At 42.4% G+C, this 144,179-nt stretch overlaps 2 protein-coding genes and 1 long non-coding RNA gene across 4 annotated transcripts in view; 1 reads left to right on the top strand and 2 right to left on the bottom strand.

The window, feature by feature from the left end:
- The first annotated feature begins 585 nt into the window (after positions 1-585).
- gfra1a (gdnf family receptor alpha 1a) lies at positions 586-107,210 on the top strand. Its single transcript, XM_030070976.1, has 11 exons — positions 586-1,048; positions 1,776-2,081; positions 3,043-3,123; positions 16,295-16,480; positions 75,242-75,420; positions 76,537-76,709; positions 78,328-78,437; positions 81,033-81,167; positions 89,356-89,537; positions 99,596-99,643; positions 104,187-107,210. Exons 1-11 carry the CDS (start codon positions 985-987, stop codon positions 104,337-104,339), a joined length of 1,617 nt encoding a protein of 538 aa, XP_029926836.1. The 5' UTR covers positions 586-984; the 3' UTR covers positions 104,340-107,210.
- On the bottom strand, positions 90,165-99,799 carry LOC115372832 (uncharacterized). Of its 2 annotated transcripts, XR_003929481.1 has the most exons (4): positions 99,544-99,799; positions 95,422-95,529; positions 92,143-92,208; positions 90,171-90,289 (listed from the first exon to the last, which is right to left on the bottom strand). It is a non-coding gene; the product is annotated as an uncharacterized LOC115372832 (long non-coding RNA). The 2 variants fall into 2 exon arrangements; XR_003929480.1 differs by lacking the exon at positions 92,143-92,208 and having other exon boundaries at positions 90,165-90,289.
- A 12,324-nt stretch (positions 107,211-119,534) lies between the features above and the next one.
- The window catches only part of atrnl1a (attractin-like 1a), a 311,529-nt gene continuing 286,884 nt past the window's right edge, over positions 119,535-144,179 (bottom strand). Inside the window, 2 exon segments of the mRNA XM_030071000.1 lie at positions 119,535-120,976; positions 136,227-136,341. Coding sequence (XP_029926860.1) covers positions 120,852-120,976; positions 136,227-136,341 — 240 coding nt within the window. The 3' untranslated portion in view covers positions 119,535-120,851.

Below are 144,179 nucleotides of genomic sequence, written 5' to 3' on the forward strand. Positions count from 1 at the left end.
CAGCCCACACACATCCAGGGGCGAGGGGGGTTGCATTCATTTCATATCTTAAATGCAGACATATGCCCTCTGGTCTCGTGTAGTTATCAACCCGGAGCGAGCGGCCACAGAGAAATTGATCGTAGCTATATAGCCGGAGACTGATCAACCGACTTTTTTAAGTTTGGTGTTTGGAAGGGTGACTGGATATTCCAATAGGCATATAAAACTACATAGAGACTTTATGCTTGCGCTACTCATTAGCGAGTCCATGATTGCCCTTTGAAGTTATTATCATCACTACAATATTCCTATAGGAACTCGCTGTGTGTCTGAGGAACTCGATAACAAGTTATAGTGACCTGATCTTACTTTATACAAGACGACTCTATTTCTTATTTTCCAGTTGCCGCTGTAACATTACAACAATGAGTTTACAGTTTGCTGTGATGCGTGTAGCTTAAAGTAGGCTATTCTTTCTGTTACAGAATTTGGCCTACTGTACTTTTTCGAGCGAGGGAAGCTGGGACTCTCGTCTTGCTGAATGCGCTAGACGCTCTAGACAGCAGTGGGGCTCCAGTTGGCTTGTATGCGCTCAGACGCACAGACGCAAGCATCCCAGTGGCTGGAGTTGGAGGACACTCGCCCGTTTTGCTTTCACCGCTGCTCTGATCCCCCCCGTCTTTCTCTCCTTGCTGTCATAACACGCAGGAAAAGAAAACTCCTTTTTTGAAAAAAAAAAAAAAAAAAAAAAAGAAGAAGAAGAAGAAGAGGAAGAAGAAGAAGATACTTGATCGTACATCAAGGCAGACTGTGGCAGAATTGGGGTCGGACACTTTTGGAGGTGGAATATTTCTCGCATGAGGCGAGCTGGATCTCTCCTGCACAGCGGAGCGCGCACAGCCCCGGTGTTTTTCAATGGATTTCAATACAGTGGAAGTACCCTGGGAATTAAACTACTGTTAAGTCGCTGTTGAATCGCAAATTTAGTTCCAACAAGGCTTTATGTCTCACATGGACAGAAAGACGATGATCCTCGCAGCTCTGTATGTCGTTCTGCCGCTTTTAGGTAAGTTTGTCTTGGTATAATGCCCCTACCGCTGCTTGAATGATAATTTATTAACTCCATAGCCGCTTATAATGTAATAATTTGGTGTAAACTGTAAACTCTATTAATACAGAGTCCGTGAAACAGCGGCAGTGGCAGCTCGCTGAGAGATGGGATAGTCCAAACTGCTCCAGAGAGAAAAAGTCAATCAGGGGCTCTCGCTGCCTAATCAAACAATAGTGAACGCGGAGGCAAATAAAAGGAATAATTTTACATTCAAGGCAAACAGCTTGGATTGAGGGTTTATCTAGGCTGCTGAAAGTACCGCGAACTTTCCGGTGGACTAGCTGCATGGAAACGAAAAAATCAAGTAGAATCAAGTCTTGCTTTTACAAACTGGTCAGGTTACCTATACTGTGAAATGCATCGATGCTTTTCTAGCGACCATGGCATGTTTTGTCATGTTGTTGTCACTGCGTAAGACTCCGAGCCTTAGTATTTTAATCCCCAAAAGCAGCTTGTGCTTCAAAGTGCTCCATCTCTGAGTATTACTATAAAGAAAAAAAAAAAACAAAAAACAAAAAACAAAAAAAACGTGTTATTATTATTATTATTATTATTATTATTATTACTAGCCTATTATTATCATCATAATTATTATTGCTACTTCTGCTATTACTGCTACTATTACTTCTTCTTCTTCTACTACTACACTGTTATCTTCATACTATCACCGTGTTATTCCCAGATGTGTTGTCTTATGCCGAGGAGAACCTGCTGCCTGGGTCCAACCGGGTGGACTGTGTGAAGGCCAGTGAACAGTGCCTGAAAGAGCAGGCGTGCAGCACCAAGTACCGGACCATGAGGCAGTGCGTGGCCGGGGGCAAGGAGAGCAACTTCAGCATGGTGGCCGGCCTGGAGGCCAAGGACGAGTGCCGGAGCGCCATGGACGCGCTCAAACAGAGTCCCCTGTACAACTGCCGGTGTAAAAGGGGCATGAAGAAAGAGAAGAACTGTCTGCGCATATACTGGGGGATCTATCAGACATTACAAGGTTGGCTGCATTTTATGTGCGGTTCTTTTTTTTTTTTTTTTTAAGTGAGTTAGTGTCAGGGTGTACTTTTTCTTGTCAACAGATCACCCCCCCCCCACACCCTCCACTTCATATGAGAACATTTTTGATATGCTATGATTTAATTAGGAATTACATAACATAGGCTGTATGTTTTAGCAAGAAGGTGATAACAGTGAAAAGGGTGAAATTATATTAAAATGGTTAGTCTTAATCATTTTCAAATTCTAGGCCTCTAAACGTTATGGCAGCTGAATAGAAAAAAAGCAATAATTAATGCTTATTTTTTGCAGATGACCCCCTAAACCACCCTTAAGAACTCCTTAGGTGCCTCTGGACTCTAGGCTGATTTGGGAAATGCACTGGTGCACAGATTTGCCCAAGTTTTTTTGATTAGCTCTTGAGGTGAAAGTGGGATGATCAGCTGTTGCATTGAGAGGCCACTAAGTAATCACACCCCTTCCCACTCTCCTCTCTCTTATGACCCTTCCAAGTCCCGCTTCCACACCCACACACACGCAAAACCATAAAACTACAAAAGTAGCACAAGTAGATACTTTTTGTCCTCCTAAGTCACTTCCCTTGAGGGTAATGGGGCGTGAAGCCCCACAGCACTAGCAGTGGTATCTTAAAGTCTTGATCATAGCAGGGGGGCTTTTAGTCCCTAAACTGACTCCAGACCCATTTCCAATGAGTCGGCCTCCAGTTGCACAACACAGCTGACCAACCTGCCCAATCAAGCGTGTGGCTGTGTGCCACCATGGATATCGACTGACCCAAATAACCCATGTCACATGCAGGCCAATGTGAGGGGGATAGCATAATAAACAAAGAAGGGGGGAGGGAGGTCAACAATGACTGAATGAGCTTGTTTGGGTCTGTCTATCCATGTATCAATCTTATGTATCTATCTGCTCTTAACCTCTTGTAATATTCCTTCCAGGTAATGATTTCTTGGAGGACTCTCCATATGAGCCTGTGAACAGCCGTCTATCTGATATCTTCCGCCTGGCTCCAATCATAGGTAAGGACAAATGCTTCCAGCACAAAGCAGTTTTTTGAGTGTTTTGTTTGGTCACCTACCTATCCCTGTCAAGCTACGGTTAAGCTCTTATATAAGTCCAAGCTGTGCATGCTCTCAGTGAAGGTTATCTGTACGTCAAGTATTTATCCTCCCTCATATGCTCCTTTCTCTTTCCCCCCTCGTTCTCACCTCAACAATATTGCATGCCAGCTGGAAGTGACCTTGCATGGGGAGCTATAGTTCTGAGCTCACACTGTGTGCAGAGTGGAGTCTTGTCAAGCAGTGGACAAATGACTCATTCAAATGGAGAGAGGCCTTTGTTGCTGCTGGTGTTATTTAGCTCTGGTTGTGGGCAGTTTCCTGTGGTGAACGGCTCTATTTGAATCCATTTGCCAGAGGCCCGTTGAAAGTGACTATGAGTTAGAGTGAGCAGGCCTGTGAGTAAAGGCCAGAACGTGGGAGAGGATGACGCGGGGCATTTTTGTGTTGCACTCAGTGGGAGAGCAATGTCGCCAGCGGCCTCTAGATGGCGATGTGATTCCCTTATTCACAACTGCACAGGTGCTGCCTGGTCCCACAGTGAGACTGTTGTATGCATTTGAGGGCCTGACGTGTGAATGCGGCGCCATCGTGTAACTGCTGAGTTTTTCATTATTACACTGAAGGTGATGAATGCCATGTCAAATCAAAGAAACATGCTCTACCCCCACACATTAAAAGAACAAGGAGTGATATTTTGACCCTCTCTATAGCGAGGTGCCTTTTCTTTCCATCCCATCAGCAATTTTATCTCACAATAGACTGAATTGGCCTAAACCAGTGTTGCTCATATGATAGGCACAGGGATCCTAATGTGGGCTGTGAGATATTCTGAGGGGGATGTGGACAAAAAGCAACTTGGATTAGGTCTTGAATTCACGGCCAGGGTAGAATTTGGGCCTGTGGGAACAGCAGCTAAAAACCTGTGCGCTTCTTTAAGGCCTATTGTCTCTTTACTCTCCATAGCTAAAAAGGAAAACTGATTATGTCAAAAAAAAAAAAGAACATCCACATCACAATATATTTCATTGGCCTGTAATGTGTCTGTCCTAGTGAAGACGAGACACCCGCAAGTCATCAAGTAGGATCATAGTTCACACGACAGGCATGTAACAGCTCTCGACAGCCTGAGCTATAGGTTCCAGGAGTGGAGACACAGAGATTTACGGCATGCGGCTCGGCGGAGGAAGGTGCTCCTTATTTGCCGTCTGAAAACCTCTTTATGTTGATTGACGGCTTCACATCTCCCTCTCTTTCTCACTCTCTCTCAGCGACAGAACGGCAGATCAGTCTGGCTCTGTCATTAAAGGACAGTTACGGAGAGAGCGCGTGTGAGGGTGAGAGAGGAAGGATGAGGAGTGAGATGTAAGGAAGGAGTTGGTAAGTGAATGGGTGACAGGCAACAACGAGACAGGGTAGGAGGATAACGTGAGAGGGGATTGAGAGGGAGGGAGAGTAACGGCTCATCGTTAAAAAAAGAATCATGGAGCAGGAAAACGGGATGGAGGGGCGAGAGGCAGCAGAGGTGATAGTGAATAAATGAAAAGCAGAGTGAGGCTAAGAGGATACGGCAAACAGAAACAGGAGGCATAAGATCACTCAGCCTTCACGGCACTTTCTGTTGGTATTAAAGGGCAAGGAAAGGCGAAAAAGAAGAAAGCAGAAGCGCTGAGAGTTTAGGGCTTGTTTTTTTTTATATATATATATCGGTCAAGCGGTCTTGTGCCTTTCAGTCCTACAGCTGCATTCTAAATAAAAAGATCTAGGAATGGGGGCACTCAGCCTCTTTCTACCAAGGACCTCAATGTGCACATTGTTTGAAAGTGGAACTCAATATGAAAAGGGCTGTCTGGGGACACTCATTTTAAAAACTGTTTGAGTTGTTTGTCCTTGAGGTCCTTGTATATGCTTTCTTAGGTTTCTTTTCATATCACCCGCATATCACCTCTTCACACTTTTCTTTCTCTTGCTATAAACCATCTGGGTGCTCATAAATCAAACACAATTTTGAGAGACCATGCAATTTAAGATGAATATATCAGTCTTCTGTATTACCATATTTAGTTGTGCAAACTGTGACCCCATTTTTGCTTCAGATTTCCGTGGTGCGTAAACACCAGTTTGACTAATACTGGTGATGGCCTGAGTCACTGGCCTGTGGTCAGCAGCCCTATTCCAGGAGGCTCTATGACTATGCCTCATGTTTGTTCTAGTAAGGCAGTAAGACTCCATGATCCCGGGCTGTAGGAACAATAGGCAGCCATAATGATTCCATAATTCCTTAATTGGCCCCATACCACTGACTGAAGCCACTAATCTCTAGTGACACCCACAGATAATGTGCGGATGTGCATACACACACACATAAACTTGCACATAGTCCGCTGTGCCACGCACACCTGTTGCCATTGACACCCATCAAAGCCTGACTTCATTACAGTGGTATGTAGGGTGTTATTACATGTTGGCCTGATGGGTAAAAAAAACTCCCAGGCATGCATACAAACAAATGCATGTGCACTTGTGTTGGTTGGCTTTGCAGTTTGTTTTGTGCAAGAAAATTAATTGAAAACATTTATAGTGATATTTTTTTTTTTGTCTCAGATCTAAACAAAGAGGCTTTCATTTGAGAGAAAAAATCAATTGAAAGAGGAACAGAGGAATTGGGTTTTGTGGGTTTAGTTCCAAATGTTACTGTGCACATCTAGCAGATGATCTTAATTTGCCCTCTCCTCCTGAAGTCTCCATCTGCATCAGTTAGAAAACCTTGTTTTGTTTGTCTAAATTTAGTGCATCCACTGTAACAAGTCAAAGAATTAAAAGAAAACACTCAACATTGTGTATAAAACATGCAAAACATCAGCATGAGAAAAAGATAAATAAATTTTAAAACTAAGTGAATCCTCATGAAAATGAAAAACAACCACCTGAGTTCTCACACACCAAGACATTCGTTCTAAAATCTGTAAAGGATAAGGATGGCATTGGGGAAGTGGGTGAGGAGCGAGATGACGTGTCGAAATCACACACAACCCCACAATGATGAGGCTATGGAGTTAATTTAGCTGATTATTTTCAGATCTCTACCTGGGGCAGAGTTCTTTTACGTCTGGGGTTGAGGCCAGTGAGTCATGGCTGAATGTTAATAACTCGCTTCTCCTCTACAAAGACACAAGCAGCTACTGTTGCGGTCAAGCCGACCATTATTAATCCCGTAGAGGTGCTTTCACAGATGTGGAAATGTGGTCCACTTCAGTCAAAATGCCTGGGCTTTACTTATAGATGTAACAGGCGTCTAACAAAGATTAACATGAAATTTGTGGGAACTTAAATAACCCATCTGTGTGCAGAAAGATTGTGTTTGATAGTGATCACGAATTGAAATTACAAAGCGGAGCAGTGGCCTGTCCTGTGTGGGAGATTTTAAATTTATTTGTTAAGAATACTCACAGACTGAGGAATTAATTGTAGGACATCTGAGATTTTAATTTTGTTGTTAGTTTCACAGAGGGAGGCAGGATCATTATTAAGGCATTACCGGGATGTATCTGCTGTTTGGTCAAGGCAATGCCTTGTTAAGTCCAAGACAAAAGAGCAGATGAAAAGAGTCCAAAAGTGATTTGATACCGAGTTAAGACCAAGACCAGATGAAACTGTTCTTCAAACAGTCAGTGAACAGGGATGTCCTGCTAGAATGCCACAAATCTCCATTGTCCTTGTTGCTCAGTAGAGAACAACATGCACGAGTCCATGATGTGCCAGTTCCGCATTGTATACATTAAAACATCTATTTGTAATTCCTGTCCTGATTCTAATTGCGCTTGCTTTTGTCATGGCAACAAATCGTACAGTTTCAACCCAAGGAAAAACAAGTGAGAACTAAAGATAAGAGAACTAATTGAAACCTCGGATTTCATTTCCATCGTCACATTTTTCGCAGTTTAAAGGTGCGCTATGCAAAATTGCCGAGGGTTGATTTAATCGACTGCCCTTAGGACTCAACTGAGAAAAAACATGGAATGAGCACATGAGTCAGGCTGATGATGCCCATCATGTAGACTCAACCATCAACATGTGCGCTTATCCCATGTTTTTGGTGCCATGCAACTCTATTTGAAGTCATTCTCTTTTGATGACACCTTTTGTACTGAAACACATGAATGAAAACTACCCAAGGGAAGCTGTTAAACACAGCACCCATTTAACCTGTCAGCGGTGGCAGCGGGAAACAATGTGAACTCTGTTTGTGTGAGGATGCGTTTGTGCATGGGTGTTTTCATGATGTCCATCCCATTTTTATGAGTGATGCTCGCTCTCTTCCGTCCCTTACAAAATACCCCTGCATTCTACCCCTCTTTTTCTCGCCCTCCCCCTTCATTCTCACTCTCTGTCTCTGTCTCTCTTTCTTTCTCTTTTGTTCTCTCTCTCTCTCTCTCTCTCTCTCTCTCTCTCTCTCTCTTTAGGAACTCTGTATTGATGTCTGTGTTTCAGTTCATTAAAAGGCTCATTTAATGTTTCCGCTGTCTGTAGAACCACTGAGACCACTGCATCCTTGTAAGTGGGGAAGTGGGTTCTTTATGTTTCCATGTCACTTAATATTGATAAGAGGACGCACAACATGCGCACGCACACACACAGACACACACACACACACATGTGCAATGAAATATGCCTGAATGAGACACAGAAGGCTAACTCTGTGCCGATTTTTCTGTCCAAGTAGAGGTGTTGCATATTCATGTTCATATGGTTTTCCTCTGTGTATGTATCTTTGCCTTTCCCTCTGTTACCCTGACCCTGAACTTAGAGAGATGCCGTAGAGCTTTGTAAGTCAGCAAACAATGGCGGCGAGCATGCCGAGCAGAAAAAAACAATAATTTCCTATCACGCCGCACATGGGTTCGTGTGATCTTAGGGGAAAGGAGAGAGAGAAGTTTAGATGAAATGGCTGCCTTTTCTCCTCACCAGTCGCCTATGTTATGAGGCAGTGATCCATGCAGGAGGGAGCAACACAGAGAGAGAGAGAGCATTATTCTGAGATTCAAGTGGACTTAGCATTACTGCCACATCATTTGGCCCAGGCCACGGGAAAAGCAAAGCAGTGGAGGAAATGGATGAATACACAGCCCGGACAATTTCATATTACTGTATTCATGAACACTTGCTGCCCTGAGTGCCTATCACACCGGGACACATTGAAACTCTTTTCTTGCTCCTTATTCACACTTTGTCCCCTCTCTTCCCATCTCCTCCTCCTCCTCTTCCTCCTCCTCTTCTTCTTTTTCTGCGTCTTCTTCTCCTCCATCATCTTCTTTATCTTGTCCTCCTGCTCCTTCCTCTTTTTGTTCTCTTCCTCCTCCCTCTTCTTCTTCTTCTTGTCCTACTCCTTCTTGTTCTTGTTTTCCTTGTCTTCTTCTTCCCTCTTCTTCTTCTTCTTGTCCACCTTTTCTTCCTCCCTCTTCTTCTTCTTGTCCTCCTCCTTCCTCTTCTTGTTCTTGCTGGTGTTCTTCTTCTTCTTGTACTCCTTCCCCTTCTCAGTCTCCTCCTCCTCCTCCTTCTTTTTCTTCTTGTCCTCCCCCTCCACCTCTTTCTCCTCCTTCTCCTCCTCCTTCTTCTCATCCTCCTCCTTCTCCCCATCCTCCTTCTTCTTCTTCCTCTCCTGTTGGTCCACAGTTTAAAATGCTAAGGGTATATGAATACTCAGTGACATTTAATTGCCCCATCATCATCTTGACCTACAACTGTAGATATTTGTGATAGCATTTGGTTTTGATTTCCCATAGATCATCAAAAAGACCTGCTATCCGCGACTGCTATCCTTCACTTTAAAGCTATCTCTAAATGTAGGGCAACAGATTACTTTAAAAAAAAAAAAAAAAAAGTTTTAGAGCGTTCTGGCATACTTCCTGCGAGATCGAGCTGCATGATCGCTTTGTTTGCAGATAATGGGCCATTTTAATGTCAGCCAATTGTCATTTAGCGCGAGCACCATGCAAGGTGAGGGAAATGAAACGAGGGCAAAAAGTGACACAGAACATAATAGGCAGTCTGGGAATCAGCCAAAAGTGACTGGATGGAAATAGTTGTTGTTAAATGATGGGGTGGTGTCGGGGAAAAAATGGATAAGGACATCAAAGAATCCTGGCGGAGCGACCTATGAATAAAGATGAGTTTATATGACTATCATTTCACTGTGGCCTGTGGACCGACCTTTTACAGTCAACACTGTTTGGCATTTTTGAGATGATAATATAGCAAGACTAGAGATATATTGGTGGCATTTATCTTAAACTACTGTGTGTGCTTTAAAGCGTTATAGTAAAAAAAAAAATGGTGTTTGAGATTTAGAGGATAGCTTGAAAGATTTTTTTTTTTAACTCATACTTTCCTCAGTCCTTTCTCCTCTATTTCTCTCCCAACTTTTCCTCGCCCTACAACCTATTTTCAAGGGCAGCAATAACCTGTGCTCAAATGTAACCAAATCAAAGAAAATCAAAGAGTTCATTGGCACAGTTTGTCTCAAACCTGCGAATGTTTCAGATTTTTCAAGGGTGACTCTGCAGTGATTGGATATAACCCTCTTTGGCTTACATTGCAATGTTTTCCTTGTGTATTGATGTTTATTTGGCTTCAACGCCATCCATCTCCAACTCTGTCCTCCTCCCTGTTGGCTTGTACAGCAGCTCTCTTGTAAGTGTGCTTTGTAAAATCCACATGTCTATATATCACCCACTCACCACTCATAAGCCGTAGCCCCAATACACCAAAGCTCAATATTTTGTCTCTTCCATCTGTCAAGACTTCAAACAGATCGTGTCCTCCTCCCGCCTACTACTGAAGTCAACCTTGAAGCACAGTTCAGCGATGTGTGCATGCTGTGTGCGTGCATGCCTGATATGTGTGAATTGGTGTGTGTGTGTGTGAAAACATCTGTAATGCGTGGCCTAGCTGACAAGCCAAGGAAGCACTTGAAATCCCCCTGTGCTGACACGCAGGGCTGAGAGGCTGTCAGCGCCGCTCAACCACTGGCTGCATAGGAACTCACTCTCATTATGAGCTGCCGGTGTTTCGAGATAAGAACGTCTATCGCTATCTCCCTCCCTCCTTGTGCTTGTGCGCGTGCATGCGTCTGCATGTGTACATTTGTGTATCTGTGTGCAAGAAAGAGAGGGAGAGAGAATGCAAGAGAGCACTACATGGAGAACTTAAAGGGGCGGAAGCATATCTTTCGGAGAGTGTCCTGCTTGCTCTGTGTGATCTTGTGATCTTTATTTACCCAGTGTTGCTTGACTGAACCCACTTGTTCTTTTTCTATAATACCCTGCCTCACACTTGAGCAGTCAAATGCTTGTACATATGGAAGCTGCCCTGCATGTCAACAATGCTCCACTGTTTGCCGCCGAGCTGTTTTGGGTCAAGTGGTTTGCTCAAGGGCACCTCGACCTCAGTTTTTCAAGAAAAGGATAGTGTTTCTCCTCCACTTTTCCCACCCAGTTTTCCCACAGGGATCCAAACCGGTGACCCCCCTCGGTCACAGACTCATTACTCTATCCTATAGCTTATCGCTGCCCCACAGTGAGAGGGCTTAGAACCTGAGAATCCAATATTTTTCTAATAAGAAGCCGCATTGTGATGAAGTAATAAGTTGCCTGGTGAAATGGCTCCCTGGCTTTGGCATCATGCATCACTCAGTGCACTTCCATTAACAGTCATCCATTTCTCTGACCTCACCAACTTACTTGTAAACTCTATGCATCATTTCCCAGCGAGCTGCTTGCTCACCTCGGTAAACTAAATGACTCATTCCCCTCCAGCAAATATCACTCAAGCTACATCAATAAGCATGAAACCGTTCTGTTTCTGCATGCCAATCACAGGCCAAGCACAGCTCTCAGTCTATTCTGACTCACAGCAAGTTTACACAGAAGTGATTTCTACTTCCACATTCAATGCAAAACAAAGTAAGGAGAGATGTCTCGGTTTCTCAGAAAGGTCAGTGGTATAGCAGTGCTGTAATCACCATCTCGCCTGCCTATTTGGCCTATACTGACGAGGATGTCGAGTAAGCATCCTTACTCCATACTCCATCCATGCATCCATCTACCCTTGCCCGTCCACATCTGTGTCATCTGTTTGCAGTGACAAGGCAGTGCATTAGCAGCCCTCTGCTGCCTCCACACAGCCCATCCATCCCATCCTCTTACACAGGAGTTTGCACTGCTAAAGACTCCCAAATCCTCTGCCGGCATTACTGTCCCTGTGCCTCGTCTCATCTGAAGCCTAATCGATACGGCACCGTGTTAGATTGGAAACTTGAGGCTGTGTCTACAAGAATCTATTGATTTCCCTCCTCTTCCCTGTTCCCTCCTTCTTTTCCGCCCGAGCTCTTCCGTTCAGGCCGGGATCAAAGGCTTTATCCTTCAGCATGGTTTGAGGTGTACGGTTCCAGACAGAGCTCTGCCTCTCCTCTTTGGAGAGAAGGACACGGCCTGTAGGGGATTTATGTTTTCACTGACCTTGTCTCATCTCCGTACACTTGATTTTTTGCATACAGTACATGGATAATGTGAACCTTGCAGATATACAGTATACAAGCTTATTTTTAGCGAAATATGGTTGAAAAGAGGTTGTTGGTGAGAGTTTTACCTGTTTAACGGTTTTGTTTACTTGTAGGAAAGGCATATCTGTCTGTCATTCTATCTATCTATCTACCTATCTATATAGACCGTGGACAACAGATCATTCTGAATGCTGTAGCCATCAGTTTGCATGGTAAAATAAAAGTTTACAAGTATTCTGCAGTGGGGATTGAACCCAGTTACCCCAACCCTTAAGGCTAGTCCAAGAGAACATCTTTATCGTCCATGTCCCAGTGACTCAATGGCTTCTCTTTCATTCAAGGGTACTTCCCCTCTCCAACCATTACTTTTCCAAATCGCCGTTCCTAAGCAGGTACAAGTCAGCTGGCCCGTCCTCGCTGCTTAATTTAACACACTGTTATGGAAATGACTGCGCCAGCTGTGGACTGCTGGCAGAATCATCCTAACAGCAGCCACATCATCAGGTTGCCAGTCCTATCGCTAGCTAGCTCACCATGGGCCAAGAAAATCATTTAGTTAAAGGTGACCAGATTTGAGTCCCTCTGAGAGGTCTTTGATTGGATGTGAAGTGGAGGGGTGATTCATCATAGTTAATCAACGTGGCTGACAGCTCAAATCAGCAGGAGGGAGCGGGTGCCAGGTCTACCTCCCACTGCTGTTTTATTCTGCATGCAAATGTGGACAATCGCCTTTTCAGACACACACACAGGCACAGGCGCAGTTAGACAGGAAGACACAAAGGTGCATCAGGCAATACACTGGCACAAGAAAGAATGTGCGCACACACATTTCATCATGCACTTCACCATATGAGCTTACTACTCAGCTCTCCAACCCATGAACAAGGGGCCAATGCAAACTTCAATACCTACCAAAAAAAAAAAAAAAAAAAAAGAATAAAATACCATTTCAACAAAGTACCACTCACATTGCATTAACACAACTTATTGAAATATTGATTTCATTTGTAATGGTCTACTTTGTGATCATTACTATTATTATTATTTTTTTTTAAATCATTGCTCACACACTTGCTTGTTTACTGCTATGCTCACATCTTATCAAAAGAAGCAGAGGATCAGAATTTCACTGATACAACTTGAAAGCGTTCACGTGTTTTGCTTGTCATAACACCCGCATACGAAATCATCTGTGTTCATGAATTTGAAATCAACCAGACACAAACAGCAACACATATGGCGTGCTACTTACTTTTTCCTCACTTTTCATTGGTGCGGTCAGTTGTGTTAGGTTAAATGTTACTGACAGCTCTGTTATTACTTTGGACCTCAGACATCAGTTGATTCTCTGCTATGTTTACTGTTTTGTTGTTGATATACTCCTGCGTTATTTCCCAGTTGGCAGTTATGTTAAATCTGACAGGATGCGAACCCACCATCAGAGTGCTTGAGCAGGCTTCTTTCCAACTAGCTCACTCCAGTTAATATCACACATCTAATGCTGCAGTGACTCCAGTTGTATGCCAAAGATGATCAGGAAATTGCATGTAAGCAGTTCCCATTGCAGCGCAAGTGTTGTTGTGTTGAAAGTGTTTAAATTACTTTTGGTTTCGCTGGTGGAGTTGCATTGGCCTTTCCTCGAGCTGAAGGGTACGTTAAGCTCTTCAGTAAGGCAGCTGATTAAAGTCTGAACACATTCTTTCGCCGTGGCAAAAATTAGGAAAATGAATCCCAGGTTGAAATATGACTGAATTTATCCTTTAATCACTCTGTTGTATCTTTGGCTGCTGCTGAGTCTAGATTCAAATCCTGCCTCTGCCTATTCCACACATTTTACATCCCCAACTCTTCCCCTCTGTCAGCACATCCGCCAGCATGACTATAATCAATAGAAACCAGTAGAAAGTCAACTTTTATACCTCAGTATTTGCTTATACGATACACTGTACTGTGCATTTGAGTCAGAGAATTCAGGGAAGATAGCCAGGGGAGTGATTAAGTGAATCAAGGTTAACTTTGAGATGTCTTATCACACTGTGTTGTGCTTGACTGCCTGTGGTTGGGACTGACCATTTGCAGTTATGCCAAACCCACAGCCTCGTGTTAAGCTGCTCCTCTAAGCCCACAGCAGCACACAGTCACCTCACAGGATTAACTTGCCGGGACGCCAGCTGTTGGGGCTTTCACTTGTGTTGTTGTGTGTCTGTAGTATTTTGCGATAGGGAACCAAAAGGAGCGGGATCGGACGAAAGCTTACTGTTGTGTTGTTTATTCGGAAACAGACGTGCAAAGTACCCGTGTCTTGTACCTTGTTTGAGACTGCTGAGATATTTTGTTAAAATTTTGTTTGATCTGACTTATACTGCCCAGGCCTGTTTATCTCTCATGTATTGATTTGAAGAGACAAGAGACATTACAGCCCCATGAAAGAACTACAAGAGGGACAACATGAGCAAACAATTCTGTTGGGGATTGGAAATAACAGACTAAACATTTCATTGGTTCCATTCAGCTCCATTCCTGCAGCTCCATTCATGTTCAGATTTTCAAGTTTCTGCTGTAAACCAGTTTCTCACCTCCAGTAGGGCATTGCAATTAAGAGCTGGTGCAAAAGCATATGCATTGCAATTAGGAGCTGGTGCAAAAGCTATGCATGAAGGCCAAGACTCTATCCTGGCCTTCATGCATAGCTTTTAATCGGTGTGACTCAGCTCCAGACAGTAGGAATCACCTGTATGTCCTACATCCTGTATATGTTTGCAGAAAACTTATGCTAGTCTGGGAGAGGGAGAGCCCAAATGTTATTATTTTTAAATCATAAGGAAGTTAATTGCTACCTGGAAGTATAGCTTGGTAATATTTTCTCTCTGCTTAGTGAGCTTTGAAAGTCCCGATTGATCAATTGGAATTTACTCTCTGTCCCCTCTGATCATGTCTGTCAACACCCACAATGCATCTGATTAGAGCAGACACAATCTGTGTGTCTAACTAGCAAACATTTCTCTCTGAGGAATAACAAATTTACCCCTTTCTTCTCTCGCTTTCTCTGTCTCTCTCTCTCTCCCCGTTTGATCATGGAATGGAAGCATCCCTGAAAAGCAAACAAACAGCCCTAAACAGATAGTGTGCACGCAAACACACACAAACCAAGAACTAAAAGCATGCATACACCCATATATACAGGCACAAAAATGCGTGTGCGAGCGCATACACACATACACACACAGCACAGCACAGCATCCAGCTGAGCTCTTGCTCTGTGCCAGTCTTTGCTCTCAGAGATGTTAAATGAGGGCATTGATACATAAATTTGCATTTGTTTCATCCACAACCATCCTGCTAACTAGAAATCTATAACTGTGTGCCCCCAATTTGCAAAGCAGCTTTAGACGTTCCTACTCTGCGTTTGTTTCATGTGAGGTTAGCGTGACTGCTCTATCGATCTGCTACTGTGTGTGTGTGTGTGTGTGCATCGTCTCCTCACACACAATGGGGCTAAACAGCTGTGAGTGCATCTTTGACTCAGCAGCTGGTGTAGTTTGTCAATGGGTAATCTATGTCAGCACCACCCAAATTCATTTGTCTCGGTTAGACTTTTTATCTACTTGTTCCTCGATCGGTCTAACACTTGAAAAATTGTCCTGATATTATGGATTAGACACTGTACTCCTGTTGTTGTTGTTGTTGTTGTTGTTGTTGTTTTTGTCTGCTGAAAGTATAATAGACACAGATTTCCATGTTAAAAAATGACTGTAGAGCACCATAGTTAGCAGGTACATGGTCCAGCATGGCAATGGTATGACCTGGGTGTCACCTATATATTCATCGACAGGTTGCAGCACTTCATTAAAGCTGCATCACACTTACATTGAGTGAGATATTCAAACCCAAGATGTCATTGTTTTATGGCTGCAGCATTGCATCCAATAAAAGATATCTATGTGTCTTGTGCATCATTTTATACACATTTCCCTATAATTCAGCAGGAAATATTTGGTATCTTTCGAAACCTCAAGATCTCCACGAGAATTTAAACTAAAGTTCTGTGGGTTGAACAAAGTTCTGCCATGCAGTGTTTATTTGCAATGTCAAACCTACAGATGGGACCGGCAGGGTTGAAGAGGTTCAGAGAGCTCCTTCAGATCGTGTCTGCTGCAAACAAGAACTATACTCCCTCAGCTATGTTATCGGGTATCAATTTCCTCTCTCCTTACTGTTTCTTTACACTATGAAGACTGAACCAGTCTTACCAGTGTCTCCTCCCCTGTAACTGCAGAATCGTCACAAACCCGCTTCCCATGTGCCCCTACTGCCTTCACCTTTGCCCACGTGCCAAATACCCAGAACGTGACTAACCCTGTTCCCGTGTGTCCCCACTGCCTTCACCTCGCCTTACGTGCCATGAACTGAATTAATTGAATGCTCTCTTCATGATTCTGGTTTTACCTTTTCCCTCTGACCTGTGAGTATCCCACCCTTCATCCCCTGACCTCCTGACCTCCCTGTGACCTTTGTGAACTTGCACCTCCTTGATGGCCGTTGGTGGTCCTGAATGAAGCGCGTTTCTTGCAGAGGGAGGGGAACCTTGGAGCGGCTCCGCGACTTCGGCTCCAGGCAGGGGGGGCGCCCAGGGCAGGGTATCCCAGGGCAGAGAGCCTGTTCTGGGTAGAGACACCCTGGGCAGAGGGAGTCCCTCCTCCACGGAACTTCAGGATCCCAGTAGAAACAGGAGGGCTCATCCCAATTGGGCCATATTGGGTAATAAAAAGGACTGTGTGTGTGTGTGTGTGTGTGGTGTGTGTATAAATTTCACATTGTCATTGTATTCTGATCTTATTTACAGACATGATACACGAGACCCAGTACAATTCTGTGTCTTTAGTTGAACTTTACAATTTGTGCTGCACCGGTCATAAGGCATACTTGCGCTTACATTTTCCAAACAGGTGTGGAAACATGTACTTTGATTCATTTTTTGCACTTGGATTATTTAGGATTATTTAACTTATAAACAAAAGTCACAGCTCACAAATAGGTTGTTCATTGGGGAGTTTTTGTAACCTGTCACCCCACAAGGTTAGAGATTTCGAAACAAATCTGATTCCGGTCTCTGTGACTTGAAGGAACAGTTTACTAAAACACAGTAAAAGATAAGTTCTATTCAGATATAGTTTCTGTGTGATTTGGTGAGGTTTCCAGTCTGCCGTAACCTTCCCTGTTTCCATTTGTTTTGTGGAGCTCAAACTGTCAAAGATGTAAAAAAAAACTCAACAGCAACAGCTCTCCCCAAAAACAATGACATGGATACCAGGCATAATCCACAGCCCTCGGGGGGGATGAGGAACCACTTCTTGCCAAAAAAACATTGGAATATTGTATCTATCTGCCTCTAATTTGTACTCTGTGGGGGCAGATGGATACAGTTTGTAGTAAGTGGGAAAAAGTCTTTTTTTGTCTTTTAGGTGACTTTCGTGTGTTTTTTTTTGTTTGTTTTTTTTTACCCTCCCTACTTGTTAAGGACACATTAAGAAACAGCTTAATTAGTCAGCACTGTGGTTTGCCCTCACATCATTTTGGTATACTAAGCTTTCCAAACATGAGTAACTGCTGACCATCAAATGTCAACATCTATATGCTGATACGCATGAAGCTGTGCATTCTGGGGATTGTTTCCTGTAGTTGGTTCAGATCAGACCAGACCACAGATCTCTTGGAAGAGACCCAGACTTCCTTTGAACTAAAGGAAATAAACCCTCCAGAGGCTGAATACACCCCTCCAAACATTCTTGTATTTCCAAGTGCTCTCCTGCATGTTTAACCATAGAGCTGGGCATTTGCCTCCCTTGGTATCAGATGGACGCAGCTATAGATTCTGGTTCCCATCTGAGCGGGGTGTCTGTCTGCCTGTCGGCCTGTCTGTCTCTCTGCTTCGTCAGCTGTGTCAGGGAGGGCGCAACACGTCCTTCAGAAGAATTTTCTACAGCAGATGTGCTCTCTGTTGAAAAACCCTGGAGAAGAGAGGGAGGGATGGAGCAGGGTGGTAGAGAACGAGAGAGAGAGAGAGGGAGCCGGGAGAAGGAGAGGATATGTCATATTTTGATATTCCCACTGTGCCATTTTGGCTTACGAATTTCCATTTTAGAGGGCAGTCAATGTCTGTGACTGCTACATTAGTTTGATGACCAAAAACAGCTTATTGCTGGCTGTAAATGGTGCAAGCGAAATTGATCATTTTTGCAGCGCGGCCTGCTGAAAAGTTAACTTTGTATGTCTTTGTGAATGAATGCGGTCGTTATTATGCAGTGCATTGCATTATTTCAATCATCATGCACACATGCACACACATATTTTGCAAATACACACAGATTAATCATTAGGCTAGGCTGGATTGCCATCAGCATCTCTCATGGACAAATTCATGCATGTATACACACACACTGTACATGCACAAACACATTATCATAATCTCAAGCAGCACATGTCACATGTGTATGCATGTTCATGCACAATTGACCACAGAAGTGCACATGTACAAACACACACACACACATACACACACATTCACACCCTGCCAACAGGCTTACTTAAGGGCTAATTACATCAAGAGAGCTGTGAGGCTGAATTGTACATTCTGACTTAAATATGAGGCATTTAACACAGACTCTGTTTCTTTGCCTTGTCTCTCTCACTTGCTGTCTTGCAGCTCTTTCTCTTGTTTACGGCTCTGTTTTTCTCTCACACACTCTTTCAGCATTCATCCATTCAAAACATCATAAGGCATACGACATGAAAAAAAAAAAAAAGCAGGGATGTACGCTCCTGACATACGGGCATGCCCAAGAGGAAGGCAGCAGATGTGTATGACTCAAAATCCCCCCCCATTTTACTATGTGAACTTATGGCTTGTAGCAAGGCACAAACACTTTGAAAGTGGAGGGCAGTTAATGTTCAGCAAGATGTAAATGGAATTCATTTGAATGCTGTGTGTAGTAGAGTAGTGCAATATTCTCCAGCATGGGCACAGAAGCTTTTTTTCCACAGTATTACTTTGAAAAAGTATCTCCGGGAGATGTTTATGTATAGTTTGATATGTCGCTGTGCCACTCTCAGCCTGTCCCATCCAAGTGTTTCTGCAACAGTCTGCATTATGTGGGTGTGTGTATGTCTGCATGGATATGTGTGGGTGTGTTAGTCTAGCAAGTGTGTGTGTGTGTGTGTGTGTGTGTGTGTGTGTGTGTGTATCCTCAGGGATGCTAGCGTTCAGATTAATTAAAAACTTCAATCCCTCTGTTCTCTGAGAGGAATATGGATGCTGCCGAGGGCTTACTGTAAATAATGTTTCTCCAAAATTGTTATTAAAGCAGATTCATTGTCACAGGTAATTATAGCCATTTAAGGTGCCACCGTGTGGATTTGTATGTAAATGGACGTCATGCATTGTCTTTCCTATAGACTTGCGTGAGTGTTACTCATTGTTCCCATTTAAAACTGAAGCAGAAATCCTAACAGGGCATCTGACAAAGACCACTTATGCTTTCAAGTCACTTTTATTAATTGTAAGGCAGTGTCCTCTGTTGCTCTCTTTCATACGGTGAAAGCAAAAGCGCATGCCAGAGGTGTTATGTGACCTACCATGAACAAATGGCACAGCCCCAAAATCTCAAATAGTCCAATGTTTTTTTTAGTGCTTCAATGATTCATGAAAATGAATAGCCACAAAGGCAAAAACATATCTATCAAGTTGAGATAAAAAAACAAACATTGCTACAGGAAGAGCAGCTGGGCATATAGCCCTGAGCGGATCCAGTGGTTGTGCCATCAAACATTATGATAAAAGAGGATGTTACATAAAGATACTAGTAAGAGTATGTCCTTCATGTCACGGCAATGTCAGGCTCACTGGAAAACTGTCAGATCAGGGCTCAGACTCGTGTTGCACCTCAGTGAAGAGCCTGTGACATGAGTTCAGTCGGCCTCTTTAATTATAGATGAAGTCTGATTTTCCTTTAAATTTAGCCACAAAGCAGCTTCAAAGTTTGAACCCCCGAACCACCCACACACCCCTTTTTCTACCACTATATAATAAGACAACCCTTATAAAGGATTTATGAATGGCTCATAATTAGGTTCTTAATTCGGTTGTAAACACCTTATAAATCATTCATAAATAATTATAAACATGTCAACACATTTTTCATACATTGATGCAGGCTTGGTATTTGGGAAGATCAAGTACAGTAAGCTGAGCAACTTGCAAGCAGGCACTGCAGCAGTAACTTGATCTTGACAAATATTCAGCCTGCATCAATGTATGAAAACTGTTATAACTTGTTTATAATTAATAAGTGTTTACAATCCAATTAATAACCTTATTATAAACCACCCTTTATGAGGGTAGTCTTATTGTACAGTGGCGGCCCCTATTCAGTGTCTGCTGGTTGCAAAGTTTCACTGAAGCCACATCACATTTATAGAGAGTGAACTTTCCAAGATCCACCCTTACATCACATAGAAAATATCTGGATGTCTTGGGCATCATTTTATACACATTTCCCTGTAATTCAGTAGGACATATTTGATATCTTTGGAAACCTTGAGATCTCCACTGGAATTTCAAATCAGGGTCTGTGGGTTTGATCAAAGCAGCATGCATTTGTAATGACAAACCCACTGATGGGACTGTCAAGGTTGAAGACGTTTTAATAATATAGCACGATGCCATATTGATCGCCACGAAGAACCTCTTTTCGCCCCCTTTTAAACTGTGGAATAGTTTGAGTACATTGCCAAAAATCTATCCATCTATTGAGTCTTAAAGACGTTGTTTTTTCTTAAAACAAGTGAAAAAATCTGCCAGTGGTGATGTGCCAGTACAACTTGTTTCCAATGCTAATGAACTCGTTTCCAGAATTTTCGGGAATGAAGTGTTCTGATCTGCCTGATTGTGCCTTGTTTCAAGATATTGAAGAAAAATCATGAAACAAATGAAACTGCACTGGATTATGTGGGGTTATTTTATCCCACTGGAAGGTTTTATTCATTTATTTTAAGAAAAACACAATTTTTAAAATGAATTTTTAGACGAAATGGCTTGTTGAGGTAGAGATTTGTTGTTGTATCCTCTCGCTCGGGGACGCTTCGACCTGGACGGCTGTTGCGGAGCTCAAACCTGTGACCTTACACACACCATCCTCTGAATCAGCCAAAGCACCCCGCCATCATTTAGTGGCCTCATCTGCTCACAAGATCTGGCCACTTGCCCGCTGTCTTTTCGGATGAGCTGCTGTCATTACACGAGAAATCTCCTCCCTAACTAACTGACTCATAACTGTCTGAAAAAGAGAGCTAATGTTTAATCAGCATTCTTAGTCAGACAGGCTTATGAGTGGCCACGCCCAGAGCATCCACTCTCATTTATTCCCATTCTTAGAGCCTTTGCACAATGCTAACAGCCTTAATATTTAATACTGATGATTAATTAGAAAGGCGGCTGTAAGGTAAATATATAGCGCAGTGTTAATGTCTGAAATTAGCATTTTTAGAGGGCACTTATTGTAGTTCATAAGAGAAATAGAATTCATCTAATCTGCATAAAAGTAGAATGGGAGGGAGAGGGGAGGAAGAGAGGGGTGGGGGAAAACAATGGTGCATGGGGAGTGATGTAAAAAAGTATTCCAGTTGGTTTATCAGCTGCAGTAACATTAAGTTCACCGACCGGCATCCGAGCATAGACACTGGAGTATGGCTGCATTTTCCATCCAGCATCAATCTTTTATCACAGGTTGCGATACACGAGATCATTTGATTCTATTAATATATCGATATATGACTCACAGGAGGGGCATGTTTCCACAGAAGGCGGTGTTTACATGACATGATTTGCATGAAGGGTCTACTGCTGTTGAGCGCTCATGTGGTGGACATGTGAATATGAAGTGAGTGAGTCATCGGGTTCAGTCTAGAGCAGGATAAATTAGGTTTAGAAACAAAAAAAAAAAAAAAACCAAGATCCTTCTGCAGTCACATTTGCATAAAAATGTAACGGTCAAAGATGTGAGAGTGGCACAAAAGATGAGAACTTCACTTTTACTCTTTACTCTTTCGACTCGGCTCCTCCGCTTGCTCACTTCCTCCTCGTTTTTTTTCCGCCGGTTGTGTTATTTGTTGGAGCCGGGCTGCACAGGTCACTGAGCGCAGCGTGGGCCCTGAAGGAAGCCGCAGCAGTCGGCTAACCGGGAACGAGCTCGATCCCAGTGACCCTCCCCACAGGTGACTGGCACCGAGCCGCAAACGCAGTGCGAAATATCACATGTGCTGTTTCCCCCGTGTTCACAGAGATGTAAGGTGCGATGGTGCTCAGGCGTGTGCTTGTGAGACAGGTGAGAGTGAGAGCACTCCAGGAGGGCTTGAAATACACACATGGAGAATTACGGGAATAGGAGCTGGCATGACGGCGCCACCTTAGGGGGATGGAGAGCGGTGTGTACGTGTGTGTTTGTTTGTCTGTGTCTGTGTCTGTGTGCATATCGCTATTATTCATGGATTGAGAGAGACATGGTGTGAGTGGCTTTAAGGTCAAACAAGGCAGTAAACAGCGAGGCTGGCTGACCCAGGGTTAAATCACTTTAGGCTGTCAGAAAACAGAAAGGGCAACTGATTTTTTTTTTTTTTTTTTTTTTTAGAAGTCTGAATCATGCTATTTTGTACATGGAAGCGATCCTGCCTATTCATTATAATAGAGATAGAGATAAAGACGGAGGTAGAGATGGCCACTGACAAACTGAAAGAGAAAGACAAAGAGAAACGGGTGGAAAAAAGAGTGAACGAGATAGACACAGCCACAGAAAGAGAGAGATATCACGGGGTAGCAGAAGCCTGTCTCCATCATGGCCAGAGATGTGACTGCTCTGCTCCGGTCTTCACAACTTGTACCTCATCCATTATTCACAGCTTTGCATTGACTGAGAGAAGGGGGACTTATCACCGTCCAGCCAGAGGGAGGGAGAGGGGAAGGGACATATGTGGAATTGGACCAGCGAGAGGGCCGCTGCCCGCCAAGCGTATGAATGTGCATAAGGGGTATGTGTGTGTGTGTGTTTGTGCACAAACTTGTTGTCTTTGTGTATTTGTGTGTGCAACGCGCATTCGAGTGAGCATGCGTGTGTGCGGAGTGGGCCAGGTGTCCTGATGTGTGATTCACAATGCTTTGCCTTTGTGCCTGTGGAGCGTATCCATTTAAATCACTGATGCTGACACACACATGCGCACACTCTCACCACAGAGCGCTGCCTCCGTGCCATTCTTTGGACTGAAAAATGGGCAGGGGCATTTCTCTCCCACTGCTCCCAGTGCGCAGTGATTGTAGAAAGCCTGTGGTAGCTCAAACCCTGGTGGGCAGTTTGACACGGCACCACAGAGCTGTTTTAACTTGGAGTATTACACTAGTGAGGAAAAGTTGAAGTACTGGGCGGAAGAACTTTGGGGTGGGAAGTGGGACAATTTTAGCAAGTGTTCATCTTGACAAGGGGCTGAGGCAGACTGTAGGTTGAGAATTAACCCCTATTTCTGGAAACAAGGCTAAAAATGGTAACATGATATACCCAAATTAAAATGGCTGTATCTTTTCAACCTCTTTGACTACAGAGTCGGAAGCTGGGCTTCTCCTGAAAAGTCAGATTTTGTAGTTTCTGTTACTGAAACAGACTTAATGGAGGCTTAAACATAGTGGAAATTTAAGGTTTAAGGTTTTTCTTGCCCTTAAAGAACAAAACTTTTTTTTTGTTTGTTTTTGTATGTAAATTGTATGTGCCATTAGTTTAGAAATTGAGTGGAGCCTCAGCCACAAGGCTGACCGCCTCCTGGTTCAAATTTGATTATAATACCACAACAAATAGTAATGTGTATTGTTTTTTGTTTGTTTTTGTTTTTTTTCTGTGCCCATGTCTATGCGGATCTCTCAAAAAAGGCCATTTGGAAACCAAATGATAATTTTTGTACTTAAGACACTTAAAAAATACTACACAAACTGTTCAATTTTTATTATAGAAAAAAAATAGATAGATAGATTGATAGATAGATCGATAGATAGATAGATAGATAGATAGATCAAATGATCAAAACCCAGTCGTGGCCAAGTTATTTTATGTGACTGTAATATACTAAAAGAATCCAGATAGAGTGAGAACCTTTTCTGAATCCAAAACACTGTTGACCATAACTGGTGAAAATTAATGTTAGGGAATGAATGTATGCAGCTGGGGGTGCTCTAAGATGCAGTATATGTAGGTGTGATCCCGCCACACAAATAGTTTGTTCGTTTTGGTCCAAATCAGGAGCCGAGCTGTTACTTTGTTGTGTTGGTTTGGTTCCATTTCACATGGCAAACTTTCAAGTGGACCACAGTCTATCAACAAAAGCCACTTGGAGCCATCATTTCCTCCTCTGGTCAGAAACCAGAGCGGGGAAAGACTTGTATCCAGGGCAAACACGCGCAGTGCGAGCAGCTCTCTGGGAATTATGACTGCTCTGATCTTCATTCATAAATGAGGATAATCCTGCTGTTGGTGGAATGATACGCTGAATGAATTATTGATATGTTTTTGCTTAATTTCTCATTTTTACAGATTAGTTGTTAGAAAGGGATTTCTGCATGCCAAACAGTATTTTCAAACATTTTAAAATTTCCGTTATATTTGTATCTTTGTATCTGGTGTCTAACCTGCAATACAAAGGGCTTCCTATAGTTTGTCTGTATTTTGGCCATATCATGTTATCTGCTCTAGGATCCCAATGAACTGCTCACAGCTTAAAAACCCCTTCTATTTAGTGACTCCTACATCTCTTTTCGTTTGATTTGATGTGCTTTATAACATCCCCTGCATGTTATAATCTATAATAGTATGATTAGATTGTAATAGTATCATATTTAGGTATTTGCCATTTGAATAGGGTAATACTGTAGTTTCGAAAAAGACTTGGAAAAGCCCTGCTCCTTCCACCAAACTCCCAGTCTGTCTCTAAAAGGCATTTAGACACAGGATAAGGTATAGGCTGGTTCCGTTTACCTATTTAGTTCATCGGTGAATAGCAATTTGTGTGCGTAGGTGTGTGTCTGTGTGCGTGTATGTTTAAGATAGAGTTGTGTGTGGATGACTGTCTACGTGAAAGTGCTTGTGTGTGTGTGTGTGTGTATGTGTGTGTGTGTGTGTGTGTGTTCCGAGGTGTGTATCTGCATGTGCACTCATCAATTTGTGTGTCTGCCAGTGACTCATTTTGGAATTGCCCTACAGTATTTTTCACGGGGAATACAAGTTATAGAGTTTGAGAGTTAGAGTCAGAGTTGGATTTGTTGTGTGGCTTTGTGTGTGTGTGTGTGTGTGTGTGTGTGTGTGTGTGTGTGTGTGTGTGGGTATGTGGGTATGTGTGATAGAGTGAGAGAGAGAGAAAAAATGTCCGTGTGTTAGAGCAGAGGGAGAAGGAGAGAGAGTGAGCGTAGGCTGTGTGCTTACACTTCAGAGATTTACATGCAAAGCACTGGTGCTCCTGCGTCTTAACTTGGGGAAGTGAAGGTTGAAATGTACTCACTGCAAATGCGCTTAGGACTGGCGAGGAAACCAATTTCATTTACAAGTGGAAACTCAAAGTAATGTATTCCTACACTCAACCACACTCCATCTTAAGATGTTTGACTTGTTTTCTTGACTAGAGATTTACACCCTGGAATAACCAGTGCATGATATGATAAGTTAATTCATTCCTAGCTGTTTTGCATTCAGTTTCAGACAGAATCGCTCTCCCCGGTGTGATGTACCAGTGACCTAAATAGTCAAGTGAGTCTGTGATAAGTTGGCGATAAGAGACTGTTTCACTAATATTTTCCGTTTAAGTATACTGCCTCAGTCTGTCATGTATCACAGGTTTTTCTGTGCATGAAGTGCACCTGACCTGAGGTATGGAGATATGAGGGGCGCAGAACTGCAATCGGTACCATGATGAATGAATTAAGGTGCGAGCATATACTCATTTTCGCTTGAGTTCATTTGTAGGAGAAGAGCAAATAGGCTATAGCAGACCTTTTATCAAACTAGGAAACGATCACTGTGAGACTGTGAAAACATCTCTCCAATCTGATGAAAGTGTAGTTTGTATGGCAATTGCGCAGGATCCAATGTGAAGTTTTTGGTTTGACTATATGAATGAGTCAATCAATCTCTATAAATCTGTCAGTCTGTGTCCTATGATCCATGGATCCTACAAGTTCCCAGGGTCCCATGTTCCCAAGGTCCTATATTCCCAAGGTCCTATGTTCCCTTCCAAGTTTCAAATGTTTCTGTTGTTGCAAAAAAAAAAAAAAAAACAGAGTGACATTATAATATATTCTGCTGTCTGTACACAACTGCTACTTGACATATGCAACTAAACGCATTTACATTGCAAACTAGACAGTACAAAGGGTTTCAGAATGTGTATGGAAGCATCTTTCATATTCTGAATAACTTGGAAATTCAATATATTTCAATGTTCAATCCATTTCATTCTGCTGAACCACCTCCGTGTTGGAGAAGGGCAGATGGATAAAGTCGTTGTGTGGCTCCGAGTTGTTTTTTTTTTTTTTTTTCCCATCGATGTTGGCGTGAGGATGCTAATTTGAAGCATCATTGTCATGCACACTTACAGACATATACACAGGCACATATACATGCACACCCACAAATGAGCAGTGATATTTACATTGCTGTAGAGCGCTTGCTCATATACATATCCCATATACATCCTGCAGTATAACTTTAACAATGAGCAAATTAGCCTGTTTGCTGAGGGCTTTGCACAAAGATTAAACACTCCAAAAGTCTCTCTCTTCCTGTCACCTTTAAATTTTCTGCCCTCTCGTCTCCTACTCCCTCCCTCCTTCTTCCTAGCTCTTTGTTCTCTCCTTTTCTCTCTCATCCCAAGTCCTTTCACCTTAGCCTTTTCTCCCTCAGTCTCATCTCTTTCTGCTCTGCTTCTGTCCTCCTCCTTGCTCTGTGCCATGTTGTAGCTGGGATTATGTGCTCAGGCTGCCATTTATGCCTGGCTTGCTCACGCTCCTCTCCCTGGCCTACGATGTATTTACACGAGGACTTGAATAAGTCGGTGAAATGTCTGAAATTATTCCATATTGCCATTAGGCTTGGGGAGGGTAATGAGTACAGGGATTTGGTTGTCAAATGAGGGTTAGCTGGTCCTATGTTGATTCATGCCATGCAAACAGGGCTGAGAGCAAATTAAGTTTTCTCGCAAATTGTACATATGAGAAAGCATGTCTTGCATGCTGGATCTTTAGCAATAAACTGGACTAATGAATGGGATTAGGTGAAAAGGAAAGCTCACAAAATGCCTCATAGTACTGTTTGTAATAATCTAATGTAACACAGAGTCAATGAAAGAACATTGGATCTTTAAAGCAATATGGAGAGGCATTTGCTGCACCAGTATGTAAAGTAAGAGTCAATAAAAAGAGTCCTGACCACAGCAGCCTGGGTTCAAATCCAAGTCCAGGCCATTTGCTGCATGCCATGCCCTCTCTCTCCCCTGCCTTTCAAATAAAGCAGAAATGTCCAAAAAATCATAAGTAAATAAATAAATTAACTAATTAATAGAGACAATATTCAGAGATGGCTGAATGGGAAGAAAAAAAAAACACTACTCAGTTATTATAGCATTATAGCATGGCAACAATTAAATATAAGTTAATTTTTATTTGAATTAAGTTAGTTTTGGACGCAGTGGTTTTCAGTTTAGTTTCTGTTTCTTCACTATGTTCATTTTTTTTTTTTTCATGCAACTGCAATGACTGAGAGGGAAAGTTGATAGAGCTGAAACCTGAAGTGAGTCTGTTGCACTGAGGGAAATAGACGCTGAAATTCTCCCTTGTGTCTCTTTATGGGCTTAGCGTGGAAAGCCTGGATTTCTAAACTATAAATCAGGATGTAGGGGCCAGATGTGACTGAGCCTGGCCTGGCCTGGTCTGGTACTTACTGAAGATAATCTTATTGGCTACACACAGGATCATATAGCAGCTCAAGTGGCACCCAAACATAGGTGGAGTTAATTGGAGAAAGCCGGCGTGAAGACTTAGAGAAGCAATTAATTCTCGCGCCCCGACTCTGTCTCTCTGTCTTGTTTTTTGTATCGCTTCGGGATTTTATGTCTCCTGCATGCGCTATCGTGCTGTGAAGCCACATACACACACACGCACACACACACAGGCCACTTATGCCGGAACAGCGTGGTGATTGGACTTTCCTTGGGATATGGGATTTCCGCCAGTGCTCCTAAGACATGTGTTTTAGTTGGACTGAAGCCTCTAAATTGCCCATGGGTGTGAATATGAATGTTGAGCATGTTCCGACTTCAGAGTTCAGAGTTCAGTCTCGGTTTAAACAGCTGTCTCAGATGATCCCATCACAAGCAGGCAGCCCAGACAGATCGACAGTCACACCTGGCATTATCTCAAATGTGTCTCTACTTCTTTGTAATCAGATCAATCAACTTAATTCTCTCCTTTCTTTACTTACTTTGATTCCACTGTGGTTTATTCCAAGTCCCTCCCATCCCTTCTTCCTCCTCACTTCTATAGTCCACACTGTCACTATCTTCCAAATGTTCTTCACCCATCCTCTGGTCCATTCACAGAGATAGGGAATAATCTCTTCGTTTTTCTGGAATACCCAAAAACAAACGTCATTCACATTTGATTTTCACACCAATGAGCCGCTCTATCAATCGCTTCTTCCTTCCACAAAGTGACAGGCTAGTCCTTCTGATGTTGTCTGGGACACATCAGGACACATTACTGTTCACACTACATTTCCGTTGTGGCCCCATCATTGCGGGTCACCTCCAAATGTGGCTTGAGTGATTGGATCTCAAGGCGTCTTCACAATGTTTTGAATGTACAGCGGTCCCTCGTTAATCGTGGGAGTTACGCTCTAAAAATAACCCGCAATAGGCGAAATCCGCGAAGTAGTCAGCTTTATTTTTTACAATTATTATAGATGTTTTAAGGCTGTAGAACCCCTCACTACACACTTTATACACTTTTCTCAGACAGGCATTAACATTTTCTCACTTTTCTCTTTTGTTTAAACACTCTCAAAGTTCAAACCTTCGTAGAAAAATAAGTCCAGTAAAAAAAAAAAAAAGCATGCAAAATTGCACAAAAAAAAAAAAAATCCACGAAACTGCGAGGCTGCGAAAGGTGAACCGCGTTACAGCGAGGGACAACTGTATTCAGATCTGTATTTAGAGCTGCCCATTTGTGACTGAACCACCAGGAATGTTAATGCCAATTCTGATCGGTCCCAGCATGACTCGAGGCTCTGCACCAGCACTTAGTGCTCTTCACTTGTGGTCGGATCACCTGACACAGATGTTAAAACCATCATGCCAGCCAACATGACCCTGAACCTGACCTTGGAGGAGCCTGTGAATGAATGAATGAATGCAGGCTGTGGTTTTATACCTGTCTCTGCTCTGTTCGTCCTGTAGCAAGCTCGGAACTCGTCGGCGATTGTGTCACGACGATGTAGTCTCTGGGGGAAACAGCCAATATTTTGGGGCTTCTTTTATTACACAACTTACCTGTTTCTCCACACAGCACTGTTTGATCTTCCATGGACAAGCCTTCCTTTTCATGCGCCCTTTTGTCCGTTTGTCCCTCTTACCGCTTCCCTGTCTGTCTGTCTTCTTTCTGTTTGTGTGTCTATTTTTATCATCTCTTGTCATCATTCAGTGCTGTAACATTATTGGCTTGGACTAAGCCAGACAGCTAGTGTGTGTCTGTCTGCGTGTCTGTCTTGCTTACCCCACCCCTTACACGCCTCAAACGCCCAGTGACACACACAGGGAGCGGAGAAACCTTGCCTAACGTAACTGACAGCGGGAGCACATTATCTTAGCTACAACACAGCAGGGAGCTGCAGGGAGCTGCGAGTGAAAAAAAGAGAAAGACAGGATTGAGGAGAGCAAGTTGGAAAAGGAGGGAAAGGGAGAAGAAGAGATATAGTGTTTAGACTTGGTGGGAAGAGAGAAAGGGGAAAGGTTGAGATGTATGGAAAGAAGGAGGATAAGGGTTAGGATAGCAGAGAGATAGGAGAGAGCAGTGGAGAGAGCGGAGGTTGAGGGATTTGGTGGACAACAGGTGGACATGCCTCCTGCTGTGGCTGCAGCTAAATGAAGGCTGTAAATGCACAGGTAGCACACTGAGAGAGACAGAGGGTATGTGTGTGTGTGTGTGTGAGACAGAGAAAGAGAGAACAAGGTTGCGAATCCCAAGCGAGCGGAGGAAATGCCCCCCTCGCGACCTCCCACCCGGCCCGCGTTCATCCAAGTATCGACTCTTTTGATTGGTCTCGGGGAGAAGGAAGCCAATTAGAGAAGCTCTCTGTGGGGAGGCTTTGAAACCATGTCAGAAAGTGTTCGCCCTTCCTTTATTTGTTTGTTTTCCTCCTCTGTTTTAATCTTGCTCTCTCTCTCCTCCTCTCTCTCCCTCTCTCTCTCTCTCTCTCTCTCCTCTGCAGTCAAAAATGATTTTTAGCAGCCGTTTAAGGGAGAAGAAAGACATTAAAGTTTAGCAGGTCCTTTGTTAAAAAAGGATTACTGTGAATGTGTCCCACTGGGAAACAGTGGGAGTGAGTTGGGGGAGGACAATTTGTCCAGTGAAAGCTGTTGGTTTTTAGCTGGATTGTGATGCCAGTGCGGTTATTGGAAGTGAGAGGAGTCTGTCTGCGAAATGAAGTTAAAAGCAACAGATTCGGGCTGGGAGTGCGTTATTGCTTTGTTGCCTGCCTCTTGCCAGGGTAATCTGTTTAGGCGCTGACACTTGATCTAATCAGTTGCCTGATAGACGGATGGAGCGAGGCACTTTATGTTTCTGTGAGGGAAACACTGAATAAAGAAAAATCAATCTAAAACCTATATGCAAACACACAAAACACAGAGACAGGAATTTACACATGCACAAATGTGCACACACAATCACATAGACACATAAAGCTCCAAAATGCCTCCATCTCTGTGTCAATTCAAGTTGGAATTTCTGTGGATCTCCCCACGGGCACTGTGACAGGAATCATTTGTGTACATTATATCTGCTTCTCACAGGTAAAGAGACTGTCTAATGCAGCATTTGTTTAGCACTATTTGTCCTTTTCTGTCAGGAAAAATACTTCACAGTAATCTCCATGTGGGTTACTTGCTCTCCTTTAACGGAAAACAGGGAACACATCTGGGATGTGCTTGCCATGGTAACACTGCTAAGCTCTAGATTTCATTAGCATATGCATTTGAGTATGTGAGGTGGAAGAGAATGATGTGGCATTCTTAAATTGGTAGGAACTAAGTGTCCTGAGCTGCAGGAGGAAGGGCTTTGCTGCAACACCGGAAGTGTCATATTAAGCCCTTAGGCAGTGGATGACACATATGGCAAATGTAAAGGTATGCTGCTATAATTGACGTCATTTTTTCTGATGCAACTTTTCCATGAATTAGTCAGTGAGCATAGTCACCAGCATATTTGAGTCAAATATGCTTTTATCGCTTTAAACCTACGTAAAACTGCATCTTTTGACAGGCTCATTACTCTGAGGGAATCTTACTCATTATTGGCATAACTTAGATCACTGTTACATAAGATTCGGAAAATTATATACGCATATGAATGTGCACACGCCTGACATGCATGACTGATAGCTTGTTTTATCCAAAGTTTGATTTTGTCTAAGGTATTGAGTCCTGTTGGCAAAGTGATGATCATCTAGGATTAGCCTTAGAACAACGCTTGGCATGTGCCCATGTGTGTGTGTGGCGCTGCAACAGAGAAGTTTGTCCTACCTGCTCTAAATGAAATGTCATAGATTTGTCTAATTTATCCAAAATGACATTCTGATGTCAGGTATGGTGGTTTCTCTGCTCACAGGACACGCGAAAACTCAATTTACAAAAGTACTTCCTGAACAGATAAAATAACATTAAAAATGGAGCACTGGACTGTGGGAGCATAGGGCTGAGGGAACACTGGGCTGACCCCACACTGATTTGTTGCTTTTCAGGAGGCAGTTTTGTGATTTCAGTTTTGGTGTGTCATGTAGGCAGAAACAAAATCACACTGAGCGTCAAACAAACTATCAGTCACGTGCCATACGTGGGGGAAAACATTTGAGGGAGTTGAAGGAACATCAAGCTGAAGGAACGTAGGGCTTTGGACCGGACTGTTCTAGGTACTATTTGAGAGCAACTGCCCACGGGGAGGTTGATGGACAAGTGCAAATCTTCAAGAGCTTTTTTTTAAGTTTGCATTCACACTGCCAGTATTACTGAATTTCCATAAGCCGGCAAGATAGTATACCAATGTAATTTCTGCACGGTTAGAGTACTACTGTCGTTTCTGTGTATGGTACAACAAAATGGCGTTTACATTCTCCTTCGCATATAGGCACAATAAAGCCTGGACTTCACTGTTACTCCATTTGTCCATGTTTTGTTTTATTTTTAAAGGCTAATGCTAAGAGCGGTTGTGTGCATGGATAATGTTTTACATGTTTTTTTTTTTTAAAACTGGTGGTTGCCGCTGCACTTGCTCATGCGTTCGCCCAATTAATGTACACTTATGTCTTGACCAGTCACAGTACACTTACATCACTCAAGGTTCCCCTTCTGTTCAGAAAGGACCTACCCAGTAAGAGCTAAAAATGTCCCTCAAAACATAGCTTGAAGAACTATGTTCCCACTTCCTGTAGTGCGTACACAAATAAGGTTGTAGCTACTTGCAGATCTCAGAACTATGAAAAAGTTCCTCCTGTCAAAAAGTGCCGATAGAGCTGAAGAAGCATGGGGCTGAAGGAACTTAGGGTAATGGCATGTTCACATTGGGACTGTCCACAGAAAGCATCCTCACCAATGTCAGATATTTTGCCTCTCTTGTCCCTATGGTATCCTTTGGTAAAATGCAGTCACTGACTAACTGGGCTGATAAAGGGTGAATCATCAGTATGCAGTATACCAAGGTTATGTTGCACAGTGTGGAGGTCTTGGAATTCAAATAATTTTCAAACAGGAACCTCTCACTACCAGCCGAAGTTACAAAGAATTTCCAAGTGCAGCTTTAATCCAACTTTGGGAAAGGGATGTCAGATCACCTTGAAGAATCTCTGTCTACAATTTTAAATTCCTGTAAGAATTAATTTGCATGTCCTAACCTGTCCCCTTCCCTAGATGATTGAATTCTCATCATGCACATTCATTCAGTCTGATTGTTTTCTCACATGTACATATGTACAAGCAGTGACATATTTGTCTCTGGAGTGGGGCAGGGTTCTGGGTCACCAGTGTACCTTTGACCACTGATAGGCTTGGATCTTGATTAATTGCCAGTCATTAGGTATAGTTACACAGTTCCTATATATGAAATTGGTATTCCTATATTCTCCACTGATAGCAGGTCCTGAGCCATTAATCATTCATTGATAATATAGTAAAATCCTGCCAGAATTAGCATTTGTCCTTCTAACTGTACAGCATGGCTTTATCCCTCTCTCACATCCCAAAGACTAATGTCACGGACATCACTGCATCAGCAGTTCTGAACGTTGCCCTGATGGAAGAATTAACTGCAGTGTTACATATTTGATATTCTGTCCATCGCTAAGTGTATTGTGGAGCAAGATTCTAGTTATGCCCTTTTGTAGGTGAGTCAGCCTTAGAGGTTGTGTCACTGAGTTGTAATTTCGCTTTGATCTAGTGAAGAAAGGGATGACACTATAGGGGAGAATAGGAGAGGTTGTCATTATATTATGAAAAATCATCATAATGAAGCTGTCACCACATTGGAAGCACTTTATCTTGTTTTTGGAATTTGTGAAGAAAATAATAATCAGACCTGATGGAAAGATACTTTGCAGAGAATATTGATGTTGTCTATGGATATTGTTACTATTACAATTTATGAGTCAGAATTTAGCCATTTTGCTACCACTTGCCGTTGACACCCATTGTATCATTGTACAACTCTCATCTACATGTCAGTTCAGGTTGAAATTACAGGGGCACAACAGTGGTTGACTTTTCCGACATTTCACTTGTCCATACAGATTACCTTACTTGTCCAAACTGGAAAATAATTTCCCCATTGGGGATGGGGCATGGGAGGGAGAGGGGGTGACGTGCAGCAAATGGCCTGAGGTCAGATTCAAATCCGCCCTTAAAAATACAATAAAGTGTTAAAACCGCAGCGCAGGTTAAGATAAAAGCTAAACTGTACAGAATCATAGAAATGACTCTTTTATCTCTTTGGTTTTCCATCACTTTTAACTTACTTAAACCTACTTAAATCCAGATTAGCATCTGTCTTTTCAACCCATGAAGTTAAGTTTTTTCAAACTTGTACATGCGGGTAAGAGATACATAAATGTCATTTGTGCATTTTTCCCCCACTTGTCTTGGTCAGTTGGACAGCTGTTGAATGCTGCATTATGATGGAAATCATTTGCGTATACTCTGCTATCATTAGCCACCTAATGCTCTACTCCCTGTGGCAATCCAGGCCCTCAATCTTCTCCGGCCTGCTTTCCCAATGACAGTGTGACTTTCCCAGTTCAGTCAGGACAGCGGAGTCATACCCTATCTTTTCTTGTTATCAGAACTGTCATCTCCTCAGCAAATACTTCATGTACCATGCTCCCTCCCCCTTGAATCACATCCCCATCTCCCATATCTTCCCTCTCAGCTTCCTCCAGTAGGCTCTTGTCTTTGAGTAGAAATAAATCCTTTCTACCTCTACCTTCAGCTCTCATTTCCTTCCCCAGCCCTTGTCTGTCATACATGATCATTCAAGGGTGACAGCCGTACTTTTGTTGCTTCTGCTGTGAAGCTTTGGTCCAGACCTTAGCGCTCATTACTGCGGGTTGCTAGCAATGTTGGTAATCTTGCAATTTAAGCTTATTGTGCTGTCACACTCATTGCACAGGGAGTCACAGGGGATAAGAAGCTAGCTGAAGGCCTTAAATATAAATGTTTTGGTGCATCAGAAGCTTGCCCTATTGTCGCAGTGGCCTGATAAACTACAACATGAGCTGGGCAGCTTTAGTTGACAGATGTTGAGCTGTGGCCCCTCTGGTCTAAACGTTTGCCATCGAATCTTTCCGAACTTTCCGTTTTAATGTACAGATGCAAAAGTTTCTACTATCTGTCATTGTGCATAGCTCTGTAATAGGATAGTTGTGCTATTTGTGGCTTGCTGAGAATAACAGAACTCTAGTGTGGATTATTCGGTTCCACACCGAGCAGTCCTGACGTGTTAAGACTTTTTTCAACACAGTGGAGGTTTTTCATTACATCTGTTCATTGTTGGTTTTGCCTTGTCTCTTTCATATACCTAAATACACTCTGAATTTGAACTGAATGGGTGCATTTAATCACAGACGAACAGCCCTTGGTATTATGAACACCAAAACACGGGTGTAGATTCTCTCCTCTTTTATCGCTGACTCTGCCCCTCTATCTTTTGCTTCTCTTCTTCTCCTCTTTCCTCTTTTGTCTTTCACCCCCCAGCCCTCTAATTCCTCCCCTCCGTCTCTCTCTCTCTCTCTCTCCGCACATGCTTTTCTTTCAGATTTTTGCTGAACTATATTTCTCCCTCTCACGCTCCGGCTCTGATTCGGTCCCATCCAGGCATTGATTTTCCAAAGAGCTATCGAAGTTGTCAAGGCCAGGGGAGAAGTGCTCTTGCCAGGCACAACTTAGGAGCATTATTAAGAAGATGCCCAGGAACGATGGGCGCCAAGAATAGGAAGGATAATACACCACAATTTTCTAGCCTGCACGCTTCTTTGCTCGCTCACTTTACCTGTACTACCTTGATTTTGTGTGCATATCTGCGTGTGTACACGTACCTGCACGCACGGCTTTCCTGTGGATATGTGTCTCACTGTTTTCGCCTTGCATGTGCGTGTATCTGTGTGCATGGAAGGGTTAAATATCTCTCCATTTTCAGGCAAACAGGAGAATGGATTTAATATCATGGCTGCTAGCGATCGGCTTTGGGCTCCAGCAAGCCTCTATATGAATTCATAAGAGCAGGCCTGAGCAGAATTGAACTTCCTCTCCCACAAGATGGAGAGCTTTGGTCGCCAGAATGGTCGCAGTTATGTGCGATGTGTGTGATGTATGTGTGTGTGTGCGTGTGTGCGCGTCTAGCTATGTTGATGAGGGCCTTAGCTAAGCCGTGCAGTCATTCATCCTTCCAGCCAGTCTGCCTGCTAAGCCCCTGTATTCATCTGAAGCTGTTTACATCCAGCTAGGTCAGGCCTTCCCCGCTCAGCCCTGCCGGCACCTCCTGTATCTCTCCGGCTCACCAATAGGCCAGATAAACTGCTCTGGAAACCTGTAGATACACACATACACGCACTGAGGACAGTATGGCGTAAATGCACAGAGAGGGGCTCAACTGAGAGGCTGTGTAACATGACAACATATGAGCCGTGGCTTAAAGAAAATGAAAAGAGGCAACAGAGGCATCGTCTTTGTCAATTAGGTTAAGGATTAAGGATTAAGGATCTTCCTAAAGACAAACCGAAGTCATGCTTTCTTTGCACCTGTGGGACGAGTATGAGGCAACTTTCAACAACAAATCCTTATCAAAAACTTCGGCTAAACACCAAAAAGTTTCAACTTAAAGGAAAATTCCACCCTAAAACACGTTCACAGTTTTTATTTATTTATTTGAAAGGGATCACAGACATACATTGGGTTTCTGGTGTGGTGACATTTTTTTTTAGGGTATAATTCCATTTTCGTCTTACTCAGTCCTCACTTGCTGGTGTTCAGTTGGTGCAAAATGCAGCGGCTAGGCTGTGAACCAAAACCAACCATCGCCCCCCCATCACCCCAGGTCTAGCTTCCCTTCACTGGCCTCCAGTAAAACACCAGTCCCCAGCATATAAAGCTGAGCTGATAAACGCCAATGCTAGCTGTCGGCCACTCTGATTATCGGATGAAGGCCTTTTATCTGTCCTGCGTTCCTGTTTTAAAGAGGTGACTGTGTCTTTGCGGTTGTAGCCCCTAAACTCTGGAACAGCCATCAGATCCATCAGATCTGCTGAAAACTCACCTCTATAACTGTAGCCTTATAAATGCTCCCTGTTTGCCTTCAGTCTTGTTATTTATATGAGTACTCTCGCATACTTTCGTCCACGTATCTTGCATTTTAATGTGTATATGTGTGTATGTATATATGGAAGGTATGTATGTATACTTGACCTTGTGTGTGCATGTTTTTTGTCCTATCGTGTGAAGCACTTTGTAAAAGTGTGTTTAAAAAAGTTCTATACAAATAAATAATCATTATTAATGTTATTATTTTCTGTTGATAGTCTTGCCAAGGAGCTTCATGGGACAAAGAGGTAGAGATAGACAGATTAATTGGACTGATATCTGGCATTTTGAGATACTTGGCATGAGATGCCTGTCCGAGAGGCTGCTGTAGAGTGATGTTAGCGCTCCCCCTTATCTGCTGATAAAAGCTGTTGTTAAGTGCACTATTTTATTCAGCTTCTAATCATAAGTTGTTGTTTTTTTTTCACAAAGTAAAGTTTTTTGATAGCCTATGGACATTTATTTAGATGACAGATTTTTTAATTTAAAGTAAGTGCATTGCAGTCAGAGCGCAGATCTACTTAAGCAAACAGAGACAAAGCAGACAATAAACACAAGTGTTAAAAAAATTCATTTAAGTTCAGCAATTTTGTGTTTCATTTCTTCTTATTATTCTTGTATTTCATAAGATGCAAAAAAACAACAACATGATATGGCATTATGTCCCTGCAGTCTAAATATCAGCATTTGCACTGGCCACTGAAAATACCCGTAAGTTGACCACTAGAAAGGGGTGTGTTTTCCCTTCTCTTTTACACTGGGTTTTTCCCTGTATTTTTGTTTTACACTGGTGCAAACTAGTGGGTCTACAAAGAAGACCTAGCTAGGAGTTGACACTGGAACCTGACAGCCAACGCTTCCAAATGTATTTATCTCTCTTTTTATTTTCTATTAAACACCATTTGAACTGAGCTAAGCATATCTCCCAGATTAATTGGGTCTAATTAGCCGCAGAATCAAACAATATCAAACAACAAAAGGGCACCAGGAATGCAATGCCAATTCCTAATCCGCAGTTTGAAATATTATGCATGTGTTTTTCGGCTTCGGTTTTCCTTTAATTTGAAGAGAACAAAGGTGGAAGTGACGCTTACCTACCAGCAACATGGCCACAAGAAGTGGCCTCGCTCACTGGTTATCACTAATTAGCTTTCCATAAACTTCAAGAACTTTTGGATGGTGGGGGGGGGGGGGGGGGGGGGGGGGTCAGGACTAGCAGAAAAAAGACAAAAATCTCTACCTTTTCTTTGTTTGCTGCTTTTGTTCATGCTTGAATGACATGTGCTAGTATGATAATGCTTAGTTGTAGAGTGGATTTTTTTTAATGTGCTGATACCAATCCAGCGTCTCTGGTATTAGGATTCATTTCAAAGTCGCAAGCTCCGTTTAGAGAGAGTATATGGTAGCATTAGCTGGCACACTTCTGCTGGTGATGAGTGATAGATAGAGAACAATGCGTGATTCCCTCTGTAATCACTTCCTCTTGTTCATGCACAAATATACACACAAACCTACAAGCACACACAAGCATGTCTTTGCACACATTCACTGAGTGACATACAGTAACACACCAGCCCACAACTCTAGGTGCAGGGCTCTTGCACCTTTAGTAGCACTTAGGTCAAGTATTCAGTATCAGCTGAAAGTTTAGCCTGTTCTGTTATTTTCTAAGTGCTAATGCAGGCATATTTATAGCCTAATGCCCAGGAGATGCAGACTAGCCCTCTGGCAATGGTAAAACAGCAAATGTACATTTTCATAGGTTATTAAGCATTGATTTTCCCCGGATTAAGAGGCGTCGTAACGCTAAGCAGCAGAAATTGGAAATGTGTCCTGATATGCTGTTATCAGCTTGCTGGAGAGAGTCAAGGCAATGCCCTAGACATATATAAGGGTATACACACACACACACACATGCACACACACACACTTTGCTGCAGTATAACCACTATCATGCAGACACACATTCCCAAGCACTCAAGGAACAGCACACATGAAATCAAAAGGGAGACAGAGAATGGAATAGAGAGAGGGAGAGAGAAAGAGAGAGGTGGATGCTTCTTTAAAAAAAAAAAAAAAATCACATCTAATCAGCATATGAGCAGCCTCTCCAATTAGCTCTCCTTATTATTCCAATCTGTCAGATGGAAGGGAGCACAGCAGTGAGAAATCAAACATCCCCAGGCCAGGCACATTTAACATATCCTCTCAGGATGGCAGGCAGGCAGGCAGGCGGGCGGACTGGGAAATTAAACAGGAAGATTTCCAGAGAGAAACACGCTGGCTGTGTTCTACACCTGCAGCTATCATATAGCGTGATGGAAATTTGACTGAAACTGTTTTTGGTGTGCGCTTGTTTTATCTTCCCGTGCTAAATGCTGAAAAATATCCAGATGCTGGAAGACATCCAGGAAACTAATGGAGTCTGAGAGTCTGTGTTCTGCAGCAGTCCACTTGGAGTTCACTTGGGTGGGATGACTTGCATTTGTTTGCAGGAAACTATCAAAAAAACACGAAGACTGCGCTTTACTTACAGATGTAAAAAGAGACGCTCAGGTCTCTTTTTGCCCCATGGTTGCCACCCACTACATCTGAAATATTCCTTCACCAAAGAGGGAATTTTTGATTTTCCCAGCCGTTAGAAGATACAATAAATCGTTTGTGTCTTGAAAAATTACTGGTTCGAGTTACAATGTGTGTATTTACTTCTGTCTTTGAAAAAGCCTGCAGGGACTGTTTCAGTCGTTACAGCTAATTGCAATATAGATGAAGCATGGGGGACTTTTTTGATGGCTACCACTGTAATTATAAGCAAAGAAATTTGAGGGTTTGCTGCTTTTGAAGGCTCTACAGTTTTATGCTACTGCATACATCACCGTAAAAACATCATTTTCTATGAATGAAGTGTTTTGGGACTCCATGAGCAAGTACTATGCAAATCTGTTATTAGTGTACAATGGTCGTCCATAGCCACTGTGAGGAAGTGGATCTAATATACAATATGCAACAACATGCAATGTGCAAAAGCTGATTTCTATACACAGTATCTATATCCAGCATTATTATGTATAATGCATCCAAAATGCATTATAATGTGTAGTTTCATGTTGAAAGCATGAAAAAAATGCTGTGGTTATGGTGCCTCACAATAGAATTAAAAATTAAAACACCACTACGTACCTGAATATACACTATATTAATTATTATATAATCATAAAAAAGGAATGTCATCAAGCCATGGGTTGGGAATGACTTCTCAAATCTGCAGGCACGACTCTAGAGTGGAAATTCTGTAATTTTGGTGGGGGGGGGGGGGGGGGGGGGGGGGGGGGGAAGAAAATCACTCAAACTATAACAATTATGATTTCTGCTCAGAAGTTACTGAGTTTTCCAGTGTGCTGCACTTTCATTTTTACAAGACAAGAATTTTCATTTTACAGACAAGAACCCTCAAATAGACAATATGTCTACCTGCATATTAAGTGGATGGAAGTCCTACAACCATTTACTGGGTGCTCTGAATTGTGTTTTTTCTTACAGCCTTTTACCGCAGTGTGTTAACTTGTGCGTTAACTAGAGAAAATGGTTTGCAAATACACAATAATTCATTGCGAATGAACTTGTGGGAACTTTGCCGCTCCCTTAATACCAGGCTACAGCACAGTGCCGTTATTTACAGGACCGGTGGAGGCCACTAAACTTTAAAACATAACTGTAGGTCATAATAAGCTGCTGTGTCTATGACCTATGGGGTCATGTTTTGCAGGACAGTGTCTACAATCAAGGAGACACACACCGCACACATGAACTGCATGCTGTATTGTAAAGTAGCCTTTAAATGTGACATCCTAATCATTGGAAGTGTATTGAAATAATCATTGATATTGCCTGATATGATAATTTGATCATGGTAACATTTTTGGCCACACCTCCCAGCCGTATTACTGCGTGCCCAAAATCCTTTCACATAGCGTCACACCCGATCAATTCACTGGAATACAGTCACTGTAAAGTAACATGTCACCACCTTTGCTTGTAATTCATAATATCTCAGGCAGTGGAGGTGTTTGGGGCACACACAATTCATCGTCTACGATTTATGTTATTATTTGTTTACATGGAATGGGTGTGCTTTTAGGGGTTTTAGCATTCTGTGTGCATCTGTGTGTATGTGTGTATGCATGTGCGTGTTTGACCCACATCCGCGTGTATCTTTCAAGGTCAGAGCATGTCCACCGCATTAGACAGTCAATAACATGTGAAACTGCGCTGGTCACTTTTAGCCTGGAGCCTGAAAATCACATTATTGTCAGAAATGTTTAGTGGCAAGCAGGGGAGAGACCGAAAAAAAAACTGTGTCTGTTTTATTGTAATACACAGGTCAGGGAAAACAACACCTCTCCATTTCTTACTTTATGATTTGTCTTCGCAGAGCTCTGTCTCTGTCTCTCTCTCCCTCTCCAACATTTCATCACTCTTACAGTTTGATATGTATTTCACACCATCTCAAATAAATATTGTTTCTGAGTGTCGATGCCACAGTATCAAACATTGAATAATGAATTCTCCCCTCACTGCAGTGCCTTCAGGTTAATAGACATTCAATGAATAAATAACAGGAAAACTCAACATTGAGTTAGGGAACAGGATATGCAGCTTTTTAATGATTATTTTAGGCCAAATGAATGAATTCTTTTGTGTGCTCAAATTGCAGTTGAGTGCACTGGTTGCTTTGGATTTTAATTAATGCACTAGGGTCTTTAATATGGATGTCGGTTGAGCCATATTGTGCTGGCAGCAGTTAAAAGAGAATTAATTCTCCACTCCGACATTGTCTCTTTTAATTGAATAAATAAAGCCGTTTCTTGCTCAAATAGGATTTTTCTAGGAGTGATTATTTAAGCCAACCTCAATAATAAAAGGTAGCGTTGATTAGAATCCTTGCATAAATAGCTTGAAGTCAGAATGGATACGATATAGCTCTGTGTTACTGTTGATAGCATTATGCTGCATACTTATCACGGGTCACTATGAATCTGTTTGCTGTCTTGTTTTCTCCATATGCATACTTGACTGTGCGTGTGTGAAAGAAAGAGAAGGGAGAGAGAGAGAGAGAGAGAGAGAGAGCACATGCATACACAAGTGCATTTACACATTTATACTGTATATGCCCCATTTTCATGTTTAGCTCCTTTCTTGTGTGTGCTCGCGTGGACAAGCACTCCTCCTGTCTTTGCACTTTTCTTTGCTCAGCCTTTGAAAGCGGCCCACTTGTGGTGAATAGCCTTGACCTATTCCTTATTCACCAGCCATGTCAGACGCACCTGTATCAAAGTTCAATGGCGAGCCCTCCATTCTTCTCCCCAGCCATCATCCTCACATGGACACTGAAACACATCAAAAGCCCAGTGGGTGACTGGGAACCGCCAGCCGCTCTCCACCACCACTTCCTCTCCTTCCCTCACCACCCCCTGACACGGCTGTCTATCTTGGAGGTGTAGAGAGAGTGAAGGAGAGAGAGAGAGAGAGAGCGAGACAAAGACAAAGTAGATACACAGAGCAGTAGAACAGTTCCGCCATTTGGATGGATATAGATCATATTTCACAGCTGGACACCATGTCAGGAAATATATAGTGTCTGGGAAACAAGACCAGCTCTGGTTTTATAGATGGTCAGGGGAAACATTATTTAAGTGCCAGCCAGCGCTGCAGAAGTGGCGCGATATGTCAGAAGTTTTAGCAACATTCAGGGACAGCACAGCTTGCGGTGCTTCCTTTAGCTCACCACTCCTGATGCTGCTTTCTGTGACATGGATTTAAGTGGTGCCTTGACATTGTGAATCTCTGCCGGTTATTTTTCTTTATCTGGAATTTGTCAGGGTATGAGGTGTAATGTTTCTGTGCTGTGGCTCCCATTGGCAAAAAAGTGCCTTATGGCTTATTTGGACTGCTCCAACTCCTCTGTGAAAGCGTACAGCTTTCTATCTGCAAGTAGAAACTTCAACTTTAAGTTTATTTAAAGCCCAATATCACTGTTTACAGCCTCAAAGGGCTTTACATGCCCAGAAGTGTACAACAGACAAAACAGGATGATTCAGTCGTCATAGTGGGGAAGAAAAAAATGCCCCCCAAAAAACATCTCTAACAGGGAAAAATGGAAGAAATCTTGAGGACTACAGAGAGAGGAGACCCCTCCATGGCCAGACAGGTGTGCAAATTACAAAAAAATACAGTCGTAACACAAAAGAAAATGCACTAGCAGACAAAATCAGGACAGCAAAAGCCGCAGGGGGCCTCGGCTGAAACAGGTGACAGCCTCTGCAGCAGAGGACAAAGACCACACCAGAGGGGCACCAGAACTAAAGTCAAACGCAGTTGGACTTTCTGGGTAATCTTGAGGATGTTTTGCAGCTCATCCCAGAATCTTCCTCAGTTCTAACACAGTAGGTTTAGATGCCAGGGAATGTCGCACCACATTAGAACTGCTTCTCAGATGAGTGGCAAAACGTCCTCAAGATTACACAGAAAGTCCAGTTGCCTTGGCTGAAACCTGTCTTCGGCATTGTGATGCTTCAGCATGGCAGATGTTTGCCGTCATGGGTGCTTGTGCTCAGGTCTTCCAGTTGAGCCACAGTCTCCCTATATCACCACCCCAAACTGAACAGCAAGCTCTTGCTCAGCAGGCTGTTTTCACACTTGGGAATCTGAACACAGGATGGTTTGTCTAACTATATTTATTTCACTATCACTGGTTTTCTTTCACACTATGAAAAAAAAAATCCAAACCCTGGACTGCAAGATTCTTCACCTCATCAAGCTGAGACCTGCAAACAGACTCTAGTCCAGATAAATCCCTGTAAATAAACCGCATTGCTTCAGTACCATTCATGAATTCATGAGGTTAGCATGAGGTGGACCCTAGACCAATGTTTTCAAAACCAGTGTTCTTGTAGGACTAAACATATCAAACTCTAAATGGCCTTGAGTCTCTCCAGTCCCAAGAATGAAAATGCCCACACTTTCAATGAGGAGGAAAGAATGGAATAAAACATTGAGCTCCTATGCTGTTTGATTCAACCAGCTCTGTTCATGCGCTGGGTTTCCAAAGGCTCAGGGTTCAGCAGGCAACATCTCTGAGGCTCATACAAAAAAATATAAATCCATTTCCTGAGTGAAGTGACAGACAGCCCATTTCCTTTGGCCACAGGTCTGCCAGGCTGTAGCTTAACGACACGGCTAAAAGGATATAGAAATAGATTGCCCAACAGCTTGAACGTCTTGATGAATGGCTGCTCAAGCAAAACAAGAGGGGACCCTGCTCTCTCGCCAACTCTCTGGTTCCCACCCATGTTGTTTATCTTCTCCATCATTTTTACAACCCAGGAAAATCCACTTTTTCTCTCGGGTGGAGAGCGTCTGACATCTGGACTGTGTCCAAAAGACAGAGAGGTTGTGTCCAAAGGCTGAAGAGGAGACCGGCTTTTTCCATCGATAGCTGAAATTATGGGCAACAGAACTGATTTAGTGGCAGCGGCGGTAGCTTTGAGACTAGAGAAGCAAGTTGGTGATTGAAAGGTTAGTGGTTTGAATCCTCAGTGGGTTGTGGGAGTTTGGGTTTGGCGATGGAGTTGAAAATTGTGGAATTACAGGCCCACAAACAATGTTTATGTGCCCTCGACAAAGCATTTAACCTCAAACTGCTGAAGCTGCTCGGAGGCCCATAGAGGACAAAACAGTAGTTCATCGGTTTATTTACCCAGGGAAGATCTTTTTCACTGTCCTGCTTCATATGCAAAGATGCTGTCCTCTAATGTTGGCTGCTAGAGAGTTCCAGCTGAACAGAAAGGGTTATGTGACTTGCTTAAAGGCATCTTGAAAATAGTTAGTCGTGGTCGGGCATAGTGTGCCTTGTTTATTTACAGTTTAAATTTCCCCAGACAGCATTTTAGCTCGCAGCCCTCTGGTCACTGCACCACTAGGGTGCTGCATTTTGAAGTGGGGCAAAGCTAAAAAAGAGCAAGGGCACTCGGTCAAACTGCCCTGGGGAATTAAAGGTACTTTATTTAAACTCCTTAAAATGAAGCACAATGAAACTATGCATGGACAATGAATGCCTCACTTTGCTGATATAAAAAGGTGCATATCAGCAATTACTGTTATCTGGACTGTGACTGGCAGGTCACGGGGATCGCATCAGGGGGGGTCAAAGTGGGGTCACCTCTTGAGTTGAAACATCTCCGAATCGGTCAGGACAGTGTTATTCAAACAGTGTCAGAGGAAGCGGCTCTGTGGCCAGGGCTGATGGATGAGACAGCAGGTTTAACAAGTTAGGTGCAAAGTGTGTGGAATGTGTGTGTGTGCGCGTGTACGTGTGTGTTGGAGCACATGGGCCTCAGTGTGTGTGTGTGTGTTGCACTGTCTGCTTTCAAACAGATAAGGATCTATAGTCTCAGGCTGTCCCGGTTTACACAAACAGCAACATCTGTGGAGTGTCACCCGCTGCTCTGTGGCCCCCTACATCATAACAGCAGGCTGCCTAATGGATAAGACAGATTTTTTTTTTTTTTTTTTACATATAATGTGAGCAACCAAACCCAAGCTATTGCTGGTTAACACAATCAATCACACTTGCTATGAGTGAGTAAAGAAGAGAGATTGCAGGTATTCTTTTAATCCCATTACATGTATTCTCTTTCTCCCCAGAGCTGATTGCATTCATGTTGAATGTTGCATGATTACCTTAACAAATGCAGTGACGCACAATTAAACTTATTTCATCTCTTATTTTCAGCCATTCTGTCAATCACCCCCCTTTCTTTCTTTGCTTTTTTCTTTGCACTTTTGTCCCCGTCGTCTCCTTATCAGTTCCATTCCACTTAGCGATTTGTAAAAACATATTTATTTTCCTATTTCTGAGAGAGAATGTGAATTGACTGGGATAAGTGTGTCCTATTAGGCTGACTCCTGAGAATAGAACAAATCTTTAACCAGTCGGCAGGGGTTCTGCCCTCAGCTATCACAGTTCTCAGCCAATCACAGGCTCTCAGCAGGACTCACTGATCAAAGCTCTCATCACACTCAATAAAATTCACACACACACACACACACACACACACACACACACACACACACACACACAAAGCCTTTTCATGGCCCTGTCACACAACCTAGTCTGTGTTGGAGGGGGGGGGGGCGTTTAGAGGAAGTTTGTTGCTCAGTAGGTTTCAGCATGCTTGCTTTATGTAATACCCACCATTTGAAATCCTGTTTGCTACTGCACAGTTGGGAGTTGTAATTCCTGTTTGCCACAGAGTGAGGCTTTGGAGTTAGTACAGTGTACAAGCTCGAGTGCATCACTTTATTCATTTTGTTAATGCGCTCTTTCCAAACTAAGAAATTTTGTTTTGTTTCGTTTAGCCTACTTTTGGCTGTTTTTTCTCTGATGTCTGTTATTAAAGCAAAACCTTTTATACCATAAATAACAGAAAGACATAAAGGGATGCCTCAAATCCAACAAATAACACTGAAATGAATGGAAGACTATTGGCATTTGTATGAAGACTATGAACGAATGAACTAATTTTATGAACTGATTTTTCCTGCTGTCACCAGAACCTCAGAGAAATACGTGGCTGTGCACAGGACATGCGCAGCCATAGTCCTGTTACTTCCTGTTTGCACATCCCTTAAGAACTTTGGAAATCATCCGTTTTTATTTTGCTTCATTTAGTTTTAATTTGACTAATGATTTGCAGGGAAAATGCATTGCAGTATCCATTGACCCACACAGGGTAGTAGAAACCCTTGTCGTCATGGTGTTAGTATCATGACTTAGAGTGAACTACAAAGGATCAGCACTGATATTTCACTCTGTTATCTCCCTCAGCCATATATACCATCCAGCCAGAAGCATATAACTTTTAGAAAGAGTTGTAATAGAAAGCACTTTACTACCAAGACCAGAAAAGGACCATCTCTGAAGTTCAACTTTTAACTACATGCTTGCAGCGCTGTAGCATAGTTCAAAAGTGTAGGCCTATTCTGTTTTAAAGAGGAATGGCCTTTGGCTGCTGAGACACACGATTTTTGTGTGTTACAACATGCCTATCAAGTTCTCCTTTACAACACTTGAAAAAAAATCTAAGCTGCGGTGGCTGCTGCAGCATTGATATGGTGTAGATGCAGGATGGGAGGCCATGCACTACTAAAGTAATTTGGTCTTTCAGAAAAATGTAGTGCCTTGTAGTTATAGATGTGTTCATCATCAGCCTTGTGACCCCTGCAAACTCTTGGTTGTGTCCGGTGTCTCTTGCGAGTAAGTTCTGGCAGGGTCATATGTGGAGCGTTTAGCTGGACATGAAAGTTGAAACAGCTACTACCATCTGGTATGGTCACTCTTCTTCTCCCTTGAGCCTGATCCTACAAAATTTCATCAAATTAGCATGTTGTCTCAATATGCAAAGACGTGCCCTGCATACGATAACGTGGCAGACTAGAGGACACAATTAGAAAGAGGAAGAAGGTTGACATTGAAATCCCATGGTGAAAAGTCAAGATGCTGTGGTCATGGTGGTGGAGGAGGACATAGATTTACCCTCAAGTCAAGTCAAAGCCAAAGTTTTTTCGCAAAGCCATTTTGTTTTAGTCGCTTAAAATTAAAGGAACAGTTCACGCAAAAAAAAAAAAAAAAAAAAAAAAAAAAAAAAAAAAAAGATATATTCCCCCTTAAACCTAGTGTAATTTATGCATCCGGATAGTTTCCATGTAATTTGGCAAGCTTTGTCTCTGTGGAGCATAAAAAAATTTACAACAGCTCTCTCCAAAAACAGTGACACATATACCTGGAATAATCTGTTGGGGTGAAAAGTTTTATTGGAAACTATTTCCTGCCAAAGAATGCCAGCAAAATGTATCTTTCTCCTTGTAATTCATACTCTATGGGGGCGGGTAGATACAGTTTCCCGGTGTTCCTTGGCAGGAAATTCTTCCTAGCAAAGTGCCTGGATGGATAGATAGGGTACTTGGGAAAACATCTTTTTTCTCGATTTTGGGTGGAATGTTCCTTTAACCACCCACTGCATAAAATGAATCGTTAGCAAACATTTTCAAGAGGACAAAAAGGTGAAAATGTCCGGTTCATGTCATTGGAACTGGAACAATGTAATGTTTGCCCTAATTTGTGTCCACCACACGTAGTCTGTATTACAGAGTTTGTTTCACTACATTTTATGAAACAAAGTTCTCTCTCTCTCCCTCTCTCTCTCTCTCTCTCTCACACACACACACACACATAAACACACTCACACACACATACATATATAACTATATTTTCTGGTCCATTCTGTCTAAGCCACACCTGGCACAGTGACAGCTCATTTCTCAATCAATAACTGAGATGTAGCGCTGACTGAGCTTGACACAACTACCCAGTTTGGCAGTGTATACACAAGCATGCATATGTGTGTGTATGTGTATGTGTGTGTCTGTGTATGTGTGTGCGAGAGTAACTCAATCAATTATTAATTGTTTCAGTAATGGGCCCAGAGGCTCTGGAATGGCCTAATGTGTCCCTGATTAATACAGCCAGCCCGCAATATTGCTCTTCTCATCAACACACATACAGTACAAGCAGGAGACGGACAGGGAGAGAAAGAGAGAACTGGAACAGGCTAGAAAAATAAATAGAGAAAAGTAGACCAAAAAACAAAGTCAGAAGAACAGACAGGAAAAGAGGGAGCAAGTGAGACAGAGAGAGAAAGAATGAGAGAGGAAACGAACAAGAGAGAGAGAGAAAGAAAAGAAAGAAAATTGGGAAGAGGGAGCGGAAGAGGGTTAGCAGGAGAGCGAGACGCAAAGACAGATATTACAAGAGGGGTAACAACGGTGCACGATTTAGCAAAAGAGGGAGAGTGACAGCAAAGGGAAAGAAAGAGAGCGCGAGAGAGAGAGAGAGAGAGAGAGTGAAAACAGAGCAGATTAGCAAGAGGGAGAGGTGATGGCTCCATTGGTGCCTTTCCAGGCATGCGTTCGGAAATGGAGTGGCCAGACTGTGTTGAGTCCTGCTTAATAGTCTCCAGTGCTGTTCTGAAGGTCCTGATTAGTGCGCACCGAGGAGATCGACTGTGGGTAAAGCGCGCGTTGATGAATACAAATCTGCGACACGGCCTCAACCCCAGCGGGCCGTGTTGACGGAGTGAATGCAGCGGGCAGGTAATCAGGCTGTTGCAGGTTTCTCCGGGGCTCTTTTCTCTCTGCGTGATGCACGCTGAGATTCACACGCACTACAGCTCACCCCGGGGAGCTGACAGTCAATTACCGCACAAGCTGTGTGTCTTCCGCTTTCAACACGCACACACACACATGTGGCGCGTGCACCCTTGTGAATTCATGTCGCGTGCACGGTGGCATTTATACACATGTAGATAGTTGCAGATAAATGCATGCACTTAGATGTGCTGCCCACATAAGCACATGGAGGCGCGTCGCACATAGATTCATCACACACACACACATACGCACACACTCACTCAATCCCTGGGAGGTTGAAATTAAAGGTGGATGGGTTTTAAACATCTCAGATCGCGGTGTTGGATAGCAGAAGACTAGTTAAATATACATCAGTAGCTGCAGCAGCCACTTAGCTCTATAGCAATCAAAGATCTCCCTCCTACTGGAAAAACCTTCAAGAAACCTCTCTCATGTGTGTGTGTGTGTTTTTTTTTTTTTTTACCCTGTGTGTCTTTTGCCTCCTCCATCTCAGTGTCTGCTCCCGTGTCTCTTGACTCAGTCTGTCTTTTTCTCTCTGCTTTGGCCTCTCTGTGCCTCTCTCTCTATTTTCTAACAAAAAAAAAAAAAAAAAAGGAAGTCCCGCACCACATATTTCACCTCCCCGTTATCTCGTCACAGTCACAGTCTTCCAACCAGACTGTGTTGCACAGGTTAAATATGGAGCACGGTCTGTATCGTTGCACCTTACGCCGGTTGCAAATTAGCAAATTAATGACCCGTCTACCCATCTGACAATTGCAGCTGAAGCCACTAACTACCCGGGACTGTTGCAGCGTTCAGGATGTGGAACTAAAATGCCGAGTTAACCTGTTTACACTGAGCCCAAGTACCGGCTGATGATGGCATGTTAGGTCGCTGTAAACGGGGTTGTCTGATTTCCTTTGTTTTATTTCACTGTTCATTCCAGTACAAGGCCACAAGGTCCTCACTCTGGCCTGGCAAGAGCTGCGTTTTGTAATTTATAATGGTAATCTGTTGTCAAGGTTGCATTAAAAAGGCATAGTGCCAGCCTGATCAGAGGTTAAAATAAATATTTCACTTTGGACGTGCAGTTGGCCAGTGCCCTTGCCCAGGGTAAGCTGACTTGCTCATAAGTGTACTGTTAAGACTGAGGAGACCCGTTGGTGATCTTAATGATCCAAGGTAAGATCTTGATCTTGAAGAAAGTCCTAGGGCTAAAACATTATCTAGACAAAGAGTAACACGTATGGAGCAGTAGTGTGCAGCACTTTTGCCTTTATCCTACTTACAACCACTCAGTAATTACAATTACCTTTGATGGGTGTTACTTTTCCATATATACATGTTAGGGTTGGGTACGATACACCGATACGACCGGATAACCGATTTTACAGGCGAGAGATACGGCTGTATCGGTAGCAGACTCCTCAATCGATACGAAATCCGCCATGAATCCTTAGATGAATCGATTGTAGAGTTGTGGGTCGGATATCGCGAGACTAGGAGTCGGTTGCCTGAGGCTTTACAGTCTTCATCTCTAAACAACGTGAGAGCTCACGAAAAGACTCTTGCGCATGCTCCGTAACGTTAAGGGGCTTTCACATAGCGCGTGCTCGGCGCAGACCTCAGCCACCGCAGCCATTCATTGTGTATGTGATCACGTGAGGTGAGGGCGCACTGGTCTGCGCCGAGAAGGGCTTGTCTATTCAGAGAAGAGGTATCACTTTGGCTTATTTTTCATATTGAATCTATGTTATCACAGGAATGCTCCTGCTCATTCATTGTTGAATTGTTAGGTCTGTTTGATAAGTAATTTACATTTTCAAAACAAATAATAATTTAACATATTGTTAAATTATTGGAGTCAAACTTACTGGTAAACATCTACTCCTTCAAGATAATTTATTATGTTCTACAACTCATAATCATACAGTAACACTAAATAGCGAGTGTTTGAGAAGCATATTTCCTCTGTGCTACAAAAGATCTGAAGTAAAAAGTGCTCTCTTGTTGTCACGGGTCTGGACAGAACCGCCACTGGTTCCGTGCCTGGACCGCGGTCCATCATTTGGTGATGCCCAGTCTACATCAACAAATGTTAACTATCGTATTGTTTTTAGGGTTGTATCGAATCGCATCGTTCTTAAACCGTATCGAATCGTATCGTTCTTAAACCGTATTGAATTGTATCGAATCGTATCGAATCGTATCGTTCTTAAACTGTATCGAATCGTACCGAATCGTTCTCTTTTTTTAAAATATATCGTTTCTGAATCGAATCGTAACCCGTGTATCTAGATTTGTATCAAATCAGCCTCATGCCAGAGATTCCCAACCCTAATACATGTAAGCGAGCCAGCCAGTCTTCCACTTATTATATGCATCAGTTATTCCTTTGTTTAATGCACATAGCATATCTTTTGGGTTGGGGTGTACACAGTTACATGCTGCACTGAACAGTCACTGAAATTGCATGTTAAGGTAGGCCAACTTTGACACATTAAAATACAAAGAATATCTATGGACAGACATCAGTGTATGGATTTTTAATTCCCTCAAGTCTCCCAGCCAGAACTGGTAATATCAACTTTTGTAGTCCTAAACACATCTAAGACTATTTCATCAGACACTGGTGGGAAGTCGGACTGATCGATATGGTTGAAATCAATACCATGTTACTCGTAAGGACATTGACTATATCACAGTATAATTCATGTATGCAAATAATGATTGAATTTGTGTTTATCTCAGTAAACCGAATAGTGTCAGGTGTGCCGTCAAACAAAACTTATTTGAAGTGTCATGCTTTATTTTGAGTTTTAAAATAACAATTTGTTTGTTATCATCAGTTTAGTTAGGTTTGAACAGCAGAGTATGTATGTTCTGATTTCTATGGAGGATTTTTGCTTCTTTATTATGCAATCAAACAGAGTAAGTTTGCTATCAAAAAATTTATTTGAGAGCAAAACTATCAACACTGCAGTCAAAACTTGCTTTAATGCAAGTAAAATAAATTTGTAAAATGCAAATCTAAAACTTGTGTTTGAGAATCCAAACGTTTCATTTTCTGGTGAGCTGAATCGCGTGGGCGGGACTTACAGTGTGGGATGGAAGATGCATCTCTATTGGCCAGTCTCCATCAGAGCGACAGCTTGGCAGCATTCACAGCTGTAATGTAATAGTATTACCGCCACTGTCTGGATAGGAGTGTGGATCAGAACAGCTTCTGTACCATTACATTATAACTGCGGTTGGTGCCAAACTGACACTAAATAGAGAAGCGTCTTACATGTCACACTGTAGGTTCAGCTGAACAGCAAACAAAACTTTTGGATTTGCCACCAAAACATAGATTCTCAAACTAAAGTTTTTCATTAGCATTTTAATCAAAAAATTTATATTACTTGCAAAAAAAACCCTACAAATAAACATTTTTTTTGATTGGAGTGTTTATAGTTTTACTCTCAGATCTACTTTGATTGCAAACCTATTCTGTTAGTATAATGAAAAACCAAAAACACTCCATAGATGACCTCAAATGACTGTATCAGCACCAGTTGATACTGCTGAAAGACCATGAATGATGAGGTTACAACTTCTCTCTTATTCTCTCTCTCTCTCTCTATGTTTTTGCTTTCTTCTGCTCCTCCACTTCTAACTCTGTTAAAGATAGTGTCCTCAGCCATGATGAAGTGACCAGCACAGAGGGCTCTGGATATAATGGCAGTGTGTGTGTGTGTGTGTGTGTGTGTGTGTGTGTGTGTGTGTGTGTGTGCGTATGTTCATGTGTGTGTGTTGTCCATTATAGCAGATTAGTTCATATAGTCCCAGCGGTCCATGCAGCCCGAGGGTAATGTCCTGTGTTTTGTTTTGTGTGACCACAGGCACACAGGCAGCTCTCTCACTGAGACCCACTGTGCTCTAACTACCCTCAGCCTCATTTGTAAATAGGTTTCCTGAACCAAAGAGAGCTAAATACAATACACACCCCGCTACGCAACACCCAAAAGCTCAGCAAGGGATAAGAAACCTCCAAAAAGTTAATTTTCTCTCTGCAAGACCTACTTTTGCAGAAACTGTGTCTACATACCCATAATTAATACGCTCCGCTTTTAGGGGCTTTAACTAACGGCTGTGTTTTTGCCATCTGTGACAGGCCCGGACCAACTTCCTGGAATAACAGTTGAGTATCTCAGTCCGGTGGAATTTATTTCCTTGTCTAAATGTTTTATGAGTGATTGAATTAAAAAAAATCATACAACATTCAAATTTATTTTAAAGACAGACTGTGCTGAGAGAATGATCTTACATTTTGCAAGTTCTGAAGCAAAAAGGAACATAAAGGAACATAAAAATCCCTCCACTTTGATATGCACAACCCCAAACTACAATCACAGACCATTTATGCTGATAAATGATATTAGGCCCGTCCCCAAATTAAAGAATAATCTCTACTATTGATGTTCACTGTAATATTGCTGTTTGGTTTGCCGATGGTCACAATCAAAAGTGAAAGAAAAATTATTCCCTGATTTATCCTGTCACATAAATGGAGTAAGGAGTAAATAAAAACACCCATCGTGTCCACTGACAGTGCCTTAGGCAGTGCAACCAATGCTTACCGTCACATCATGCAATCAACTATGTCGATCAATATTATCGATCAGCTGTGGAATATGGGATTGATCCGGTGCCGAGGGAGACCAAGTGAAATGACTGTTGAATGTAATGAAACTTTGCCTCATCTAAACTCCCAACAATGGGCGTGATCTACTCCGCAGCAGACGCTGATGCGCTCCCATTTTAATAAAGCTCAATTACAAGTGTGAGTCTTCTACAAGTAGTGCGTCTGGGAAGCCGTGATTTGTCGCTGTGACTTCCACTGATTCAATTGTCCGGGAACCAGCAGATAGGAATGTGTTTGGAGTGATTTGTTTCTCATCATCTCGCAACACGCCGCTGCGGACGCTCCGGTCGATCCGCCATGTGGAATGATAGATGCTTTCATTCCTGAGATGTCAAGAGATACGGACGTGTGTGTGCATGAGTGTGTGTTTGTGTGTGTATGTGTGTGTGTGTGTGTGTGTGCGCGTGATCGTGTTTTATGCATTAGCAGATAAAACATCCCCCACTGTCCTGTGTAACCTCTGCTGTAATGGTTCTGTAATGAATATCCATAAACCACAGGCAGGCATCTGGACAACACTCAACAACCACACTCGCACACACACTCGCACACACACACACACTCACACACCTCTATCACTATGAAAAACACACACGGGTTTTAAATTACATATACAGGATTTAACAAAATGCATGAGGTTTAAAGCATGAGCAGTCCTAACAGCGAGCGTCCAAAGTTAGACGCCCCTCAAATAGAAAATGCGCCATGACCAAGCCAACCTCACTGAAAGGCATTACATAAAGTTAAAAATGCATGAGCATCAATAGGAAAACAATTCATAGAATAGGTACTTTTATATGAGATAAGGTTTCGATCGCCGAGCATAACAAATAAATATTTAAGCGGATGTCTCGCAAATAAAACATCTTTGGTGTAGTGTCAAAACAAGCCGTGAGTCCCACTTTATTAAGCTCACTGATGAGTATGAAGCCTACCAAAAACTTAATAAGTTTAATTTTGTGGAGGTCACTGACTATGTTTACATGCACAAAATATTAGAGTTTTCTTCCCTTATTCTTAAAAGGACAATATTCCCACTAATATTCCTGTTTCCATGAATGCTCTGGCGTATTCGGGTGAACACAGCCTCCCTCTTTCATTCCTTCAACCACCTGATTTAAAAAGTCAGTGTCGCGATATTTTACGCATATCAAAATCTGTTAATATCCAAGTTTTTCATCATGTTTAAAAGTGCATGTCTCGCCTTCTGATCAGAAATGTGGGCTTTTCTGCTGTGAATGTATCTCGACCCCAGCCTTGCAAACTGTCGGCTAGTTGGTTTGATTCGGCATAGAGACACATATTCCGAATGTGTATATGAATAAAGAATGCCCCCAAAACTCAAATAATATCAGCATATCTTACTTGGAAAATGCTACATTCAGAAAACAGGCCTTATTAGGTGTACAAGACCTGTATCAATTTAGGAATACTGTCATATTCAGAATAATGGTGGAAAATTAGTGTGCATGTAAACGTGCTGAGTGTGGATGAGTATGAGTAAGTTGCAAGTCCACGCAGGTGAATCACCTGTTCTCTGAGGGTCACACAGCACCTAAACAACACAAAAAACCCAGACTCAAAGAAAACAAGAGAGGCACAAAGGCAAGCTAAAAATGAAATTTATTATGTTCAGTCTAGACGGCTGTCAGCATTGTACAAAAAGCCAAATAACTGCATCTGCTTGGTCTGAGTGAAGAGTGACTCTCTCTCTCTCTCTCTCTCTCTTTATCTATCTATCTCCCTCTCTCTCTCGCACACACATACACACTCACACACGCGCACAAACAACTCCGCAGACGCTTTCCTCCTCAGTCTATGTCAGTCTGATTCCCACCTCGTTGTAATGGATAGAGAAAGCGCACAGATCCTGATTCATTCGCCGCACAGCCTTGTAAAATAACTGGAGGCAGCGTGTTTCAGCTGCTACATGGAGGCCAAATGGATGGCCAAGGCGCCGGAGGCCGCTGCTCATTTCCTTTGAGTGCTTTCTATTTGGTTTTACTTTATTGAAAGGTGCAGTGTGGAGTTACAGAACAGAGGAGAGCACAACATGGACAGTGTGAAACAGAGAAGTAGATACAAAGAGACATGGACAAAAGAGAGAGATATGAACACAGAGGCGCACAGACAAGAGCATAGTGAGTAATACGAGTTGATGCAGACACAGTGGCATAAGAAATCACTAAAATAATTATTTTTATTAGCAGTAGGTGTTATCACCACTCCGCCATAACACAGCCACAGCTGAGAACGCACTTTTTCTAAATCTGACTGAAAAACGGACACGTTGAAACCGACTTGAATGAAACTTGATGTTCAGGACTCACAACAAACGGAGCTCTGGTAAAATTTAAAAAAAAAAAAAAAAAAAAAAAAAAAAAAGGCCCCAGTGGATTTGGTTTGAAGCGAGACAGACAGTGACCAGAGCCAATGTAATTAATGTGCGCCTGAGCACACTGACCCGTTGTTCTCATGTTCCCAAATAATGAGCGTGCAACGGAAGTCATCGGTTGGTAAATGAGCCCGGGGTCGCCTGTCAAGTCATTAAGTAATCATTAACTAATTTCATTTAATCATGACCTCACCCCTCACTCCCCCGCCACACCCCACCCCCACCCCTCGACCCCCATATTCCCACCAGAGTGAGCATTAAGAAAGGATTGTTTCACTGGCATCAGAGGTTCACATAATCATTGTCCCAGGGTATAAGATATTGGGTTTGTGTGACAGGGAAGAGCAGGTGAGGAGCCAAATGCAGACTCGGAGGCAAGACTGAGGTTTAAAGTCTTTACTTGGAGAATAGGGTGGCAGGAGTCAACACACTGTCATTCCCAAGTCATCAGATACCAAACTTGGTCACATCCCTTTTGCTTCAGACTCCAGAAGCACCGTCCAGCATCAGGATGAGAAGCTTTTTTTTTGCTTTTATGACGTCCGTGTCACGTGGTTAAATTTAAACAACAAAACCACTCGGTTAAGGTTTAGGGAAAGGTTGGGTTTAGGCAACAAAACAGAAACTGGACACGGTCTTGGTCACACATGAAAGGTCTTGCTGGAAATGGGAAATGAACTTGGGTGCCATGCGTGAAGGTCCTGGGACTTCCACATCTACCCACCGCCCTTCACAGACTATTTATACTACATCACTATTCCCCGTGTCTCATACTGACGCCAAAGGGTGGCTTTGGCCTCAAATGGTTTATTGGCTTCTAATAGGCAGTGGCCAAGCTATATTTGAGGTCCCGGGGATGAGAATGGGCTGAAGGAGTGCAGGTCATCAAAAGGAAACAGGAACAAACAGCAAAGAAACAAACAGGCTGGAAGCAGGAGTCAAAACCACAGATGACAATGGCCTGATAAAGAAGTGAAGAAGAACTGAACTGAAAGAAGACCTGCAAGGTGAACTTGAATACACTAATGAACAGGTGACAAAAGGGCAGGGCTAGTGAGACAAATGCGGGGCAGGTGCACAGGGCGAAAACAAGTCTGGTGGACAGGAACACAGGAGGGTCACACAGAACACCAAAACCAAATAAACTCAAAAAGGCATTGCCATAAACTAGACTGTCTATGATTCCTGGATTCCTATTCACCTATTCAACCCAGTAAGTGAATTCAATCGCAATATGAAAGTGTGCAATTCTCAAAACTACATTTTGTGCTGATTAGGAGAAGCATGAAGTGCAATTTCTTTCCACAACTAGCTGCAGCAGCTGCTCCTATCAGCAAACAGTGCTCTGTCAGAGTAAAACAACAACTACCAGTGTTTGCACGGAGCTCCATTTATATTCTGGTTGTTGCTGTCATCTGCCCATGTATCATTAAGCCCTCTTTTTTCATTGTGGTTAGCACTCATCATAAAAAAGTAGTCCCCATCATTCTCTAAAACGATGACATTTTCTCAACTTTGGAGAACACACCACAGAAGGAAGCCAGGCACATGCCTTTTTCTTTAAGTGGCGGCCTAGCATCCACTTTGTAGTGGCTGTGAATGAACTTGTGTGTGATGTGAAAATGTAAAAATATTAGCCAGGCACAGCACTGTTTACAGTATGTAATGTCCAATATTAAAGGTAAAAAAAATGATGGCAGTTTGAAAAAAGCAGAGTATGAATATTGTTAAATGAGATTTTTAAGTCTTATAATGCACTTTACATAAATTTGCCTGTTACTTGCACACTCAGTGTAAATAGTGGATTAAAATGTGAGATATTGCTAGAAAATTTTTCTTTTTGTCCCGATTTACTATTTCCATGTGACAGAGCATTTTGCAGTGGCTCTGCCCTCTGTTAAAAAGGTGTGTTCCCAACAAAGTATTGCTGGGACAGAGAGATAGTGACTCACTCTCTCTGTCTGCCTCACTTTGTTTCCCCTTTTACCATCACATTGTTCTCTCCCTCTCCCACTTCAGTTTTCTTTCCCAAACACCACTTCTCCTTTTGTCTCTCCATCTCAATTATTCCTCAGCCCCCCCTCCCCTCCCCTCCCCTCCCCTCTCTTTCTTTCTCCCTCCTCTCCTCTCATCTGCCTTTGTCAGCAGTCTGGACGGTGTCTGCAGCACTCGCCTCTTTTTTCCCTTATAAGGCTTCTTCTCCTCCCCTCATGTTTTCCTGCTTTCAAACTGCCAGGAGAGGTAGGGGAATTCTCATCCATCTTCAGGCCAGACTTTGACACGCCTGGATGTTAAATTAAAAACATATAGCCCAAAAGAAGTGGGTCGTATGCACCTAAAGTGTCCAAGACACAGCTTAGAAAATGAACACCATCCATCAAAAGCTTCCTGCATCTCTGCAAAGCTTGTAGAGGAGAGTGCACCGTCTGACATCGGCCATCTCCATAGCCAATTATAGGAGGGTGACAGTCGGGAACGGGGGGGGGCGGGGGAGGTTGTTCTCAAAACACAAACTTACAAGCATCCTCCCCACACAGACACACACACATAAACACACACAAACACACACTCGTATACACAGGCAAAGACAGACTAATGGACAGACAGATGCATGCGCAGATACATGCATACACATGAATACACACACAAACAAGCATTTATACACAAAGACACACAAGCACACACACACACACACAGGCAAAGACATCTCACTTGTTTGATGTATGGTATTCAGATTGTCTGAGTGACAAGCCACATCTCTGATTCTCTCCCTGGAGATAAGCCATCTAAGAACTGATGACACTCCTCGACTTCTAGAGCAACACTTTCTCTCTCTCTCTCTGTGTGTGTGTGTGTGAGAGAGAGAGAGAGAGAGGGAGAGGGAGAGAGAGTTTGTATTCATCCACTCATTAGGCCATACATCAAAGCAGATTTGATGGATGCACCTGGTGGCCGTGAAGGCAGTTCATACTGAGAGTGAGTTGTTAGCCCACAACCACTTTACTACCAGCTTAGTGAAAAACACACCGTTTGAATTAAATGACCATTAATGTGATTGATTGTATCAAATGGATTTTTCTGGTGATGGCGGTGGTATTTAACGGCACTGCCTCATCTGCAAGTCTGCTCGCCTGGTCCAAATCAGAGTGAAATTGATACTTTTCGTTTTGCTTTTCCATTTGGTCCGATATGGTTTCACCTCCCGCAAATTTATGTAGGCCAGAAAATAGAAAACATTTGCTGGGGAACGTGTGGCAACAGGCAAGGCTGGAGCTGCACTCACAGAAGTCTTTCAATCATTGTCAGTATGCTGGTGGAAAATGTAAGGAAACATTTTGTTGGCTGGCAGTGGTCCTGCTTTGGTGTTCCTACCAAATACATTTTAAAAGATGTATCTCAGTATGAGTGCATATTGAGGCTTTGGCTTCTCTCAAAGGAGACGTGCCGCAATCAGATGTCAGCATAACCGGAGAAGACGAGCCAGTGCATTCCTGCCATGCATGACCTGTAGAAATCACATGTTGTGCGTTTGGTGCACATCCTAACTGGGTCAAATCAGCGTTGAACTGTGTTTTTGCTGCAGTCGAGGGCACTGCGACTAGGGTTTGCTTGAAATTGGCCCAAGACCAGCTCTCACAAATCGTGTCAGACTGGTTGTTTAAGTCCAGATCCAAGTGCGATTTCTGCTTTCACGCAGAACGAATTGCACCAAAGGGTTAAACGCAGCAGGGTTCGATTCAACCAGACTAAAGACAGCAGGGGTGAAAGCAGTCTAAGATGTTGTGAGATTTGCGCCTTACCTATTTACACTCTATGTCTACACGAGCTTTAGACAAGGTGAACTGGGACTATAACAACAGTGGTCATGAAACTAAACCAAATGTGCCCGCACTGCCAGTGCTGGCAGAAACCACCTCAGTGTCATCCAGATCTGTTAGAGGGATCAAGCAACTGTGTGTGGATTATCTACAGATGTTTTTTAATCTTGCTTTACCTGCTGTAGGGCAAGCAAGCAGCTCAGTGGTCCTCGTTCCCTGTGCCTGCCAAGATTTTCACAGCGAGTATGCAGATTAAAACTGGAGACCTTCTGTTTACAAGCCTGCTTCTATTATCTCTATCTACTGTCTCGCTTCTGAGAATTTTTTTGGTATTGCTGCATATAAATCCCCTGAGGCCTCTGAGTTGGTGATTTTGGTTTTCGTATGGTGACCCGCTGGAAAGTTTATCATTTTCAATCATTCTCATTCCCAGGTCCTCAAATACTGCAGCTTGGCCACACCCCTTTCGTGTCTGACACCAGCGCCAAAGGCCCCTCTTGATGTAAGGATGAGACGCATTGGGCTTTCTTACTTTCATTTCAAGTGTCACCTGGTTTTAGCCGTAAAGACCACTTGGTTAAGGTTGGGGAAAGGTTAGGTTTAGGCAACGAAATGGAAACGGGACACGGTCTTGGTCAAACATGAAGGGTCTCACTGGAAACGGGAATCGAACTCTGTTCTCAAGCGTGAAGGTCCTGTGGCTTACACGCCCGCTATCTACCCCAATTCCCACACAGATGCTGAAGGCTGTGTGAAGGGCGTGACCAAGCTGTGGTACTTGACGCCCTGGGAATGAGAATCGGCTGTAATTTTAGATGCCATAGAAGTCACCCAGGAGAATGATGTGCTCTGTTGTGCAGACTGGCATGTCTTAGAGTGTTTTTGGTATTTGGGCAAAAGTGTTTAACAGTCTTCAGGACAGTTGAATCTCCACTCTTGTGTATCAGTGCAAGGTGTAATGTTTCTCCTTTTGAAAAATACATCTTTATAGGCTCACATGGAGCCAAATTTGATTTTATTCCGTGGTAGTCATTCTTCCACAAAGATACAAAATCCTATCTGCTTTTTTGGTTTGGGGTGAAAATACACAGCGTGGGAAGACTACCCACTCTGTGCTTTTATGAAAATATTTCGCAGCAATAGAAATAGATCCCGGTGACGACAGCAGCGTTCCACGGTTTGTGATGAGTTGTCACTCTGACGTGCCCTTTGACCCCCTCCGGCTATAATCAAATCCCGTCTGTGAACCAAGAGTGACAGCAGCTGGAGGGGATGATTGACAGCTGACAGACGGAGGGAAACCACAATAACAACATGTAGTACTCGTGTTCGTCCAGCATGGACAGCAGATCTGATGGCATGATTGTATTGTATAATCAATCATTCTGTTGTCGTCCTCATATGAGATGCTCGATTACAACTGTTTAATGCCTAATCAGGAGGGATCAGTGGATTTTGTTCTGATAACAGTGTTCTAAAACTTTATTGATCCCTGAAGGGAAACTCACACTTTGCTTGCTCCTTCCATGGGGAGATCAATAGAACTGGTAGAGATTCGGTGTCTTGCTCAAGGACACTTCAGTAGGGTAATTTTTGGTTGACATAAGGGCTGCGAGGCTGGGTTCTCTGGTCGAAGGACAGTTTATTTAGCCACAAGACCACCCTGCCACCCAAATCTGCCTAATTTTTAATCTGTGTGAGCAATGTCTGTGCTGTACTGAAAAATGTGGATCCCTGGAGACAGATCCATAAATTATTAGCTATTTTTCATTCAGTTTAACATAGTTCTGTCAGGCTGGAAGATTAAAAACAGCGCGAGGCTAGTTGTCAAAGCTGACTGCTAGTATTCCTAGTGATCTATTCATCAAGACTTGACATGACACGTCTCTCTCTCTCTCCCTCTCTCTCTCTCTCTCTCTCTCTCTTTCTCTCGGTTGCTGCCGGTGTACTGCTTTAGCTGACTACACTGCCATCCCTCAGTATCGATCTGAAAGTCTTGCGCCGCCAGATTGCTTTCAGCAGCCATCAGCTCTTGTCATAAAGGAAAAGCTGTGCAGATTTCACCTCCTTCTGGTGTTCGCAAGAGACAGACAGCTGATGGAAACAAGGCTGGGGTGTTTACGTTTTCAAATGATTGATAGTGAGCGGTTGGGATTGATAGAGGATGTCATGTCAGTTTCCATGGCTGACATTCTTTGCACAAGATGTGTTTTAAAAAATCAGTTTCTCTTATTCTTACTTTTGTGCCGCTGGTCAAGTATATGGTCTAATGCATTAGTGTCAACAGTTAATTGTTTTTTGGGAGTAATGCACCCAAACCTTGTCTCCTTTCGCCTGCTTCCTTCTCTTGCTTTCTCTCTCTTGCCTTTCATTACAATCTCTCTCCATCATACACATACACGTGCACACACACACCTGAAAGGGCACCAGCAGGACTAATTATAGGCCAACAGTAACCCACCCCACCCCCTCCCCACTCCGCTCCAGTCTGCCTAACAAATTCATTGGCACATCGCTGCCACTATTGTAAATCAATCTGACAGACTCAGAGGTGAGCTGCTGAATACATTCATGCGGCATGTGTTGCAGGGCTTGCATTGCGACTTGTACTCACACAGGAGTAAACTGGCTATCCAGTTGTTAGATGTCCACATCCATCTCTGTAGTGGACTGTTTGATGTTCAGAAAGGGACCGCAGGAGGGGGATGGTAAAAGCAGAAGGGCTGGAGGTATTGGAGGGTAGGGAATGGAGATAGGCACTTTGGGCTGAGGACCAATGGTAGGAGGGGTGTAGACAGAATGGCTGGAGATATTAAATGGAGGGAAATGTGCACAAGGGGTATTGGCTTGATATAAGAAGCAGACATGCTGGAGAAAGGCAGAGGAATGGGGGTTGGGATCTGAGCGAGTGTAGGAGCTGAGGGTGGATGTCTGGATCTGGTTTAAATGGTTGATAAAGTTGGGACAGTGGACACAGTCCCCAATGCAGGATTGAGATGTGGTCTGAGGCTAAAGAAAGAGGGTGTCTGAGGTTTAGGTTTAGAGCCCTTAAAGGTGCCAGTGTTCACCCTACAAATTTCTTAGTGTCGGGTGGTATCATTGACTGGGCTTGGGAGGGTAGAGCGGTTCCTTCCATACTTCCACAGTTTTTGGTAGTTGAGTCAGACCCTTGAGCTGATCCTCAGTGTTGCATTGTACATCACCAACAGCAAATCCCATCAAGTCGCTTTCTGCAGAATTTTTAGTTTCAAATGGGAAAGTTAGATTGTGTTACATGCTGAGCAAGAGGTTATTAAAAAAAGTGATGGAAACAGATTTTGCGAGTTAACACTTATGTAGGAGGTGACCTTGTGTTTTGGAACCTAGTTGGGGATGTTTCAGGAAAGACAAAAATAATGAGAAATCTGTTTAACAGATTTTAAAACTTCTTTGTACAATCTCCCACAACTGCATACATCTCTAGATGTACGCATCATCTCTTGTCTAATTATCTTATTGGCCAAAGGAGTTTGTTGTCACTGCCAATAAGTTCAAAGTAGATTACATGAAATTCTAATGATTATGTAATTATCTATGATCATCTGTATTTATTTAAAAATATCAGGTTGTGCTCATAGTACAATAGTAGAAATAGTAAGCTTACATTATTAATCCCATGTACAGAAAATTATCATTGAAAGAGCCCAAGTGAGGATTATAGAGCATGCATAGATACAGATTGATACATGCTACTATACTGTGAAATGGATCAAGTATAGCTCTGTTGTGTTTGTTACACAGCCTCAACACACTGGAAACAAACCATCACTTGACCCTCTCTTCTTTCTGGACCCTCTTGCTGAAACAGCTCCAGCGTTGCATCAGTTCTTTGGCAGCCAGGGTAAAAGGATGGAGTGGTGCTGGGTGAAAGTGGCATGCTCGAGGACGGTATGAGGATGGCTATCTTTACATTCGTAGCCACTGACATGAGGCCCACCTCGTGAGAGGCATTAATTCAATATGGGAAACTAATTTTTGCTCCAAAGGCCATTCGGGTGCGTGTGACTTGTGGCCGCAGACTTGGGAGTTCAAGTTGAGCTGATGTAGGAGTGGAGAGTGTGTGTGGGGCCGGGTTCTGAAAAGCCAGAGAGCAGTGTGGAGGCGGTGTACCGTACAATACTGTACTGGAATGTGTTTGTGGAGATTATTAAAGAGCCATATATTTCTGCTGCAGCCCCACAGGGCCTGCTCTTACCGGCTGATCTCCACGCTGGCAGATGGGTAATGAAACAGGCCTCACTGGAGATTCATCACTGTGGAGAAGCAAGGCGATTTTCTCTCGCTCTCCCTCCCACTCTCTCCTTCTTCTTCTTGCTCTCTCTTAAACGGTTCCTCTGCTGGATTTCTGTCTTCCGCTCAGCTTTTTTCTGTTGCAAGTGCTGCCTCTTGCTCAAACACATCACACAATTCACAACACTTTCTGTCTCTGTGCCCCTCTATTACTCTTAAACTCTCGTCTATTGGGCAGTCCACTCACCTTTAGCATTTTTTAATTTACTCAGACAGTCTGAAAGCAGAGAGGTAGAGAGTGTAGTGAAATAACAGGAGAGAAAGTTCTGGTGGGATTCAACTTTTGGCCAGCAGAGGTTCATATGGTTCCAGAGGTGCTGAAGTTAACCGCTTGACTATTTGGGGACACAACTAATAGGTTGTTGATATTACAGGAGAGACCAGAGGGGGTTGGAATGGGAATAGGGCCGGGATGGGATGGGATGCAGGGACTTCATAAAGCGGAGAGGAAAAAAAAAAATTTGGCCAACACACAGGATTTGCCTCGGGCCGCATCTCCACTCCACCATCCATTCCAGCACTCACATGCCCAGGTTTGAGGATAAGCAATTTTAACCAAAATTGAACCTTTGCTTGAGAAGAAAAGTGTCATACATGAAATTAAAGCACTGATGAGGTGCCAAAAGCGTGTTATGGATTCAGGTGAGCATGCTTGCAGAAGCCTGGCAAGAAATGTGAACAGGATATTGGATGAAATGAGGTGAGAGAATTTGCTGGTGGATGTAGGAATATAACACTGCAGTGGGATGGGATGTTAGGGGACTGGAAAAGGAGAGCGGATAATGAGAGACACAGAAATAATTGTCTTTGGCAGATTTGTATTGGAGTCTCAGCCAATAAAGCTCAATAAATTCAATAGAGCTCAAGAAAAAAAAGTTTGAAGGAGGCGATGGAGAAGTAAAAGGTGTAGATAGAAGTGTAGAAAGAGGAAGAAGAGAGCAAGAGGGGGAAAGAAAAAGAAAAAGACTGTTGCACTACAGGGATCAATTACTAGGAACTGTGAGTTATGGTATTTGCTGCACCAAGTGCCATGTGGCTTTATTGCACTGGGACACTGTTTGGAGGAAGAGGGAGATTATTAACCACACAGAAAGCAAGAGTGAGGGAGAGAGAGGGAGGAAAAGAAAGCGAGAGGAGAGTCACAAAAGCAGTGTGTGTGAGAGAGAAAGAGAGACAGAGGTGGGGATCAAGAAGGAGAAGAAGGAAGGGAAAGGGAGAGAGAGGCAGAGAAAGATGAGTAAACCTTGGGGCTCTCTCTCTCTCCTCTCCTCTCACAGCCCTGCGCTCTCTCCATTTCTGCTTGTCTTGCACTTTCAGGCGTGGAGCCCATTAAAGCAGACGGCAGTGTAACTCACCACTGATAATCAAGAGAGAGAGGGAGAGAGAGAGAGAGAGAGCGAGAGCAGATGCACAGAGAGGAGACCCCGGGCCTCGTTTATTATGTTAGATTTTTCTATTGAATCTGACCGTGCAGTAATTTCTCAAAGTGGGAAGGAGGCGCAAGGAAAGTAATTTACACATGAATAATAAAGACGTGTGTAGACAAGGACAGGACAAATTTAGTTTACCATTTATAAAAGTTGTAAAGGGAAATAAAAAAATGAATGCTGCATTTCTGAATCAAGGGTTACGTCAAACAGCAGACCCACAACCAGACATGTAATCAATATTGTAAGTACTGAGACAGTAAACTGACTCTGCATTATAGATTTAATAGCAAAACACAAACATGAGGTAAAGGAGCTGATTGGTAGCTTTTTGATAGCAGACTGTTTTCAGGCAGCGATTACAAAAAATCTACTTGACATTAGCTGCATTATAGTTTTACCTGCCTCACCTGCTGCAGCTGAAATAATAAAAAGTTTTCATACCATGATATTTCTCATTTGACAAAAATGACACACACCATTGCATATGTATTGCTGGTATGAAATTAAGGACATTTTGGGTTATTACTATTATAAGCTATTGCTACAGTCACTTACAAAGCTGGTGTTTTTTAAGGTGCAGAAACACTGTGTTGTTGAAACATTAAATAGTTCTTTTCAGAGAATCAAAGTTTTACCGAATGGATATACACTGTAACATATTTTGGAATGAACCTCCTTAAATATGTAAGCATGACAAGATGAATCAATGGATTGGCAGAAGTGAATGCCATGTCTATTAATTCCCCATATTATTGCACTTATACAACAGTCATTTGCAAATAATACATAAAAGTTAATTAATTTAAGAAGTAATATTCCCTAAATTAAAAAAACAAAACAAAAAACTGGCTACTGTTTTAAACACTGAGGATATGCCAAAATGAAATACAGTACATATCCACACAAAAATGGTTCAGCTAGTTCAGTACTGTTTTTAACATTATGCCAGTGTTAATTGTGGGGAAATAATCACAGTAGTTTTGAATTTTAAAAACAGGGCAGAGTGTGGCAGCTAATAGCTAATTTAGCCTCATATACTTAGTTTAAGGCTGAATATATTTGTGAACTCTGATATAGATCAATGGATTTTACTGTTTACAGGGACTAGTATTACAGGAACTAGAGTGTGAAACTGTAAAGTTTGAATGGACACTCCCCATCCAGATTCAGGTATTCACAGTTGCCATGATATAATGACCAAATAACTGTTGTTCAGATTCTGCACACTGTAAAGTCTGCCCCATTAAGGACATGGAGGACCATAACTATCTTTTTGAACACATTGGAGTGCATTGCATTATATATCCTCAATGGCTCCTCACTGCCTGGAATCACGTGACTGAATGCAAAATGTATATTTGTCGACTCTTGAATAATCAATTTGAATAATCATGAGTCCTGTTGTCCTTGTGTCATGTTGGTATGTTAAGCTGATGCAGCAATGCCACTGAGACAAATTCCTGCAGATTTACTGTCTTTAGCAATCAAAGGGATTGTGGTTATGAATGACAGTCAGTGAACCAGTGGCATACCATTCAGCTACTGACCCTTTCCACTTCCACGGCGGTGCAACTACTGAAAACAAACAGGCATGTCAAGTGCTCCCAGTTCCCCCTCATTGAACGCCAATTGACTGCATGGAGTAATGCATTTTGTGGCAGTGGCTTAAGAGGACCGTGAAAAAAGTTGCTGGGACAATAGCATGCCATCTTAGGAAGAATGTCTATATCAGGGAGTTGCATATTGTAACAATTTGTAATACTCGTGTCGAGGACAATAGCATGAGAAAATAGCGATGTTATCTGCGTCTGATTTCATCTCTGCAAAGTTATGTGAGTCTTATGTTGCGTGAGCTCCAGCTGTTTCTGTTCAGCCTCTGCACCGAGGATTTTGGACGTGCCTTTGCAAGCACAGAGGTTTTCCAAATCATGTTTGTTATGTTATATAAAAATTATGTTTATATTATTTTTAATGATTGACACAAGGGTATATGTCCAACTGGAACTTGATGCACAAAACCAAAGGTGCACTGTGTTTAAAGGCAATGCCTCAGTGGAAAAAAAAAAAAAAAAAAAAAAAGTCAGGGGTAGGAGAGGAGCCTGATTTTCCATTGTGTTGGACAAACAGAACCAAGGTTTTGAATAAATATAAAGTGCTCAGTGCGCATATCGACTAATTCACTTCTGAGTATGAACAGCTTAAATGTGCATATCTCAATCTGTGTGGATTTACATAGTATTCATTCCCAGAGTAACTGAATCCTAAATGTCCAATATATTTACACAGTGATCTGAGATATATTTTCATACTCTTGGTTTTTAACATGTAACCATTCCTTTACTCTACATCCTTCATCACAATAATTGGTGTAATGGACAGACAAATTGAGCAAAAGGGATGAATCAGTCAGCATGGCAGGTTATGGAAATGGCATAAATGATCTGGGCTATTTCACTCTCATTAGACCGTGGGGTCAGTGTGGAGTTTGGACCTGAATACATGTGAAAGTTTTGGAGCAATATTTCAATTTGCTAAGACATTTAAATCACTGAGCATTACTCCTCCTTAGAGGTTAAAGAACAGTCAACCAACATTAGCTTCCCTGTGGATCTCCTGTCACCTGCATCGTTCAGCTCTCAATATCGATAAGAGCAAGAAAATTACCTTTTCAAAGAAAGTGGGACCCTGGACACAGAGTGAATAATACAGCCGGTATAGGCTTTGCCATTTCTGTATATTTGTCACAAGTATAGCTTTTAGACAGGGTTTCAGAAAAAGAAAAGAAAAGAAAAGAGAAGAAAGAAACAGAAACTGAGCTAGGGCCAGCAGCTACAGATTCCCAGAGCACTCGATTCTGGTAAGTAAGCATTCACAAAGATCTATAACAATATGAAATGCTGTCACAGCGACCACAGGAGATCTGGACAGAGACATGGAAAGGCTGCAGAAGGCCATTTAAATGATTCAACTTAGTTCTGAGGAACAATTCAGGACAGATGGCAGAGGGGATGTGAGAGAGGGAGAGAGAGAGAGAGAGAGAGAGAGAGAGGAAGAAACAGGAAAGACGGGAGACAGAGAGGAGTTTTAGAGATGGATGATGATGATGATGATGGAGAAAGAGGAAGGGAGGTAGTGATTGGAATACGTCCAGCGTCCCACGGATAGGAAGATGGGGAAGTGGTGCAGGGAGCAAACCACAAAAAAGGAGGGAGGACGGGGAAGCCGGAGAGGGGAGACAAGAGGAGGGAGAGAACGAGAAGATAAGGAAAAAGCGAAAGAGTCGGTGTGAAAAATTGAGGACAGGAGGGGAGACATGAGGTGGGGTGCGCTGAGGGGAGGAGGGTGAGGTCAAGATGCGACCCTGTGGCATCCCATGGTAATTGGAATTAGGAGGGGGAGGGGGGCGGCGGGGGGGTTGGTGCTGGAGCGGGGAGGAAACAGGCGACATGATAATCAATTTGAGGCTGAATCGGAAACATGAGCCACTGGGGGGGCCTCATTCCCCCTACCAGGCCTCCAGATGGCCCCGGCCCCAGCCCTGTGTGGGCCCTGTCAGAGCGCTCAGCGTGTGTGTGTGTGTGTGTGTGTGCGCATGTGTGTGTATGTGTGTGTGGTGTTTGTGTGTGTTTGAGACAGTGCCATCTGCTTGGAGTGCAATGGGAGTTCAGCAGATGCGTTTGCTGACACTGGGGGCGCTATAGGGTATATTTTGTGTGTGTGTGTGTGTGTGTGTGTGTGTGTGTGTGTGTGTGTGTGTGTGGTTGAATATGTGCAGGGGGTCTTGCCTCGCTGTCATCCATCGCTGGCCGAGCAGGCAAGACAGCTATGGCACTGGACAGCAGCATTTCACATGACACTCCAGTACACACACACACACACACACACACACACACACACACACAAATAAGTGCACATTTAAGCAAGAAATACAGTCTAAAGAAATCTTCCAAAACCCACAAAATTTCACCTGCCTTTCATTCTCCACTCAGTAAAGGACATGATGGAGCCCAAAACACACAGGCACTCTCTCTCACACACACACACACACACACACACACACACTCCCCACAGCTCCCAATTTGTGACAATAGTTATGTGCCCTTAGGCTAGAGGATGGGCAGTGTGGCTGTTTGTCTGTGTGTGTGTGTGTGTGTGTGTGTGTGTGCAACACGACGACCTGGTTTGTAGAAAAGCCTCAGCATCAGATTTGATCATAGACATGAACAGCTAATACAAATCCAGTGTTGTCATGCACAAATCTTGTTTTCACATTTTGTGGAGGAGCGGAATCCCCTCAAGTTCATCCCTTCACTGTGTGAGAACCTCTGCGTGCATGGAGTTATCATTTTGTCTGCTGACGACTAAACCCTCCTATTATCTTTGAATCTATCTTTCAGTGTTTAATGTCTCTAAATATTTGATTAACATCACTGATTCTTGAGAATTTGGATAAATCATTTCCCACTAAGAAAAATGCTATTTCTGCTGGAAATTTACAACATTTTAATGAATAAAAAGTATCAAGGGCATAATCAGGGGGTCCTTTGCACATTTGTAAGGTTCTTTTATAGGTTTATTTTTAATTTGTATTAATTTAATGATTATATGTTGGCCCATGGCCTACAAAACCAGTTGTCCTCAGATAGGAGATAATCATTTCAACTTGATTAAAGCAACAAAAAGTAAGAATTTCATTGAATAACCATAAATTGTCAACACCGTCACTTCTGTATAAAAAATATTAGATTAGATTATGGAATAAATGTATACTTTTTAAGAAGAGGTCTGATGCAGGTAGCAACAGGGTGAAAACAAGCTGGCTAATGTGAACAACTCATGCTTATCACGTGAAAGAGCAGGTTTTTGTCTCCACCGTCAGACGTCACCACCGTCAGGTTTTCTGTGTGACGGTGATGACTGAAGTCTGAAAAATGCTTATAACAGTGCTCAGGATTGTTATTTTTTGTACCAAATAGTTAAATAAAGTTGTTAAGCCAGAAGCCATTGACTTGAGTGGTATAAATTTTGGAAATGTATGTTGTAATGAGGCGACTGTCACCACCGTCAGATTAGTGTCACCACCGTCAGAGGCAGTTATATTTGTTTTAAATGAATATGCTTACAATATGTTTCTTTGATGCTCTTGAATTATTAAAGTAATAGTGTCTTTAATACAAAAATGTGTTTTTCAAATAAAAAAAAAAACATTACGGTGTTGACAAAAACAAAGTAGCCTAATAACTGGAAAAACCTATTTTATGAAAAAAATGCAAAATGAGGAGGTTGCACCGGTACATTGCTGAACAGCCAAGACCTTGGCCTATAACGATATACCTTCAGATTTTGTAATTTAACGCACCTTTTTCTTTTTTTCAAAATTAAAACCTGTTTTATCCAAATTCCCAAGAATCAGTGACATGTGTATATATATATATTTTTGCTTCATATTTAATGACTTTTTCTAAGTTAATGGGGACAACTGAGTAAACATTAAATTAACATGATGATGAAGTTTTCAATATATTTTCAACATATTTTGTATGCATCAGTGTTTCTTTGGGGTAAATTTGACTTCAGGCTTTTAAAACATATAAGAAATATCAACATTTTACACATTTGTTTTAGCTGTTTTAGCTGTTGACATTGAGCAACTCTAACATTCCTTATATAATAGTCAAAAAATGGCCCTCTGCTTTAGGGCCCTAACCAAACATAACACGCCTGTAGTGGTGCCAGAGGCAGTCCAGCTCAGCTGAGGCGAGAACTTCGATTCCCTCCAGAACTGTGATGTATAAGTTTTGGTGGGATTGATGTTTATTAACCAGGGTTATTTAGGTAGGCAGCAAAGAAACATAAAGTACCTGACTCATAAATACATTTGCAAAGTTAAATCAGCCACACACTGCAGACGCTGCCGCTCGCCGTGTATCCATCCTGCAGCTGATGACCTCATCAAATTTTACTTTGCGATGGGATTTAGTAACAAGGAAGTCCTGCTGATTTTAGCCCAGAATCACAATACTATCATAAGCATCTGGACATTGAAGAGACATTGCCATGGCTTGAGCCTTTTTTGTTTTTTCTCGCAAATTTGTTCAATATCTCTCTGACCAATCAGTAGTTGTCAGCAGTTTACATCACATTTGAGAATCTGCTAATTTCACCTCAAGGAAGGTGGTTCCAAAAATAGTATCCCGTACCAGATACTATCCCTCATTTTTGCCCAAAAGGAAAACTGAAAAAAGTGAGTAGAGTCAAGGCAAACAGAGTTGATACCATGTTATGGAAAAGTGCCGTAAGCATTGATTCTTGTGACATCCCTGTTACCCTGATGAATGGCTGACAGAACACACACACACACACACACACACACACACACACGTGAAAGATGCCACGTAGGTTGACAAGGACACAGCTTTCATTTGGGATGAGCCCTCCTCGCTCTCTAACGCAGGAGCCCTCTGCCTGCCAGCGTGATAGACAGCTGTGCTATTGATCAGGTCCTTTTAAATGAGGCAACGGATACTGAAGGATACCCTGCCCAGCCCCCAACACACACACACACACACACACACACACACACACACCACAAACAGCTGCCCAGGGGACGACTGTAGGGTTTGCAGATGAGAGTCAGCCAGTTGATCCAAGGCAGATGGAGGGGAAAAAGAAAAAAATAAAACAACTTATGAACTTCATGAGTCTGATCCCCAAGCACACAGATCCACAGAAAACAGAGAGCAAGAGAAGGAGGAGGGAAGGGAGGGTGGATGGAGGAGTTGAAAGATGCAAGAAGTGCGAGGGGGAGATTGAAAGAGTTTCGAAACGACGGAGAAATGCGACGTTTGGAGGGTGGAACGAATCGGTTTAACATGTTTGAACCGCATTTAAAGAGGAAATAAAGTCATCATACGTCCAAGTCGGCACCGGAACCTTTTCTTCTGCTGTCGTTCTAAAGCAAAACCTTCAAATGTTCAATCCAGCCGGAACATCGCCGTGTAAGATTTTAGCCAGGCTGAACGTGTATGGGCCTCAGAGGTGATGTCTTCGTTTCTTAGCATTTTCGAGACTCGATCAAAAAAATTAATCATCTGTAGGAGAAATTAATGGATTCTTCCTAATTCTGTCTAAATATTTAGAAATTTGAATTCGTTTGTGTATGAAAATAGAAATATTTTCACGCATTTCTTTTACAATCTATTCATAATTTGACACGATTTTCAAAACAAATTGCGACTAAGTGGTAGTGATTCTCTCTCCTCTCGATACTTTTGTCGTCCCTGACTAAAGCCCACACTGCAAAAACTCAAAATCTTACCAAGATTATTTGTCTTATTTCAAGTCAAAAATGTCTTATTCCTAGTCAAAATATCTCATTACACTTAAAATAAGACATGATCACCTCAGAAGTTTTTAGACAGCTGTCTCTTGTTTCAAGTGAAAATTTGCTTGTTTCATTGGCAAAATTTGTTTCTTGTTTCTAGCTAATTTTCACTTATTTGAAGTGAATTTTCACTTTTTCCACTGGCAAATTTTGCCAATGAAACAAGCAAATTTTCACTTGTTTCAAGTGAATTTTCACTTGAAACAAGAGACAATTGTCTAAAAACAATTTACTTCTGAGGTGATCATGTCTTATTTTAAGTGTAATGAGATATTTTGACTAGAAATAAGACATTTTTGACTTGAAATAAGACAAATAATCTTGGTAAGATTTTGCGTTTTTTGCAGTGCGTGGTCTGGATCTTTCTAGTTGTAAATGTAGCAGGCAGAGCTGGCTGTAGTGTCTTTACTGTAACGTGCGCCGCACTGTTGTAGCTCCTTTTTTTTTTTTTTTTTTTTTTTTAAACAAAATAATTATTTTGGTGCGGAAGTGGCCGCAGAATTCAGTGGCTCCAGTCCCTTTTAAGAGACGAATAGAAAGTTTTAACTGCCAGCTTAAACCACAGACTGTGACAGGGGTGATTATGTGAAAACGATGTTATGTAAATCGGTGATTGGGTGACGGTTTGTCGACAACACTCCGTCTGACGAAAGAGATGGAGGAGATGGAGGGTGGTGTGGATGAATTCGGAGGGAGTGATGGAGGGAGAGCAGGAAGAGGAGGAGGGAGAGGAAGGAAAAACAGAGGAAAAGAGAGTGAGACAGAAATGAAACAGCATTAGGAGAAACGGGAGGTAAATGATTGAATTCACTTTGAGTAAGCTGGCAGAACTTTGCTAAGGAGCCTTTGGAAGTTTTTTTTTTTTTTTTTTTTTATTCCAGTGTAAATCTTAGTGGTCTCCTTCTGTCCAGTAAAACACACCGAATCGTTTCTGTCACCGACCAACACTTCGCTGGACCATCAACTCATAATCCCCCTCTAGTCTCTCTGCCTCTTCACTCCTTTCTACCTCCTCCCTCTCTCTCTCTCTCTCATTGTCTTGTCCTCTCCCTCTCTCTCTCTCTCGCCACTCAAAAGTGTTGGAATCTTATTAGCGGCGTTCGGCAGCGCAACGCTCCACTCCATCAGCCGCTTGTTTCACTCACTTGCTAACACTGCTCCCGCCGTGCGCCCGCACTCCCCCCCCCCTCGGTCCGTTTGTCGTGCCGGCCTCTCCCTCTTTTAATTGGAGCTCGTTAAAGAAAAAAAAAAATGCTGTTTTTGCTCCATTTTCACAAAAAAGCAAGGGAAAAAGTCTCTCAAAATGTTAATTAATGGGGGATCTAGGAGAACTCTGGCAATTAGTGCAGGCTGACAGATGAGCAAGGCACTGCACTGGAGACTTTGATGACTACAAGGGCTGTACACACAACACACACACACACACACACATGCACATACACACACACACACACATATGCACACACAAACAGACACAGACACGCCTGGTTAGCCAGCAGTGCCATCTACATGAGGGCTGTTTGATTTAGGCCAAACAGGAAGCAAAATTGCAAATGGGGTCTTCTGTTCTTACTTAGCATAAACACACACACACATGCATACATGCCACGCACAGACACAAAATAGACCTAAAAACAAACACACACTCATGTCTGCACACACTGGAATTGCAGTATATGTGCCGCTGCGGTTATCTATCAGTGGTGAGACGGTGCCGGTTGTGAGACAACATCATTATGCTGCTATCTCCGTCCTCTTCCCCCCGTATTTCCATACGCTGTTATGGAAATGCCGTGGCCTGGGGAGTTGAATTGCTTTTGTTTGGCGATGATGAATTCTGTTGGCTTACGCCGAGAGTGGTGTCTGTACTGTGAAGTGCACGTCATTTTCTTTATCTTACTTCCACTCACTTCAAGTTCCTCGCCTCCTTCCATTGTTTGCTCTTGATGAAACATTGAAGAAACAAGCATCGTCTTGACGGCGTCCTCCCCTTCTCTCTCTCTCTCTCCCCCCTCCTCTCTTCCTTCCGCTCCGCACAGGTGAGCCCGCCGTGACCAGGGAGAACAACTGCCTGAACGCCGCCAAGGCCTGCAACCTGAACGACACGTGCAAGAAGTACCGCTCGGCCTACATCAGCCCGTGCACCAGCCGCGTCTCCACCGCCGAAGTCTGCAACAAGAGGAAGTGCCACAAGGCCCTCCGGCAGTTCTTTGACAAGGCAAGGCGCCTAAAAAAATGCAGAATTATTAATAAAAAAAAAAAAGACCAACGGGCTGTTCTGTGAGGGCTTTCCAAACAATTGATATCGACTTGTTTCAAATGAAAAGGCAGATGTTTATGTGGAAAAGTTTGAGGACTTGTCAAAACTGCAATAAATAATCCTGTAAGTTCCCTTTCAAGGTTCTCCAGCGCGGGGCTGTGACACTGATGCAGTCAGGAGGCACAAAAGATGTTTTCGCAAATGTCAGTGCCACACTGTAAAAGCATTGTGCAACATTGTAATTATGAGACAGCTATCACACCCATTTGGAACAACTTAATTGGGGCCATTTCAAACAAGCAACTATGCTGATGATTAAGCAGTCACACTGAATGCAGTTTGGGTTTTTCATTAATTTGATGACCTTTTTTTCCCCAATCACAGCAGAGAGTGCACTGTATGAACAAAGGGCCGGTCCTCTTTGCTCCAAAACATGACATCAGATCACCATGTGATTCAATTCTGCTCTATTGTAGTTGCTGAGATGTTGCTGTTTAAATGCCCACATACTGTGTCATGTTATTACTCTGATGGCAATCATTTTAATCTGCAACATATGAACAAATGATTTGCTTCTCCCTTTTGCAGATTTAATAGAAATGCAATCCATAAACAGTTGATGTCCATAGGATTATTGTAATTATATGAATGGCGGTTTGTTTACTTATATCATTTGCCCATCCTACAGGTTGACGCTGCAGTAGGAAATGCATTGTTGGTAATATACACCTCTGGAGCTCCCTCAGTTCACTTTTTTCAGACGAATGGAATGACACTTTTGATGGTGGTGGTGAATCCCCCCCCGAGGCCAAGTGCTGAGGGGAAGTCAACGAGGGCGAGTTAAACCACTAATGAAACACAGAAAACTTTGTTACCCTACAAGGGGAGCTAAAGCCCCGCCCAGCCTGCTGGAATATATCAGTATAAAAAAAAATGCAGCTCCTAAAACTCCGTTTTATTAGTTATTGACTTTTTGGAGCTCTCAAATCTTGGATGATGGAGACAGTACTCAAGAAGCAAAACTCTGTACTGTAAAGCTGACGTTAGTGCTGTGTTGCTTGTTGTGTCACACAGGTCCCTCCGAAGCACAGCTACGGCATGCTCTTCTGCTCGTGTCCGCCCAGCGACCAATCAGCTTGCTCCGAGCGCAGGCGTCAGACCATCGTCCCCGTGTGCTCCTATGAGGAGAAACAGAAACCCAACTGTCTGGAGCTGCAGGCCTCCTGCAAGACCAACTACATCTGCAGGTGAGAAACACTAGACTAGGCCTTCTGCAGTTACAGCTAAGTGCCAAACTTTCCACATGTATCTGTAAAAGTACACACACACACACACACACACACACACACACCCTGTCTGTATTTGTCATACTCCATCTCTCTCTGTTTGTCTTGAGCATTACCAGCCCATACTGTAACTATATAATATGATGCATCACAAAAGTTACAGATGCCAAGAAAACAGGAAACGTGGTCTAACTGAGATCTCAATGAAGTACACACACACACACACTGAAAAGGCAGACTTGGAAAAGAGTAATTCAGTGATGGACACATGACATGACCTCATCGTATTAGCCTATGTTTGTGTGCATGTGCGCGAGTATGTGTGTGTGTGCAGTCTCTCGAGCCTTGAGCCAGGAGTCTTGTGGCTCTCTGGGATTAAATGGAAAGCATTAGACATCATAAATGAGCTCCATTTGGACTGTAGCCTCAGGTCTCTCTCCTTATCTCTGTCTCTCTGTCTCTCTCTCTCTCTGTCTGTCTCCCCTCCTTCATCTTTCTCTGTACTTAACGGCGAGAGGCGTTACACCACCAAATTAATTGTACAAGTCTCTGTCTTCCCTTCTAGCTCCGTCTCCTTCCTCCATTGCTCTCTCTATCCATCAAACATATGCCCAGGACTGAACAACAGGTCCCACTGCAGCATGGCCTCCTCCCAGTCCATTTGTCAGTTAGCGGAGATAGATTAGAGCTATGCGTTCCTACAAGCTCCCTCACCATATGTCAGGTGTATTATACGGGCTGGCGTTGACACAACTCTCACTACGCACTGCTCTGCTCTGCTCGGCACACCAGATTGGTGCGATTAGATAGATCGCACCATGGGTATGAGTATGTGTGGATGTGTGTGCGTGTGTGTGTGTGCGCGTTCATGTTTGCACAAGTTTGCTTGGGATCATTTCCTGGTACCAGGTTGTAACTCCCTTGATCAGATAAACACAGAAATGAGCTCTTCTCACACCCCTTCTTTCCAAACACCACACCAAAGTTCCATTTGTGAGTGAGTGAGTGAGTGTGTGTGTGTGTGTGTGTGTGTTAACGCTAGTGCCCGTTCAGGGTGAGAGGTCATTGAAATGCGAGGGTTTTAGAGTTCAAAAGTCACACTAAGTGGCTTTGGTTTGTGTCAGGAAGCCAGCGCACTGCACTCAATCTCACTTCACAAGGTGAATTCCTTGGGAATCCAAACTCCATTTCAATTTCACATGCCAGTGCACCCGTGGTGAAAGTGTAAACAAACGTATGTGAAACCAATTAATAAAACAGAATACAGTTGGGGGGAGAATTGCCTCTGGCCTTGCACAGGATGCAAAACAGCAACAGCATGCATAAAAGGGTCATCTTACCGCACTGAAGGCAGCAATTTAGGAGGCTAATTGCATTTTGGATAAATGACTTCCAGCGGCATCTCAAGGATAAATATTGTAGACTTGTATGCGCTGTCCATTTCGCTACACCTTCCAGCCACACTGGCCATCTGAATTCTTTGTGCAAAATCTATTGGAAGTGCAATCATGTTTGCCCCTGGAAATTTTAGCATCCTCATATGTGTGTGTGTGTGTGTGTGTGTGTGTGTGTGTTGCAGGTCACGTCTGGCAGACTTCTTTGCCAACTGTCAGCCGGAGCCTCGCTCGCAGTCAGGCTGTCTGAAGGAGAACTATGCAGACTGCCTCCTCGCATACTCGGGTCTTATTGGTGAGTACACCCACAAACACGTCCACACAGGCCATCCCTTACATTGCGTTTTTAATTATTTTAAAACTTCTCCCCGTGAATGTTCTATAGCGGCAGTTAAATATTTTATTGAACACTGGTAGCGGCTTCCAGGACCGGATTGTATCTGTACTTGGGTTATTGTCGCTGTCTATAAATGACTGCCTGCTATGCACCATCTAGAGAGAGCGCCTGGCTTTCCTGCTCATTATCATGTCATGTTAGGATTGCTTTTTACATTTTTTTTGTGTATGATGGCAGATTTCTTCATGCCAACGATGACAATCTTTGTGGAGGAAATATTTGACCATATTTTGAGATCTTGGTCCTTGGCGCTCTGGCAACAACAATAAAAAAAATATGTTTGCTCTTTTACAAACCTGAAGAAATCTGGTGCATGTGCGAATGAACCATGTCCACTCTGTTTTTATTTTGTTAAAATATCTTTCAACAAGTTTTTACTTTAGTGACCCGCTTTATTCTAATTACATCACTTACCAAAGTACAGACTCAAGGAATTTGGTCGATAGCTTTTTACATTTTTCCTGGCAGGGTGTTAGTGGGGATAGGTTGACAACATGCCAGCCATGGAAACTAGTGTCCTGGAACTAAGCCAGTAAATCAGTTCTAAATGATTGAAGATTATTTCATTCATTTCTTTTGTAAGGTGAAGCTGTGTAATAAGCGGGATAATCCAGTCCAAGGAGACCTTCTACTGAAAAATATAACCTTCGCATAGGAATGGCCGTTGATCAAAAACCTGGTTCTCTTACTTCCCCACATGCATCAGATGCCAAAATTTTACTGTTCAACATTGTTCAAAAATTGCTTCTTGGCCTTATTAGCATTTTAGCTTGTTTCTAGAAGTGCCCCCTTGTTTTTCATTGTAAAAAATGCATCTAATGTCAAAAAGCCGTCACACAAGTGGCTGTTTGAGGTTCTTATGAACATACACACAGCAAAACTGAAAAAATGGACCCCTTGAGAATACTTTCCCTTGTCTATTTGCACGTTACCTAATATCAGTGCTGATTAAAGCCACTGGTCCATTTGCATTATTGTACTAAGTGATCGTACTTAACTGATGATACTGTAACAGACCTCCTTCCCTGCTCTTAATCTGTATTCACTAAAACCTAGAGGGCTTTTTACCGAGAAAGGTGCTCCATTTTCTTTTAAATAATAATTTGAAAAAACACCTATAACTTTCAGAACTTGATTGAGAGTTAATGATTTATTTGTTTTTCTTTGTTTTCAGTTTCCTTTGTCAGTGGAGGGGGCTGTGAGCGGTGTTTCAATTACAGCTCAGTGAAAAATGTAGATATAGAAATTTGTATGGCCCAAAGTCTCAGTGAGGGATCCTACTGGGAGAAAGTTTTTTTTTTTCTTTCTCATATTAAATAAGTTGATGATGGGGCTTAATAGGAATTCATCTCAAAACAAAGCAGTACAACCAAACATTCAGTGTCCCAGCTCCCGGGGCATCGCCAAAATGGCAGTTAAAGCAAAGTCAGTGAAGTGACCAAGCAACAGAGCCCGAGAAAGCACTATCAGCAGGGAAGGACAAGGCAGGAGCGAGCTGAAGAAATTCAGAAAATGAGAGAAAGTGTGTAGCAGATATTCCTCTCCTTCATCATCTCTCTCTGCTTCTCTCCATTCTGCATTTTGTTGCGCTGGGGGACCCTTCGTCTTTCTATCTACCACTTTTCTCCTCCAAGCAGGGCTGCACAAGGCAGTCCATGCAGCAGCAGCAGCACATACACACACACACTCAGGCGCACACACATGCACTTATGTTTGTGCACGCACACACACACATTGCGTCCACACAGCGAGCAGAGAATCGCCAATTCATTCTGCCTGCTGCAAAACAAAAAGGCCTGTTTTGGAGCGTGGCCAGCGCAAGGGAACAATCCATTGGGAGAGCAAGAAATCACTGACTGAAGCTATTTACTTTCCCTCGCAGTGAGAAAGCCTATTCTTCACTCCAGCCTCTCTGCATTCTGCTCTCTGCAGAAACTCTGCCATACTGTTTTACTCCACTACATGGGGAGGAGAAAGACAGAAATGAACGGAGATTTAATTTTATTATTATGCCATTTACTGTTGGCAGGATGAGAACAGAGGTTTTCAGCGTGAGGTTCAGGGACCCCCAGTGGTGCTTGAGGGGGCTCCTCAGCAAAATAAGGAATAATATCATTTCAATAGTGTTTGGTTTACTAGAAAATGTCTGACTATCTTAACATCACCTTTTAATCTGAGCATCATCTCAAGCGCTTCAGCTAAACAATTTAATAATGAACACAAATTAAAATATATGTTCACATCAGGGCAAAATCACTTCAAATGGGATGTCTGTGGCTTGAAGTCAACTTGGGGGTCTGGAATGTAAAATAGTTTGACGACAGCTTGTCTTAAAATGCAATTAAAACATGCCAGGTGAGAATCTGAGGTCCTTGACTTTCAAAGTTTAAAAGATTAAAGATCAAATTCTACAGAAAAACAAACAGCTCATATGGACGGGTGGACGGACGGAACAACATTTTGACTCTCTCGTACCCTCTCCTCCTGCTCCAGGCACAGTGATGACCCCCAACTACCTGCGCTCACCTAAGATCAGCGTCTCTCCCTACTGTGACTGCAGCAGCAGCGGGAACAACAAGGATGAGTGCGACAAGTTCACCGAGTTTTTCACAGAAAACACCTGCCTCCGTGAGTCACACAGCCTTCCCTCTGCCCATCTCTTGCCTTGTCTTCTATTCTACTCTTTTAGCTTCAGTTATGTTCTATTCTATTCTGGTCTGGTCTGGTCTAGTTTTGCGTAGTCTGTATTGTTCCCTTCCTTCCCAGTTTAATTGAGTTCTGTTCTGTGTAGCTTTGTCGTCCTCTGTTCTTATTTGATTCTCTCCTCTCATCCTTTCCTTTACTCTATGACTCTCTCCCTGTCTGTCTCTGTGCTTTTCTCACTCCCTTCTCAACACTCTCTCTTTCCACCAAATACATCCCATTGCCATGCTGCCATTGTTATTCCCTTGTATTATGAAGAAACCACTTGTAATGCAGCGATGTGGTTATGTGTGTACGTGTGTGCGTGTTTGTCTGAGCGTGCCTAATATCCATAGCAAAACTCCTTCAGATCATTGACAGAAAGGGGCTTTGTCATTGAGCCCTCTCGCACTACAACTCTAATTACCCATCCATACACACACACACACACACACACACACACACACACACACACCTATCTCCAGCCCAACCTAATAAGTTGGGCGGCATTCTTACCCAGCTGTGGAGATAAGAAGGAGATTCATTGCTGTCTGTGGCTATGTAATCCCAGCTAATGCTCCCCCTTCTGTTTTGATAGTGCAGTCAGTGTCAGTCAACTCAGCGCTGTCCTTCCACACACTGCCTTTTATCCATGGAGAGCAGAGTGACCTCCACGGAGGTGAGAATGCACCGTCAGCTACACGCCGTCTTACTCAGACACTTCAGCAGGCCACAAGCTTGAAGTCAAGGAAGCCTGAATCCAGGTTCTCCAGATGAAGGGTGGTCTGTGAAGCCCATTTGGCTTCAGGGCTGCTCCTGCATACACAGTGCCCCGGTGGCTAGACAGAGAATGTCATGAATGGATGGTCACAGACCCCATTCACTCTTGGTTTTTCTGGTGATCCACAACACTCTGGTGAGGAGTGTTTGATAGAATGGATTTTTGGCATGACTTTCTAATTTGTTGGACTGTCTCTCAGGAAATATTTTAAATTTTTTAAATGAAAATTGTAGACAAGTGTAAGCATTTCAAATCAAAATTGCTTGAAGGGTTGAAAGTTCCAAAGTTAGCTTATAGTGTATAGTCTTGGTAAAAAAAAAAAAAAAAAAAAAAAAACTATTGGCTAAATTATCTATTTGCTCTACCTGGGCACATGGAAGACATGTTCTTAACTGAATAGGTGACCTGTGGCAAATGTCAAAGTAAGTCTTAAGCCAATGGCCAATGAATCTAAGCAAAAATAAGAGCCCCTCGAAGGAAACAAGTTTTGAGTTAGATCTGGATCCAACACCACAAAGTAGGAGTGGTCGGGCACAAGTGCTTTGTGAATGGGCCAGAGTATGACAAAGATAGTGACAGCATGGAGTATAAAGTGAGGAGGAAGAAGGGACGGGTGGGAGGTGGAGTAAGGTACGGAGAAATCAAAGTAAGCAAAGAAAGGGTCGATCACAAATCCAATCACACGTGGCCTTTGAAATCACATTTTACACACACACGGTAATGCTGGGTGTGAATGGAATTAATGGAGATCTGTCTCTGTTCAGCTGTGATTAGATCATTTGACACAGATGTTCATACCAAGTTTTGTCAAAGGAAAGAGTGGAGAAACCAAACAAATTGCCCTATTAGTTATTAATAAAGTGTCACAATTGAATCAGTGCAGATGCTTAACTCTGTATCAACCCTGTCCAATGTGAATACTCAATAGACTATCAGTTGAATTTTAACTTATTATCAACTTTGTATGAGTAAGGGTTAGGGTTAAGTTGATGCTAATTAGATACAAAGTTGAATATTAACATTAGACAGGTGAAATAAAGTGATGCTCTTCTGTTTTATCAGCCGAAATCACAAAGCGGGGCTGGGGTAGTGGCTAATTCAGGTGTGGGTAGTTTAGATTTCTGCTAATGCTGCTACTTGGAGCTGCCAACATGCAAAGCCGCTTTGTGCAATGATAATGAATGAGCCAAGCAATGCATTGATGTAGCGATCAGTGTATCAGTTCCTCAGTGGGCTTGCGTGTTGTTACATGCTGTGCATTCAGAATAATGAGCCCTAATCACTAAGAGGGGAATGAGTGACGCTGATGTGGCTCGAAGTGTCAGCTCTACACTCGCATATTGGATTGTTTGATTTTCCCCTGCCAATATGACATTTACCAGGTGAGAAAACGCCAACAAAACCAGCCTAATTCCTGCTCGCACTCTTGCCTCCTCCTTTTCCTCCCTCCTTTTTTTGCTCCTTCATCTCCTTTTCTCTCTTCTGCCTTCCCTTCTTTCCTTTGCTCCTCTGTCCTTTCCTCATCCTCCTTTTCTTGTTCCCTCTGCGCTCCGGTGTCTTTACCAGTGAGTGTCAATGAGGTCGGGCGGTTGTAGATAATAAGGCCACCACAGCGAGTGTGTGTGTGTGTGTGTGCGTGCATACAGTGTGCACGTGTGCATATGCATTTTTGTGTATGTGCGAGTGTGTGTGTCTGCTTGGTGTGTGTGTGAGCATGTTGGGATCAGCAGGGGTTAATGTGGGTTAAACCAAGCTGTCTGTCTCTGTTTCTCTCTCTCTCTCTCTCTCTCTCTCTCACTCTCTCTCCCTCTCTCTATCCATCACTTGCTCCCATTTGCTCTGAAGGGCCCAGTGGAGGAATAAGCCTGTTGTGGCTTTCCTTTGTTAGCCTCATTTCTCCTCTCTCTCTCTCTCTCTCTCTCCCTCTCTCTCTCGCTCTTTCTCTCTCATTCCCGATTTCCCCCTCTGTCTCTCCCCCTTGTAACTGTTACAGCCCTCTCTCTTTGCTCCTGCTTTATTTCACTTTTTTCCCCCGTTCCTTCACTCTCTCTGTCTCCTTCTCCCTCCTTTCATCCCCTCCTCTTCCTCTCCGCTCTCATTAAGCTTGCTCAGCAGTAACTGTAACTGACAACTCTGAAGATCTCTCTCCTCCTGACACGCTGGCTACAGGGTCATGACTAGAAAGAACCCACGAGAGGGGTAGACAGACGGACAGAGGAAAGAGAGAGTAAGAGAGGACTCCCCGTTGTTCCGCCGGTCCTCACTAAAGAGAAGTTTACTTGAAGCAACTACGAGGAGTTTTTAACTGGTTTTGAAACAATTTAATACTCATGCTTCTCTATGACCTGCATAAGCAAACAAGACCGTCAGCGGGAAGGTTATTTCTATGCGGTTATTCTAATCAGATGAAACCATTTATGGCACACACACCAGCGGCCTGTGTTGACTGTGAGATCCCACTTCACCGTTAACCTGCTCTGCTGGATGCATCTGTGTTTTCCTGCTTCCCTCCTTGCATGAAATATGGTCTCTGCTGGTGTTATCGGTGGTATCTGTTCTCGTGAAGCTAAGCCGAAGTGTGGAGCGTTCGCTGCGGTCAGCCGTGGTCCAGGATAACAATAGATAGTTGACGTCTTTCATCCACTTTCACAACAAGGCCAGATCAAGATCTTTATGCCACGAGGCGGGGGTGCTCATCGGAAATCCAGTCTTCATTTTGGGAAAAAAATCAACACAAAATGAAAGTTCCGTGTTGTTGATTTAATGATGCAAAATTCTCTTTGGTACCTGTCATATATATTCAGCAAACTACCAGGAGCTTTACCTCTTCCAGTGTGATGCCTGCCTCTTTACTGAATATGTATATGCACAGGAAACACGCTAAAAACAACCAGGAACTCAGTGTCAGTATCATACATTATCATAATTTGGATTTATAGCATGGCCAGACTGGAATTATATATGAGTTATATATGCAATGCAGATTTTTTTGAGAGCCTCTAGCCTGCAACACAAATATCTGTCTGCTTTAAGCACCATGCACAGATAAGATGATATCTTGTTTGTTTAAATGGACCATGCTTTTTGAGCTTGATGAAGGGAGAATCATTGCTCTGTCCTTTGAAAGAGAAAAGGTGTTGAGTCTGTGTGTGTGTGTTTGTGATGTTTGAAAGTATAGCCATGATGCACAATATATCCTTGATGTAACAGGGTGATAGCAGAGATCCTCTATTCCAATAGTGTGTTTGTTCAGTCTCCACCGGCTTTACATTTCCATGTACCCCGAGTGTACTGCAGGCTATAGGTGCCTTTTTGCCCTGCACTGAATGTACTGAGAGCAGCCATAAGCTCTGTGCCAGAGGGCTTAGTGTTCAAACTAAGCCTTACAACTAGATTGCTCCACGTTTAAAGGAATAACAAAGTAACACCTACCGTTATTTTTCTTCTCCTAACACCAAGTGGTGACAGTGTATTGGCACTTCCATTACCTTGATCAAAATTGCATATTAGCATTGTTATCATTTCTCACTGAAAGTAGTGATGACAACAAGCTGCAAGATAATGAGCTATATTGGAGAGCAGATGAGTAAATGCAGTGCAAATGTTAGTAAAAAATGACGGTTCATAGGATATGTTGTATACGCTCATGGATTTGCAAATACGAGGATTCCTTTTTACTGCAAGAACAAGGTTAAACGTGCAATGTGAATATAGGCCTGTATGTTTTTAAAACTGATGGCTGAAATGTCACTGTAACCATCCATCTTGTGCACAAGATATCTTGTAGTTTGAATGACAAAGAATTTTTGAGTTATTATTAAAGGTGCTCCATGCATAGTTGCAGTGGGGTGGGGTCAAATGAAGTGAGGATTATTTAGACTCAACTGACAAAAAACCTTGGAATACACACATAATTTATCATATTATGTGCTTGTTCCACAGTTTTGTCAGTTGAATCCAAAGGGTCTTCAACTGACCCTCTGCAGTTTTGCATAGTGCAAGTTTTTTGTTTTTTAGATGATTGATGAGATTTTGTTCCTAGAAAATAATGGTTAACAGTATACATTGTTTAAACAAAAACAAAACACACGCACACACACACACACACACAAAGATGTCTCTCCTGGCATGCTAAGGCTCCATCTGTAGCTTAACATCACCCTTATCATAAACTTTGCTTCATAGTCACACACACGCGCGCACACACACACACACACACACACACACACACACGCGCGCGCGCACACACACACACACACACACACACACAGTCACAGTGCTACAAGTGTAATTAGGCCCTGTGTGACGAGACAGAGGAGCTACGAAAGAGCCCATCAACACTTTCAATATGCTCATCAGCCTTCTGCTGCCTCGGCACAAAGCTACCAGGCTGGCTGCTGGGCACACAATTGCACTCACACACACACACACACACACACACACACACTCATGAGCAAATGCACACATGTAAGGTCTGCAGGATATTGACAAAAAATCATATTGCACTTTTTTTTGCTGATTATTGCAATTGCAACATGAATTGCAATGCATGTGGACACAGCTTTTTCCACATAATTTCTTTTTCAGCACTTATTGTATGAAACGTTAAAAAATGCAAGGTGATTTGTACGGCAGGGCTTCTCGAATTATTTGTACCTCCCTGAACCCCTCAAGTCCCTCCCAACTTCCACCTACACCCACCCACCCATACACACACAAATACACACACAGGAAGACAGGATCTGAACCAATTGATTCTATAGAAATGAAAGTACAAATTCGGTTTCATGGAGGTTTTCCTGTTTTCTCAGCCTGGATAATGAAATCAGTTGCAATTTTCCTCTGGGCATAGCCAGCCTGGGAAAGGTGTGCCACAGCAGAGACCTTTACAGCCCTATAGATCCTACTTAAAGAAAAGCAATGATGGAAAGTGTGTGTGTGTATGTGTGTCTATGTATGAGAGTGAGAGAGAGAGAGAGAGAGAGAGAGAGAGAGAGAGAGAGAGAATCTGAGAAACGCAAGAATAAATGTTTATAGAGGTGGAGGAAATGTAGATGGTAGTACAGATAGAAGGGAGAGGAAGCATAGACAGGACATGAGAGAAGAGAGTCTGTTCATGCTGGGGGTAAAACAGTCCTTACTAGAGATAAATTCAGCAAAGTAGATGAACTATGAGAGCCCACACAGGTCAAGATCAAGAAAATGCCTGTTTTCTTGAATATGCAGAGAAAAAGTAGCAGAAGTAAAAGAAGCTGAGGTTGTTGTGTGTCAGGGGTAACTTCACGGGGGCTCCAGCAGAAGCCAATTCCACATGGGGGAGGAAAAGAAGGAGGAGACAAGGCTGTCACTGGGCTTGGTGCAGTAACTTTCAGAAACTAATGTGTCCAAGGGATTATCAATATAAGAAAGCAAAAAAATAATAATTTTTTCAATTTGTCTTGTGTGGAACAAACTTCTCCGGGACTCAAGAGGAAGGAACATGTAGTTCAAGCTTGAGATCTTCAAACGAACTCTGTCTTTCTCACACTGAACGTTTGGGCTTCCTGTTTGTTCTTAGCCAAGTCATTCAGTGGCTCGTTGGTTGCCAATAGCCTCACACAGCCATACACTGATTTGGATTTTGTTTCTGTTGTTTACTTCACAAAATAGAGTCTTGGGTTCACACTATTTGGAGTAGGGGTATCAGTAATGGACGTTTACAAAAATGAGCAGCAGGTGATTGGATCAACCACCCGTGTTGTCATTCGCCAACTGGCCCAATCAGACAAATGAATCATATGATGTACGATGACGAGCTAAACAAAAAGCAGCAACTCATGGTTAAAGCAAGAAAGTCAGTAGGTGTATTGCTAGCATGTTGGTACATGATTCAGGACATTCTGGACAAGGGAAATGGACATTGTTGTCCGGTTTCTCTTTTCAAATTGAATGCACTTCTATTTCATGTCATCATCATCACCTAAACTGTGTCCTGTAATCTGTGTCCATAGTTCCTCAAAAGATGCTCATCAGTCCAGTCATTTGGCGGCTTCTCGGTTGGAGTGTGGCTTGATTTTGTGTGTCCAGTGAAAGTCTGATTTTCCAAGATCAGCTGGCTGTGTGAGAGTAGATAGGCGAGTAAACCTCAGATACCTTAATCGTCATCATTGCACTTCAGCAGTTGGATGTTAAGAAAATGGACGAGACTACATATGGAGACAGACATCCAGTCAGGCTACTGGTTCCTCTGCTGAAAAAAAAAATATTCCCAACAAAAGATAAAGTCAAATGTCAGCTGTCCAAGGCAACTTTCAATTCGCTTACCAGAAAAGTCACAACATAATTCCACTTGCTGACCATCAGTGCAAAAATAAGGCATAAATTCACTTAGCACATATTAGAGCTGAAGGTAGTTCTGGACAAACTGAGAATCCTCTAGTTCCTCCGGCTTGAAAAAATATTGCAAGAAGTAGGTCACTGGAAATTAGGGGATTCCATCATGGGTTCCTTCAGAGTAGATCATAGGGAGAGCAGGGCAAGTCACTGCACCAGGAGGTGGATTGGTATCCACGGGGCTGCGGGTGTTAGATGCAGGTGCAGCATTGGGATATTAAAGTGCCACAATGTGCATACATGTTAAACGGCGTCTAGGCTTATCCGTATACGCATACGCACACATATAAATATGTATAAATATTACAGTGGGGTTAAAGAGCTTATGCTAATAGGTTTCCCTTCCTTTTGCATAGTATTAAGGTCATAATTCACTGACCCTGAGATAGAAGAATATCATTACTCTGAAACAGCAGCACTGTAAAGCTCAGCTCTTCTCTGATGTATGTGTGTGTGTGTGTGTGTGTGTGTATGTGTGTGTCTGTGTCTTTTACATCAAAGCCATAGCAGGCTATTAATAGGGCCACTAATGGACTCTAACAGTAAATAGCCACATCAGCACTTAGGCTTTGTTATCACTTGCCTACATAATAAATTCACTGCACACTCAAAAACCTAAGTACCTTCTAACTCACCTGTAATTGTGGGGTGGGTGGGTGCAGTATAACATGTTTTCTTTTTTTCACAGAGACTTAAAAGCTCTCATAATCAAAAGCTGACAGTCGACTTTTGCCTTAGTTGCTTCTTTTGATGTAAAATACAAATTGGATGAGTTAGCAGCACGGAACAAAAACCAACTTTCGGTCATTGTCACAGTGGTTTTGCCAGCTGAAAGCTTTTCAGACAGTTGGTTTACACGTGGTGGTCGGACAATGTGCCACTCTTCACGTTTCTTTTTTAGGGCTAAACCTGAATAAATTTAGGATTTATTCAGTGTTTTAGTTGGCCAGTCTAAACATCTGATGTAATTTTCCTCCGTAGGTAAAGCCATCCAGGCGTTTGGGAACGGAACAGATGTGGGGGTGTGGCAGCCGATGCCGCCTGTCCAGACCACCACCTCAACCACCACCCCCTACCAGAGGAACCGTGAGCGCAATCCCAACACCTTAGACAACCACATCAACACAGACCCTGGCATCTATCACTTCTGCGGCAGTCTACAGGTAAGAGACAAATGCAAAAGCAAGGTTTGGATTCTGCGGGCTGTGTTTGATTGGACATTGGATTCTGGCTTGAGATCTTTATGCGGTCATTTAAAGTCGGCAAAGATCTGAAGCCCAGTTCAAGGCATTCTCAAAGTAAAAGGGTTAAAGTGGAGCATTTTGGTGTGCAGACTCTTGCTTGGGACTCGATTTCTGCCTCAGTCCAGTACCCACTGAGGGATGGGCAAAATCCTACCTTCTTCCATTGCTTGGGAGAAGTCCACACTAGTTAGGCGGTTCTCGATGTGCGGTTCCAGGACCCCGAAGTCCTTGAATTGGTACTTTGACTCTGCTGTGATTTCATACACTAGAAATAATCAGTTAATAATTACAGGGAGTCTGTACTAACTACAGTAATCATAGGTTTCAGCATCAATATAATTATCTCACCGTGGACAGTTGTATAAATAAATACTAAGTCACTAGCAATTATATATAGGGGTTCCATTGCAATAGTCAGTAAAGATTTCCTAATTGTTAAGTTAAGCTAGACTTCTTTATGGGAGTCTGGATGTAGTCATCTTTCTGTGTGTCTGCCTATTTGTTGTCAGTTTATCTGTCTGTCCAGCAGCGTAGATATTCACTTGCCTGTTTTAAAGGGCAGCCTGGACAGAATATGTTGCTTCTCTTCTCCAGATTGCTGCTCTGTCTACTCCAATCCATCCTCTTCCTTTAACTATTCCAGTCCTTGTTATCATCCGCACCTCTATGCCCTGTGGAAGTGACAGTAAAATGGAACTTCAGCTTGCAGATCACATTGGCTGAGAGTACTGAATGTTTATAACATTAACTAGTGAACTCAATGCTTCGCAAACTGTGTCGAAGTTGCATCGAAATTTCAGTTACTGTGACACATGCGACCCATCTGTCTGACTTCCCACGCACCTGCCTATCTTCCTTCACGTCGATTCGCCAGTCTGCCTGCTCCTCTGTCTACACACTCATCTGTCTGTCCATCTGTGTTATCTGTATGCGCCAAGCCCACTGTGCCAGATGAGGGTCTGACACTGAGTGTATTTCGCTGCTGGAGCAGCCATTCCTGCGCTCCGGGAACAGCAGTTATCTGGCTGATGAAACAGAGGGATTGCTAGCAGCAATCCTAAGCAGTGGTGAAGGGCTCTTCGGTCAGAAGGAAGTGGGGATAATTTTGTCATTATCAGCAGTGAGATGACAAAGACTTGGAAAGCCATTGCGCGTACATTGCTGCGCCTCAGTGTTGCATTTATGTGAGCATTTGGATCCAAAGTTTAGAGAAAAACCCTCCAGCAGCCGTAAGCCAAACTCAAAGCCAACCTCAGTCATCTTTTTTTTTTTTTTTCTGCAAACTTCCAGGTTGGAAGTAAACAGCACTTTTTATGTTTGTTTATGACACACAATGCTGTCATCATGTGTGCACGAGTTGATTTTTTTTTCACAGAAAAAAGAAGACGAGCATTCAATATCACACCCACCCCACCGCCACACACACAAAACATCACACCCAACCATGCAGGTCCAACAATTTTAGTGAGCACAAAACACAGAGACACTCAGACACAACTGCACACACACACAAACACATGCATGTACCACACACAATGTGCTTATAATGAGCTGTGGTGGTGTATCGGTGTGTGTGTGTGTGCCGTTGGAATGATTTTGATAGCATGTCAACTAGAAGTTAATGAGTGTTCTTGTGTGCTAAGCCCCTTTCTCTGTGGTGTGTGTGTTTGCATGACACTGATTGCATGTGTGTATCTGAGTGTGGAAGTATCGGATATGACTGTGTGCGCAATTTCATGGTTTTGTTTGTGTGTGTTTGGATGTGTGTGTGTGTGTGTGTGTGTGCGCACGCATGTTTGTAAGGCAACAAGGCAGAAAAGGCTGTAATGACAAACTCTGGAAACACGTATGCCAGAAAACTCACTGCCCTTTCCTCATTGATCTCCCTCTGTCTCTCGCTTTCTCTCACACTCATTCACAGACACACATGTACACACACACACACACACACACAGTAATAACCAATAACCAATGACTCAGAACCCCTTTGCTTCCAACCAATAACAGCTCGGCAACACGTACAACAATGCATTTACCTTGCACACTGAGGCTTGAAAGAAAGAAATCAAAGAGCAGAGAAAAGAAAAGAAGCGGAAGGTGTATTGGCTGAATGACAGGGAAGAAAGCTCCTCAGCTCCCCAGGAGATATTCCTTTTTAGGAGCCGGAGGAAAACAGCTTGAGACCTGTGTGCCTTCCACCTTCCCTTTTGTCAATGTTCACAAATCTAGTTTGGCTCCTGTGTGGATTGCTCATACAACGTTGAGGAAAAGTGCTTTTGACCGTAAGCTTCAAACTAAATTAGGGAGGGGAGGGGGTCAGCTTGCTTTTTTTTTTTTTTTTTTTTTTTTTTTTTTGGTTTCTGAGTGTGTAGTTTTCTTTCTTCTTTATTCTCCCTGTCCTCATGTTTATTTTTCTGGTGCATTGTCCTTGTGTGATGTGAATGTGTTTGTACGGTGGCAAAGAGGCCTTCTCTCTCCCTCAAGGGTCCTGGTAGGACATAAAATTGCCTGTTTTTTAACTCACCACATTGGACCAAAGGGAGTGGGAGGCTGCGGTGATCAGGGTCCACTGCAAGCCGACCAACCCACCCTACCAAAATTAAAAAAACACACACACACATACACAGAAATACACACTGAAAAAGACAATACATGGAGCAACGGATGCACACATACACACTGGCACATAACTGGTAAATCCATACTTGAGAGTGTGACGATCACACAAATACACACACATACACACTCACACACACAGTATCAGGCCCTAGGGCTACGTCCTCCTGTCCTCATGAATACCGTTGACTCCAAAGCAAGCAGCAAAGTGCCCTAGACAAATATGGAAATCTAACACATGCTAATGTGACTTTTTAGAAGCAGGCAGTCAACAGACCAGGTATCAGGCAAGTTCGTAAAGGAATGGAAATAAGGCGCGAGGATATTGTTATGCACAGCCTAGGGGTTTTCGGTTGAGGCGAGTGCGTTATGCTGAAAGGTTTTCGGAGATTTAACCATTTCCTCTGCGGGGACAAGGTAATCACACCGACCAGCTGCAGAGCACCGGAGCGCAAAAACACGTTTTCGTGCGTTAAAGCAAATTCATTGGCGAGCGCAGCGGCCTGAGAACGACGTGACCTTTTGTTCGTTTAGATAGACGGTGATCTTAGCCGATACGCACTTTTTAAACTCCTCCAACAAAAGGAGCCTGACTATCCTGAGATAACTTATCAAAATGGATTCCCTTTTGTGTGCAAACTCGGAATAAATTTGGTTGCCAGATTTTTCATAAATCCTGAACAGCATTAGGGCCATTAAACTTCCCTCAGTAGAAAGGCTGGAACACACTTACTGTGTTTTTTTTCCACTAGTTTATGAGAAACACAGAAATCCTTTTGGCCAAAGCACAACAGTTGAGATGCGATATGTTTGAAAGCAATGAAATATGGATCCACTTCAGGATCTCTGGTCATGGGAACAAATGCTGTGTGTGAGCCTATGTCCAAAGTGCTCTGAAGACTGGTGGAACTCGTTCAGTGGAGACTAACGGGTGGACTGGAAACGTCGCATGATCCAGGCTTTAAATCTCGATTTGGATCATTGCTTCCACCTCCAGTTCACGATTCCCCACTACCATCTCCGTGATAAGGAAGGCCCACCAGAGCTTTCTTCAGCAGTCATGCTTGGCTGAATCAAAGGCTCCAGGCAAGGGAATGGACTTTTTGCCTTCGTGTCGCGTTTCGCCACCCGCAGCCACAGGTGGACCGCAAAAGGAGCCCCTCTCCTTCAGTTTTTCACCTACGACCCGTTTCATTTCAGATGTTGTAGCATTTAAAAAGCGCCAGCACATCAAACACGGTAGTGATAAGCATTAGATCAGCTTTCCCAAACCTATCCAATTTATCTACAGCAGGATTTGTGATAAAATCATCTGGCTCAAAATCCATATTGGCACCGTACAAAGGGGGAAAAAAAAAAAACAACTTGCCAGAGATGATGCCGGAAATACAGAAAGACAGGTCACCCTATGTAGTACACCCACTCAGTGAGACAGCAAAAGGAAAAATGGAATCCAGTCTTGAGGAGGCCTTTCCATAACATAAAATGTGTGGCACTCCTCTCCCTGCACCCATGAATGTTGAGCATTAGCAGGATGGTCATCTAATATAGCTGAGTGGTAGTAAAGGCCTCAGGCTGGGCAGTTGGCAAAACTCTGCTAAAAAAAAAATAGACAGGAACAAGAGACAAAAATAAGACATCCAAACCACTATAATTTCTCAACTTGCAACGTCCAAAATTTCCAAATGCTCACAGGTTCAGAGCAGCAAACTTTAAGCTGCAAGAATCCAAACCGCAGAGGGTTGATTTAAGCAAGGGCCATATGGACCAGGCATTGGCAACCTCTTTGATACAAAGTGCCAGTTTGAACATTTCTTGTTAATTAGTTACATTTACAAGTTTAATTATGACACTGCATGAAAAACAAAATTTCCAACAGAGTTTGAGGGTTCACCAATAAAGACTGGCGGTGGTGCGCTAAGAGGATCTAAGGATCTAAAAGACTCAAAACAGACTTTGAGGGTGTTGGCTTGCATTCCTGGACGTGGTAAATTTGCCAGATTATGCTTGTTGTCTGATTATGTATTATGTCTTAAAATGGTGTTTAATACTCGAACAACGTTTTTGGAACATAAAATACACAAGACACCGCACTCCTCTGTCCACAAGGGCTGGAATGTTCAAAGCTTTACTTATGCTTTCTTAACTAGCAGGGCTGCCATCATCTCCTCTTGCACACTTTTTGTTAGTGTGCCACTGGCTAAGCTGACCCCTGATTTAGACTCAGCTGACTCACTGCTGAACTATCTCACTGATAACTTATGCACTTTATTTCATATATTGTGAGTTTAATGTAAACGGTCCTTATTTTGTGATTTTGTGGTTATTTCAGCTTTAATTCATATGATAAAAGGCACCTGACAACAGTGTTGCCAACACTAGGAATACACAGGTCTGCAGGCTGGTGCTGCTGAGTGAGGAAGGAGAGAGAGAGCCCAGCTGACAGCTGACAGTTGGCCTTAAATCCTTAGGAGCTGTCACACCAGGCCGATCAGCAACCATAGCACACCTGAGCAATCACACACACACACACACGAGCCAACCACAGCGCACCACCTGCAGCTCATCAGCCACCTCCATACTCTGACAGAAACAAGAAAGAACACCACAACACAGAGCATGCCAACACAGTGTTCCAAATACGACCTGTAGTCATAACAATGTCGGATTTGATGAGGTCAAAATGTTTTGGAAATGTTTTTGGCAAAAATTGAAAATAAACCTTTGTGATTATGTAGAATTAGAATTAAGTGGTATGTAAAGATTTATATATGCCTACCCAATTAGTGTTGTTTATACAGCAATTGTTATGTAATTTAATTGCTTCTGGCATAGAAAGCCAGTTCTAAATGAATTTGCTGGGTTTGGAGATGGAGGTGTTATTAATGCAGCGGCAGATGGAGCCGTACTCTCAGATTCAGAATGAACCGTGTTTTAAATTTGAAAATGTCCCAGCATTGTGATCCACGGCGCTCCAGGTACCTTCAGGGTGTTGGCCTTGATGGGCTATAAAAGTTAATTACCTTGCTTGTCTGTTTTGCTATCTGCGACATGAAAACATTTAAAACTTTTAATATGTCTCAAGCTTGACAGATGACACCGAACACAGATGGGACCTCATCATCAGACTCACAAAACGATGAAAGTTGCTTTTGCTCATCATGTCGCTGAGACTCAACGAGCATACCTGTTATTTTCCTAGTGCTGGGGACATCTGGCACCAGGCTTGAAATTCTCACCCAGTTCTTCTGTTTGGTTTCTCATTTGGTCCTATCACCAGCCGTTATGCAGAGGCCTGCAAATCCACCATGATTTATGAACACCATTCCATGGGAGCTTTTTTTCTTTTTCAGTTTAGCACCAAAGCAAAGGTGTAATAACAGAATACAGTTTCTCACTCTGTGCATTATCATGCCTGCAACATCCGGTACACCTATTTTTGGTCTGAATTCATGATACTGTATACCGAAGCCATTTATTATTCTGTCACACCTTCAGCCTATGCAGGCACATATACACACCTATACACACACACACACACACACACACACATGCCCACACACCCTCCCTGAAGAAGCCTCAAGTTGCATTCATTCCCAGTGTAACTTGTCAGTCCCATTGCACATTCAGAGTTTCAGTGTCCAAGCTATTTAATGTGAAGCACCCAGCTAATTTTCTTATCTGAAGCCACAAGATGCTGTGCTTACATGCAAAGTTCCACACTCTTAATTATACGCTTAATTCACTGAATACATCTTCCTTTTCCAGTGTTCAAACGCTGATTGCTAGACCTGCAGGTTACCAGATTAACTCATCATGTGCTTGCAATCAACACAGGTGGTAATCAATCAAATCATTTCCAGAACATAACTTGAGACACCCCATGCATACTTAGTTTGGACAGGAGTTTCTCTTTAAATACAGAAAAGTTACATTTCAACGCTGTATCAAATGCTTAGCAACTATTGCATACCAATTCAAGTTTGGAATATTAAAACTTAGTTTTAAAAACTGACCAATTGTAAACTATGTGAGATTTACTGCTGTAGTATACTGTATGTCAGTTCATTATTCCACTACTAATATCTAATGCAATACACAGGAATGAAAAACAAAGTGATGCAATAACATACTACTTGCTCGGGGCCATTTAGCTTGGAGCAGTGCTCACTGCTCTGCTCCCAGAACAGCCTCATGAATTACTCTGACCCTTCATTTGCACCTGATTTACACGCAAACACTGTGTGTGTCTGTGTGTGTGTGTGTGTGTGTGTGTGTGTGTGTGTGTGCGCGCGTGTGTGTGGTTAAGTGTGACATAGCCGGTAAACTGAACATGAAATCAGAGTCTCTGCGTGGCGGTGCCTCTGTGCTCAGCCTTGATCTTGTTCGCTTCACACTGTAAATATCAAAGGCTCTAAAAGTTTAAAAGGCTCTGAGGGTAGAGTCTCCAAAGTTATTATAGTTGTACGATTCACATTAAACTGGAGTTCTATTTCATCTTCAGATTTTATTCTTTTGTCAGTTAAGTGGTGACTTTTCATAAATATGCAGTCTCACTTTCATGATTATTTACAGTTGAATGCATGTTTGAGTATTTCAGCTCTCATGCCTGTGGAAAGTACAGAAAGTGTACCTGCTGTTAGTCCATGTTGACAGAGTATCAGTGTAGATATATACTATGTTGTAGTACAGACTGTTGATCTGAGCTGCAGTTCTCAAAAAGCAACAAGTTTTCGTGTAGATGCACAGCATGCCTTGTGGCCCCCCGAATTATGATTGTTATTCTTACTCTTATTGTAATTATCATCATTAGCATTTTTACATACAATTAAATCAACAGACTTGTGTCACTTTTACTGTTTATATTAACTCTTTGAAACCAGCAGACTGTGGGTGGGCACCTTCTGGACAAATTCATTTCATTTTTTTTAATTTATTTAATTATTTTTTCATACTGTATATTTCTCGTAAGATTTTTTTGTTTGTTTGCAGTTGTTGTTGTTTGCTACTTTTCCTTTTTTTTTTTTTTTTTTTTAAATTGGGTTATCTTTTCCAAAATTTCTGTCAATTTGTGGATAATTTTCTGGTACTGTTATCTGACTTTCTACTGCTTTCTTGCTCATTTTAGGTTATTTATTTTTTTCTTGCTAATATTCCAGTCACCCCTTTTCCTCATAATTTCTGGTGAATTTGCTGCAGTTTCAAAGGGTTAAATGCTTGTGAAAGGCATCTACCAAAAAAAGATGAGGCGGGACAGCCGACTCGTGACAAAGGGTGAACTAGTGTAATAACTGCATGAACTCTAACAGTTTGTAGGTGGAATAAAGTGCGGGGGACAGAGGGGACAGGCTGCAGAAGTGAGTGTCCCCCCATTTTGCCCCTGGTGACATGTAATTATAGTTGCACATTACTGTGTAACAGACTCTGAGGGAAACGCGTCTCTAGATTACAGGGGAGGCTGGTCCAGCAAGAGGAGACCAGTCAGGATGGTTTTACGTCTTCAAACCCCATGCCTGTTAAAAGCTCTGGTGTCTCTGTGTGCGCTGGAGAAATGTTTTACTTCAGTTATCAGTGACCCACTTTTTCCTCGCTCTGCTCACAGCCACCTATATTTCAATTTAGTGTATATATTATTAGGTGCGCACTCAGGATGGAGCGCTCAGTAAGAGTTGGGCTCCGTGTTTGTCAGTGCCAGGGGAGTCAGTATACACATCTGTATGTATGTGAGGATACGTACACGTGATTAGCATATATGAGGGATTAGATAGTGCTGAAAGTGTATGTTTGAGCATGTGTATATTTACTGTCACTCCACGGCTGTAATGCATATCAGAACACCTAAAAAATACAAGCACACTTGCCATCAGAGGGCGACCGATAGTGGAATTTTAAAGGCCGATATAATAACTAACGTTTGGGGCAGGAAAAAGCTGATAGCCCATTAATCAGCTGATAATGCCCCCACCCCACCACACCCAACAAAAAACTGTTGGAAATGAACTCTGTTTGACCTCATTAGAAACCGGATACTGATCATTGATAGTTTGTAAGATGTCCTGTCGACACTGATATTTACTAAAATGTTTGTTCATGACTTGTCTACGTTTTAAGATCACCCAAAGATATCTTATACCTTAACCTTTAAGCCAAGGGGGGAGGGCCTTGTATTTTGCTCTCTGATTGTGATGCTCATGTGTTTATGTTGCTATACTTTACATTTCTGGTACAGCTAAAAACTGAATCCAAACAGGATTTGCTCATGTTATCGCTGCAGGATCAAAGAAGTCAACCGTTAGAGTGATGCAAGTTGCATTGGATGTTGTTTGTATGTGTGTGTGTGTGTGTGTGTGTGTGTGTGTGTGATATGTGGTGTCTGAGACATTGCTGCTTGAAGTTTGGGAACTTTTTGGCCTGTTGGTGGCGCTGCAGTGGGCCCGTCAGTTCCAGTTTGTGGATACTGGATGTCAGTGTAAAAATGTATCATTCCCCAAAGGTTCATCACATTTGCTCGGACATCGCGTGGGATGGAAGGACGGACCGTCAAACAGATAGAGTCCCTTCCCTCATGTTCAGTCATGGGGAAAACAAGTTTCTCCCAAAGACAGAAAATCTAGCAAACACACTGAACTATGACTTTAGTCTGTGGTGTCATCTGGAGCTTTTTTCATAATAAACTCTGTGAAGCCTAGTCCAGGCTGACACCTCGAGTAGTGATGTGCTCCAGGTCAGCTGATGTGTCAGCTGATCATGTGTCCTGCCGTCACCACCTGGGTGCTCGATTTCAGCTGTCAGCCTGACGTCCTTACTGCGTGGCTCCCCGACATGCTGCCTCTCAATCTGACACACACCACCACCACCACACAAGCATCCACCTGCAGGCTCTGCTCCTTCATGAGTCCCCATGGGGGTTTGCATTGATCTCTCCCTGCTCTCACTTTTGCCGGCTTTAAATTACACTTTGCAGGAAGTGATATGAATCACAGCCCTTATGCCCAAAAAAAACAGTACTTACATTTAATGTGATTATTGTTCCCATTCAGTGCGTGACTTAACAGACTGAAACAGAGCTACTGACAGTATCCATGTGATTTAATGCCATTTACATCAGCATGTACAATGGGAATGTGTTTTAGGGGTGTCTAATCCAGAACTTTAGGTAAACCTATGAAATCTTCATAAAGCCTCCTTAGTCTGCTGTTCACTGGCATAATTTTTGATGCTTTTCTTGTTTCTAGCTGCAGGAGAGCGGTCAAACATTGAGTCAAACTGCACAGCAACAAAATGTAAACTGATTTTAGTTTGGCTTTACCTCTGCTCAGGCTCTAATTGTGATCTTGGTTCTCCATGTCTTGCTTTTTCAGGCCCAGAAATTGAAGTCAAACTCCACTGTTGACGGCGTCTTCTGTGTGGTAAGAACACACCGATTTGTACTACTCCAATCTGTATGCTGGTGGATTTTATGATTAATTAGTAAAACAAGGTGCACAATCTGTTATTTGGCAAATCTAGTAATTGACAAAGGACTTGCATGTTAAGTTTGGAGAGCAGCAACACAGACAGCAAGAACTCAGGTAAACAAGACAGCACAATGAAAACTGACTAATGACAGAACAAGAGACACCTGGAGGAGGGGCGGGAACACACACCTGGAGGACACAGACGATTGGCTGGGAGAAACTCTGGGGAAGCAACACAATAGGCAGGGCTGAGGAGGGAAAACTCAGGGCAGGTGTGGAGGAAAACAAGCTGGTCAGGGCTAATGAGACGGACACAGAGAGGGCCCAAGAAACCAAAATACTTGAAAGACAAGGGAAACAAACCAAAAAAAAAGTCCAACACAAAGTTCAAAACATAACTATGACACTGCAATTACTTTCAATTTTGCTGGCTTAGTTGCCAACAATAATTCTAGTAAAGCAGAGAGCAAGACTTAGAGCAAGGCAAGGAAAAAATGCTTTTAGAGGAATGCAATAACAACCACTCGCTGGAGGTTAGGCAAAGGAAAAAAATACAAGCTAAGTTTAAAGGGAAGGATGTCGGGCCATGACTTTACATTTAGTTGTTTGCAGGCAGTTTTCTTGTTGGTATGAACTCAACTGTTGAAAAGTATAAGGAGGGAAAAACAACCTTTTAGGAGTGAGGTGAGAACAGCCGCTAATGTAGACTCATGAGAGAAAACGAGAAAAGAAAATATGGCTTAGAGTGAGGCAAGGAAAAATACTCTCTGGCTGAAGGTTAGTTAGGAAAAAAAGCTTTTAGGTCAGCGTTTAAGGGAAAGATATGATCTGGTGTTATGGTTATATGTTTCGGTGTTATGAAAGTATTTCTTATTTGTACAGGCTTAGTTTAACTATTTTGGGTTTAACAAGAAAAAAAGCAACGTTTGCCCATGACTTGGGGAGAGATTTATGTTGTGGTTATGTATTCGGTGCCAAGTAAAGTCATCGGTCACACTTCCAGGGGCGCCGCCAGGGATTTTGGGCCCCACCACCCGGGGCCATGCCTGCCCAATTGCCGTAACCACACGTCAAGACGCCAGTCGACCCATTCAAAGCTTTAAATAACTCTACCTTTGCAGGTTCCAATCCTTACTGTACTACACAGTGGAGTTCACTCTTTGATGCAAGACTCATATCCTCTACAAGAAACGTGCTAAAGGCCATCTTTTACAGTCTAAATATAATTTTAATGGTAAAATTCTTGAAAGGAAATTCTCTTCACATTAACAAATTACTTAACTAAATGTAACTTAAGCATATCAATACATACCAACTAGAAAATTAGCAGCTGTTAAAAAGTGGAAATAGTGGAAAAAACAAAATTGAACCTAATGCCTAAACAATGATATTTTTTAGGGCCCCTGTCGGTCACAGGCCCTTAAAATCATCCTAACTTTCCCTGCTCCATGCAGCACCCCTGCACGCTTTATTTGAACTGTAAACATTCAACTCAATATCACTTGATAGCAGCTAGTTTTAAAGCTGAGTCAGTGGTGATACTTAAATTCATATTAGTCTGTCCTGTTTAACTTAGTATCAATAGATGCCGTTATCACTTAGGGTTAAGGCTAAATTGATTCTAAGTTAATACAAAGCTGATAATAAGTTGGATTAAATTATTGTATAATCCAAATAAAATTGTGTCCATCAATCCTCAAAACTTGAATTCAGTTTCTTGTGGTGTTTGTAAAACTACTGCTTGTCATACAGTTTCTTAAAAGTTAACATGAGATCCAGGTTGACATACCGTATCCTGCTGTGCTTAAAAATGCTGTCAGTGTGATGACAGGTTTAATTTAGGAAACGCAACTTAGCCTTGGAAAAGCTGTTCACAGCCATTGTGTTAGGACAAGAAATCTGAAACCATTTTACCTCTGTATCTTCCAGAGACAACAAGGCAGTTATTCCAATTATCAAATCACCACAAACTTTACCCCGACCCCGGTGTTAAAAGCCTCTGACCCCTTTCAGACAGTGATCACCATAGCAATCTTTTTTTGTCTCTTTTGTAAACTCCTGGTCTTTGTAGTCCCTTTGAGGCTGAAATGGGATCGTTGCTTATCTGGTGGCTTTTAAAGTTCACTGTAAATGTCATTGTACAATAATAAGGCACTGTTATGCACTGGAGTGACATTTAATAGAGGCAGGGACAGGTCTAGGGGAGATGACCCAGCCGCTAGCTTGCAGCTTTATTAGCGAGCCAAAGACCAGTGCTTTCTTTGAAGCTGTAAACGCACCTACTTACGCACGCTTCCATGCACATACGTCTTCGCACACACACACACACACGTGTGTTCACACTCATATACAAACGCACTACGTGGCTTTCCACGTTGGCCTTTGAATTATGAAAACAACCCTTTTTTTTGCGCAAGATTAATTTATTCAGGGTTTTTGTAGGTGATATTATTGAATAAAAGTTTGTAATGTCATGAGAATTATGGCACACAATATATGCATGAGTGAACTACATTTTATGTCCCACAGTGTGTGAGATGCTACTACTGGCAAGGAAATCACTATGGTTGAGGAAAACAAGGCAGCGTCTCCAATGATACAGAATGTGAAACAAATAAACTCGATCTAGATTCTTTGTAATTGAAGCGTTTTTTGTGATAAATGCTTTGCATGAAATGGGTCGCAGCTTTTCAACATAACAATTAAGAGCTCAGTACTTCATCGCACTTGCTCCATTCACAACTTCAGGGACTGAATGAATGTCGGAGGTCGGCCTTCAAGTTATTCAGATGAAGGATTTGAATGGACTTGGTGGCCTTCGGATTTTCCCCAAACTGTAACTAATATTACCGATGCCATTAGCAATTTCTCATTTTACTTGAGCACAAATTTGTTTCCAAACTGCATTTCATGCCTTTTGGACATGACAGCTGTCACAAGTGGACTCATAAAGACAGGAATAGACAGATACTGCCATAATCGGTCTTTACTCCACCATGTTGCTTAACCTCACTCCCAGGCTTTATCCTCTGCACAGAGCAGGAAAACCTGGAGGAAACTCCCTGATTATTGTGGAAAATGGCAGGGAGCTAATAAGACCCATCCACCATGTTGTAACTGAGGCTGGTTTGTAGTGTGAGCAGGAAGGATGGACCAGCATGGAGGCGTTTCGACCGGCCACAAAGTCTCATCAGGTTGATGATATAGGGGCACCTGCAGGCAGTTACACAAGGGACTGACCTGCCTCCATTTCCTCTGATAGAGAACAACAAACCCCGGTTTGCTGTCTTCCAGAGCCTTATATGTCTTGCCACCTGCTGTAAGTGGCCAATCAGGGACGGTCTCTGGAATTAGTGCCTTTGACACACAAGTGGCTTCAATCACCCCATCAGTCACCCCACATCATTTGGAGTAAACATGTACCCTCTGACATGACATTATCAAGTTCAGTTTCTCACAAGCTATAATCAAAACATACATACTGTTACTAGTATCACTCTTTATAAACAGGTAAAATACATATATATATATATTTCTTTGAAATAACATTAACATCACAGTGAAAATTACTCACAAAGACATTTAAAGGGAAGTGCACTCCATCCTTTTAAAGGGGTTCGGTAGGTCGAGGATTTAAAGTACCGCTAGAGAAAACCTGTGTGCACAGACTAAACAAGGGGGAGTCAACTATGAGCCATGGAGAGCTGAGAGGCTGCAGGCTTCCCTTCCAAATAAAAAACTCCACCAGGTGATTTCACTGAACTCACCCTCATGCAGAGAGGAGGAACTGATCAGTGGAATCACCTGGTGGTGTTTTTGGTTGGAAGGAAAGCCTGCAGCCTCTCAGCTCTCCATGGCTCATAGTTGACTCCCCCTGGACTAAATGCAAGTCAATAAACATTTCTCAGACATGGTGATGATGAGCAGATGTGCCAGAGGAATGTGCACCTTCCTCTCAGCATACATGCCAACTGTGACTCAAGGAAGTGCCATACTGGGAGAAGCCGGGCTCTATGACACACTGCCGTCTCATTGGTTTCTCGAATTGCTCATCTGAATTTGAACAGCAAAGCACAACACATTAATTATCCCACAGGCTCTTCACTCACACGAGCGAACGCTGCCTCCAAAAGTTCCAGTTTTCACTGACCGCTTGTTTTTGGCCGCTTATCCTGGGGAAATAAATTCTGATTGAGCCCAAGAAATTTCTCCATCTGGTGAAACTGGAAGCCCAAGGGGATAGGAGAGCTTCCTCGAGGCTCATGTTACTAGTGTATTGTTTTGTTTTGCGCTCTTTTTTTAATCATTCAGTTTGGAAGGAGACACTTCTTCTTTGCTCAGGGGGCAGGGAATGTGAAGCGTTAGAAATACTCTCCCTCATGTCTCACTGTTTCTTAATGTTGGCTGGTTTTTGCGCATGCATCTAACTCTGCCAGGCTATTTTTTTTTCATAAATCTTTCTCTGTCTCTCTCGCTGTCTGGTTTTCTTACTCAGGATCCTCAGATAGATGGTCCAAGCACATCCAACGCCATCCCAAGAAACGCAGCTGTCCCCAGATGGCCTCCAGGCCTGGCGTCTCTGCTGCCCCCGCTGCTCTGGCTGTGGTACTGCAACCTGCCAGTGCTCTCCTCGGCAGCCAATTTGTAGCCTAGCCGCTTCACAGCAACACCAACGGACTGACAAAACATATTTGTATGAAACAAAAAAGCAAAATAAGAAATTATATCCTCTCTTCCCACTAATACCTGTTGTATTTTTATTTCCTTCTCTATTTTATCTCTCCCTTGATTCGTACCTTTTTTTTAAATTAATTTTGGAGATTTTTTTCTTTTTTCTTTTTGCATTACAGCTGTGCGCTAAAGCAGTGATCTACTGTAAGTGTTAACTCAGTTTGGCTCTGTGTTCCCTTTGGGCTTGTTGAAAAAAAAGGGATATAAAGCTTCTGCGTTGCTCACTGGGAAGCAGTGAGAACATACTGTAGGACTACATTCCAATAAACCTTTTCGGGCTTTTTTGGAAGGGGACACACAATGTAAAAAATAACAACAATCGGACAGCCATCGTTCAATTTCCATCCATGTCTGTTTGTGTGTTGAGGCTAGGTGGGATCTTTAGCTTAACAGTCACAGCCAGTTCAGTAACAGCTACATTTGTTCACTTGGGCAGCCTTTTAGGTGTTATTCAGCCTCATCCGTGGTGTGTGCTTGTTTTCATAAATGGTGTGATCTGTTATTCCACAGTTTTTGAATTGAGTAAAGGGTTAACACATTGAGATGATGCTTGGCGGTTTGACAAAAACTGCCACTTAAAGTTCTGGGTATTTAAACCGACTCGATCTTGGCTGACATTGTAACACCGATAACCAATAACTTCTAACAGATGTGCCCAAACTATTCTAGTGTAGCTCAGACTGAAGCGCCCGGCGCCACTGGCAAAAGCACACAGGCAAAGACCCACACCCATATACTGCACAGGTTCACACACTCAGATAAACTCACAAAACACACACCGCTCAACACCCTTTCTATGCCAACGGAGAAATAGATCACAGTGCAGTACATGCTGCAGTGGATCGCTGAATCCACTCAACTCATTAGTGATTGTACATACTTGTAACTGTTAGAAGTCTAAGAAATGTTCAGTGTTTCTCTATGAAAGACGAGTCAGGGTAGGGAGGAGAACAGTGATCGACCCGGCGGTTTCACCTGAATGGCTTTAGGAGCTGATGCACTTGAGCTGAACCGAGCACTGCCCTGCGGTGTGTGATCCAGGCTGACAAGAGCTGAGGATAATGTAGGCTTATTATTGTACTGTATATTCAACTATTTTCCTGTGTTCACGGCGATTCACTCACCGTCGCTCCGCGCTCGAAGCATCCCTCCCATGAGTTCAGTGTGTGTTCAATGACGTGTCGCCTCAATCGTGAAGCTGTCAAAAAGTGTCGGGGCCACCACTTCGAGTTGTTTTGAACCAAGAGTCCTGCAAAACGCGTGACGTGAATTCTGCACTGTATGTAAATTGTTCAAGCATTTTGTATGTCTACTCCAAGGACTGCTGGGAAAAAAAAAAAAAAGAAAAGAAAAGAAAAGAAAAAAATGCAGCATGGTATCACGGTCACGTTCAGTTCTCATGCTTAGACTTGCGTCTGTTCTCAGTCACTTTGAGAAGGAAGAGCATACGGTACGGAAACTTTTTATTTCGATGGACTTCCCAGTCACACATGATCACGACGCGCACATCATCATCATCATCATCATCACGTGGCATGCTCAGCGAATTACTTTAGCCATTTGGACATAAAACAGAGGCATTTATGACATGCTGCTTGGGTTTGTGTAGCTTCTCAAAACATGATTAATGTATAGTAGAACTTAAATGTTATTTACTGAGCATAAACATGGTATATGCACTGTATGTACTTGGCTGAAAGTATAATTGGACAAATAAATGTCTGATGATATTCTATTCCAGAGCATTGTGAGCTATTTTGACATTCAGATACAACATAGAGTACATTGAATAAGCCAGACTATTGTTTTTTATAACAACCTATATGTATATTTCTCCCAGTATGTACATGATTATGGAATACTATTGCATCTGAGAAAGAGGATATCAATGTAACTGTCCTATAGTACTAAAATACTGTATTTCCTAAACATATTGATTTTGTATCATAGCCCCATTTATGACGTTGCTTAAATCTGATTCTTTTCTTGGGTAAGATACCGACTTATTTTTTTATCTTTTAGTATTTTTGCTGATTTGAACTCACTTATCCTGCGCACAGAAAGATAGAGTTTAGATGAGATGATTATTTTTGGTTTGCCACTGAAAAATTATAGTGGAGGTAATAACTAGTGGACGGTCAACAACAAAAAAAAAATGTTATTGCATGGTGGGTGATAAAGAACGCAATAAAACAATGGGGAAAGACACAATTATTGTGTGAATACCATTTAAAGGCTTTTTAATGGTATAACGCATCTGACCACTGGTGTCAGAGGTGGGATTGCTAATATATTCTCTACAGACAGAGAGTGTGGGGATAATAGGTGCTGTTTTAACGGAGGGCTACAGAGAAATGGTATGGGTTGCTGAGCGATAAAAAGTGGGAATGATTAACGGGATCCTTGAATGTTTGGAGGCCCAATAACATTTCTCAGACGTGTCTTATGTATGTTAATTTTATATTTACGATCCAGTGTCATATCTGCCCGTGCCATCAGGGAGCAAAAGATAACTCGTGTAATTTTGTGGAGGCGGTTCAATACCGCACCTCTCCTTAAAAGGAGTTCCTCTGTGCACGGTGGCGGTCGCACAACACATTGGCCTCAGCTGGGGTTCAGTCCCACACGTGTGATGTAGGGATACCACGCTTGGACAAAAAGATAAAGACAATGAGTATTTTTGCCGTCCATCTCCATCCCATTTGTTGTTTACACGAGAAATGGCTTTTTTGGAGATGCAGACTCCCTCAGCTATCCAGTGTCATTAACTTCTTAGCTTGTGAAAATGTAAAATCTATTGTACAAAAGTTATAATTAAAAATTGTTAAATCATCTACATCTTCTTGCCCATGGCGTCTTTTTTTCAGTATGACAAAGATGGAGGCACACACACACACACACACCGACAGGCGGGCAGCCAGACAAATGCTTTGCATGATAGAATGAAGAAAGTTTTAGGTCATCTTCGGTAATCCCAGGTGGGGGATAAGACCTTATGAATTAATGTCGCTCACCTGGGGTTACCCTGTCAATAAGAAGATAAAAAGCAAGGGGACAAGACAAGTTGAAGGAAGAGTCATCTGAGGTGCCTGACGTGTACGACTTAAACTGTGGCCGACCTGCTGAGAAGTCAGCTATGCATGGAGCCAGGCGGGAGAGATGGAGAAAAACACAAGGAAACTAGAAAAAAGCAGGTAAATGAGAATCTGTTCATAACTTTTTGACATATCCTGCTCAAAAACAAACAAACAGACAACAGATGAAATGGGCTGAAAACAAGACCCCTGACATACTCAGAAAATTGTGATGGGCCTATCCACTCCTAAAAATTACATTCTCACACAACTACACCGCATTCTCAATTATGTTTCGAGGATGATGTATTTTGTCACAGATTACATTTGTTTGCAACCTTTTACAAGAACATTTGTAATCACCTAGTCTGTAATGGTGAGTCCAACGCAAAGCGACAATGGCATTTCCTTGTTGAAAACGTTACATAAGTAATGTTACCGTAAACTATATTCTTTTTCCAAGGATGTCAAAGGCATTACCTAATTTACATTCATTCTGTGCAGCCTCTCCCTAATCTTAGCCATAACCTTTACTTAACTTACTTAACTTTAACGCTAACTAGTAAGCCAAAATGACCACTCAAAATGTAAAAAATGACTTTGTCCTCCCATAACCAGGGTGTTTTCATACGTAAACTTAACCTTTAACTAGCCTTAACCAAGTGGTTTTGGTGGCCAAAGGTAACAAAAAGGCCAAAATGCTGCCCAACATGATATACAAAATATGCTGAGTAAAACATATTTGTTATATATCAGAAACAAATGGAATTGAGTTTAGTTGTATGGGAAGGTAATTTTTTAGGAAACAGGGTTGAATCTTGTGGCACCTTGCCAGAGGATTTGGAGACAAAACGAAAATACAGCCCTTTTGGTGTCTGACAGTGTCGGACATAGACCCACATGTGAAAAGGGCATAGCATTTTTTTTTTTTTCCCCTGTTACCACTGTCAATAGAGAGTGACTAACCAGACCGGTACCCTTGATTGTGCAGTTGCAATCAATCAGGTCTGCGATGTGACATGTTAGTGTTAGTGCCACAGCAGGGGAGGAGTAAAAATTTTCGAGGGCAAAGCCTGTGTGAACTAGAACAACAGTTAGATGCATGGCGACTGTAGCTGTGTGATGCCAGGCTGAGCTCTCTAATGAGTCACCCTGCTGCTCCAGTTACTGAGGACTTAGTGGAAACGGAACTAGAGGTGCACTCAGGCTCATTCTGGTGGGCTGGGTATGTGCATGCAAATTTCAGCCTGCTGAGGTAACTAGACGAGAGGTTAAACCATAGAGCCCCCATTAGAGGGCTAGAGGTATTATAAATATCTCATTCACACTGTGGTTGATGGGTAGATTTATTCTGACTGACTGTAGGCAATACAAAAGGCTCCATCTACACTTAGGCAGTGGTCTTGTACAGCTACACTTTTCTTTGGAATTGGATTTTGTGATTTTACTTTGTTTTGATGAGTTAACACAGCCAGCCTGCAAGTGCTAACAAGATCAAATTAAACGAGAATAAACAGAAAAAAGATAATCTCAGGGTTTCTACAGGCATCGTTTTTGATGTTGAAGACAGCTGAGAAGCTTTGGCTGGCTGTAGTCAATCAATGTCCATTCTGCTCTTGCCAAACACAAGAAACTACAGCCGTGGTTACACTCGTCTTTTCAAGGCAACTTTTGTCATCGCATCATGCCAGGACTCATTAAGAGTCTGTACACTCCGAGACTGGATCTTGATTGCATTTGAATCTGATCCACCAGACCGCATGCTGAGGTGGTCGCATTGAGTTCATTGAAGCCTGGACGGCTTGTGGGCACAATCTGAGCAATTTACCAATACATGTAGTGGAGCACAGGAATTTAACTAATCAGGCAGATCACATTGACTGGACATACATCTGCTACACACCTGAGTTCCGATCCAGTGCATCTGATCACAAAAGTCACATTGAGAAGACAAACGTAACCATGGCCAAAGTCATGTTGGTAGAGAAAGAAGGAAGTGTGAGGCAGATGACTGTGGAAAGTTCAGGCATGTAGAAATTTTCAACCCAGTTTCCCTGGGCACTCTGCTCTACTGGAATTGAATGGACTTCTGGTGATTTGTTTGCCAAGACACTTAATGTGAATGCATAGTAACCTTTGTCCTGTTGGAGACAAGCATGGTGAGTTGGACATTAATTGCTAACCCAGTGACAGCAAGCAATTATGCCATTTTTTTGCGCAAAATCAAGCACCCACCAGCAAATTAATCATTACCTTACAGCATATTGGCTAAATTATTGCCACTTCTGAATTGTCAAGCGACTTGACTTCTGGTCATGGTATAAAAATCTTAATTACACCCTGTGCATGCATCTTCTGCTCTTTTGATTTTATATTTTATGAATCAAATGTTTGTTCCTTTTTGTCCCTCTTTAGTTTCACCCTTCTCTTCCTCTTTAATTATTCTATTGATGGAAAGGTGTTGCTGCAAATCTGTCATGCTGTTTTGCATTATCGTAATGTCTGTCATCTCACAAGGAACATTTTATCATCCTGAGAGGACTTACCTCTAAATGATAACTTAGTGGGTGGCTCTCAGTCGCTGAAGGCTGTTAATGCTTGGAGAAAGGATCGCCTGGCCACATGTCTGACCTTTTTCAGCACACCGGAAAGAAAATGACTCATTGTGTATGGATTAGAAATAATTGCTCCTGTCTGGCTTTGGAGTGGTGTGCTACTGGTGTTATTATAGCAGTCTGCTACAGGCTGTTTGCAGAGTTAGTAATTTTAACTGCTTTTTGGAAAGATTTGAATGAGTTGAATGAGAAATCACGGCTAAATAGGTGAGTACCGAGAATTTATTGTTGGCTTTGTGTGATGAAATGGTGTGGGCAGCTTTGGAAATCATTTTCTTGCATTTTTCATAATGAATGTAAGGAAATCAGGAAAATGATGAAAGCTGATGACAACTGGAAGAAAATTGGTATGACATATCAATGTACTTGCCTAAGCAGTATTTACACATCTTTAAGAACAAATATAGGGGACCATGGTGGTTATTTCTGTGTAAAATATGTTTAAAAAGTTAGGAAATGCATTCATTTTGAAAAAATAGCTGTATCTGCAACAAGTACAGTTCTTGCAGTGGCTTTGAATTGAGAGACATCAACTATACATCACAAGGCAGCACTACATGCAGGAGGATGTGAGTAACCGGCCTAAATGCATCTTATACGTGACAGTCATACAAGATCAGAAGGCAGGCATTGTCTTAATATTATCGCGCTGATTAATTGCATTTTTTAATGCTTGCAAGCATCTACGACTAGATCTGCTAAAGTTGCTGATAAAGTATGATTTTTATTAGGTGCTTGGTGAACTGTGCATATCTGAGATGCCTGCTTTAAAAACATTTGGGAAATTTAATGCTGAGCCACAGAACTACTCAAACACACTTTTACAGACCACCAAAGAGCTTTTGTCATGTTGAGGGTCTTATATCATGACAGGTTCCCTTTTTCCAGCGTCAATAAAGAACAGCATTCTGGGGTCCATTTGCCTGTTAGTTTGTCACTGTCTGTATGTGAAATGATTACATTAGAAATATCGCAGGGCTGATTTATTATTATATGAGTTACTGACTTACAGTTTGTCAGTTTTTGCTAACAAACACCAGACTTAAAAATTAAAGAATGTTAAATTCAAAGATCTCCAGCAAAATAGTCTCTGTTGGCATCAGGCAAAGTTAGCAGCACACCAGTCTGACAGGCCTGTGGTGCTGGAATCCCCTCCTTGTCGAAGCATTTATGTCGCACTTCAGTGCTTTATTCCTAATCTTTATTGAGCATATTTACAAGAATAATTTCATTCAGTTGCAGTAAAGTCAATGAGTTTAGCCATACATTTCACTGTTTACCCCCTATTGTGTGAAATATTAAGATGATGGAGAAAAAAATTCAAGGGGGGTATTTAGTAAATTAACACCATATGGCAACAATGCACAATTGTGGAAAGTAACATAAAATCTAATTTTTCTCTGAAAATGACCTGTTATTGCAAATAAGACTATACAAATCCAACTTAGTGAAATGTGTAGCCCAATATTTACACAGTTAAATTAATAAACCTTCAGTTGTTGTTTAGAATGCACTGGGAGAATGGAAAATACACATTGCATTCGTTTTTCCCTCCTCACAGAGGTTGAAATCCTGCTGACTGTGCTCCAGCAAACCACACTTTCTTTGGTCACTGGGAGAAGAAAAAATACTGCCTGTGTGTCTCCCCTTCTTCAGTGCTTGGACTTGGATGAAACACCAGTGAGGCTAAACGGGGGGAGCAACTATGACTCTCCTAGGGTCAGACCCTAAGCCCCCCAGTGACCACCAGCCAGCCAGCCAGCCATGGATCCACCCCCCCTCCAGCCTCCAGCCATCTGGGACCTCCAGGCCAGACCCCCAGCCCTGACCAGCAGCCAGCCGGCCAGCCACCCGGGCATCTCTCTCCCCTCCTGCCTCACTTCCATATCCACATATAGCTGTCATATGGCATCAAATTCATTTTAGAGGAAAACTTCTCACATCTAAACTGGTTTACATGATTGGAATTAGAAGTTAACTTACGCCAGATAGTGTTTCATTTTTTTTTTTTTTTCCTGAAGGAATTTTGCCTTAATACTGAACAAGAAGTCAACTCAGGGAGCCGTCAGATCATGACCTTCACAGTGTCACGAGCTGAGGAAAAAGAGCAAACAGGATTTCCAGGTCATGTGATGCAATCAATTAAAGTAACAAAATTAAAGAAAATCTTAATCTAACTGCCTTTTAGTAAAACTGACAGAATCTAATAGAGGGTTACCTTCATCACTCAGTAGTCAGTGTTATCCACCTGCAAACAAATGACCTGCATTAACCCTTTGTTCTCTAAATTACTGGTGGTGCTGACAGATGAGAGGAGCTGTCTGTGTCAGAGAAAATCACTTTCACTTATCACCTAATGTGAAGATCCTTATAGATGGGAAGCATGTACAATAACTAATTTGTGTTGGGTTTAAAAACTGATATAATAAGACACAAGACACAGACTGATGGCATGTTGGAGTAGCACATTATACAGCAGGTGTTTCCAAACTTAACATGTTATTATGATTATTGTTATTATTTTGTGGATTCTATAGCCATACCCTTCAATTTTCTCCCAGTCATACATCCCCATTCCCAGTAGAGAACAAACATCTTTATGCACATTAACACATCAAGCTGGCTTTCTTAAATCGCAGTGAGTGGAGAGATGTGTACCCGACTCCATTCATCAAACTATTTATAGACTGGGCAGGGAAGAGTTCCTCCTTTACCCTGATGAGCCACTCTCAGAACAAATTAAAAAATGTTTGATTTTAAGAAATGAGAGAGCAGCATGTTCAGTGAGAACATGAAAGGAGTCTGACCTATTATATGATTAAAGAATCTCAATGAAAATTCAATTACCCGCCATCCTTCCCAGATAAACCAAATATCTGGAAGCGCCGCTTTCCGTTTAATGGTTTATAAATAAGGTATGAATGGGCATCTTTCATGGCTCTTTGAGAAACGGTGTTCCCAAAGGGAGATCACATTCTGAATAAGTGCATAAAGTGTGGTTACATTGTGCAAGACTGGAAAGATAAAAATATAACCCTGGTATTTTGATATGGGTATCTGCGCTGGCTCTCGTTCATCGAGAGGCTTTCCAATCATATGAGAGAGGCAGAGATGGAAACAGCAAAGGTTTTGAGGGCAATGCCTCACCCCACTTCTAAAATAAAGCTATTAATGTCAGACAAATGCAATGCACAACCCTGAAATTAAACCCCCTGCGGCTTCCAAACAAAACTGTAAAGACAGCTATTAAGTATTACTTCCCATAAATGTGGGGAATTGGATTTTTGATAGTGAGCAGCATTTCACTGAGGAGATTGAGCTTATTAAGAGGTATTAAAGTCCTATTCTCTTACTCCACTGGCGGAAAAAAAGGCTTCATTGAATATAAGTGGTGTGACTTGGACTGAGAGCTGTGGAGTGCAGTTAGGCATTACCTGGCATTTGTGCAGCACGAACAGGCTGACTTGTGAAAAGAGCAATTACAATTGGTGTCATTAGTGCCAATCACATATTACCATTCTTTGAAATGCTGGTTGAGTGATTTGTGGGTGGGTGTGCGTTGGCCTATGAACCCCTGTCTCACTTCTTTCTCTAGACAGTCTATTACACATAATAGAGCATTCTCCAGTCATGCAATTAGTGTCCATGGTGATGTGATTAATAGTAGAAAGACTGGTTGTGTCAGGAACAAATTGCATCCAAATGTAATTAACATAATGGTTAACTTTTTTTCTCTCCTTCCAGAAATATTTTATATTGATCTCCATATGAATCCCTGAAAATCAACAAAAATTAAAGGAGATCAGGTTAGGATACGTGCTTTCCAGCTGTATTGTTTCTATCGTGCAACATTTACTCGTACAGCTACACACGTCAGTCCCCCCAGGAGTTTTTTATGGGTTTTTTTTTTATTTATTTTTTATGGGTTATCATGGCCTAAAATGGTTGATTTTGACAATTTCAGTGCAGCTTTTCTCGGTATTTTGTTATAACTTGGAAAGTGCGAGGGCGAAAAAGGTTTCAAGGGTCTTAAAGGGCTTTACATACCCAGAAGTTTACAACAAACAGGACGAGCATGGCGGGCAAGAAAAAACTCCCAAGAAAACCCAGCTGGACTGGGAAAAAATGGAAGAAATCTTGAAGGACCACAGAGAGAGGAGACTCCCTTCCTGGCCAGACTGGTGTGCAACAGGCGTCGACCCAGTGAGCAAATTACAACCATTACAGTTCATAAAGCAAATGCAAGAAAACACATTAGCAGACGACATGGCAACAGAAGCAGCAGGAGGCCTCGGCTGAGGCAGCAGACACACACAGGACAACAAGCAGCCACAGAGCACAGTGTTGGGTGTAGTTAAGTCAGATGGGCAGGCCAGTGCAAGCCCGTTTATAATCTTACAGGTTAGTAAGAGGATTTTAAAATCTGCCCTGGCATAAATTGGGGGAAGCCAGGACAGGTGTGATGTGGTCAAACCTCCTTGTTCTTGTTCTGGTCAGGATTCTGGCAGCAGCATTTTGGAGCAGCTGAGGACTCCCAGCACTGCAGGCAGGCAGACCAGAGTGCAGAGCATTACAATAATAATAATAATAATAAAGGCGAGATGTGACTAATGCATGAACAACAGCTTCTGCATCAGCTTAGCATAGACTTAATTTTAATGATATTGCGGAGGTGATAAGAAGCAGTTTTAGATATGTTTTTATGATGTGAGTACTTAGCGAGAGACTGAAGTCAAAAATCTCTCAGAGGTTTTTAGCTGTAGAGTTTTCAGAGATGAGACGACATCATGGTTCAACACAGAGGAATGCTAAGACTGGTTAAAGTCAAGAGGAAACTGCAATGATTGGTCAAATTTGCTGAAATATTGTAGTGAATTGACAAAATTGCAACATCACAGATATCACAGGGATGGATTGAATTTGTAAAACAGCAAAAATACTGTTTGTATTTTCTTTTTTAGTACTTCCTGATAAGTGCAATTAATGGAAATGTGTTAACATGTTCTGATGGCAGTGATATGTCTCCTGGCAAGAGGTGCTAATGAGCACCTCGACGGCAGATCTATCCAGACTGAAGACATGCCAGCGTCCTCCAGGACAGCTGAGCCCTGTGAATGATAATCACAATGAACTGAAACTGAACCTGACCTTTGGCCACGATCGACCCAAACCCTGCAGCCCCATCTATCCACTCCTCACAAGCCTAAAGCAGGTCAATACCAAAACTCTATTTAATAATGAACAACTTATAAGAGGTCATAAAGCTTCACATAAACATGTTGGGTCTCCTGACACCGGCATGAATTAACATCTATTAATGCATCACAGGGGAATCGTTGGACAACGCAGTAAAATCCTGTGTAACCCATTCATGTCACTTTGACAAACGGCTTATGAATACTAATAAATGTTTGTCATAATTATCTTGGTATTTTACAGTCGTGGTTTAATTATGTAGGTGGTTTATAGCTGTAATATATGGATTTTTTTTTTTTTTTATTAACCATTCTGTTGTAAGTAAAGTGATGGGCATCATAATGGAGTCAGCAAATATTCATCCCTGGCTAATAATTTGGTCCGTGATGCACAGATGATCCATAAGCGAATTTAATCAAATTGAATTCAGATTTAAGTTTAAAAAAAAAAAAAAAGAATATAAATAAAAGCATGAAGGAACTTGTGACATGGAGCTTCAGGTGGCCAGGGCGGAACACAGCACTGTTCACAAAGAAAGGAAATGGTCACCTCATCCCCCGTCGATTCCCACAGAGCCGCAGCAAAGCTGTCCCTCCTACAGATGATCATGACTTCACTGCGGCTATCCGTCACACCTAACAAAGCCGGCAGAAGTGCATCACAGGCGTTGCTATTCCCCTTTCATCCTTCACGTCTTTGCGCTCGGTGGGCTGCGGGGAGAAGGGCTCTCTTTGTTAGCGCAGAAGGCCACTTATGACAGAGCAATGCATAGTGGGATTGGCGAGAGGACAGCACTGACAGCGGAAACATTGGGGTTTGCTGGCTGGTTGGTTTGGTTGAGTGTTGGTGTGTAGGTTTCAGCTTGTGTGTGTGTGTGTGTGTGTGTGTATGTGTGTGGGAGTGTGTGAGCTGGTGCAGGGAGGCAGTGGATAGCCATGTGCTTTGTAATTCTCCGCTGGCCCTTGGCTGGCTCGGTCACTTGTCCTCAGACAGCGGTCCAAATTACCCACCGCAATTGGCCCGTAATGGCATAAAGATTGAGGTCTGGATGGGGCATCAATCACAAGGACGTGGCTCAGCTGACCCTGAGTCCTTAACAAGAGGGAGGTTAGCGAGCGAGAGAGGGAGGCAGGCAGTGAGAAGGGCAGGGGAGACAGAGATAAGCGAACAAATAAACAGGGAAAGAGAACACAAAGACAGCAGAGGTTAGAAAGACAAAGAAAGACAGGGGTGATCAGAGAGGGGGGGGGGGTGGCTTGGAGAAAAAGAATATGAAAAAAATCTGATCAAATATATGAAAGGGTGAGGATGAGAAGGCTCTATGATGTAAAATGGAATGAATTTTTGAAATTCTTTTTCCTCAATGAAATAAAATAAAATAAATATGTGAGAGAGGTAGAAAAAAACAATACGGACCATTACAAATAATCAGTGTCCTTGCTGCAAATGCATTTGGAAGACAGGTATGCACCACTTAGTGTGCAGAAACATGTGTCAGGAATGTGTCAGGCACTGGCTTCTTCCAGTGATTTTAAAACAGACTGAACGTTATGAACAGGTTTAACAGAGTACATGCAGCTCTGGTGCTGACTTTGAGTCTAACAGTTGCAGAAGAGTCATTCATTGGACAAGGCAGGTGCAGCTCTCCTCGGACCTGAATGCAAACCGCACCAAAAGACGAGAAAGGAGTTTGACAGCCCTACTGTAAACTCACTCCCCTTTCCATACCTGACTTTGATTTCACTCCAAAAACACCCCTTTTATCCTCATGACTGGTTTAAAAACATCTTACATCAGGATAAAAGGCAAAGTGCACCACTTTCTATTGAGCAGAGCGGCGATGCCAACAGCCCACTTAATGCTAATACTGCAGTCTTTCATCTTGAGCAACACAGTTAGCTGAGCGCGCAGGGGAAAGAGGAGCACTTATCTCCTCCTGGTCACTAATGGTGGTGACAGCCGCGGCATTGACCTCATGTAATGCATAGAGTCCTTTCATCTGAGATCCCATCCTATGGATTCAAAGCAAAGAGTCAAAAGCAAACCAACTCAGGTCCCCTTAGCAGGAGGAATTGTTTTCACTTCTGTTCTGTGTTGGCTTGACTCACTGACACAAAAAAGTCCTGAATATCTCCTTTGCTGACAGGAACTTGCCAACTTTGCTCATAAAACCCTCCAAAATCCAAGGAAAGCAAATAAAGTTGAACCTAAACTCAGGTTTCTCAACCTCTTTTTTTAATGGGCATTCCAGAAAATTGACACACATTCTAGTGCTGACTATAATTATTATGTAAAGTGTCAATCTAATAGCATGTTACATGAGGATAATGTCTTTTTAAGGGACAATACGGAAATGATCACCGACTGAAAATTATAGTTTGGCCACCTATTTCCCACGACATTATGGAATGTATACGAAATGCATATTGTGTTTGTGATGACAGACCGCACGTGAAATTTGCATACATTTGTTTTCAATCACTGCTTCCCATAGACCGAAGTCCGTTTTCAGACATACAGTAGCTATTAGTGAGAGCAGAATTACATAAAATACTGGCTGATTGGTTTTCTATGCTGATCTGTAAATTGCGGCTATAATTGCCTTTTTAATCATAATCTTCAAAGAAAAAATGGTAGAGAACACAACACTGCAGATAGTACATGTCTGTCAGGGTCCATGTTGTGAAAAAACTGCTGTGCAGGCATTCGATGGCATAGACAACAGGAGATGTGTATGCATAAATAACAGTTGTAATGGTGGATGGTGTACACACGGTTGCAAACTGGCGAGGCAAACAAAACAGATATCCATATTTATTTTACTTTTTTTTTTTTAAATGTAACAAGTGCCTTGCACAATCTGCCCATTTCCCAGTTCTAATTCTACATGATAAGCTATGTTCCTGATGGTAGCGAGCGCTTCCCTTGGCGCATGTGAGAGCCTCTTGCAGTGATTTTCAATCCAGGCAGTTAGCATCAGTCTCCCTGGCATGCTGTACTCTGGTTCCAGGTAGTTGATGGTTGTTGCCTTCAGTGGCGCTTATTGTCACTACAGCTCCGTCATTCTACAGATCCTCTGAGTGACTTCCTCAGAGCGGCGCAGGTCACGTTTTTTTGTGTTGCAACATGTTGCTGGTGCTGCTGCTGCATTTCAGCACTGGATTTACACAATCCGCACAATTTACAATGAGCATCGCTCTTTTTCTCATTCAAACCGAGCTTCTTCTTCTTGTGTTTTGTCTCAGCTGTTTCTTGGCACAAGGCCGGAAATGCTTGACATACAAACATAGCCTAGTAAAGGTCATTAGGCTTCCCTTTAGGCCCCACGTGTCTCACTTTATTCATCATTTTTTACACAGTCACCCTGTAAACTGAATCCAAAATATTATTTTAAAAAATTGTTTGGAATATCCGATTAATTTAAAATGACTGGCCAACCATGTAACTGGATATCTGTGCACATCTCTATCTGTCATAATTATAGGTTGCAAAAACAGCACTGTCATTATTCAGATCAGGTAAAAACAGCTGAAAATGAAACCTTTTTTTTTTTTTTCGAATTTACATCTAGAGATAATGTGCTTCAGTGTTTTCTCAACCATTACTAGTCGACTCTTTGATGGCCCACATAATTTGCTGAGCCAGCCTTTATGTAACTCTATCAGTGGTGTTGGATGGCAGAGTCTATACTGTTGGCTGAGCTTGTCATCTGACCCTATTGACATCTTGAACACACCGATCAATACAGTCCCACAACACCAGAGGTAAGAATATACACAGAATACGTGATCCAATTACCAGATGAAGAGGCATCAAAATGTTTTAATTGTAAATGTACACATTTTTATGCTCGTATGCACAAAAACAGTGTGGTGAGCTGCCCTTTGTTAATAGAAATCTCAACAACAGACTGGTGCAAAATTACACGGAGGCTACACAAACAGTCACCTGACCGAAGACCATCAGTCTAAATGTATAGTTAACAGATGAGTGCATAAAGGCATCTCTCTACTGTGTATGTGCAGTTGATTTAAAACAAAAAGTGACTTTAGAGTATTGAAAGAGTAGGGTCAACACAATGGAAGCAGAAAATCTCTTGACATCATCACATAAAACATGCTATAATATGCAGAAAATATATATTTCATACGTGATTTGAAAACAAAAAAACAACAATGAAGCTAAAAGAAAACAAAAAAAGTCAAGTGATACAGCACAGACTATAAAATCAAATATTTAGTTTGTTTAAAAAAAAAAAACCTTAGTGCACTTGTAAACAAAATTATTGTTTGTAGCTGTAAGTTGCATAATTAGAATTAATAAATACAGACCATAATACATAAGGAGATATGTTACATAAAACTTTGTTAGATCACAAGTAAACTTAACAGGCGTGATACTTACTGGAGGACATGTTGAGGAAAGATACTGTAGATTCACAGTAAGAAATGAATTAATAGGCAATCGAATACCATCAGTAGTACAATATGTGTTTGATGACAACGACCTTGAGGTTAGATGATAGCCCAGAATAAACATTTACATTTGGATGATCAGTTGCATAATAGTATCCCACGTGGGGCTGTAACTTAGTGGTAAAGCATTTCTTAGTGCATACAGATGTGTTTAAGGCCCATAGCTTCCACAGGCATCAAACCCCTAGCTATAGTTGATGGAACCTTTCCATTGCAGAAGACCTGAGCAGATATCAAAATCTAAAACATTGGTGCAGGGGGGGGGGAAATCATATGTATTTCATAAACAACACAAAGCATAACATTTTGACAACAACTGTTACATCCAATATCTTCATAGCAAGATGCAGTTCCCCAATTTCACAATAACAGTAGTCTTTAAAATTCCCAGAGGAGACTTCTTTTCCTCAGTCGCAGAAGGAACATCCACAACACTGTTTTGCATTGATCTAAACCGGTCCGTTGCATGTTGCCCTGCCAAACAAAGTGGGTCTGTAACAAGGCCAGAGCAGTTCAGTTCAGCTCGGTTAATTCCGGCTCAATATCATTCAGTGGAGCTCTGAGCCGTTTGGTTTGGTTTATCGGTGTAAAAAATAAGTCTTTGTTCTTTGTCAATGTGGCAGACAGCGGCGAGTCGAGCCCTGATAAAGCAGCAGAGCCCCAGGCAAGTACAAGGGATGCCTCCAGTCAGAAATTCATCATCAGAGGGTTGACAAAGGTAAGGAGGAGACACACATTCTCGTTGACAGTCATTGATAAGGTTTATGTTTTGTTTCAGGCAGCTCTGCGGCATTCTCAGAGTCCAACACAAACAGGAAAAATCATGTCGACGAAAAAGTATAAAGGGACTGTAAGCTCCATTTTCCCTTTATGTCCGTTGATGGCATAGTGATTACAACCTCCCATTCTCCCAACCAAAATGGTCTATCATCATTCAAACCCTGTTTTGTTTTGTTTTTTTAGATTCTTTGACTCAGGTCACAATGTTTCCTTCTGTCTGAGAAGAGTTTAAAAAAATACCTCCAGTAAAATCCCTCCTACGGGCATGATAGATATGTTGTCACCTGGTTCAAACACAGGTCCCTTGGTGATGCACAGTGTGTTGTTTGCGGTGCTTTAGACCCAAACCTTTGTCTTTGAAGTCCATCACCCTCTGCTGTGATGTGTCTACCAGGGCGCTGGCAATAGCAAGACCTACAGATGGAGAGAGTTGAGAGAGAGTGTTAACACAACAGATGCTCTTTTGGGTATGCTTTAATCCAAAGTGACAGAGTACATTGTTACAGATCCATGGCCTGGTGGGAATGGAATCCTTCACCTTGGCAGAGTTATACCCGTTTTCCACTGCAGGAACTGTCCCAGGAACACTGGAATGCTTCTGAGGAACCAGGAACCCTTCGCCCTATTCAAATGGAGGAACTACTCCCTGTTTTGAGTTCTTGAACCCTCAACAATTTCCCTGCAACTGAGGCAGAGTTCCTGGGAGCCTTCGGGGTGGAGTTCTAGCACTTAACATCCCTGATTGGTCAGAAACATGATACAAACACATCAAAAAGTATTACCCCCGCCGTGCTTACAATCAGAGGTAAGCTACTGCAAACAGAAATTATTAAGAGCTGGATCTATCAAGATACTGTTCTATGATGAGATTGTATAATTAAGAGAAAACTGATCTTCATTACTCCACGTAACAGGAGTGTCCTGTTTTCAGCTGTAGCTTTGGAGTATCTTAAAGCTCATTTTTGACTTCTGCATATCTCGTCTCCAAAACCAAATGTAGCATCACTGCAGCGCAGTAGTAAATAATCATGAACATAATAACAGTTATCTTCCATGTTGTCAGGCATGTACAAAATGACTGGGTATGTCCTCCTTATTTGAATAACCTTTATGCAACTTAACGCTGAGATGGAAACGCAAAAACACTGAGGTTAGCACTTTGCCCTTGGAAACTCTGGCCATGGAACTTTTTGGGACATGACTGCCATTGCTTATCCATTGAGCTGTACAGGGCCACAGCTCAGAAACATGAGAGTGTGGAGAGAGAGAGAAACCACATGAGAAGCATGTGGGTAAAAAGAGGAAATGCCATGGTGAACATCAAAGTGAAGAGCCTCAGCAGTGTGTGACAGGTAGAGGAGCATCCCTCTGCTGTCCAGAACCTCATCGCAGCATCCGAGCAATGCTTTATCAACGTCTCCCACCCCAGCGCTGTCTGGCCTATCTGGCTTCAGCAGGAGACAAGGGGGATAAAGCAGAGGTCACTGAAGCATATCTCCTCACCTCTCTGTTTCTCTCTCCCTTTCGCTTTCACTCTGGCTTCCTCCCTCTCTCTCCATCCTGTCACCCCTCTCTCAAAACAACTTGTGTATCTGATGATCGACTCACTCCCCACAGCACGCTTTACAGAGAACAGGCAGGATGCACCATGGCATCAGATGCCTCTGAGCCTTGTGTTTCCTTGGCAGTCGGTGCTGTTGTTAATGTGGATTTAGAGTCATGGCAGCTCTAGCTAGTGTAGCTAGTCCTGCCTTCCCTCTCAACAACCGTAGGCCTGACAATGCATGGTCATTACGACAAGAGCTCAATCTGCTGGTATGCCACAGCCAAATAAACAAAACAGGCAAACAGTGAAGGGAATCTGCTGTGCTCTTGATATGATTTGGATGCAGGATGTTTTCAGCATTTCACACTCAAGTGATTCTTGGGATTTTTTTGTGGGCGGAAAAGGGAAAGCCGATTACACAGTCACTCGGTGTGCGCCTGCCTGCGTGTGTGTCTGTGCATGACGGTGAGTATGTGTGTCTGTGTGAATATGTGTGTGCATGCACCTGTGTGCATAGGTGTTTTGCAAAGTTCAGCCAAAGAGAACTAAATAGGCAAACACTGGAGCCAACAGTTAAGGGCTCTCTATGTCCAGAAGGATGGAGAGACAGGAGGGAAGATAATTGGCTGGCAGCACTTTGTTGAAATGTGGTACATTGTGGCTGCTTGTATCACGTTGACTTTGGGTTGCTTGCGGCAGCTTTAAGTTACTTTTGGTACAGTTTGGGGGTCTTTGGCAGTTGATTGTGGGACCTTGTGATGGTTTGCAGTTAGTGGAAGTTTGAGGTTGTGAGTAGGCAGCCCAGTCACCAGGACAATATGGCATTTTAAGTTTCTGCAAACCAAGGATATGTTGAAATGTCACATTTTCAAGTTTTGAGACAGTATTAAGCAAGCTAGGAAGTGGGTGGGCGGGTAGATGGTACAATCAACAGGATTTTGCTTCTGCACTGTAATGGGTAACATTTCGTAACGTTAATCATGACCTTTTACAAACCTTATCCATAAAAATGGACCTACTCCTAACCTTACCCGTGACCTTTTCCTAACCTTAACCACGTGGCTAAAGTAGATAACGAACTAATGTTAGCTAGCATTTGTGCATGCCTAAATGCACATGTGATGCTGGCGTGGGTTAGACCACATCGGCTACAAGTCTAAATGTTGATATGCAACTTATTTTTTAGTTCAGTAACGGTGACATTTCAATGTATTTGTTTGTTTGGAATAATGTAAAACAGCAGCATTTTATTCCAGCAACTGGGTTGTTGTAGGTCCCCTGTTTATTTCAGTAAAATTAGTAATATTATTTTGTCAGAATGTTTCAGAATATTTTTGCCTTCATAAGAACTGCAGAACTGATAATGGCATTTTTTCAAGCCCCCCTAAATGAGAAAGCACAGAGGAGAGAGAGAGGGGTACTGTGTCAAAGAGAATGGACAGATGGCAAAAGTGAAAGAGAAGAGAGAAAGAGCGGGCTAGATGGGAGGAGAAGGACATTCCGACATAACCTGCTCCAGTGTGAGATGAGGCTGTGTGATAACTGATTACCTGTCAGATCCAGGACTCCAGGCCAGGCCAAAAGCAGTTTAGATTGCCTCTCTGTCACCAGTCATTTCACACCACAAAAATCACCTCTACAACACCCTCTGCTAATAATCATATATCTGTCTCAAAGTGTTCAGCTGCTACATTTATACACACATACGCATGCCCGTGTGCACACACACTGACACACTCACACACACACACACACACACGCACCTCTTGAGAAGTTGGACTCATGTCTATTCTGTAGCAAGTTATAAAGAACACATACAGTGGCAACATACAATGAGAAGATATAAATGGAACACCTGAGTTTTTTTTTCTTTTTCTTTTTCTTTTTTCATTAAAATAGCTTTCACCTTTGACAAATTGCCATAATAATTGTGTTGATTTTTCTGGGTGAACAGACATATCCATTTGCAAAATTAAATTGGTCAAAAGTAATCAAATTATGCTGCAGGTGAGTGCAAGTGCTCATTTGCTGCCGTAGCAACCAGGCTCGTTAGAGTGATTGTTTTGTCAGGTGAGTTGATGCATCATTAACCCGCCCTCCCCATCCCCCCTCCAGACACACACACACACACACACACGCACACACACACACACACAACTCGGGCACCGGGCAGATAGACTAATGGGTTTATTAGCAAGAGACAAAATTCCTTTTGTACACATATACATATGGAGAGAGCAAAATTAGGCCTATAGCTCGTAAACATCTGTGACAGGAGGTGCCTACTTGCTAACCCAGTGACAAAACCACAGACGGTCCCTCCTCTCCTCTAACATCAAAGACGGGCTTCTATGTTGGTGCTTACCCTAAATTAAGGCACAAGGGATGGCCTGGTTTGGATCCCATGTAACAGTAAACAGCAAAGAGCTCCGCAGCGCATGTTGTACGAGGCGACGCTAAATCAAAGTCAGCTTTAGGTCTTACTGTAACACACTGATATTCAAATATTTAATGTGCAAATTTTAGCACTTAAAAGACTAGCAAACAGGGTGCACATCAACAATTACTTTGATGAGAGCGTGCAGCATTAAGGTTTGACACGAACTAAGACGGTTTCCGTGGAGAGCATATATATGTTTGCTGTAGTAGTCTTATAGACCATATCTTTTAAATGTACCATCACGTTTTCTAATTTCATACTGTCATTTTTCAAGAGCAGCTTTTGCTTATTTTAGAACAAAACTGTAGAGCAAGTACAATACAATGTAGAATAACAGCAATATCAGAAAAAAAAGGGGACATAATGGGATCAAACTGTCAAAATTTGTCAAAATGTATGTATTTGATGTCAAGTTAACATTCAGATACAGGGTTTTGGGGTGCTGACATTATAATCTATCCCAGTAGGGTAGAGAGATTCAAAGACATAGAGAATCAAAGTATTGGAGATCCATTCTGGTTCAATGGAGCTGAGTTTCCTAACTCTGCTCACCAGTTCCTGTCAAGCAGCTCTCCAGTCAGACACCCAGAGGGAGACTGCAGGACAGAGGATGGAGGGGTCGACATGGGCAGAGGAAGAAGAGAACACCACTGCTCCAGTAATACTTACATGTCACTAACCACAGCCTACCTTACTGTAATGCAGAAAGAAAGGAAGGCAGGGGCAGTGAGAGGGAAGGAGACAGTGTTTTATTTAAACAGACTTAGAGGTTTTACTGGAAGTTGTATTCTGGATTTGTTCGATGCATCTGTCTTGCAGAGTGTTATGCCGTTTGGATTAATTTGAGTCTTCAGGAATGTGCACAGCGGGCAGGGGAAACTATAGGGAGTTATTAAGATGACAAGCAGGGTTATTATAGGTGATCGAGTGGCACTTTCACAACTGTACACAGAGTTCATTGTTCACTCTAATGAAAACTGACCAAATCTTCACAATCTCTCCCACTTCCTGCATTCTAAATATCAGCTGAGTAATTTGTTAAGCCCCAGACTCTGGGGTGCAGAATTAGGACGGCAACACATAAAAGCTTGTTTGTTCCCTGAGCAATACTGTATGACTTTTTGACTTGGGCCACAGCAAATAAACAGAACAAAAGAGGCAGGGATTTAAAGCAATTGGCCTGGATTGTAGCCTAATTAAGCTATGTGTTGTATGAAATCCCTGTCTTATATTACTGTGTAGATTGTGTTTTTTCTCCGTTATGATGTTGTTTGTTTTTTTTAAATGCATATGACTGCATGAATGTCCCCTTTGGGGGTAGTACAGGTCACCTGCACCCCTTTCCTTTACAAGGTAAGGCATTTGTGAATTATTTTATTATTATTATTTATTTGTCCATGCAACAATAATGCCAATAAAGCATGTTAGAGAGAGAGAAAGAGAGCAAGAGAGAAAGAAAAAAGTGGACAAGTTGAGCAGGGAAGAGGAAAAACTGAGAAAGGGGGGCGGGACAAGACGAGGGAACAGAGAAGATAGAAATTGAGATTAGGCTCACTGAGAGCGAGAGACAGAGAGAAACGGAGAGAGGTAACACAGAATGGAAGAATAGAGAGATGACAATGGAGGAGAAAATAGATAGAGATGTAGCGGGACAAAGGATGAGAGGGAGAGAAAGCAGTGAGCAGTGGAGGGGCAGAAGCAAAGGAGAGGGGAGGAGATGGAGGGAGAGCTCAGATAAATGGAGAGAGAGACAGAGGGGATTGTGTGTTCTCTCCATTTCTCCTCAGCTGGTTCAGAGGAAACGAGGAAGGGATTTATCAAAGCGTAACCACGGCGACTTATCTTCTCAGCTTCGCTGCAGCGATATGCAAATCTGTTTTTCTGGGTGAGGGGGCGTCACCGCGGACTCTTACCGCCCACTGCACTCATTTAACAACTCCTTCACTCACTTATCTCTTGCTCTGTCTCTCTCATGATGCATTTGTCTCTGTACCCGTTTTTGCTCACTGGTATTTTTAAGAACTTGCTACACCTTTCTCTAATATCCTTCCTCTCTGCCCTTTAATGCCTCCTCTCTCTCACTTCTCACATTCTTTGTCTCTCTATCTGCGTCTCTCCCGTTGCACTTTCTAATTTTACTCACAAAGACTTTCAACATCTTACTCTACCTGTCTTTCATTTTCTATTTCCCTCTTTTCCTCTGTCTCCAATTTTCCCGGGTCTATCTCTGTTGCTGAATAGGCAGATTAGCATGGTAAGGCTGAGAATACTGCTGCGACTCAGTCTCAATTGACCCGCTATCTGAGCTAAGTAGCGAGGCTGAAAAGGGAATCTAGCCCACGGTCTCACTCTCTTTCTCCATGCTCAACAACGCCGCAGCACCAAACACAGAATATGCTTATGTGCAGCCTGGTAATCCATTAATAGCACTGATTGAGTCCCATTTCAAATGAAACAATGACACCAGCACAATTGCATAAGGCACAGGATAAAGGATGTAAATCTGACAGGGAGGAAGAGGAAGAGAAATGGGGGCTGAGGGAGAGATGGAAGAGTGGTCTGTCACTCTCTCTGAGACTCAGTCAGCCTCCCTCGTCATGCCCATCGTGTCAGACCACCGTGACTTTGACCTTTACAACCCGCCAGTGGTCGAGGACTTCTCATCTGCAGACTGGGATTCGAGTCCCATGTCAAGCAAGAGCCATGTTCATTTTTAACAAATATCAGTTAGTTAATATTGGTGAACATTAGCTATTAGTTATGTACTGACTGATGTATTTACTTTTTTCTACATGCATACATTTAAAGTTGCTCTAAGTAAAATGTGAACTGATGACTTTGGAAACCCCTTGACTTGAGTAGTGTTAATGTTTTACCTCACTACACTCAAAGATATTCTGCAGAGAGAGGAGAAATACATTTATAGAAAAGGTGATGTGAAACAGTCATAATGCAAATTGAGTAATAGAACTGTGATAAACCTGTGAAATCATACTTGTTATTTCTCCACAAGGCACAAGGCATGCTAATCAGGAGCCAAATTCAGCTCAATCTATCAGTAAGCTCACTCTCACCTCGTATTCAGCGAGGCGTCCTCTGTTACAGTCTTTTCAAGCTTTGCAACTGCAGTGATGACAGTAGCTAATGCATGCATTGCAAAAATAACAAATAAAGAAACCTTTCAAACCTGTTTTACAAGGTATGCAATTTTCTAAGTTTGCTCAGTGATACCAATGTTAGTGATGCTCTCGCACCTGGAAATCACACCTAGGGACACACATGATAAAAACAATTAAAGAAACACAAAGACTGAAGCAATTGTCAAATCAATGGTCTCATTTCCCTGCAGCCATTATTGTGAGATAATAAACGTTTTACATGTAGGGGCATTAAACTGCGCTGGTTGAATGGGTTCTGAAGAACTTTTTATGTGACTGTGTCTGTCCCGCCAGATCAGCGTGAAGAAAAAGCCATACAAGAGCTTAGAAACCTCCCCTACTCCTCCAGCTTGTAATCTCATCACACAGACCGGCCTGTGGAGAGACAGAGAAAACAAAACTATTGGAAAGAGACTCAGCGCTTGGAATAGCAATGGAAATAGTTTTAAATGGCCCAAATCATAAACTTTAGAGTCAGTTATAACAGTAAAGTAAGTAGATAGACCCGATCAATATCTACTCAAAAAACTCAACCTCTCAGCAGTTGATGAAAACTGCTGGTGTATATTTTGGACTGCATTATAAGAGATTTACGGTCCATGGTAATGACATATTCTACAAGCATGTGTATTTTGTGTAAATACTGCTGAACAGTCAGTCATCTGAGTTACAAGGTTTATTTACACTGATTTGTTTCCTAAACCTAACCCTAACTCTACACTAGATTTATTAGCTATTAAAAATGACTGTAGGGATTACAGAAAAGGATACTTAAAATTACAATGATAATTCTAAGATTCTATTCTCATTTAAGGTCAATAAAAAGGATACATTATCAGTGTAGGTGCTTCTTCAAGATGACTGAACTTGGGTGGAGGTGTATGAGTGACATGCAACGGCCAGTGCCTGACTGGTGGTTGTCAGTCTAACTGCAGAATTGATGGGCAATGTGAGGAGAACCATGGGAAAGCAATTCTCAAACCTAACCCTAACCCTATCCCAGGGAGCTGGAACTCCCTCTGAGTAGCCAGATATTGGAAAACTCAGCAAGTGCAAGGTAGGTTTGGCTGCATTACAGCAGCACTGAAATGACAGCTAAAGTGAATCAACAGCATAAATTCTGGCAGCAGTGCAAAGATTGCTCCACAGAAGTCACTAAGTGACCTTGATTGGTTAAATGGGAACAGCATAAACAGCACATGTCAGCAGACAATGTGGAAATTTGACAAAGTTGGAAAATCCATAAAACTAGAGAGTTTTTGTGATTGATGTTCTGTTACAGCTTAATTTTTGTCTGCTTTTCAACCCAGTTCATACTGATGTCAATACATATTCTAATATTTTATCTAACATATAAGCCATTTTGGTATACAAAACATTATGTCATCACAAAATAACTCCTGGAGTGCAATGAGAATCACAGATTATTTATGTATACATATGTAAAACAGTGACTGGGTTTCCAATTCAAGGGTTTAAGCAATTCAAGGTGAAGTTGCTTTGCAAGGTCCTATATGTTGTACTTATGAACAAATAATAGGAACAAACTCAAACTTTCCCTAAACTTCCTTGGCAGTCCCAGCTAGTAATCATTTGAGCACAAATTCGCTTCTGTAACGCTTTTCATTTTTTGAAAGCACGCCTAAGTCAGCTTGACGTCATGAGAACAGCATGCAGTGGTGAGTGAAAGAAAAGATGCGAGAAAGACAGGGCGATGACATGAGACAAAGGCTGAGAGGGTGTTTCAAACCCACGGCATTGTAAGCATATGGCATGTGCCCTCTGACTCACTGGCACGTGCCACCAAAATGTGCCTTTGAGCGTTAGTAAAAAGTCAGCCAGAATTTTCCTCCATTGTCGTACAAGTGTGGGCGCTCCTGGCACCAGCAGCTGATCTCAGCATGGCCACCGTAAAGGAGCTGGAGAAGGCAGACAAGCTTACAGACACAGCTCTAAATCCTTCTCACAGACAGCACACACACCAAACACACACACACACACAGCTCCTAGGTATGGATTTTAGGTACGATTTTAGGCCAGGAATTATAAAAGGAACATTACTAGATGGAGACAGAGAGGGAAAAGGGAATGCAGGGTAAGGAATTGGCATCTCACACACTGTAAGTTGTTTTTTTGTTGTTTTTCTCCCGAGGAAATATTGGTTGGTCTTGTTTTTTTCCTCCACTTCACAAACCAACATTGGTGGATTCTCTCTCTCTCTCACTCTCCCACATATAAAGGGGGTCAGTTAATGGTAATGCCTCAGGGGAACAGAGCAAAGGAGGACACGGAGGAAAACAAAGAGCAAAAAAAGAGAGATGGAGTGAGGGAAGACGGGCTAAAACTGGCGCGCTCATCGAGGATTCCTCTTGAAGTGTCTCCCGCTGAGGGTGGGCGGGGCTAGCCCGCAGTGACTTCACTTTCGTACGCGCTCACATCAATGGAGGACTGCTGTCTGACCCTATGAGGGGAGTCTCTCTGGGGAGTGGAGGGGTGGGAGGATGGAGGGAGGAAAAGAGTGAGAGAGCCGCGATGAGGATGGGTGGGTGGGCGAATTAAGTCCAAGACTTTTATCTGTTCCTTGGCCTGTTTGTGTGATGTGAAGTTGTATCATCCGTGTTTACGAGGTTGGATATGTGTGTTTGCGGATGATTGCTGTGATAGTGACTGACTCTCTGATAATTAAACACACACACAAGCAAAAAAGTATACTCACCAAGTCTATCATCCACCTAAAGCTTCAAACAGTGGCAAAAATGGCACTAATTCATGTGTTTGATAAAGAAAACAAGAGAATTGCCAGAACCCAACATTATGTGACGAGCTTCCTTCTGGCTTCAAACTCATACAAATAGCTTTGGTGCTGCAGTGATAAGCTACTGTAAAATTGTATAAATGAGGTCAGTAAGGTAGTAAACAAATTTCAGAGCAGAGTAGAAGTCTTTAAATGTTATTATCACTGGGTTTGATCAGCAGGGGTCAGTTTTGCAGATTTACTTATCCCTCTATTAAATCCACTATCCTTTGCTACTCATTTAGTTTTATATGCACAGTGTCTATATACTTGACACGGGAGAGAGATCCAGCCCAACACGAAGCTTTAGACCTTCCGGGCATGACAGATGCTTTTAACATCCACACAAGCCACCACTTAACAATAAGCCACCACACAAGCTTTCCACTAAAAAGCTCCAGCAGCAAGAATTTGTGACGGGGGCTGTAAAATCAGCACTTACAGACACAAGAAGGCTTTTGTGTTGTCATGTCAGAGCAAAATCAGGCTTACAAAATGATGTATGTTGCTGTTAAATCAGAGAATAAATGAACAAGCTACAGCCCGTTGAATGGTGCTGTGCTGTAAAACAAAGTTTGCCAAGGTTTTTTAACACCCACTTCTGTGCTAGTCATTGCAGTTCAGTAGAGAGAGAGAGATAGAAGATATTTGAGAGACTGTAACTGATGCGCTTGGGATTAGCAATCATACCACCCTAAAATTTGCTTTGACTAGCCCATTTTAATATTTAATTTAACTGCAACAGAATCTAAGTCTGTCTGCCGGCCTGACGTAGCAAGCCACACACTTGTCATGCACTAAATGAATGAATTCAATGGACCTTCTGCATAGCAGCCATTTTGACATGAGAGGTAAACACAGGTGTTACTACTGACATCAGTGAAGGCTCTGTTCCATTTAGGTCTAACAGAGCCAGGGTCCTCGTGCTGTTCATGCTGGCTCACTGGAGAGGATCTGCTACACTTCAAAATGAACACAACCTTACTTAATGCCATCTATGTTTACCCTGCAAGTTCATGTCAAACTGGCTGCTGTGAAACAGGTCTCTTTTGTGAACATCTAATGAACTGCTGAAATGCCCACTGAACACTGAAGTGAACACCTGGTCTTAGGGTTCCCAGCATTCTGATCCCATTTCTGTGGGCTGCATACATACAACTTTGCTGTGCATACGATAGCAAATACTGATGTCCACGGATGGTTTGATATTGAAGACCAAAGGAATTGTTTGTCAGGGACAGCGGTAGAATCTAAAAATGGAAAACCACTGAGAAGTACTACATTAACATCAAAATCATGTTAACTGTCTATGGCTTAAATAATATCCTTTTTACACTGACCTAAAATCAAACTACCTTCCGGGACTTGAGCTCAGTGAAAATGGGTGGATGTGGCTTTTTAGTCTCATGTTGTGAATCCTTCAACAGTCTGGGGGTAATTCTGGGCTTCGGTTACCAGTGGAACAGGAGTACATGGGTAACGCAATAATTTATGATACATAAAACGCACAACAATTTAAAACTTGCTCAATATTTCAGGAGGGAGATCCTGACTTCAGAGAAATTTTTAACCTGTGTAACATGATGAATTACCAATAACTCCTCTTTTGGAATGGATTTACTTCTGTTCATTTTGTTATAATGAGAGTCCACCGGAGCGGAACGCCTGAGAAAATGCTGTTTTTCAGTAAGGTTGGAAGACAGAGACACAACTTAAAGGACCATACCAGTGATTGTTAATGTTTGGCCCATTTAAGACATTTTATCCACATTTTACATTGCAACAAACCATTCTGCAAATCAAAGGGGGTACTAAAGATTTCACAACATATAATCAAATCCCTTGACTTTCAAATTTGAATTTTTGTTTGAAGCACCCATCTTATAATGTTTTGCTTTTGTAGCTAACACAGTCATCAACATTAATAAACTACAGGACTAATAATTGGCTGTGTAAAGCAAATGTTCCCCCTGGAACTATTTCTGGCGTAGGGACTGTGTCACCCTGTCCAGTTTCAAGTCATCATAACCCAACAGTGCTGCTGCTCTCAGGAAAACTAATGTGATTTTATTACGGTGATGGAACACTGGTGTGAAGAACGTTTCAAGTCCCTGAAAGTTCATTGTCATATCGTAGTGGAATGAATGGACACCAATGGCTGGATAAAAGGGAGAAAAAATTATATTGGAGTTCTAAAATATGACTGCTTGCTTTGGCAGAAGATTAGCAGACATGTAAAAAGTTTATATTTTGTAGGCAGCTGGTCTCACAGAAATTATGTGTCAGCACCATGTAAACAATGACAATACAAAGTCAGTTAGGATCCTTGGCTGTCCTGGACTCAATGATCACCAGCAGTATAAAGAGGTTGAGATGGTGGATGGGTCAATCAATGAGCACATCATTTTACGTAATTGACTTTCCATCGGTGTTGATTATGTGTAATTGGCATATAAATTTAACCCATTTCATAACAGCAACACGTAATGCATTATTAAGAAAGTCATGTATTTCTGTGAGATCAGGTTGTCTGCTCAGGTAAAAAGTGTCATCAACTTGGTTTTAGTGATGTCCCAAAACTAAGGGTAAAACCAACTTCCTTTGTGTAAAAGTGGCATAAGGTAAATATCTGCTTTACCTGAGTCTTATTTCCACAGTTTCCTGTCCACTTTCAGCAGTTTACTGGTCTTCCATCGACTCCTAATGCTCTTGTTACCTAATGCACTTTTTATCACTACAGTTACCTCTAGGGGAAGCAAAGCTTTTCCTTTCCCTCTGTCTCTCATACACACATCTCATACATCTTTCCTTCCTCCCTATCAAACTAAACAGTTTTCAGGTTTAAAAGGCTTGCACTGAAGTACCAACAAGTAGCTCTTTCCAGCATGAGAAAGCTGCCGCCTTGTAAAGTGCTTTGTTTCCCCCCTGCTCCTCTCCTCAGTCACTTACTCCGTGTCTTGAAGGCTTTGCTTCCTGCCTAGAGGAACAGGGGCTTTTCACAACTGCTCCTGTTACATACAGTCCACTTTATTACCGCTAGACTAAAACTACCAACAGACAGACTGACAGCACTCTCCCAGAAAGCTGTGGGGAAGTGAGAAAAACACAGAAAGAGGTCTGAACAAATAGAATGTGCGCACGTGTGTGTGTGTGTGTGTGTGTGTGGGGTGAGAGTACATGAGGTTGACCGAGGTGGAAGATGAGCTGCAGAAAGAGAAGATTGGACTTGTGCTGACAGTGCATAAAAGCCAAGGCCTTGGTCACGTCTGTGAGGAAGTGTTGTAAAGATGACTGTCTTCTCAGGGATTTCTACAGCCGTGCAGTAAGGGTGCACTGGGGCATATCACATATCGTCCATCTATAGTAGCAACATGAGCTCCCGTCCAACTATGGGAAGCCAGGGTGACTCACTGAAGGGAACAATTGATCCAACAGCAAGGACTGGAGGCATGTCTAATCACATGGGCCCCTCTTAAAAAGGAGCCGTGTGTAATATTTTCTCATTAATACAGCACTGCATTGCTGTGAAATAAGCTGTGACAACATGCTAATTCTGGCAGAAAACAAGTGACAGTTGTGACAACATGAACAGTTCACTTTGTTCTTTCTTTTTTGAGACTGAGTGAGTCAGTCTGCTATGGTTGTCATTATGCTGTTTTCCTGGTCAGGCTACTACTACTACTACTACTACTACTAAATAATAATAATAATAATAATAAATAATACCCCCATTGATCTGCTTTGTGTTTCTATGAGGTCTAGTACAAGAGCTCTCAAGACGGACTGAGCATAAGGTTGCCTGTTGCCAAATCAGCCAGTTGACCAAATAAATGGTAACATTTTTTAAGACACAAACATAAAATGAAGTTGAAAAGAAGACGGATAAAACAGTAGGATTTGAACCACGTGAGAGGAAGTATTTGGTCTCCATGTATGTGTTTTAAAGAGGCTGCCTGCTGCATTTCTAGGATTAAGAACTTTTTTTCACAAAGTGACTTCAGAGCTACTAGAATGGCTCAAAACACCAGGATATGGTATTCATGGTGTTTCCAAGAGCAGTGATAATTTCATAAGACGCCCTCCTCCCTGCACTAAGTGTGGTCTCCCATTAACCAACACAGTTTGAGACGGGGGACAAACATGATTCATCACTGCAAACACTTTAATGACTGCATAACAATAAGACTCAGTGACCTTAATGACGGTCAGATTACTGGTGCCCAGAGAGGTGCCGAGTGTTGGACTGACCATTATGTGGTGTGTGAGGGTCGTCCACCCCCACACACTACCCTTCCAGTGAGAGGTGCAGTGAGAGGCAGATCTACAGTACGGGGCTTGAGAAAGCTGAGGTAAGGGATAACTTCTTCAGCTCCCTGGCTTAGTGGCTGAGAGAGACTGAGCTTCCCCTGAGCTCAGAGGATACCATGGACCAGCAGTGGGCCTCGTCTGGCTCAGAGCTCTACATTTGCATTTCACATTTGCATTTACGGCATTTAGCTGATACTCCTATTCAGAGCAGCTTGCAGTGCGTGAGCTAGAAATGGTTCAAATTCTTTGCTTAACTTTGACAGGATACATTACTGTCACGGGGACTGAACCTGTGACCCTCTTGGTTTCACAAAGGCCTCTTTAACTGCTGAGACGCCCTGAGGCAGCATCCTGCTCTGTTGACTACAGAGCCAGGAAACATCAAGACTCTTTCAAGAAGGACTGAGTTGCCTTTTTTTTTTTTTTTTTTTTTACACAGGAGAGTAAATGACCATATGGTAGATCAGAATCAGAGTCAGAAATACTTTATTGATCCCAGAGGGGTGGAGAGTCAAGCCATTGTCTTAAGTTGAGCTTTTTAAAGAAGCGCAAAGGATGTGGAATGCATTTTTTTGACACAACCAATCACAACAAAGAAGGGGTGTGGCTTAATGGCACAGAGACAACTTACACTCAAAATGGAAATGGAAAAAGTGTCAGGAAATCTAGTAGTAGATACTCTTGATCATAAGAGTCTGTATGGAGCACATTAGCTGGAGTTTCTGGTAAGTGTCTGACAGCTGGACATGAGCACTGTGTGCTGATAGTGGCAGCTACTGCAGCTGGTCATTAAGCGTGACCGGCCTTTTGAAATTATCAGCACAAAATGCAGTTGAGGCAGCATTTTATTCTATAAAACAGCAGAGCAGTGAGAGTGCACTCATACTGGACAATATATGCCAAGAAGACAGAAAAACACTCAACAACCCCACATCCAATGTCCCACAACAGCAATAGCAAACAACTAATAAAAAGTGCAGAGAGCTATGCGGACTCTACTGAAGGAGGGGAGGATAAATGTAGAGCAAAAAAATCTAGACCTGTGCCAATAAAAACATTATGCACAACTGCTTGTGCAGAGATAAACAGAGTACCTCCAGGCTATTGTGGCATATTGTGGTTTACTGACTAGCACTTCTACCAGTCACTTTTATGCCTGCTCATGTTAGAATTTTATCAACTTTTACCATCTTACAATCTGTTGAATTCAAATGTAACAGTTGCCGGTGTTAACATCGTGACAGCAAACAAAATTCAATTAAAGACAGATGTTTAGATTTGGCTCAGCGATGCCAAGTTGTTAGGATGGAAATTTGTGAGTGGAGGATGTCATATGTATCACTTGTACTTTATATGCATGCCTGCATTTGTGCAAGCTCACTTGCATGTGTGTGTGTGTGTGTGTGTGTGTGTCCTACCAGATTGTCCTGGTGGCGGTATTCCAGATGGGACTCTCGGCAAACACAGTAGCACCGTCAGAACACCCGCTCTGCTTCCCCAACATGGCTCCATGGCTATGGGCTTAGGTACCGTCTGCACGTACACGCACATGCACGCAGGCGCACACACACACACACACACACACACACACACACACACACACACACACACACACACACACACACACACACACACACACACACACACACACAATATGGTGAGTAAGCTTGCATGTATCTGGGTCATTGATTAGACATGACAAAAATTAAGCAAAGAGGATCCATTAAAAACATCAGAATAGAATAGAAAAGAATATACTGTCAGCAAAGAATAAAATCAAAATGTATAGAAATTAAGAGAGTGGAACGGAAAAGATAAAGAAGGAAAAACACAGATTTGTATGTCAATACAGTTTGGACATAAGAGCAGAATGAGGACATATTTTCATTTACCCTTTCAGACAGTGCCACAAAAGGTATGGGACACCACTGGCAGAGTAGTGTGTGTATCTTTGTGTGTGTGTGTGTGTCGGTGAAAGAGAGTGTGTGCAAAAGCCACTATCACTGCCACTGCAGCCTAATGAAGCAAACACTCCTTCAGTTTGCACGGCTATCTGTGGAACAGTACACCCCCAAACACCCAGAGCTCCAGCTACACCCAGCCATACCCAGGTCCCTGCTGCCAGCTCCCCCAGAACCAAGGCACCGCGCTGGGGAAGCAGGCTGAGTGGCAACTTGTGGAGCCATATCTGTTGTCTGGCTGATGGAGATAGATAGGAAAGACATCCAGAGAGAGTGAGGAGGGACATTGGCAAGTACGCTGCATGTGTGCGTGTGTGTTGGTACAGTAGGAATGTTTGGAGACAGTCCCAGAGTACATAGTCAATGGTCTTCTCATTTGTATTCATAAAGTACCCCACCACCACCTCTCCCTCTCTTCCCTATCCCATTTCTCTGTCCTAAGTCTGTTTTTTTCTTCTCTCCTCTTGTCCACTGTCTCAAGGAGGGTCTGACACCTTATTGGGAGCAAAGACAGCTTTGGATCCTTATTAAGGAAAACTGTGGCATTATTTTTAATCTGAAAGTTGTTAGCATATACTGATGATGTACTGAAGACAAAATATTCATGTGTACATATGTGTCAAGTACAGAGTGGTGCCTTTGAGGCTTGATTGAGAGTCTTGCTCAAACATACTGTACTTCAGCAGGGCAGATACTTGTAAACATATAGGGCCCTATCTTACACCCCGTGCAAAGCAGTGCCCTGCGTAAGTGTCTATGCTACTTTCCAACCGATGCAGTTGTCATTTTCCCGTCCAGCACCCACGTTGTGTAATTGCAAATGCACATCTGTGCGCACACGGGTGCATTGTTCGTGCATTGCTATCTTGAGGTAGTCGAAAGACAACAAAAAACAAGTCTGAAGTCAATGGCAGAATTTTCACTGTTTCACTGTTTTTAATGCTATCAAGCATGCACAACTATCAAGATAGTAGTACATGCTTACATAGCTGGGTGCACAATGCGTGTACACTCTGCTTGTTGCACACACAGGGATGAGCAGCAGCTCACAAACATGCAAAAGATACAATAAAAAGATTATAGTCTGATTATGAACATCAAAATATTTTCTGACATCAATCCTCAGTTGTCATAGGTGGTCCTCCTTCCATTTCCAGTGGCTGTTTTCAGTGTACAACAAGATTTTGTTTTCCCTGCCTCCTGACATCACTGTACCACTTTCATCATTGTGTGGCTGTTCTGGTGATGCCAGAAGATGAGAACACGCTCACTGCTACCTCCTCTGACACCTGCTTCCCCTCAGGGAGCTTTGGTGGAAGCCTGCTCTTGTCACAGATGATCTGCTCAAACGCTTTCACTTCACACATGTGCAGATCCATTTCCTTTGCACAGAGGCATTCATTCTTACCTGGCAAATCTGCCATTATGATAGCACTCTGCCAAGGTGCAGGCACACCTGGCTTTTAAAGGGAATGGGAGATGGCACTCAGATTGGTTTATTGCATGTTACGCCCAAAACACAATTAATTAAAAGAACAAGTACAACTTTTTTAAACCATGTGCCAAGCACAGCAATCTTTTTTTTTCCATTGTCAAAACAGCACAAGTGGGCTTGGACCTGCCCTAAATGCATTTGCGCCATCCTCTTCAGACCATGCGCTGAGATCGTTAAAATAGAGCCCATAGACTCTCAGCGCCAGTTCTCCTCGAGTATTCTTTCCAAGAATTACGTCTGGGGACATTAAAGTTGACACGCGGTGATGGATGTGGGCAAGATTGGCCAAGAAAACTACACTGATTGGCTTTTTCTTCAACAACCTGCCTCCTTGAGAACTCATTTTCTGCTACTACATGCAGTTAATATTTTTGGAGTAAAAGCAAGTAAGTTTCGAGTGATAGACAACAACACACATGCTACCTAGATAGATATTTAACTTCTGGTTTTAAGTACCAGCCACATTTGGTATGAGCCATCATTCCTAGTCGAGGTCTCTAGTCATTAACACCATAGGGAAGAAAATTACTGGAGTTGAGTCTAGTCAACACCGGCGTTGACTTAAACCTAGATTGACTTTGTGAAGAATAGTTCTCCTCACTACTAAACTACCCTGGAATCTGTACTTCATGCATAACCATAATTGATGGAACCATTACAGATGTCCCACTTCCTAAGTGAGAGGTTCCTGTGCTGAAACTTTCTTGATAGCTGAGGAATTGCTGGGAAAATAGCTTGCTAAGTATGTATTTATCTTTTGGAGTTGAAGGAGCCAGTGTTATCCAGTGTTAGATGTACGCTCTCCTGTGCCATTTGCTGAAGCCTTATATCTTCACACCAAACAGGACTGAGTAAGTTTGTACCATCAGCACCTGCAGAGCCCCAAATCATCAAACAGGACTCTCTCTTGAATGGGCCATGCAGGAGAAGCCTGATGACTCAGAGTGTTCCTTTATCCCCGTCAAAATACATAACCACATAACTAGTCAGTCCACGTCACAGAGGACACTTGAGCTGATTGTCAGCAGCCTGTTCTTGAAGTATCTGAGGAGAAGTTTTAGTCTATCTTTAGACCTTTGCTTGTATAACTGTGCCATTTTAGGGAATATAAAATTGACATTTTTGGAAATACAGCACAGTGAATCAGGTAATCATTTTATTCCAGAATCAATGGGCCTTTATATGGGGTGGCGTAGCTCAGGAGATAGAGCTGTCGTCTGATAATGTCTTAGTATCCTTGAGCAGGACAGTGAACCCCTAACCACTCCTGATGGACAGCCTGGCATGTTGCACGTCAGCCTCTGTCGTCAGTGTGTGAAAGGGTGAGCGTAAGGCAGACACAAGCAATAAGCAATTTGAGTGGCCAGTAGACTAGAAAAGCACCATAGAAATACAGTCCATTATGAAATTAGGGTTAGGGTTAGGGTTACTATACTATTTTTACATTCGAACCCAATGGTTTTTAAAATGGGGTTTGGGCATCCTGGGTATCCTAAGCAACATTTGAGAAGCAATAGGCTACAGTATGGACATTCATGTTCTTTTATGAAGGATAGATGTATGATGTCTATAAAACACATGGTTACCATCAATATGGTATGTTTTTATTCTCTGAAGTACTGTGGAGCTCTTCAAACTTGAAACTAAAGTGAGTTCATTATGTTCAGCAACACACTGATGGTCTGACCCCATATATACTTCGATTGTGAAATGACACAGTGTTTACTGTAATGAAGGTCTAGACATGAGGTGGCCATGCACATAAAGGGCTTCTTTAATGGTCTGTGGCTGAAAATACCCTCAAATCAAAACTACTGTCCAAAGTAATAACAGAATGGAGTCAGCCAGTCCCACATTGTCCTGTGGTCTATATGCAGTACTGATGGAGCTCATGGTATATCATGTGGTTCACTGTGCTATATAATAACGTCTAGTCCTTTGGATAGTATTTCCTTACACCAAGTCTTAATACACAACATGGACAGACGGAAAGCTATTGAGTTATTGATCAGATTTGACCCTTCCGCCGCAATGTACCACAGAGGTCAGAGAAATGGGCCCTGTTGATTACTGTGGTCTGGAGGGATGTGAGACACATGCTGACACACACACACACACACACACCAGCCTCCTCCCTTTTCTGCCATTCTCTCCCTCACCATACCTTCATTTTACAACCACACATTTCACAATCTCTCCAATCACTTAATGTGTTTTTTCCCCATTTTTTCCTTATTGTCTCCCTGATTCGCTTTCTCTCCTTCCGCCATTCTTCCGCTCTGCTCTCAAAGTAGTCATTGCCAAATCTATTGATATGCACTGACAGATTACACGTTAGCTCGTTGAAAGCTTCAAATGTTACTCATGCTGTAGCAATATCCTGTTGGTGTAAAATATCAGAACAAAGCAGTCAGACATTGAGTGCCCTGAAAATATATTTCACCAGGACTTCTCTAATATAAAATGTATTAAACAATATTAAAGATAAAAGAACATGAAATTTCATTAAAAATCTCTCCAATCATTTAATGTTCTTTTTTCTTTTCCTTGATGTCTCCTTGATTCTTTTTCTCTCCTTCCTCTTATCCTGCCACTCTGCTCTGCTGTGATGGCTGAATCCATCGATATGCATTGACAGGCTGCACTTCAGCTTGTTGAAAGCATCAAACGTTGTGGCAATAGCCTCTAGATATGAAAGATCAGAAAGAAGCAGTTGGACGTAAAGTGGCCAGAAAACATTTCACCAGGGATTATGTAGCCATGAATAATAATAATTAAAAACAAAACAATGTAAGAGCACATAGTGTCTAACAGAATAACTGGCAAAGGTAACAGACATAAAAAAACAGACTGTGGCAGCACTTGAGAAGTAGCTGGATCTGTAAGCCCTGTGTGTGGCTATTTCAAGGTGAAGAGCAGCGTCAACTGAGAGATTCAAGAAGAGGATTTGTGAACAGAGGGTCACTGCTTTGAATGCCTGGACAAGCTGGGAAGGTCTCTGTCAGAAAAGTGAATGTGCAACACTCAAAACCTCAACAACTATCACTCAGGTATGCCTGAGAAAATCACTTGACCTCTGACTTTATTAACTGCGCTGCTCAAAGCTGACAACAGAGCAGTGATGTTGCACTGGGCAGCTCACAGGCGTGACTGTGTCTAACTGTGCAAATGTGAAGCAGGGCCTGACTGAAAATGACCATCTGTGCTCAATAATTAGTGTGCATAAATAAAGGTTTGCAACAACAACAACCAAAAAAAAAGGTTTGATTAATCGGAGCGACCTTCGTTTCCAATCAGCTGCGGAACTGAATTTGATTGTCTAAGCTTTAAAGCTGGATAAAATTCTTTCATGTTGCCCACTGGCGTAGCTAATCAGACAGTGGAACAGAACAAGATAGTTACCACCCACCCAGCACACACACACACACACACAGCATAATTAGAAGACCCATCAACACAGTAGGCTGCTATCAAAGTAGCTGTCAACTAACTAAACATGCCACAGTAATACTGAGACCACCTTGGCATACACACAGAAACAGAGAGAGGGAAAGATGGACACAAACACACACACACATACACACACACACACACACGCAAACACACACACACACACATCCCCTCCAGTACTAATAGGTTTAAGTGGTGGAGCGTACAGCATAATTAGAGGCTAGAGGCTCCTCTGTTTGTTTAGCGTTTCAGGGTGTCAAGGAATGATGAATTCCCTACTAACTAGCCAAGGAAGGGAACACACACATGCGTGCGTGCATACACACAAACATTACGACACTGCAACCAAAACTTCCTATTAAGTTAGCTGCATATTTAAGCAAATAAGCGTCATTAGTATTTTGTACTTGCGAAATGATGTTCATAAATAAATTCACAGCCTGCCATTTTATATCACCTTGTGTGTGAATGTGAAAGAAACTGCTTGCATGTATCTGAATCTGTGGAACAAACAAGCAAGCAAAAAAAAAAAAAAAAAAAAATCTATTCCAATTCAAATTCAGAGAGTTGCTAAAGGGAAGCATGTATTGTTTGCAACCTTTGGCTCACATTAGCTACAGGCTCAGCTTTGTAATTTCATGTGGTTTGAGGTGGGTTATTGAAGTATAGCAATATGGTTTGAAATAAGAATCGTAGAACATGAATACTGTTAACACACAAAAGAAATCAACTTAACTTACTGACATTAATACTATCATTACTTGCACGAAAATAGTTTGATTTCCCATTTCAGAGAAAGTAAGTGATGTAAATTCAAACCAACCATATGGTTAAGGAAATGAATAAAACCCACATGTGCACTGCAGAGAGCTCGTCTTGACCTGATTGGACAGTCCGACCTCCTCTGCTTGGATGGTAAAACTCACTTTCCAACTGGACAGTCTGATGGCAGCGTCAGCTCAGGTGTAAAAACACAGTCAAAATTCATGCTTGTATTTTGGTGCTTGTAACTTCAGTGTTACACACAAAAGGAGGAAATTTGTGTATCCAGCTTCCTCACTGTTGAAAATATTCCTGCACTAATCTCGGTGCATTAATCAATCTCACACATACACAAAATATTTCTCCAGCTACAACACTTTATTGCACTTTCACAAACTTGAATTTGTGTGTGTGTTTTTTTTGCACGTATTCAGTCACATGCACAAGGTGTGATATACCACTGCAGTCTGTGAAGTTATTTGTGAACATAATTTCACAAGCTCAAAATATTAAATATTATTTGCTTCCATAGATGTATTTATGCAGACTGAGTTAATACACAGAAAAAACAAAGCAGTTAGTCATGAGAGATGCTGTGCTGATGAATTTTCACAGAGAGAGAGAGAAAGGGCAGAATGAATGGACGCCACAGATGAGAGAAGGAAAGTGACAGGTGCTTGTTACGAGCTGGTGTTGCATACTCTAAATGAACCTTGGCGTCGTTACAAACACACACACAAAGAGAAGGAAACACATGCGCAAACGCACACACGCGGCAACTTCCTGGCGGCTTACAGTTTAAGCTCTCTGAATAGGTTTCCACTTCACAGCAATTTCCTTTTAGCAGCTGTCTTAACACCAGATCTGTATGCTCATCAACATGTGTGTCTGTTTGAGAGAGAGGGTGTGTGTGGCTACAATCCACTTGCTCCTTTGATCAAGAGCTAAGGATGAACAAATAAATAAAAAGACACACAAAGACTGTATGCGAGCTCACACACACACACACACACACACACACACACACACACACACTGACCTGGAACACTATTTCCTTCAGGAAATTACTAGTCGGTTACAGTAATGGACGTTTACCTTCTTGTTTTCTTCAACACACACACACACACACACACAAACACACACACACAGACAGGGTTGCCTCCTCCCCATGATATCCAACCACACATCACACACTGGCCCTTTCCATCTCATTAAAGGCTGCTTAGTGAAATTACATCTCTAACACTGCAGAAATTAAAGTGTTAAACTGTGCACGTGTGTGTGTATGTGAGCATGAACACATGCCTCTGTGTGTATGTATGTGTACATGTATCCTCGGGTGCACACTGGTGTTTACTGTTGTGTGTGAGAGAAAAAAAAAACTGTGCTCGTGTGTGTGTGTGTGTGTGTGTGTGTGTGTGTGTGTCAGTGTGTGTCCAAGTGTTCCAATGAATGTATGTAAATGATGAAGCGCAGCCAGAGTGTTGCGACAACATTAAGAGATTTCTCTGGCTCCTTTCCCAACCTAATCACGGTAAGTGAGAGAGAGAGAGAGGGGGAGAGTGTGTGATTATCAAAAAGGAGGGATCAGAGAGAGGTAGAAAAGCACAGGATCAAAAGGGAGAGGTGAACAGAGAGAGAGAGAGAGTGGGAGGGAAACTGAGAGAGAGAGAGAGAGGTGGGAAGAGTCCAGGTGCCCATTT

The sequence above is a fragment of the Myripristis murdjan genome, chromosome 15, assembly GCF_902150065.1.
Source record: "Myripristis murdjan chromosome 15, fMyrMur1.1, whole genome shotgun sequence".
Taxonomy (NCBI): domain Eukaryota; kingdom Metazoa; phylum Chordata; class Actinopteri; order Holocentriformes; family Holocentridae; genus Myripristis; species Myripristis murdjan.

Coding starts and splice junctions, on each gene's coding strand:
- gfra1a (XM_030070976.1), top strand. CDS start 985: ATGTCTCACATGGACAGAAAGACGATGATCCTCGCAGCTCTGTATGTC. Junction 1,049..1,775: donor TGTCGTTCTGCCGCTTTTAG/GTAAGTTTGTCT, acceptor TGTTATTCCCAG/ATGTGTTGTCTTATGCCGAG. Junction 76,710..78,327: donor AAGACCAACTACATCTGCAG/GTGAGAAACACT, acceptor TGTGTGTTGCAG/GTCACGTCTGGCAGACTTCT.